Consider the following 144,179-nt stretch of genomic DNA (forward strand, 5'->3'; position numbering starts at 1 on the left):
CGCGAAGTCAGGAAAACCTAAAACTGGTGGTTGAACTAAACAGTCTATTAGCTGCTCTAACACTGACTGATGCTCATCACTCCACTCAATACGTGTGTTGGAGGACACACTGTTATGTCTCACTTTCCATTTTTGTCTTTGATGCTGCTGAGTCTCAACATTCAGAGGGGCTTTAAGCAAAGCATACAAGGGACTAGCGATACAAGAGAAATCTTTGATGTATTGCCTATAATAGCTTAATAGTCCCAAAATGGCTCGAAGCTCACCGACAGTGCCTGGCTGCTTGTTTTTCAGGGCACGCACAGCTGCTGTATCTGCCGGGTCCATTCGGCTCCCCTCAGCAGAGACAATCCTGCCGAGGTACCTCACTTCCGGCTTGAAGAGGCCACACTTTCGGGCTTTGAGTTTTATTCCATTTTCCCTGAGACGTCGCAACACTCGTCTGACGTCCTCAACGTGGTTGTCAAATGTCCCGCTGAAAACAAGAATGTCATCAAGATAGGGGACACATATTTCGTCCCGTAACCCCTCCAGACATTGTTCCATACACCGCTGGAACGCTGCTGGTGCATTCATGAGTCCAAACGGAATTCGAATCCATTCATAAAGGCCCCAAGGGGTCACGAAGGCGGTCAGGTGTCGGCTCCCCTTGGACATGAACCCCTGGTGGTATGCTTTGCCTTGGTCCAGCAGCGAGAAGATGGTGTTACCCCCAAGGCTATCCACCACGTCCTGTACCCGTGGGATGGGGTGCCGGTCAGGGTGTGTTTTCCGGTTCAGCTCTCTGTAATCAATACATAAGCGCAGTGTACCATCTTTTTTCCTGACACAGACGACAGGGGATGAGTAGGAGGAAGTGGACTTTTCCACCCACCCCTGCGCTATCAAGTCCTGTAAATAGTCTTTCACCTCTCTGTACATTGGCTTTGGGACAGACACATATGTCTTTGAAACAGGCTCAGTGTCTTTCAACAAAATGTCCATTTGTAGGTTTTCCACACACCCTATGTCGTCGTCCGATTTTGAAAATGATGCCGATTCCTCTCTCAACATCTGCTGAACGGTCTTCCTTTTATCTTCGTCCAAATGACAAAGGTCAATTGGGGGGGTCCCACTGCTCACTGAGAGCGATGGTGGTATTCTGGACATGGACCTCATTGACAACCGCTGAAGGAAGGTCCCTTTTAAATATGTTAGCTGGGTAGACAGACCCTACTGACTGCACTGTACCAATAATAGCCTTTACTGGAAACCTAATATCATGATTAGTAGGGTTCTGGACACTAACAACTATCCTAGGGATGGAACCTGCCTTTACTGAGACCAACGAGTCACAAAGCTCGAGGCCATCTGGCCACTGTGGGTTTTCACTTGGCTCAAAAACCAATGTAACATCTTCCTTAAAGGGCTTAGCCTGTACTTTGCATGGAATAATAAGTGAGCTATGCCTGGCTATAGTGAATCTCTCATTTGTTGTTTTTACACGGTACTCATGTGCTTGTCCCAGACTAACTGCTTTTATGAAAGTGGCAGCTTTATTGCGCTTAAGGTGGGGAAAAGCTAGTCTAACCGATTTCAAGAGCTTTTCTGTATCCCCTGTTTGTGTCTCATTAGAGAGGCTATCTAACACAAGACGCTCAATGACATTAAACCCTATAATAGGACACTGTTGCTGGTCACCTTTTAGTACTAATACTGGTACAAGTAGCCCTGGATCATTAGCACCAAGTTTAAATGGTATCTCAAGCCATCCTACATAAGGGATGTCCGTTCCATTAGCTGCCACAATATTGAGAGTGTTATCAGGGTCAATAAGTTCATTCACATTTTTCAATGACACGTCAGGTAAGTTTGTTTGTTTCCATAACTCATCTACAGCACACACCTGGGACCCCGAGTCCCAGAGTGCTTCAACCCTTTTGTTACCCAAAAACCACAGAATAAGACATTTCTTTCCCACTAACTCCCTGACCGAAGGTAATTTGCCACACTGTTTCTTATCTGTACGCTCGACAAATGACTGCTTATGTCTCTTCTGAACGGGGCCACATGTGTGGGGCTTACATTCCATTTTCATAGCACCACTGTAAAACTGGGACCTATCTGTCTCTGTGGTCACACCATGTCCCACTGGGGTAACCCTTTCTAGTTTAAAGCATGGTTCCTAGCTGAGTTCTGTGCTTTGCAGCCTGCTCTGAAATGTTCACTACTTCCACATTTAAAACAGTGCTGACAATATTCTTCACCTGTCTGAATACAAGAATAACACCTGGGCTGAGGGCGACGGGGCATGTAGTACTGCGGAGGGGCGAACCGCTGCTGGAACTGTGCTGCCCCCCTCATCGGCCTGGGGCCTGGTGCTGGGTGGTACTGCTGAAGAGCTGATGGGGAGTGCTGGGTGTAGTAGTGCCTGGCTGGTGGATCTACCTGATATTGTGAAGGTGGAATGAAGGCGACCTGTTCCGGGTAGTGGTCAGGCAGGCGTTCAGGTCCTCCGCTGGTGGGCTGAGAAGTGGCTGTTGGTTTCTGAATAGTCTCTTTGATCTGGGACACTTCTGCACGCAGCTCTTTTAACAGCATCATCTCTGACCTCATCTCTTTGATCTCTGAAAGGAGTTCATTCGGCACAGTAACAGTATTCTGCTTTAAGACTGTCTTCTTCCCAATCGGGACTGGTGTGTCATCTAACTGGACAGTGTTCAGCGTTGTCACCCGTGCAGCAGCATTTTTCTTTTTTTCCTGTCGCTCTTTTTCATTTGCACATGCCATGTTTGATTTTTCTAACAGTACTTCATCTGATGTGGTGGTTAGCAGGAGGAAAGGTTGCATGTCACTCTTTACATTGTCACTCTGTAACCCCGTCAGAACTGTGTGCAGGAATAAACTCTGGACCAACGTGGGATCATACTTCACCCCTGATTCGGCTTCTTGAGATGCAAAAAGAATCCTTTGACGAAGATCCATTGCACGCAGTAGAAATTTCTGTGGGGACTCTTTATTAGTCTGCACTTCCGATGAGAGCTGCTTGTACAACTCAGTGGCTCCTCTCTCTTGATAGTGAGATCGGAGAATCCTTCGTAAAGAAGTTAGGGTAAGATTTTCTTTCCCTTCGAGGTAGCTTCTCAACTGCAGACCTGGTGTTATGGCACGAACCACTGCATCGATGATCTCATCCCCCTGGTAGCCTTTACTGAGCCCACTTTCTATCTGTCTGACCAAATTAGGAAATGTGAGTTTATCTTTTCGTCCGAGTTCCCCTATTTGTCCAGATATTTTGAAATCTTTGCGCCAGGGGGCAGTGTCTGGGGGCACTATGCTTCTCTTTCGCACTGCATCCCGACCTTTTTCACTTGGTTTGGCTATTCCTAGTTCAAAATCTTTTATACTTTCAATCAAGTCCTTTACACGTAGCAAATCTGACATTCCTCCATCTTCTAGTTCTAATTCAGCTCTTTCAATGTAGGTTGACACAATATTAATTAGTTGGCCTCGAGTCTTTCCTGTAAGTTGCTCTCTTTCCAGTCCAGATATTTGGATTTCAGCACATAACTCTGACAACTGTCGAAAATTCAGTCCAAATAACTTGCCTTTGATGTCCAACTGTAATTCCTCTAACGCCATTTTCGAGAGGGTAGACGCAGTTCAGCTGGCCGGATTCACTTCAAAGTCTTCCAGTGCCCTCTAGTGGTGGCTGTACGCACAGAGATGCAACTAGAGCACATGTAGAAACAAACCAGTAAACGGCGACGCCACTCCGACTGGGTTGATTGGGGATATTCGGCGCGAGCTTCTACCCACGGCGAGTAGACAACACTCGAACGCAAATATCCCAGCGGTGCCTCCAAAATGTTGCGCTCTCCACTATAGTAAGGGAAATCCGGTGTTGTGGGATCCAGAAAAAAACCACAAGACAAGCAATGTGATACGTCTTGACTCAACAGTGGTTTACTTTGAATGCCCCGATCTAATGCAAACGTACGCGCACAACAATTTCCGGTCCAACGATCTAAATCGGTCCGACACGAAACACGAACCGAAGCAGGCGTTCCATGTTTAAATAAACATTTCCGATATATATCATTTGTAAACCAATAGAACTACGCGAATGTAACCAAAATAGGAAATACGATAATTTACAACCTGTCACACATGCCCACTGTACTGTATATGAATGCAATCGTTTTTTGCAACAATGTTTCTTGTTTTGTCTGCTGAAATGATTTTGAAAATTACCATACATTCCATACTGTGTATTAAAGGACAACCAATGTCACTTTTTATTCAAATGCAAAACACCAATAAAAATGACTTCACGCCAAGACGTCTTGCATTGATTGTGAATCCAAACAATGGCTTCAGATTCGGATAATATGCTTTCTTGTTACACATCCAGTTATGAATATGATTCAAATACACTGTAGTTCTGAAGAGGAAAGCATACGTTTGCAATCGATTAAAGAATTATATGTGCCATTTTGAGGCAACATTGGGGGAACATCTCTCACCCAAAAAACAGGCACAAAATGGCGAGCTCATGGCCAGCTCCGTTTCTTATATGGCGCTTGGATGCCCTCTTTTGGCGGCTTTTGTTAATGCAGTTTGGCGCAGGACGGATATATCGAATGTACGGTTATATCGACATTTTTTTCTAACTCCCGAGAATATCGATATAACGAGACTTTACTGTATATATATATGTCTGTGTAAGCTCTTAGTCGTACAGGAGTGGTCCATCGATGAGAAGGTTTCTTCAGCAGTCATCTGTACAAATTTGAAGGTATTTCTCAAAAAAAAGGACTTCATCAACATCGCAGGGATAATACAAGTGGGCCTCAATCGGCAGTACATTTGCACCTAAAAGCTAGCAACCACTCATTTGACGACAATGAGGTTAAAATCTTAGCGAAAGAACACAGGTGGTTTGAAATGTATTTCGTTTTTCTACTTTCATTCCTTTCATCACTTTGCTGCTGTGAAATGTAAATTTCTCCACTGTGAGACTAATAAAGGCATATCCAATCCAATCCAAAGGGGGGTAAAAGAAGCGATTCTTATAAAACAACAAAATCTTTCATTAAACCGGTCTGGTGGGGTGAGGTTCAATTTGGATCGTTCATACAATAGCCTGCTTAGGCAAAACAGGTTAGGCAACATTCGTAATGCTGATGAGGCGATACCGGTGGGAGTGGGGGAAATGGGCCAGTCGTTAGTCAGGAATGTAGGAACTATCAGTGGGGCCACAGGGAGTGGTCCTCTGCTTCCCCCAACCTGAGAGTAGGGACCTATCATAGCTGTGTCCGGCGCCGCCATGTCGGGACATTAGGGATATATAATTTAGGGACGATGCGACCAGTCAGACTTTAGTTCGCTGACGAAGCCTCTTCGATAGGAGGCGAAACGTCCGAAACCTTCAAATATGTACTGATGACGGCTGAAGAAACCTTCTCATCGAGATATATATATATATATATATATATATATATATATATATATATATATATATATATATATAATCCTCGTCTCACCCACCATGGGTGGTGTCTGTCCCCATTTCAGCTCGGATTCTCTACCAGAGGCCAGGAAGCTTGAGAGTTCTGCGCAGTATCCGTGCTGTTCCTAGCACTGCGCTTTTCTGGACCGAGATATCCGATGTTGTTCCCGGGATCTGTTGCAACCACTCGTCGAGTTTGGGGGTCACTGCCCCGAGTGCTCCGACCACCACAGGCACGACTGTCACCTTTACCTTCCAGGCTCTCTCCAGCTCCTCTCTGAGCCCTTGGTATTTCTCGATTTTCTCATGTTCCTTCTTTCTGATGTTACCATCACCCGGGACCGCTACATCCACAACAACGGCTTTCCTTTGCCCTTTATCTAGGACCACGATATCTGGTTGGTTGGCCATTACCATCTTGTCAGTCTATATCTGGAAGTCCCACAGGATCTTTGCTCGGTCATTCTCCACCACCTTGGGAGGTGTTTCCCATTTTGACCTTGGGGTTTCCAGTCCATATTCCAGTCCATACTCCATCAATCAGTGAGTGACAGGGTCTCATTGTGACACATTGTGACACGTGCGAGTGAAAAGTGACACATTGTGCAGAAAAGTCATTTGAATGATATTGGAATTCAGGTCACGGCCTGCAAAGCCTTCTCTGCTGGCCTAAAGATATCTGAATGACAGACTGATGTCAATGAGATTTTGTCCATGAAGTCTTATTAAATTGTCTTTCAGCTTCCTTTTGTCACATCTTCGTCGCCGTCAGGAGCGCACCCCTCCCCTCCTGTCTCTTCTTCCGCTGTTCCTCTGAGACGGCCCCTCCCTTCCTGACTCACCCGGCTCACGCACCTGTTCCCCATTCCTGTAATTGTGCCTCCTGGCTATAAAAGCCACCCCTTCCGTACTTCGTTGTCGGAGTATTCCACGAAGTTCCCCGCTACTACCACGCCACTAGGTCTGATCATTTGTTGCCCTCATTGTCACCTGTTTGTTGATTTTTGCGTTTCTCGGTAAAAGATTCTTTATTGGAACTCTGTCTCACCGTGCATTTTGGATCCAACCCTTACCTCCTTCTGTCGTCCCTCGAGTCTTGTCACTACGCCCCGAGTGGACGTGACACCTTTCATTACTTTTCCACTGATGCGCTGCTTCTAGATGCTTGTTTTCATATTTGAGCATTGAACCAATATAATTTCAGCCATCATTTGTTACCGGGGTCAGAAATTTACCGGGACGCCTTCACAATCAGTTCTGCTGGCGCTGGAGCATCAAATGTGTTGATGAAATTGTTACCTTAGCCAATCAGATTTCAAGTGGCAACCTAAAAGGGGTACTAACGGCTTCTTGCAGGCACTGGTCAACGTCAGTCACTAGCCAATCATAGTTTGCGAAAACTACTCTTATCACTAGACAAGAACATACTGGCCAGAGCTAGCACACTTTATCGGTAGCGAGCTGCATAAGCAAATATATTGTGTTGATTTAATAGTGATTTTGTCAACCCACAATGGCTGAAGGAGAACAACAAATGGATTTGGTTTACTGTTAAGCCATTTTCAAGAAACGATGGACATGGTACACTCTTGCAGTAAATCTCACCAAACTTTTTTCAGTCCGGATTGATTGAGACGTAGCACTACTGAAGGCCAAGCGATGTAATCCACGGCTCGCTGTTGGAATTATACCCAAACCCAAAACGGGATGGGGATTGGTACAATCTTGTGGGAGCGCAAACGACCTGGAGAAAAAATAAATAAAAATACATCTGTAACATATGCACACGCACACACACAAATCTGGCCCTGAGCTCAGTTTACCAATTGACTCGATAGTATTTTACTTGCTATAAAAAGGAATGCATCAAATATTGGATTTGTGTTGATTTGATTCTTTTTCAATGTATTGATTGATAAAATTTCAATGTTTAAAAAAAACGCTTATAGTATCAATAGACGTTCAAGCACACACACACACACACACACACACACACACACACACACACACACACACACACACACACACACACACACACACGCACACGCACACGAGTGCCCGGATAATCATGCACTTGTGGAATCACAGGTGCACACCGCGGCTTTGATGTATTTGAAGTGCATCTCAGCCTAATGCTTTTCCCACGCATGAAAATGGGTATAGAAGCAGCCGTCGTGGGACAGAGAATCGGAATCATTCGGACTCAGACACAAACACAGACTCGCAGAGACCCGCACAGCCTCGGACGTAGTTTCACAGCACGACTTGCTCGACTCCACACCACATTTGGGATACATCTGCGTGTCACTTGCCTGCTCGATCTGATAACTACCAATCTACAAATAAAGAGAAACATCAAAACCCCAACGAAAGAACGGCACGAGGGCCAAAGACAATTGCGTGTAGGAAATAGTGATGGCAATTCCGGCTCCTTTCAGAGCAGAGCTCTAGTTCTTTTGGCTCAGCTCACTAAATTGAACTGTCTCTTTTGGCTCCCACATGGCTCCTCAGTTTTTTTGTTGCTCAAATTAACTACCAAAAATCATGTGAAAAACGAATTACTCATGTAAAAAAATACACGACTGTATATCAAATATTTTTATTCATATGGCTTTAAATGTGCACAGAAAGCATCCACTAACTTTCACGTTCCCTTTGGTTACTCGGGTCTGATGATCAGCTGTCACTAATTTGCTCTTCATATTAATAATGCTATAATAGCAACCAGTAAAAGTGATAATAATAACAGCATAATGTGATAACATTTGTCCACTGTACCTGTCTACACTGATCTCCAGTGACCTGCTGAAATGGCTCCAAAACAGTTCACGCGTCCTGCAGTACCTCCCCAAGTTCTCCGAAATGTGTCTTTCATTGAACTCCAAACAATCCAGGAGACAGGTCCCCACCACTTTGAAATTCTCCATCAAGTGGCATGGAACCGACATGTTGGATGTCGTGGTTCGGGATGTCCAGCAGTCAGTTGTTAGACAAATAGCTGTGGCTTTTTTAACCTGTTCTCGGACTCCAGCACGTTCTTTGGCATACGTGATTGTGGCGTGATTCTTTGAGAAAGTGCTTTCAGAATCAGAAAGAGTCCCACAATGGGGGCATTTCCTGCTTGGAATTGCATACATTGGGTTTAGAGCACGAGTATATTTCCTGAATCCTTTGTCATCCAATTGAAAATGCCTGAAAATCACGTGCAATCATTTTATCCAGTTCCTCATCAATTGTGTTCTGTTTAGCTGGCTTGATAGCTTTTTGCGCAAAGTGTTTCAAGGAGCTCTGGGTTGTACATCTTGGAAGTTGTGATATTGTAACAGCAACAGATGCACAAGAAACTTCATTCATAGCTATTTTCCTCGCTTGTCTTTTCTCTTCAAACTGTACAGATTATTATGTGCCTGTGTATTGGTGGAGCCTGATTGATGGGATATTTTAACCAATAAAGTTGAAAAGAGTCCAAATTTCATGGTGTTTTCTATCCATTTTCTCACCTTTCACTTTAGTTTTTTCTTCGTGCTATCAAGTTCTGTTGTCGCCCATTCCTGTTTCATGTGCGACTCAGAGTGTGCTTGTTTCTCTAACCCCTCGCCCTTCTCCTCGCCGCTGCGTGTGTCTGTAATTCTCCCCTCCCTCCTCTCCCATGGATCTTGGCCAATCACATGCGACTTTAACCGAAGACTGGGGGCGGGGAATGAAGGGGAAAAAGGCAGCTCCCGTTTCCGGCTCCTCGTTAGGAGCCGGTTCTCTTCGTTCACTTCAGAAATCCGGCTCGTTCGCGAATGACACATTACTCATAGGACAGGTGGTTTACTCAACAGACGAAGTACATCAAACAGCTTAATTGCGTCGTGGAGTCGAGCGCCCTTGTTTTCTTCGCCGTTGGCCTGAGTCCGAGCGTGTGTGTCGCGTGACCTTGTCTGGCTCCCCGTTAGCAGGGAGAGCGACTTTTCAACAGCGCGCATACGTGGGAAGATGTGCGTACTTGCGTCAGCGTACGCGCGAGCGCTGCTAATCAAGCACCCCATGATGAGGAACAGCCAGAACGACCTGAACATGAACAAAAGTTAAACCCTGCCATCCCTTGCCGCTGGCTCCGGTCGATTGAGATGGACGTACAGTATCGGGCACTCTGCCTTGACATCAGAGGTGATTCGCTGACTCGCTTTGAATTTAGCACCATTGTTTGCGGATGAGAAGTGATTCCGTTATCTCATTGGGTGCCCTCTCCAATCAAGTCACGGCATTGACGATAGGCTGACATCGAACGTTCTGTGGATTTAGCACCTTTGTTTGAATGGCATTGCCACCGCCGGGGCATTTTCAACAATTGTCATGAGAAACACTTGATAGTTTCATCCCATTTTACTATTTCCTATCCAAAGAGTAAAATGCAAAAGAATGAAACTAACACTTCATCACACGTACACGTGGCTGGAGTTGACAGCGGAAATCCCGTAGACGGCAGAACATTTTCCATCAGCACGGCAACATGAGTGACATGATTATTCCAACAATGAATGTTGATCATATTGGTGACACTTGCTTTGGGGAAGACACGCCTCCAGGTCCAAATGTGCAATTCAATGAGATGCCTGAAAAAGGAAAGGTGCAGCTCTTGTCCTGGATCACACCAGATTAGCAGCTGCGCCTTAAATTAGGACCAGTTAGTATCGACAGGAGTGCCGTCCCTCTGCGGAGTGCTATGACACTTTTAGTGTACAAGACAGGACATGCTGAGATTTTTGAAGCAGCTGTAACATAACGTGTCTGTTTTCTTTTGCTCAGAGAAAGACAACTGCAGCAGCAACACTGTCTAAAATCACCATTAAAATTGGACTGTGGCTCCAAATGTAAGCGTAGAGTAAGTCAACAGTTGTCGTGATTGGGCTTGCAAATACCTCATTTTCCCATCGTCATTCATGACAGCAAACTGGGAATTGACATCATTGAATGAAGGTTGGCTCATCATATGAGAGAATTTTAAAGACAGCTGGGGGAAAATGTGAGTCAAACGACAAGATTGCCTGCAATTAACAGGTGCCATCTAAGGAGAGTCATATGTTTCATGTCTCATTCCTGTCAGTGCTTTAAAATAATAGTCTTATTTTGAGCCCCCAAAAAGAACGCCTGAACTGACAGGGGGTCAAACTCCGGCCGGTCCTCGAGGGCCGCTGTCCTACCTTGCATCGCACCTGATTCAAATGATCAGATCATCAGCAAGCTCTGTGGAAGTCTGACACCGAGCGAGCCTGTTCCTTTCAATCGGGTGCGACTTGGAAAACGTGGAGGAAGGCGGCCGTCGAGGGCCGGAGTTTGACACCTGTGCGGGCCTAACATCTTTGAATGCTGCCCACCTCTGCCATAATTCTCCACCAAAAAAGTCCCGTAACAGAACTTTCAATTGTACACTTGAAATGAAATGATTGACTAATGTACGGTAGGTAATCTTATTAGAAATTGTGTTTTTGTTTTCTGAAAAAAACAAAACATTGACCATGATTTTAAGAGGACAAGGTTCATATAAGAATGTCAATTTACAGACAAAGTCTTTGCACAGCCCGTTCACAAAGCCTACTGACAAACAGCGTGTGATGAAGTCGTGCGCAAGAATCAGAAAATACAAATCTATCAACAGGTCATCTGTTTGTAGAGTGCTCAATTCCAACAACAAGAATAAAAGCACTCGGTGCTGCAGGGGAAAACTTGAGAAGTAAAGCAAAGTGATTGAATTCTAGTTGTCGTCTTCGCTGTTATCGTCGTCATTGTCGTCCTCACTGATGAGGTAGCCCCGCGCGCCGCTGTGGTGAGGCGATGGCGAGGGCGGCGGGGAGCTCTTGTTGAAGAAGGGCAGGCGGAAGGGAGGCGAGGGCGAGCGCTCTTCCCGAGTGGGGCTGCTGCTGGGGCTTTGGCGAGGGCTGATGGCCTGCAGCATGCGACCTTTGCCCTCCTTCAGCATGTGCTTCTGTTCACACACACACACACACACACATACGTGTACACGGACACAAACACACACGCACACACAGCAGAGAGCGTTCGATTAATATTCATATAATTTTTCAAAATAGAGTGATGTTTCTTGATTGAAATTAAAATATGTTGTGTTTATCTTTTGCAGGCTGTTGAATTTGTGATGAGGCGAGAGTAAGGTGACGGCGGCCATGTTCGCTTTGGTTTTTGCCAAACTAGGATTAAATAAGACAACAGCAATGTTTGGGTTACTATTATGAAGTATGTTGGGATCAAGTATGGATACCACTTTCAGGGGTGCAACATTGATTCACAAAGATGTGCTTTTCTATTGGGCTAAGCCCACTGTACTTTTTAAAAAGGTAGGTGAGAGTATTGCTCATTTTTTCAAAAGATAGATATACACAGACACACACACACACACACACACACACACACGCACGCACGCACGCACACACACACACACACACACACACACACACACACACACACACACACACACACACACACACACACACACACACACACACACACACACACACACACACACACACACACACACACACACACACACGCACGCACGCACACACATACATATATATAGGTAACATCCGATTTACGACCGAGTTCCGTTCTGACAAAACGGTCGTAAGTCAAATGGTCGTAAGTCAAAAGCATTCAAAATGGCCGGAGCGAGGTTTATACGACAGAATAGTATTGGATGTCAATCTGTTGTTTTTAAAGAACGTTTTCCATTGAATACTACTATATACCAAACTGCTTACAGTTCAATTATAAGTATTATAACTTTTAGTGTCATTTTTATCAGTTTATATTTGGTATTATCAATTTAAAAATGATCTCTGTGTAAGATGATCTCTGTGTAAATGCTAAATATTGGAATGGCGGAATACAGTTGTGAAGTTTAGCGCTCAACTAGAGCTGCCGTTGTAACAGTTATAAGGATGTTTTTAGAATGAGGAATTTTACTGTCAAAATAATACTACGCTAAGGGCATTTGTGGCCGAAGCATTATATTTCTCCAATTGGGCCCGTCATGCTTACGTTCTACTGTAGCATATGTGACTGAGAGTGTATAGCTTAAAAAGGTGGGACTTTGTAAGTGAATAAGTAAGTAGAGTTGCTTGTGTAAGAACCATCCGCACGATGAGTGATATTATCAGTTAAGGCCTTGTATTAAGGTTCTTTGTACGCATTTTGTCTTCTTTCTTTTGTCTGTGCAATGAGGCAAATGAGCCAGCAGCCAAGTCTGCCCATGGCCACTCATGATGGTAGGCTATGTGAGATTAGCTCACTAGTTGTGGTAGCGAACATAAACGTACTGTTGTTGCTTGCATTGCCCCCCTTTGACTTCCACTGATGCTTCAGTGTGAAATGATTGCAAACATCGGATATGCTTTGTCTTTTCTAAACTCTTTCTACCTGGTTTTGCCTCATTGGGTTTGTTTGATCCATAGCTTATGACTGGATTTTTGCATGAAAGAAAATTGCCTCCATTTTCTTGATTGACAGCAGTTTGCTCCCATTACAAAACTTCTGGTGACGTGTTTTTTGTTTTTTGTTTACATCAAAAAGAGCGAGACACGATATGACATTCTCACCAGCGCCCCTTCTGGCCCGAACATCTGCAGGAAATTGCCAATGAACTCCCTGGACTTCTCCTCCCACTTCTGGATGAGGTCGATGCTCTTCTCCTCCACCTTGAGGACAAACTCTTTGCTCTTCTCCTCCACGTCTCGTACCTTCCTCTTCACCTTGTCCACGCGTTCTTGCAAATGGTATTTCTTCTCCTGGGAAGGAGGTCACGTCAGCTGTGCTGGCTCCCGACAAAATGCAGAGGCCACTTCCTTACATTGATGAAGCTGACATTGAGCTCTTTGGCCGTGTAGCCCCTCTGCAAGTTGCGCCTGACGTACACGTCGTAGTCGCGGACAATGCGTGTGATGATGTCAGAGGTGGAGATGCCTTCTGTCCGCTGGGTGGGGGCAAACATGCCTGTGGGTAGCACAGCAGGTTTTCAATCCAAGCCAACTTTCTGATGCCAAAAAAATGGATTTTGTTACACCCCTTTATCCATCTACGTCAGAGACAGAGACGGACGGTCGTAACAACGAACTGCTCTTCAACTCCATGGGAGAAGGTGCAATAAATGTGTCGCAGTCATGATTCGTCATTAAATTGGGAGTCGGTTGTGAAGGTCCTCTTCTACAGAGGGCTTTCAAAAGTCTACACCGGCAGGATTTGTGTAGGTTTTTTTGAAAGCTGGAGCTGGGGTTTTAGTCAAGGTGGAGGAGAAAATGTTCCAAATACAGTAAAGTCTCCTTATATCGATATTCAAGGGAGTCCGAAAAAATATCGATATAACCGGGACTATCGATATATCCGACCCCGTTTGCATGTAATTTTCTCCGTGCGTGCATAGAAATAGTATCGATATAACCGGGACTATCGATATATCCGATATCGATATAACGAGACTTTACTGTATCAGGGTGTTCAGACCTGAAAACCAGCTTCCATCCCATGTGCAGTTTTGCATCTTCTCCTGCCCACGGGCTTGTTTACCTGCGTCCTTGATGTGCTTATACACGTCGTCACTGCCAGCTGAGGAGTACGGGATGTCGTCATGGGCCACAAAGTCAATCTGGCCCAATCAACCAAAGTGGCGCAGTGAGGTGAGTCATTACAAAAAATGCAAGAATTAAACAGCACGGTGACAACTTCACAGGGCCTCTCATCCACTCACCCGGTGTTTGGCGAGGAACTCTGGTGTCAATGTCCAAGGGGCGTTGCGCACCACTTCATCAACGTAGCGGCAATGTCGGATGGCGTCGTAGCGCTCATCTTCGTTCATCACTGTGAAGCCCTTAAACTTGTGCGTCAGGTCGTCACTGCAGACTTGAAACAACAGATGTGAGATCACCCCCAGATGATTACAATGCTAAAGGAGGGCCGGTGCTCAACTAGTGCTAGAGCAATTTTCAAAAATAATCTACCGCCATTTTAGAGCTACAAAATGTACCCAATTAAAAGCTGCAACAGCTAAATTTAGCCATTATCTACGCATCTGCAAAGCCGCGGGCTGCTTCGGTTGAATAGCCTCGGGTCTCATGATTAAATTGGTGATGATCGAGATTATAAAGCCAGCGCTCGATGCTGGAGACAAGGATGCCAAAAGCAGGACAGTAGCCAAACACACACTTACTTACCTCCGACTATGAGGTGTGTGTTTGGGAAGAGGCATTTGGCCTGCATTAGAGCCCTGGCATGTCCCGAGTGGAAAACGTCAAAGATTCCATCAGCATACACCCTCACTGGCCTTTCCGCTGAACAAACAGAAAAGAGCACGACTGATGAATTCTGTGGACATTCACAGAAAAAAAGGCAGTGGAGGGAAAGAAGGATCACTGCTAAGTTTGACTCACATGGCGTTCCCCGTTTTGCCTCTTCCATGCAGACCCTCTGGTATGGCTGCGTATTCACTGGCACCAACTCATCGGCGAAAGGGGCCGGTTCCTTCAACCCCTGAAGGAGCCCCACAATCAACATGAGACGTTAAGCAGCACACAAGCACCTGCCCAGCTCTTTCCACAGTTTCGCCTGTGCGGGCCTGCGCCACCAGGAGGTACAACAGTACATGCCACCGCACAAGGAGTTGATGATGAAATACAAGGCCGTCGTCACAACTAAGCTTCGGTACGGGAGAGCATTAGGGCCAGGTTCAAAAAATAAATAATAATAATAATAATAATAATAATAATATATATATATATATATATATATATATATATATATATATATATATATATATATATATATATTTTTTTTTTTTTTTTTTTCAGATGGGGTATTATTCTGAGAAAGACAGTCGCAAATTTGCGAATTTCAAATTGGCAAATTTGCTTGTTTTAAAGTCACACATTTGCTAGATGTAAACGTTTAAAAAAACGTTTTCCGTTTGAGATACATCATACGGTCGTGCGGTGGGTTTGCTGACGGATACAGTCTTGCTGAAATGGACCGGACACAGCTATGATAGGTCCCTACTCTCAGGTTGGGGGGAGCAGAGGACCACTCCCTGTGGCCCCACTGATTGTTCCTACATTCCTGACTAACGACAGGCCTATTTGCCCCACTCCCACCGGTATCACCATATCAGCATTACGAATGTTGTCTAACCTGTTTTGCCTAAGCAGGCTATTGTATGAACGATCCAAATTGAACCTCACCCCACCAGACCGCTTTAATGAAGGATTTTCACCGGTCTGGTGGGGTGAGGTCCGGCATCGCCATGTCTGGACACATATATATATATATATGGTCGATACGACCAGTCAGACTTTAGTTCGCTGACGAAGCCTCTTGGATAGGAGGCGAAACGTCCGAAACCTTCAAATTTGTACAGATGACGGCTGAAGAAACCTTCTCATCGATGAACCACTCCTGTACGACTGAGAGCTTACACAGACGTATTGTGTGTGAAACACTATCCGGAGTTTGAAAAGGTGCTGTCGTGAACTCGGTCGCGGCCAAAAGGATTGACATTTTAGACGTAGTTAGGCCATGAAAACCTTATAAAATAAATGAATTAAGCCAGAACTGCAACTCCACAGGTACCCACTTCTGCAAATGATCTCGTCTCACAAGGCTGCCAACGCTAACCCACGGCACGACCCAATGATGTATCTCAAACTCCCAAAGTTTTCCTTCAACGTTTAAATCTAGCAAATTTGTGATTTTAAATCTAGCAAATTTGCGAGTTTGAATCTAGCAAATTTGTGACTTTAAAACTAGCAACTTTTTTTCTCGGAATAATACCCATCTCTAAGAAAAATATATATGTCAACCTGGCCCGAATGCACTTCCGTATTTCAGTAAGGAGTTATTTTTTCTTTTTATTTTTTTGTATACACATATGCAATGTGAACATCTGCTGCGCTTTACAGTGTGTTAGCAGTAAGCTAGTGTTGCAGTAAGCAGTGTCTGAACCTCATGACAAAAAGTTAGCGGACACCTGGGCAGACAACTCTGAAAAGTTGCCTGCCGGCCATAAGGTTGCCTATCACATTTTTCACAACTTCAAACACAATAAGATGACTAATCGCAAAAAAAAATATTGTTGCGAAGTATAAAGGATTTTTTTTTTTTAATGAAGCAAGTCTTCTTTTCCTTTCGGCTTTTCCCTTCAGCGAATCAATGTCCTCCATCTATCCCGGTTTTGTGCATCCTCTTCTCTCACACCAGCTACCTTCATGTCCTCTTTGACCACATCCATAAACCTCCTCTTCGGTCTTCCTCTCGGTCTCCTGCCTGACAGTTCAAGGCTTAGCATCCTTCTGCCGATTTAGTCACTCTCCTCTGGACATGTCCAAACCATCTCAGTCTGACTTTCTCTCCAAAGCCTCTAACATGAGTTGCCCCTCTAATGTACTCATTCGTGATCCTATCCAACCTGGTCACTCCCAAACAAAACCTCAACATCTTCAGCTCTGCTAGCTCCAGCTCTGCTTCCTGTCTTTTCTTCAGTGGCACTGTCTCTAGTCCAAACATCATGGCTGCTCTCACCACTGTTTTATACACTTTTCCTTTCATCCTAGCTGAAAGCCTTCTATTACACATCACACCTGACATTTTTCTCCAGCCACTCCAGCCTGCCTGGACACGCTTCTTCATCTCTTTTCCACAGTTGACCCCAAGTACTTAAAATCCTCCACTTTCTCTTCTCCCTGTAGCATCACTCTTGCACTTGGATCCCTCTCATTCACACACATATATTCCATCTTGCTGCGACGGATCTTCATTCCTCTCCTTTCCGGGGCATATCTCCACATCTCTAGTTTCTCCGCCACCTGTTCCCGGTTCTCGCTACAGATCACAATGTCATCTGCAAACATCACGGTCCAAGGATCATGGTCCAGCCTGCAAACATCATGGTCCAGCCTGTCCATCACCATAGCAAACAAGAAGGAGCTGAGAGCTGACCCCTGGTGGAGTCCCACCTCCACCTTGAATTTCTCAGTCATACAGACAGCACACCTCACAATTTTTTTTAATTAAGCAAGTACCTACCACAAATGCTCCCTTGCTTAATTTATGGTAAATATCCCTTGCTGAAAATTTTTGCTCGAGTTGTCATTAGTCGTCATGATGCACAATGCAATTTTTGTGTTGCCTGCTAAAAGCCACACAGCCTCCTCTTCCTAAGCGTCTTTCAAAACTCTCAAGTACACTTTACAGTCACGGTATAGTCCGAAGCACAGGCTTTTGATTGGCTGCAAATTGCCAAACGAACGTTCGTCACGGCAGCCAATCAGAAGCCTGTTTCGTGCTTCGGACTATACCGTGACTGTACTTGAGAGTTTTGAAAGGCGCTTCGAAAGAGGAGTCCACGTGGCTTGTAGCGGTTTGCTTGTAGCCTTTGCTTTATTGAATAAAACTCATGTCTGATTTGAAAGTAATCTTTTTTTTTTCTTGAAGAAGTTGTCGGCCACCCGGGTGGAGACGTTTTCAAAGTTGTACGCCCAATGTAAAAGTTGTTAGAATTTTTTTGAAGCATAGCACTACTTTTAGCTTTTTATCGCTTGTTGTTGACTGCAAAATAGCAGCAGTAATTCCCAATGTAAGAAAAATTAAATGTCACTCGTATGTCGTGGTATTACCGCAAACCTCTATATAAATTGTTTGCTACAATTTTTCATTGTAGCAGTAAGAAGTTACACGACAAAACTGGAATTTGCCTCGAGTCACAGTATTTTTGTCAATATTGTGTGTGTGTGTGTGTGTGTGTGTGTGTGTGTGTGTGTGTGTGTGTGTGTGTGTGCGCGCGTGTAAATTCTCTTGAGCAGATTTAATGAAGCGCGTTCAAATGAAGTACGTAACAAATTAAAATGCTAGATCTAGAATTGACTTTATGCGAGAGTTGTTTTAATCCATAAAAGAAAACAATGGAGTATGACTTTCCGGAAAGCGCAATATGGTAGATGTCAATGGAAGAGTGAGCCCCATGATGACGGGATCTTGTAGCAGTTCAGGGAAAGCAACGTGCCAACTTTTCCTGACCGCACAAGGCCCGTGCTCACGTGCTCTTCTGATCGCGCAATCGCATCAAAGTTGTTACCACGTGAACCCTGGTGACATGCACTCATGCCAGTGGAGTCAACTCACCACGGTGCATCTGGGGATTTTGCCGATCCTTTCTCCCACCTCCTTGTCCACATTAGAGATGTCTCGTTTCCTCTTCCTGGACTGAAGTGGCGCGCTGGTGCTTTGCATCTGAGTAAGAGGTCAATACAAACGACTATGACAGCTGCTCACTGACACAAGGCCGGCCATATTCAATGCTCGCTGACTTTGGATGACCACGTGGTGTGACTAACTGTCAGCTGAGTGACTCGCAGCGGTCAGCACACACTGCTCCTTTTAGACACATAATCAGTATCTGCTCCACGCTCTCAATTACACAGCACAAAATTCTCTTTGATTATGAATTGTGCTTCTTAGGAGGGATGAGACAATTAGATTTTTTTTCTTCACAAGGTCCTTGGTCGGTCATTTTACATACAGACGGGAGCCATGATCAATTCCGCCCTATAGCGATGACTATTATATCCGTATTTTAAAGGACAAACGTTTTGTAGCATCTAAAATACCCAAAACACGCAGGCTCAGATTTTTTTTTAAATGCAAAACACCAATAAAAATGACTTAAAGTCTCCCAAAACTACTTCAAAATGATCTGAGAAAGTTGCATTTTCAGAAGGTCCCGCCCACTTGTTCGTGACGTCACGCCAAGACGTCTTGCCTTGCTCGAGAATCAAAACAATGGCTTCAGATTCAGAGAAGATTCTTTCTTGTTACTCATCCAGTTATGAATATGAGTCAAATAGTTCTGAAGAGGAAAGCATACATGTTTGCAATCGATTAAAGAAGTCCTTCCGGATCAATTCGAGCCGTCAGGACTCCAATGTACCCAAAATGTATTGTGTGTCGCTTTCTCGGTCAGGGGCGTTCCAGACGTGACGTCACGCATCATCAACTCGAAAACAAGACTTCCTGAATATTCCACGTGAGTCTTAAAACGTAAAATATAGCTATATGCCGTGGAATCTTTGTAATACAAACAAGATGGCGCCGCGAATGGCAGCCTCGGTCACACGCTCCCTAGTATGGTCCTAGTTTTGTCATTTTCATTTGTTTTTTGCGACCCCACGTGACTTAGTTGCACGAGGGAAGAGTTACTGAGCATTGGGGAATCCACTCTTATAATAATAATAATACATTTTATTTCAAGCGCCTTTCAAAACACCCAAGGACACTTTACAATAAAAACAATAGAACACAGCACATAACAATAAAACCATAAGTAAAATGATAAATAATAAAATAGCAGAGAGAATTAGACATTGAAAGCAATTTTAAACAAATGGGTTTTGAGGTGGGACTTGAAAATAGGGAGGGAGTCAGTATTACGGATGTTGGGTGGAAGTGAATTCCAGAGTTTGGGAGCAGAGCGGCTGAAAGCTCTGCATCCCATCGTGGTGAGACGGGCAGAGGGCACATAGAGGTGAAGGGAGGATGAGGATCTGAGGGACCGAGAGGGAACAGAGATTTGAAGCAGGTCAGAAAGATAGGGAGGGGCAAGGTTATGGATGGCTTTGAAAGTAAACAGAAGTATTTTGAATTCGATACGATGTTTAACCGGTAGCCAGTGGAGTTGCTGGAGTACAGGGGTGATGTGGTGAAAGGAGGGGGTTTTAGTGATGATCCGGGCTGAAGAATTTTGGACGAGTTGGAGTTTATGGAGAAATTTCTGATTGACACCGAAGAGAAGTGCGTTGCAATAATCGATGCGGGAGGTGACAAGACTGTGGATAAGAATAGCAGCGGAGTGAGGGGTGAGCGAGGGACGGCGACGGTTAATATTACGGAGGTGGAAATAAGCAGACCGAGTAATGTTATTAATATGGGAGTGAAAGGAAAGTGAGCTATCGAGGATGACACCCAGACTCTTGACCTGAGGGGAGGGGGACACGGTAGAACTGTCAATGGTGAGGGAGAAACTGTTAGTTTTGTGGAGGGTGGATTTGGTACCGACAAGAAGAAGTTCAGTTTTTTCACTGTTGAGCTTGAGAAAGTTATGGGAAAGCCATGATTTAATTTCTGAGAGGCAACATGAGAGGGATGAAGGTGGAAGAGAAGCGTCGGGTTTGCTGGAGAGGTAGAGTTGGGTGTCATCCGCGAAGCAGTGAAAGTGAATGCCAAACTTACGGAAAATATTGCCAAGAGGAAGTAGGTAGATAATAAAGAGAAGTGGCCCAGGACAGACCCTTGAGGCACACCAGAGGACACCGGAGAGGACCGTGAGGTGAACGAGTTGATTTGGATGAATTGTGCGCGATCAGAGAGATAGGAATGAAACCAGCGGAGTGGGGTGTGGGTGATGCCTAGGGTGGAAAGTCTGTCGAGAAGGATAGGGTGGGAAATGGTGTCAAAAGCTGAGGTCAGGTCGAGAAGAATGAGGATGGAGAGTGAACCGGCATCGGCTGCCATAAAAAGATCATTCGTGATTTTTATGAGAGCCGATTCAGTACTGTGGCGGGGGCGGAAACCAGACTGGACTATTTTCACCGACACAACAAAATCTACAAGGTTTTTTGGGGCTGCTCGCCAGCGGCGTAGCAGCTCTGTACAGAGCTTCGAGACGCCGGCGTAGGAGGGGTAAGCGAGCCGGCGTGCTCGTCAAGTTACGGCAGCGTGGATTTCGAACGCCGCTCCCATCAATCCATCTCGCTAATCTACGCTCAAACAAGATGGACGAACTTCTTCTCACAAAAAAACAATCAAACATTTTCACGCTCTGCTGCGCTATGCTTCACACTGAGACCAGGCTCAGTGACCGCCACCCGGATTCCGCGCTACACCTACCCGGCTTCCGTCTCCTCAGGGCCGACCGCGACACGGAGCAATCGGGGAAATCCAAAGGCGGTGGACTATGCTTCTACATCAACGAAGAATGGTGCACCGATGTCACGATGCTCGACGCACACTGCAGCCCTGGCTTGGAATCGCTGTCTCTCAACTGCAAGCCATTCTACTCGCCACGTGGGTTCGCTTCCTTTATTCTCGTCGCCGTGTACATCGCGCCACAAGCTAATGCTAACGCGTGTATACAAACGCTAGCGGACCATGTAATCAAACTCGAACTAAAATATCCAGAGTCATCCCTGATCATTTTGGCCGATTTTAATCAAACACGTTTAAACCGTGAACTTCCCAAATATAAGCAGCATATTGACTGTTTCACCAGAGGAGAAAACATTCTAGATCACTGTTACACAGTACTCAAAGGGTCATACCGATCTGTTGCGCATGCAGCATTGGGTCTTTCTGACCACTATTTAATCCACTTAATTCCCACATACAGACAGAAACTCAGATGTGTAAAACCGGTAGTCAAGACTATTAAGAAATGGACTAATGAAGCAAAGTTAGCTCTACAAGAATACTTAGACTGCACTGATTGGAACATCTTTGAAACTTCAACTGGCACATTGGATGAACACACAGACACTGTGACATCATACATTAGTTTCTGTGAGGACATGTGTGTACCAACAAAGTCCTTCCGCTCATTCAACAACAACAAGCAATGGTTCACTCCCAAACTCAGGCAGTTTAGGAAAGAGAAAGAATCCGCATTTAGAAGTGGAGATCGAGCACTTTACAAACTCGCCCGAAACAGGCTGACAAAGGAAATTAACATTGCAAAGAAAAGTTATGCAGAGAGGCTTAACAAACAGTTCTCCGCCAACGACTCTGCATCGGTGTGGAATAGCCTGAAAACAATAACAAATTATCGTTTACCTTCCCCCCAAGCAGTGTACAACAATGGTATGGCTGATGAGTTAAATACATTCTTTTGCCGATTTGAAAAGGGAACCCCCATTTCCCTCATATGCCCACCATTACCAGAAACTACTGTATCTCCGCCCTCTGCCCTACAGATCCACAAACTGGACGTTAGACGGCTCTTCAAGCAGCAGAAGATCAAGAAGGCTGCGGGACCTGACAGAGTGTCCCCCTCCTGCCGATCAGCTGGCTCCGGTCTTCACACGAATCTTCAACAGATCCCTGGAGCAGTGTGAAGTCCCATCCTGCTTCAAACAGTCTACTATCGTCCCAGTTCCAAAGAAACCAGCACCCTCGGGATTTAACGACTATAGACCTGTTGCTCTGACGTCTGTGGTCATGAAGTCCTTTGAAGGCCTCGTGCTGAACCACCTAAAGAATATCACCAGACCTCTGCTAGATCCTCTTCAGTTTTCCTACCGGGAAAATAGGTCTGTGGAGGATGCAGTCAACATCAGACTGCACCACATCCTAGACCACCTCGACAACACAGGAACCTACGCAAGGATCCTGTTTGTGGACTACAGCTCTGCGTTCAATTCCATCATCCCAGAACTCCTCATCCCCAAACTTCTCCAGCTTGGAGTGTCCCCTACGATCTGCCAGTGGACCCTCAGCTTCCTGACAGGACGGACACAACAGGTCAGACTGGGAAATATATCATCCACAACACGAACCACGAGCACTGGAGCCCCGCAAGGATGCGTCCTCTCTCCATTGCTCTTCTCTCTCTACACAATCGACTGCACCTCAACGCACCCAGCTGTCAAATTCATAAAGTTCGCAGACAACACCACGGTCATCGGTCTCATCAAAGACGGCGACGAGTCTGCGTACCGACAACAAGTGGAGCAGCTGGAGCTCTGGTGCAGCCGTCACAACCTGGAGCTGAACACGCTCAAGACAGTTGAGATGTTCGTGGACTTCAGGAAACATCCATCACCACAGCTGCCCCTCACACTATCCAACTGCCTCGTGTCAACCGTTGAGACCTTCAAGTTCCTGGGAATCACAGTCTCCCAGGACATGAAGTGGGAGGTCAACACCAACTCTATCCTGAAAAAGGCAGCGTAAAGTTGTGAAAGGAATAATAGGAAAGCATCAAAATGATTCCAGAACACACAGTGTAATTCTTAGTATGATAGGAACATTTCAATGGGGGTGGAAATAAATAGCCTCAAGCCACGAATAAGATGATTTTGCTGCTACAAAGTCAACTAGTGTCGTCTTTACATAATAACCGCTTTTATTTATTGGTTCATTTTAATGTTGCTGTGCCGATGGCCATTTTGTGTTTGGGCCCGGATAAATACAGAGCCTTGTGTCAGGAAGGGCATCCGACGTAAAAGCTCGGCCAAACAAGCATGCGAATCAAACCTCTGCAGGTGCAGGACACTGATTCGCTGTGGCGACCCCTTGAAGGGAAAAGCCCAAAGGAAAAGAAGATTTATTGATTTATTTTAATGTTTGGATGCAGTGTTAACATTGAGACTGTGCGTAGCTTGATGGTGGTTTACAACAATAACACTGCTCAAGACATTTTTACTGCATTATTTAAATTAGAGATGCAATTAAATGTTTCACTTTTTTTTGCAAGTGCTGATTTTGAATCAGTCCACATGTTTTTGTCATGCACAGGGGTCTCCAACCTCGGTCCTCAAAGGCACCCTTGTTGTCCTTGAGCTTGTCACCTGAATTTGGGGTGTTGCAGCTGGGAGAGGTGGAAAACAAGCAGGACAGGAGCTCCCCAGACCTTGAGTTGGAGATGACTGGTCTAGCACATCAAGTTTTCATGCTAATAATAGAATAAGTCACACAGAATAAATCTGGACAAAACATGTAATTCTGTTAAAAAAATAAATTAAAAAAATGGTCTCATGAAAAAAAAGTGCTCTTCATGAATACCATTTTTGTAACTGTATATCTCAAAGCCTGGGTGTCATCCTTTCCACTCCCATATAAATAACTTAACCCGATCTGCGTACTTCCACCTACGCAATTACAATCGTCATCGCCCATCTCTCACCCCTCACACCACGGCTATCCTTGTTCATAGTCTTGTCACCTCCCGGATTGACTATTGTAATTCACTTCTCCTTGGTGTCCCTCAGAAACGTCTCCACAAACTTCAACTAGTCCAGAATTATTCAGCCCGGATCATCAGCAGAACCTCATCCTTTCGCCTCATCACCCCCATCCTCCAAGAGCTCCACTGGCTCCCGGTCAAATATAGAATCAACTTTAAAATTCTTCTTTATACAGTGGGGCCTCGGTTTATGAACACCTTGCCTTACAAACCTTTCGGTTTACGAACGTTACATTTATGAAATTTAAACCTTGGATTAAGCACTACTTTTCGCGATACACACCTTGGATAAGAAGCGAAACGTCCGACACCTTCAAAAAAAGTATGTTTCAACGAGTCGCTGTCACCTCACCAGTAACATGATTACGACGCCTCGCGCATCGCCAGTGTCTTAGACTTGCCAGCACAAGAGTTTGCTTCGCCCAAGGTGATTGTTAGCCGCGATCGCGCAAGTTTGTTGCTTTCCGGGATCGTGACTTTTTTTCACCCCCGCGTGCCATTTTAGTTTACCGAGCTTGATAGGCTGGACGGATCGCCCCCGCCCGCCTTCTTTTGTCACGTCAATCTGGGTCAGTGGAATCATCGGAATCGTGCCTTTTGTTGTAATAAAACCTGTGCCAGCACCTACGTCTCTGCCACCTGCTTAGGGATCCAACCCATTTTATTCACGTTCCGACGAGTCAGCTATCCCTGTCACGCTCGGAACGTGACAGTATCATTGTGTTCAGCTGATAGAAAAGGCTTGGCATGATGTTACCTGATAGTAACACTGATAGTAAACATATTACGTTATTTCATGCTTAGATTAGTAAACATCATGTTATTCCATGTTTAATTTAGTACATACTATGATTATTGCATGTTTAATATAGTTTACATGGCATTATCAAGCTTATTAGTTCAATAGTTGTTGCAAGAGGCAACAACTCCAGATTCAGTCTAAGGTCCTCCCAACACTGAGTTGTTCGTAGCCGATTGGACGGAAGATCGAGTTGTCCGTAGCTGATTGGACAACAGATCGCTTCTGTGTACGTTCAAAAACTAGTCGGAGTGGGAGCTCTTCACTTCTGTTTGTGATCTTTGTTCGTGTGCTCCTGCCTAGACGAGAGAAGTGCTTTTTCTGTCTCACTAGAATAAAGTAGTTTTTTGTTCACCAACTATCGTCGTCACTGATATTTTTATCACAGAACTGCGTTGAACACCGAACCAGAAAAGAAACCAGAATTTAAAACCAACATTACCCTTCGATCCTTGAAAGCAGCATGGAAGAATTTGTGATGTGGAGGCTTTTTTTGAACAGTTCCATCCAGAAAAGGCTGTGGCTATGAGAATCATTAACATGTTGAATGATAATGTGATGCTTCAGTTTAATAAGACCTTCCAAGTCATAAAGCAACAAGTGTCAATTAAGAGCCATCACAAATGTAAATACAGTGACTTTATTATACAGTGCAGTGTATTTCTTTCATTGAAATACAATAGCATATTTATGATACATAAAATAAGGTATGTTATGTGTAGTTTTAAGGCTTATTTAGTTGAAAATTATATTTTATGGAGACCTGGGAACAGATTATTCTCATTTTAATGGTTTCCCATGGGAAATTATTTTTTAGGATACACACTTTTCGCCTATCACACTCTGTCTGGAAACCAATTAAGTTAGTAAGCCAAGGCCCCACTGTACATTTAAATCTATCCATAACCTTGCCCCCCATATCTATCTGACCTTCTTCAAACTTCTATTCTTTCTCGTTCCCTCAGATCCTCTTCCTCCCTCCACCTCTGTGTGCCCCCTCCTGCCCGTCTCAGCACAATGGGGAACAGAGCTTTCAGCTGCCCTGCCCCCAAACTCTGGAACTCACTTGCTCCCAACATTGGTAACATCGATTCTCTTCCCACCTTCAAGTCCCATCTCAAAAGCCACCTATAATAAAATTGCATTTTCTGTGTAGCTCTCTCTTGTTTCTATTTATAATTATATTTTATTTATTATATTCTATTTATAATTATATTTTATTTATTATTGTATCTCTGCTATGTGTGACTGTAAAGTGTCCTTGATAGCTTTGAAAGGCGCTTGAAATAATAATAATAATAATAGTAATGATACATTTTATTATTATTATTACTATTATTATTAATATTATTAAAGATCTTCTCGTCTAAGAAGCAATAACCCCATGGTGTGTGTATCCCCCCAGCTCAAACGGCTCTCTCACATGACCAAAATGACCATTTACGGACAACGGCAAACCCATTCAGGTGCAAAAACTATCCAAAAATATTACTCCAACTCCACCAAAAAGTTATATCTACAAAAACTGAGTTGCTGAGAAAAAATGACAACACGTGTATTATTTTTTTTTTCAAAAAAGGCCTCTGTTGATTTGCCTATGAAGAGTGACATGCAACACAAAAGACCTTTTAAAATTGTGTGACGCAGATGAGCTTCTTCTGTTGAAGGCCACTTTCAGACATGTAGCGAAGAAAGCAAGAGACCTTCAACGGGCGAGTTGTTTTATTTTGAACAAGATTTCCCATCGGCATCATGTTGATGAACGACTGCAACTGTGGGCGTGATATCAAAGCATTCACAACAAGTTCCAGCGGCAGGTGCGTCACCACTGCACATGATGTCCCACAAGCCGCTTGGAAAACTTTGGGAGTGGAAGACCTGTTTAACCGCATGCTTACTTATCGAGTCTTTGTTGCTAATATCATTTTCAGGCTGTGGTGGACCGTCAGGGCCTGCAAGGCCTTCTCTGCTGGTCTAAAAATATCTGCATCACAGACTGATGTTAATTATATTTTGTGGATGAATTCTTCTGAAATAATTCCAAATTGTCTTTCAGCCAGCTTCCTTTCATTGCTTTTCCCCTGTTGCACTACTTCTAGATGTGTGTTTTTGTATTTCATCAGTTAACCAATCACATTTCAGCCACCATTTTTTAGCAGGGTCAGAAATCTACCTGGATGCCTTCACAATCAGTTCTGCGAGCCCTGTCGTATCAAATGTGTTTGATCAAACCATTCATTTTTCACTTGAACAATTCAGATTTCAATTTGCTCACCCAAAAGGGGTACCAGCGCCTTCTTGGAGGTGCTGGTCAACGTCAGAATTTTCGCAAACTATGATTGGTTCGTCACTAGTCAATCATGGTTTCCACAGAAATCCACAGCTCGTCACTGTTTTCAGGAACAATTTTTCATGATTTTGGCGTGCTCTTGGACCTGTATCCAACGACATTGCACTCATCCCTGGATTGAACAGTGAGCCAATCCCATCTCAAGCAAATGAAAAAAACATGTACAAACTGTAGCGAGCAAACATTTGAAAACAGGTACATGAGGATTAATCAAGTGATCTTTTTTTCACCACAATGTTTTGAAGATGAATTGTGATATTTTATTTGTAACTCGTCTATTGACAGCTACAGAATAGGAACAGGTTATTTTTTATTATTATTTGGATGAATTGTGCGCGATCAGAGACAATGACAAATGTCAATTTTGGTACATGCTGCAATCAGTTGAAAAATATATGATGGGCTGCTTCCATATGTATTCCCCCATGAAAGTAGACTGCTTATCTTTGGCGTTTTTTATTTGTATCTTCTCCCCCAAAAAATATGGCATTTGATTTTTCTTAGGAAAACAATGATCCCGATTTTATCTTGAACTCATTCACTGCCATTCCTGAATTTATTCAGGAATTGAAAAGCATGAAGTGCAGCACCATTGCCGAATTTATTCAGGTTTTGTTCTTTCTTAGGGGGGTGGATGGTGTTTCAAGCTTTGGTCATCACCTCTGGCAATGTCTTTCCCTCCCATGTGGAGGGGGCAGCATTTACCTTTTGTACATCTGCCCTCACGTTCAATGCAGATAACTCTACAACCAAATAAGCTTGAAATAAACTTGAAAACTTGAATAAACAGCGAAAACTTGAAATAAATTGAATGTTGATGTAGTCTTAAAATTCAACATTGAATGTTTATGTAAACTTAGAACTCAATATTCAGTGGGTCCTGCAATTTGAGTGAAAATGACAAAAACCCTGGCAATGGAGTGGACACATATTTGCACATCATCTGGCAGAGAATGAGTTAATTTATGCAACTGAATTTTGCATGATCAATTTGAAACAGAGTCCTGTCATCCTGTTTCATAACAAAACACATACAGTGATACCTCGGCTTACGAACACTTTAGCTAATGAACTTTACGCCTTACAAATCTTAAATTCGCGAGAATATAATCTTGGCATACGAACTATTTTTCGGGAAACACACGGAACGCCACAATAAGTGATGTGTCGTTCGCGGTTCTTGGAGCTCCTGAAATGGCAGCTGGCTTTTTTTCCCTCTATTCCACACCTCCTGTCTTCATTTAAAGCCGCACGTGATTGGTCAAGATCCATGGTATACGAGAGAGGGGAAATTAATTTTTGGGATCCACTCTGTCTCGGAACCAATGAAGTTTCGTAAGCCAAGGTATCACTGTACAGTGATCCCTCGCTACTTTGCAGATCACTTATTGTGTTTCAGTGCATCGCGGATTTTTTTTTTCAGGGGAAAAAACGTTCAGAATAAAAAAAAGCCAAATATCCAGAGGTTTTTTTTACATGGCTGTAGCGTGATTGGTTCCCAGCACTGATGTCACCCAAGATCCGCCCAGCACCCCCCTCTGTCCTATCACATGGGTTATTTGCTGCTGCTCACCCACAGAAAAACTTGTCCTGTGACTGTAGAGTGACTGAGAGTTTTGAAAGGCGCTTAGAAATGAAATGTATTGTTATTATTATTATCATTATTATTATTATTAGTAGTAGTAGTAGTAGTATTAATTGTATATATTTCATTGTAAGCGCCTTTCAAAGATATATATGTAACGGAGTTGTGCACTTAGATTATTAAATTATGAAGGAAGTGACGCAACGGCGCACAGTGTGGCACCATGTCCCGCCCATAGTTTCCAGAACAATCTCGAGGAGATTCAGGGTGAATCGCAATTTTATGTTGGTCTCGATTAACGCGCATTTTCATGACAATATCTTATTTTGTTTCCCCTTTTGTACTGTCTAGTGTTATCTAATTACAGTAAAGTCTCGTTATATCGATATCGGATATATCGATAGTCCCGGTTATATCGATACTATTTCTATGCACGCGCGGAGAAACTTGCATGCAAACGGGGTCGGATATATCGATATTCCCGGTTATATCGATATTTTTCCGGTCTCCCTTGGATATCGATATAACGAGACTTTACTGTAGTTCCCTTATTCATTTCGAGTCCAGATTACTTTTTGTGTCATTATTTACTTCACGTTTTGTCGAGTGGAACTTTGAAGCACATGTGCTTCATAGTGCTTTTCTATTGCGCAGTTAATCACAAGACGAAACCCATGCGACTTCACCCATCCCTTCTGCCATACTGTGTTGCAGAAATAAAAGAAATAAAAAGACACATCCACGCGTCTGGTCTCATTAAGACGGTAGCATCGTGGAGATGAAGACAGTCACTGTTGTGACACCCGTCACATTGGTGCCGTGACCCGTCGATCACAAAGTGACTCTCCACTTCGGACCGGGACCGTGATGCTGCACAGTGTCTTCATCCCATCACTCGGTGGACGGTGTGTCGACCCCGTTCTTTAAATTGTGTGTTAATTGTCTGAGCTGCTGTTTTGCAATTGGTGTGCTTCTTTTTTTCCTGTAAGTTTTTTTTGTGATAAGTTTGAGAATGAGCTCCTTTCAAGGGACATTTAGCACACCTTTGAATATGTGTATTGGTAGAGGTAGTGGCATCCCGACCATGTTACAGGTGTGGAGTCCCATCCAGAGTGATGTAGTAGAGGGGAATGGGCAGGTTCTGAGGCCACTTATGTTAGTGGGGACAGAGTTCCTTCCCAGACCCAGTGCAGTACATCTCCGACGAGCGCACAGACTCCTGACACATCAGCGACAGATCCCTTACCCCAGTCACCTGACGTAGTTGGTCAGAGGAGTGACATAATTAGACACATTGGCCAGCAGCTGGCAGACAGCATTGTTGCACATCTCAGCCCAACACATAACGTCCCCAAGCATAACACGTCATCCCTACATGACACGCCCATTGACACACCAACACAAAGTCTTGACTCATCACAAGTTCTGATACTGCCGCACAGGAAAGTTCGCGAACCTCCGACTTTCAAGGGTGACCACACTGATAAAGTGAATGTAGATGAGTGGGAAGACCTAATGAGGAACTACATAAGGAGAGCAAAAGTAGCTCCTGAGCATCAGGCAGAGGAAATCCTCATGAACATCAGCGGTAGAGCTAAAGATGTTGTCAAGGTTAGCACAAGAAACAGTGAAGTTGATGTAACCCAGAACCCAAATGCCATCTATAGCCTTCTTCGCAAGCATTTTTCTACTGTCCCTTGTTCACCTCTCCCTCTAGCAGACGTTTACACCATGCTGCCCAGGGATAAGGAGGCCCCATATGACTACTGGTTGAGGCTTAACAATGCAGCTGAAGTTGCCGCCAATCGACTCAAAGAACAGGGCAGAGATTTCGACTGTTCTTCCCTCGACGTAACACGGATGTTTATTAAAAATTGCCCATCCAAAGATCTTTCCATAACATTTAGGTCAAAAACAGTGGATAAATGGTCGGCAGTTGAGGTCCAAGCCATCCTGGATGAGTACCAGACAGAAATGAGTCCCAGGACTGCCACTCCAGCTGCGGCGAACAGTCAACCCATTCATGTAAATAAAAGTGAAATGCTGCAGAATACAGCATGTAAAATATCCCACTCAGCCAGGCCACCCGACTCCGCAAATCTTGAGCGTGTCATTTCCATGCTGGAAAGAGTTTTGCTGCAAGGAGCTAACAATCCCTCTGCCTCTGGTAGAGGCAAGTCAAGGTTTCCAATTGTGGACGGTTTGAATAAGCTACCATGTGCTGCCTGTGCTCGCGCTGACCATTCTGCGCTTATTCACTGCCGCGAAAAGACTTTGTTTTCTGTGCTTTTCACCCGGTCACTCCAGACGCAACTGCCCCACACAAGTGCAGCCCTCAAGATCACCACTGTCGGGAAACTAATGTCTCCGCATCCAAGGGAGTATGATGCGGATGAAGTTCATGACCCTCCCAACAGTTCAACAGATGATCTTGATTCGATATTAGAGTCCCTCACTTCAAGTGTCCCCACGGAGAAGACTGTTATCTTCCAAGGCACACACAAGGTCCTGAAGTCGGATAGCTTGTTCTACACCACTGCCACTGTCGCAGGCATTTCCCTGACCGCAATGATTGACAGCGGCTCTACTGGTTGCACATTGAGTGAGTCGGCTATGGCACGATTGTTAGTGTGCAACCCTGACATCAAACGTTACTCTGCAGATAACGTTGTCATTTTAGGATGTGGTGGTCATCAGGTGACGCCTTCGGCCATATGCGATTTAGAAATAGTCGTGTACAATTGCAAGCTAGCTGTGCCCATGTTTGTGGTGTCTGGACAAACCGACGACATAATTCTTGGCAGCAATGCCATTAAGAAAATCCTTCACCTGATGCGGAAGACTGAAGGCTACTGGCGGCTCATGTCAGAGCCCGGTAGTACGATTGATGATGACTCCCGCCACTTTTTCTCACTGCTTTCCAACACAGAGAAATGGAGGGGTGGAACAATTCCTGACAAAGTTGGCACGCTGAAGTTGCAGCAGTGTGTGATGTTGCAACCAGAGAGTGAACATCTTGTTTGGGCTAAGCTTCCCGCCTGCGCACTGATGTCAGTTGGCAGCACGGTCATAGTTGAACCAACCCAAGCAAGGTGCAGATCCAGGAAGATTCTGTTTTTTTTCTGGATTATCACACCGATGTGGGGCGATGGATGGCTTCCAGTGAGGGTCATCAACCCTCCACTGAAAAAGTGGTGTTGAGAAGAAACACAAAGCTGGCAGATGTATTTCCCTGCATTGCGACAGAAGACTTGTCTGAACTTGACAACATCCAAATTTTGTCCCAATCTGTTCAGAATGCCACCGCAAGGCCAAGGTCCAAAGAAGACATCAAAATAGCACTGGACAAGCTTGGACTACATGATCTGGACTTGGATGCGTGTGCTGTCTCCGATATGTGGAGGGACAGACTTTTCCAACTCATTGAGAGATATGGAGCAGTATTTTCACGGAACAGGATGGACTGTGGAGAGGCCTCTGAATTTGTGCACAAGATACACCTCGTGGATGAGAGACCATTCCGCCTGCCTTATCGAAGAGTGCCACCAAGTCAATATGAAAAGCTGAGAATGACTCTCAATGAGATGGAAGAAAAGGGTATCATTCGGAAATCCACAAGTGAATACGCACCTCCATTGGTCTTAGTGTGGAAGAAGAATGGTGAGTTGCGCATCTGCACGGATTTCAGATGGCTAAATGCGAGGACACAGCGGGATGCTCACCCATTGCCCCATCAGGCTGACGCTCTTGCCGCACTTGGAGGAAATGTCTTCTTCTCCACCATGGACCTCACCTCGGGATTTTATAATGTGCCCCTGTTTGAGGACCAGAAGAAGTACACCGCCTTCTCGTCCCCATTTGGCCTACATGAATATAACCGGATGCCACAAGGCCTTTCGAACAGCCCGGCTACATTCATGCGGATGATGCTTTCCATTTTCGGGGACAAGAACTTCACCAGCCTCCTGTGCTATCTTGACGATCTCATGGTCTTTGGTCCGACAGAAGAGATTGCGCTTGAGCGATTGGAAATGGTTTTCTCCCGCTTGAAGAACCATAATCTGAGGCTTGCTCCGAAGAAGTGTCACTTTCTTCGGAGATCTGTGAAGTTCCTTGGCCATGTCGTCTCAGAGTCAGGGGTACAGACAGACCCTGAAAAGGTGGAAGCGATAAACAGTGTGCAGGTGCCCGACCTAATGGACAGTGATGGCCTCACTGCCTCGCAGAAGAAAATTAGATCTTTCTTGGGAATGGTGTTGTATTATAAGCACTTCATTGAGGACTGCTCCATCAAGGCCAAGCCCCTTTTCAAGCTCCAGAAAACCTGTGGTAAAGCCAGACGAAGGTCGAAACCCACATCGGATGCATCAAGTCATGTGAAGTTGACACCGGCGGACTGGATCACTGAATGTCAAACTGCCTTCGAGACTCTGAAGCACGATCTGTCAAACAGTGTAACGTTGGCCCACCCTGACTTTGAGAAACCTTTCATCCTTGCAGTCGATGCATCGTTTGACGGCATTAGAGCCGTCCTCTCCCAGCTTCAGCCTGATGACAAGGTTGCGAGACCAGTGGCATTTGCTAGTAAAACGCTGTCACGAGCCCAATTGAACTATCCTGCACATCGGCTCGAATTTCTTGCTTTAAAGTGGGCCGTATGTGACAAGTTTTCCCACTGGCTAAAAGGCAGACATTTTACTGCATGGTCTGACAACAACCCCTTGACATATATCTTGACGAAGCCCAAACTAGATGCCTGCGAGCAGAGGTGGGTGTCGAAGCTGGCAGCATATGACTGACTTGAAGTACGTCCCAGGGCCCAAGAACATAGTGGCTGATGCACTGAGTCGAGAACCCTTCGTTCAGTCTTGCGTGAGCCATCGCCTGGTGAAAGAACCCTACCAATACCTACTCAATGGAGTCCAAGGGGTCGTGAATGAGACTGTACATGATGCTTTCCGTTTCACCACCAACTGTCAGGCTGTCCACATGGCTGGTGATCATGATGGAGAAGTTACCCAGGGGGAAGCTCCTGATCAGTCTTCTGGAAGTGCAATTGATGCGCAGGAGGTGTTTTAGTCGTCATTCAGACTGGCGGTACCTCTCGACTCCCTGGAGCAACCCCATTATCACTACAGCTACCTGAAGAAGACCCTTCCATTGTCATTCCCCATAGTCAGTTACGTGACCTACAGCACCAAGATTCAACAGTCAGCCGAGTCATGTTCTATGTGCAGCGACATATGAGACCTACCAAACATGAAAGAGCACCTGAGACGAGCTGTGTTCTTTTGTTGCTGAGGCACTGGAAGAAGCTGAAAGTTCGTGACGGAACTCTTTACAGAGTAAGGAAAGATCGCCACATGAACAGAAGAGTCTTTCAGTTCAGCATACCTGGGTCTCTGAAAGTCCTACATGGTGTGCATGACGCGGCTGGTCATCAGGGCAGTTCTCGGACACTCTCTTTGGCTAGTGAACGGTTCTTTTGGACGAGGATCGAGAAAGACATTACGAAACATGTAAGGCAGTGCCAGAGGTGCATCTTGGGTAAGACCCCCGAGCCAGACGCCCGGACACCCCTGGAGAACATCCGCACTTCGGCTCCAATGGAACTGGTATGCATTGATTTTTGGACAGCAGAGTCCGGCGACAAGAAAACCACCGACGTCCTCGTTGTCACCGACCACTTCTAAAAGTTGGCTCTCGCCTTCCCCTGCAGGAACCAATCAGCAAAGCAAGTTACCCGCTGCCTGTGGGACAAGTTCGTCTGCATTTATGGGTTCCCCAAAAGGATCCATTCGGATCAGGGAGCCAACTTTGAGAGTAGACTCATCAAGGATCTTCTTGAGATGGCAGGGGTGCACAAGTCCCACACAACACCGTATCATCCCATGGGTAATAGCATCGCAGAAAGATTCAACCGGACGCTTGGAGGGATGATCAGAACACTTCCCCCAAAGTCGAGGTCCAAATGGCCACAAATGTTGAACATGTTGACTTTCTGCTATAACTGCACAGTACATGAGACGACGGGCTTTGCACCATTCTATTTGATGTTTGGACGTGTCCCTCGCTTGCCCATTGACATCATGTCTATCATGTCTTGGAGAACGCCAATGTTGTCACTCACAATGAGTTTGTGAGCACCTTAAAGAGAGACCTTTCTGAAGCCGCGCAAATTGCTCAACAGCATGCAGCCTAGGAACAGACCCGCCACGCCCAGATCTACAACCGCAAAGTCAAGGGCTCGCCATTGGCTGTTGGTGACAAGGTGCTACTAGCTAATCGAGGCGAGAAGGGCTAGCGGAAGGTTGCGTATCGTTGGGAGTCAACCCCTTATGACGTGGTGTCTGTGAAGCCGCTGATCAATGTGTACAGGATCCGGGATGATGCCACAGGTAGAGAGAAGGTCGTACACAGGAACTTACTGCTGCCGGTTGACTTCTTGACATTCTCGGGGCAGGTGGAGCCTGGTTCGTGTTCAGATGGGTCAGAGATGGACGCACATTTAGGGAGTGACAAAAGCTCAGTTCCTGATGATCAGGAGGATACTCAGCTGCGCACTGAGAACTGGGTCATGCAGTCTCCGGCTCAGACAGAGGAACATGAGCACTTCTCTTCAGAGCATGATTCCACCGATGCATGTCGAGGGGATGTCAGTGAGAGAAGTCAGTCAGTAGGCCATGATATCCACACACAGACTGAACTTTCGACAGACCCGGTGTTTGACATAGCACACTCGACTCCTGACTCACCCCCAGATGAGACTGAACTTGAGGAGGTCATTTGCACACAACCACAAGACACACAGGGCCACGTCAATTTCACAAGATGTGGTAGGACAGTTAAACACCCTGACAGGCTGATATGTGAAATGTTCTATCAGAGAGTCGGGATGCCAACATTAATATGGGTTTAATATGACCATTTGATTCTTTTTTTTGGCTTGTGCTGTGTGCCAATTGTCGCCATTATCTTTATGGCTTCTCAGTAACGCGTGTAGTTATGTGCTGTTTTGTGAAATGTAAATGGCATTTCTACTAGTCTGTGATATGAATGGGTTTTGAAGCACCCTATTCCTTAACACTTCTGAAAGAAGAATTCCTATGATTGACTTCCTTGTACATCTTTGCCCGATAACCTTGTCTATTTTGCCTGTTGGTCTTTCTGTTGTCTTCCGTGTGTATGTTGCCTCACTTCTGCATAATTTAAGGGGGGTGTATTTAACGGAGTTGTGCACTTAGATTATTAAATTATGAAGGAAGTGACGCAACGGCGCACAGTGTGGCACCATGTCCCGCCCATAGTTTCCAGAACAATCTCGAGGAGATTCAGGGTGAGTCGCAATTTTCTGTTGGTCTCGATTAACGCGCATTTTCATGACAATATCTTATTTTGTTGCCCCTTTTGTACTGTCTAGTGTTATTTAATTAGTTCCCTTATTCATTTCGAGTCCAGATTACTTTTTGTGTCATTATTTACTTCACGTTTTGTCGAGTGGAACTTTGAAGCACATGTGCTTCATAGTGCTTTTCTATTGCGCAGTTAATCACAAGACGAAACCCATGCGACTTCACCCATCCCTTCTGCCATACTGTGTTGCAGAAATAAAAGAAATAAAAAGACACATCCACGCGTCTGGTCTCATTAAGACGGCAGCATCGTGGAGATTAAGACAGTCACTGTTGTGACACCCGTCACACACACACACATATATATATATATATATATATATATATATATATATATATATATATATATATATATATATATATATATATATATATATATATATCAGTGACGTGCGGTGAGGTTCATGGCTGGTGAGGCACTGACGTCATCGATGACGTCACCATTCGTCTACTTCGTATTTGAATGGTAAATATGAAAATTCAGCGATTTTGAAAAATCCTAAAACGGTGAAGTTAAATGGACAAGAACTTTAAAGTACAAATCACTAAATACATCTAACTGTTTAATTTATTTTTTCATTTGATATTTCCACGACAGCTTTCCATGATGACATGTGAGGCACTGCCTCACCTGCCTCCACTGACTGCACGTCACTGCTGGTGAGGCACTGACATCATCAGTCAGATTTACAAACATATGACCCTACAGAGCAGCTTATTCACCATTTGCTTGGCAACAGTTAATCACCAGCGACCCCTAGCATGAGGCAGGAAAACTGCGTGCCTCACCGAATGCCTCTTCGCTGGCGTTTTATGATCACTCAATAGCTCAGCACAAGAAACAAACACGTTACACACATACTGTTGTTGATGAAAAAAACAGCACTGTACATTATATACACCAGCGAAGCTATGTAAATTTAGCTGTGGTTGAACATTTTAATAAACATACCGACATACAGAGAGACAGCAATACCATCCCACATATATATATATATATATATATATACAGTAAAGTCTCGTTATATCGATATCGGATATATCGATAGTCCCGGTTATATCGATACTATTTCTATGCACGCACGGAGAAAATTACATGCAAACAGGGTCGGATATATCGATAGTCCTGGTTATATCGATATTTTTTCGGACTCCCTTGAATATCGATATAACGAGACTTTACTGTATATATATATATATATGACGGTTGTCACAACAGTGACTGTCTTCATCTCCACGATGCTGCCGTCTTAATGAAGACAAGACGCGTAGATGTGTCTTTTTATTTCTTTTATTTCTGCAACACAGTATGGCAGAAGGAATGGGTGAAGTCGCATGGGTTTCGTCTTGTGATTAACCGGAATCTCCTCGAGATTGTTCTGGAAACTATGGGCGGGACATGGTGCCACACTGTGCGCCGTTGCGTCACTTCCTTCATAATTTAATAATCTAAGTGCACAACTCCGTTACATATATATATTCATGAACTGAATAATTTTTGTGATTCTATCAAAGGCATTGAAATCATTCGAGTGGCGATGGAAGTCAGGCCTTTAAAACTTTGGTCGTGGGAGTTCAAACGTATTTTCTGTCATCCAAAACTGACAGTTGTAAGTAACAGTTTGTGTAAGTTTTCGTGACATTTCTTTTGCACAAGCAAATACTGCGCTTCGTTTAAAGTGGACGTGCAAGCTTTCTTTGAGGCTTCCCAAGGTGAAAATGAGCCGAAACAAAAGGCAAGTGACAGCAGAAAAGCAGTGACACTGGTCGAGCAACTTTCAGTCTGCTTGCTTTCTTTTCGAGCACTTGGGATACAAACAACGTCAAGCGCACTGGTTTTGCTGTGTTGTTGTTTACTTACTGTTTCTTCGCTTTGGTCCGGTCTGCTACTTGTTGGTTTCTCGGTGCCCCCGCCCTCTGCAAAGCTAGCTAGCTAGCTCTATCCGGCTAACTATAATGATGTTAGCTCGCTGTACGATCAGCTCGATGCTCGCTGTCAACTTGTTGGGTTTGTGGTACCGAGTGGGCCGGACACAAGTTGCAAAAATCCTCCCCTCCCCGCGGCGGCGCGGCGCTACGCCCTGCAGGGTGCGACGCCCAGGTGCTCGCTGTGCTAGCCCCGGAAAAGTGCACGGCGCAAAGGCAGACTCGCTCGCTGTAGGGCAGAAGAGCAATGACAGGCTGGACTACAACGCTGACAGGTCAACACTTGGAGAACTACAAACATGGGGCCACCTGTCCGGGGAAAGGATTCGGGACAGAAACATTTCCGTGATGGTACCAAAACGGTGCTGCCATTTAGCGGATTGACACTAGAAGTGTTTTTTCCGATTAGATGAGATTAGGTGAGATTAGATTTTTTTATTAGTCTCACAATGGAGCCATTTACATTTCACAGCAGCAAAATTATGAAACAGGAAAGGAAAAGAAAATGTAGAAAAATAAAATACAGTACAGGCGAAGCGGCAGCCACTCTCGCGGCTTGAAGTAAAAACAAAACAAAACAAAACAAAACATGACATAACACAAAGGAGAGACAGTCATTCAATCTTAATGCGATACAATTTTTCGGAATTTAACAGAAAAAAACGGAATTTTAATGAAGTAAATCCAGGAGAAAAAAAGTTACCAATACAATATGTTCGTTGGAATAGACATTTTGAGCATACACATTTGTATTTTGTGCACAGTTTATAACTATTTTGGAGTGGTATGTGTGCATGTTATATCTACTTTGTATTTGTGGACCGGCCACAATGACATCTCCACCCACATACAGATGAAATGTTTGCAAAGCACACTGCACAACGGGGTAGGTACAATGTGTACAAAATACTAGAGCTAGAATACTAGTTCTTAATCTTGTTGGAGGCACCGAAGCCCACCAGTTTCATCTGCTCATTCACCGAAGCCTTCTTCCAATGACTGTGCCTACGAACTGCAGACGAGACTGAGGGGTGGACCTCTGAGACCGACTCACCGAACCCCGAGGGTTCGATCGAACCCAGGTTAAGAACCACTGTACTAAACAGTTGGGTAAAGAAAAGCGAGTGCACCTGATAACTATTGTTAAGGAAAGCTAAAGTACAAGTAGCAATGGTGCGCTCCAGATGCTTGGACATGTTTCCTATGCACATTAACAATTCACCCAGAATGAAACAGGAGAAATTGTCGGTATTTTCTGTCGAATTCTCTCGCCCGTAGGCGGCGGTAATTCCGTGCTTGTTTCATTCGAGGCTTCGACGAAGAAAGCGGCCGCAGCAGCCAGGCTGCGTCTTCATTTGACTCTCCGGTTTCCAGCATCATCAGCGCCCATCCCTTGCTTTTGTTCTCCTCGGCAATCAGGACAAACACACCGGACTGCTGTGTCACTGGACGGTTTTACTTGGACGCCAGGTGCTCACTCTTTTTTCCAAATGTGTCTCTCTATATGCTTCGGCGATGTGGCTTTAGTTATTTTTGGTGTTGTTTTGTCGCAGGCCCTCTCGGATTAGCATGCAAAATTAGACGGCGAACATTTGGTCCAGGCTGACAATGAGGCGTTTAGTTTGATCGAAACATGTTTGGCAGGGTTGCCACCAAGTGGTAAACATTTATCGCACATAGTCAAGTGACTAAAATCTCACTCGTTTTGAATACATTTACAATACGCCATAATGGCCCTTGATGCGTTTTGTCAGGGACCAGTGCTCGTTTTGAATAGATTTACAATATGCCATAATGGCCCTTGATGGGTTTTGTCAGGATAGCGGGACGAGCAGTGTTGAGCATCTTGGAAACACTGTACTGTACGTCATACATGGGCACAAGTAGGAGTGCACAAAAAAAACAAAACAATTATGTGTTTTAATTATCTGGTTATTCGATAATGTGTTTCGGTTTCCATTATTTGCGTATTTGTGTTTTATTCGTGCTATTTTTCTTTCATCTTTTAAAATCTTACATTTTCATTTTACTGTTGATCTTAATTTTGTTTATTATGAGCTGTACATTCTTGACTGGACCGCATTTTTGACTGAGATTATACGTACAAACAAACTAACAGTTTCATGAAAAACGTTGCCCAATCTCAGCCACAAAGACGTATAATAAACAGATGTGCTCATATTAGAAGTGTGACAGGCAGAGGGCCAATTATTCCTTTATGGTGAATCAGCCCACATAAACACTGGTTTTGTTTGCCAATATGGAGTTTAAAGCATAACCCCATGTTTACATGTTTAAACTTTGCAGAGCTGCAAAAATAGGGATCAACACGGACCACGAATCAGGGTCACTACATAACTGTGATTGTTGTGAGTGTCCCAACTTCATTGACCAGGCCACACTTGGCTTGTACAAACTTCAATGAAATGAACATGCTCTTGTTTATGCACACATAAACGTGTATTAACTCTTTCCGATACGTATAATGTTTGTGATTGTGAAGTTTTGTTTTCACTTTGCGTCTTACTGAGAAGTGCCTAGTCGACAGAATGTCCTCTTTTACTCCCTGATAAAAGTGATGAGAACATGCTGCCATCTTCTCACAGTATGTCCGACAAGAGTGAGCTGAAGGCCGAGCTCGAGAGGAAGAAACAGCGCATCGCGCAGATTCGAGAGGAGAAAAAGAGAAAAGAAGAGGAGAAGAAGAAGAAGGATGTTAGTTGCCTGAACAATAACACAGATGAAGAGGTTGGAAGTGCTCTTTGAGCTTGTCCTTTCACTCTGCAGGGAGACTCAAAGCGTGCTGTGGAGGGAGCTGCCGAAGACTCTGACCTCGAGAAGAAGAGGAAGGAGGCAGAGGCTTTGCTGCAGAGTGTTGGCATTACCTCTGACATACAACAGGGTACACACGCACGCACGCATGCATGCATGCATGCATGCGCACGCGCACACGCACACGCACGCACACACACACACACACACACACACACACACACACACACACACACACACACACACACACACACACACACACACACACACACACACACACACAGCAGCGCGCTCATCTTTTTTTCACTGCCGTGGTACTTTGACCTGCCAGTAATGAAAGTTTTTCCCCAAAAACTAATTGGCTTTTTTCTCGGTATTGCCATTTTGATGTAATATGCAATTATTTCTCCCATGTTCTCATGTCCTGTATTTTTGCAATAAACACAAGCAATTAAAAAAAACAATATCAAATTGATTATTTGGAAATGTTTTGGTCTTGTAGTTTAAGACCGCTAAATTAAAGGCAAATGGATGAGAAGGTTTCTTCAGCCGTCATCTGTACTTCTTTGAAGGTGTCGGACGTTTCGCTTCTTATCGCAGAGGCTTCGTCAGTGAACTAAAATCTTTTGCTGGTAGTAAGTGGAAGTAATCAGTCAGGACAATAGAATTAATCAGTGTAGCCGCAGGGAGTAGTCCTCTGCTCCCCCCAACCTGAGAGCAGGGACCAACCATAGCATAGTTTGGCACCGCCACGTCTGGACAGTAGGGATATATATATAGGGCCAGAGCTACCAGCAAGATTTTAGTTTTCTGACAAAGCCTCTTAGATGAGAAGCGAAATGTCCGACACCTTGAAAGAAGTACAGATGACGGCTGAAGAAACCGTCTCATCGATGGACCACTCCTGTACGACTGAGAGCTTACACAGACTTAAAAGGCAAATGATCCATGAATTAATCTGAAAGACATCTGATTTATCTACTCCAATTTGACAGCAGCACCAGTGGGCTTATTTTGCAAACGTCACGTGATAAAAAAAAAAACAAAACAGGCGAGCCATGACATTTGCTAGCTCAGCCTGTCAATTGTCATCTCAATTGCAGTTAACAGCAGGTGGCAGCAAAATGGTCAAAAGAGTGGCTTTGTCTGCTTCATTCATTCGCAATCGGGACAGTTTAAAGTGTTCAATCAGCCTGCTGCCATGGATGCTTTTCGGAATGGCTGAGAAAATGGTCATACCTGGAGAAAAGCCACAAAGGCACGTGGAAAGGCCTTCGTTGAATCTTTCACCTCTGCAGCGCGAGGCCGACATGCAAACCAGGCAATCACCTCGCCACCATCTTATTTCCACAAAGTCTTTTTTAAGATCATAATAGTGCAAAGGAAAAAAATGACTTGATGTTTGATACTTGTTCAATCCATTTCTGATGAAAGAATTTAATGAGATGCATCTGTAAATAAATGCACGCAGCTCATTACGAAAGCAATGATGGTTGATCACTTGAAGTGGACCCCCTTCCAAATATTGAATTGTAAAGAGAACCTCTGTTAATGTCATCCTTACTCCTTCTGACATTTGTACCTTGACTATTTTTTTAACTCTACACCGTTCAGTCAAAGTATCGCCACCTGTGAAAGAGCAGTTGATGCACCGGAGCCTGTACAAAGTCTAATGTTGCAGTTTGGCTAAATTGTGTTTGCCCTTCTCACTTCACACATTATCCAACTGCTCTGTGCATGATACCGAAGCTCGCCTGTCATTTATGTTCATTTTCTCTTCTGTCCCGTTTGTGTGTGTGTGTGTGTTGCGTGGGTGTACCCGTCTGTCGTTTGCTGCATGCTTGACTCATCCGCTCACCACTACTCGCTACTCCAACAAACCCCTCACTCTCCCTCCCACCCACCGCTCATGCAGCCACAGCTCAGCCCCTGAGGGTAGTAACAGAGGATACCTGTCTATTTCACTACCTAGTCCCCGCCCCCATGTCTCCCTCCAACAAATCAGTGGCCAGCGACGCAGGAAGCCAGGATTCTGGGGACGGAAACGCTGGACCAAGGTGCGTGCGCACATCTGTACCGTGGAGATTTGTGAAAAAGCGCCAGGGAAGAACACAGTTCATTCGCTGCATTCAACACTGTATTCACGCAGAAGCCAATTCCTGCCATTTCTTTGCAATGACATGTTGTTTTTATCGCCACCAGTTGTCGTGCAATTGGAATTTGGCAAGTCCAATCCAACCTGGACGCTGACTTGTTTTTTTTTTTTTTTTTTTTTGGCAGCGTCACACTTTTGGGGTTGTTTGCGTGCATTTAAGTTAACAGCATCTTACGTTGCAACTATTGCAAAAAGTCTTGATCAAAGATCAGTTGAGCCTCTTCATATTTGCTGCACTAATACCTTTAAATGTTTCTTCCTCTGAAAATTGGTAAATTCTAATGTAATTTATCTTAACTCATTCACTGCCAGACAATGTGCAAATCTGTATCCACTCCAGTGCAAGTGTTTTTGTCATTTCCACTCGATTGCAGGACACCACAGAATATTGACTTTAAAGGACAACCAACGTCACTTTTTTGTTTCCTAACTGACATCAGAAAAACATTTGATAGCATCTGAAATAAATACCCAAAACATGCAGGCTGATATTTTTAGTCAAATGCAAAACACCAATAAAAATGACTTCAAGTGTCCAAAATCTGCAAAAAATGTGCTTGCGCATTTACAGAAAGTCCCGCCCCCAGTTTGTCTTGCATTGCTGGAGAATCAAAACAATGGCTTCAGATTCGGAGAATATGCTTGTTACACATCCAGTTATGAATATGATTCAAATAGTTCTGAAGAGGAAAGCATACATGTTTGCAGTCGATTAAAGAAGTTATTCCCTGTCATTTTGAGGTATCTGACGGGGGGAAATATAGCAGCGAAAAGAGCCAGAAGATGGCGAACAAGCTCCTGTGAGGAATTAATCAGCCCGTTTCCACAGGCTGATAAATTCCTTTCATGGAGCTTGGTCGCCCTCTTCTGGCTCTTTTTGGTGCAACACGAGTTTTTCAGACCCAACAAGTACAGCAAAATGCATTGACGTGATGGAAGGACTGCTACAATGTGTCCTTTTTTCGGGCAGGGGCGTTCCTTCAGTGACGTCACGTAGGGACTCGTCACCAACTCAAAAACAAGACTTCCGGAATATTCAGCGCGAGTCTTAAAATGTAAAATCTAGCTATATGCGGTGGAAACTTTGTAAAATACGCTCAGTAGAAGTCATTGAAGCAAATTATTATAAGCAAATTTGACAAATTATGGACACAACTTGTCCGGAGACGTCGGTTGTCCTTTAAGACTACATAACCATTCTGTGCAGCACAAGACACCTTAGAGTCTCTTCTTTCATAAAAAAAAAACAACTAAAAGTTTAGTTCAAGCTTACTTGGTTGTAGAGTTACAGTATCTGCATTGAGAGTGGGTACGTCTGTACAAAAAGTAAATGCTGCCCCCTCGTGGGAGGAAAAAAAACATTGTCAAAGGTCAGATCGAAGTTTGAAACACCCCCCCCCCCCCCCCCCCCCCCCCCCCCCCCCCCCCCCCCCCAAGAAAAAAAAAACAAAACCCAAAGTAATTCGGGAATGGCGCTCCATGTCATTCTTTTCAATTCCAGAATACATTTGGGAATGGCAGTGAATGAGTTAAATAGTGATTTCATTTCTTGTAAATGGAAAAATTAGGGCTGGAGGCAAAATTCTCAGCAAGCGGAACAAAAAATTGCTTGCCACAAGAATATTTGTGGCAATCGGTCACCCGTGTTTGGCCACTTGTGTGTTCGTGCACTGACCTTTGTTGCTGGGGACGTTTTTTTTCCCGGTGTCATACGGTGTCACATGTTCATACGATGACTGGAGTAAATGGATAGAACAGTTGCTTGGATAATGGTTTCTAAAAAGATTAGTCTGCGACAGCTTGAGGAAAAATAAAAGGTGCTTTATCAGTATAAGAACCCATTTTGCATAAAAAAGCAAATACTTTTGTTTGAGTTATTTAATCATACATACATGACAATCGCGATAACAATTCCAAAATGCAGAGAAGATGAATCCAATGTATGACTCCCAAAACAATCTCGATGGCAAAATTGAACTACAGTAAAGTCTGGTTATATCGATATCGGATATATCGATAGTCCCGGTTATATCGATACTATTTCTATGCACGCACGGAGAAAATTACATGCAAACAGGGTCGGATATATCGATAGTCCCGGTTATATCGATATTTTTTCGGACTCCCTTGAATAGCGATATAACGAGACTTTACTGTATTTCATCTCCAAATAAGATGGTCCTGTCCATTTTGAAAATCAATTGTGGCCTCTGAGCACATTTTCACAGTTCACGCTGGAATATACAGTGGTGCATGTGAATGCTAACCCTTGACCTCTTTGCCTTTTCCCTAGCAGACTGTTTTCTCGCAGATTAACACCAAGTTCTTCTCCTTTTTCTTCCTTGCCTTCTTTTGACTCCTTCTTGAACTTGATCCCATCTCACCCTTGAGCCGTCTCCTTGTGCGATTGGTTGGTCTCCCGTCTCTCTGTCTCTTGCTAACTCTGGTCTGGTGGTTTGGCCCCTAAAGGACTTTGCATTGGGATCCTGACCCCTCTACTCTGCAACTCCACTCCGACTCTGAGCTCATGGGGTACTGCTCCTCCTCTCAACTCCTGTAGCTACCAGCCTTTCATTAGCTTCTCAAAAGTTTCAACACACGAGTGTCTAAATATGTTTGAGTGTTAGTCCTCATCACCACGTTTCCTGCCATCTTAAGTGTTCTGTGATCTTGCATTTTTGCTCCCCTGTGTGCTATGATACCTCTATGCAGGCGTGGGGCTGTGAGGCTCGGCATGTCTAAAGTGACCCGAGTGGACATTGTCCCCAAAGAAATGGTCTCCTACTCAAAAGAAACCCAGACCCCCACTGAAGCGCAGACTGATCAAAAAGCAGGTAAACCAGTGGCTGCCTTTCCAGCAGCGCCTCTATTTGCTTTTTCCACTCTTTCCTTTCCTTTTCCTATCATCACTTTGCTGCTGTGAAATGTCAATGTCTCCGCTGCGAGACGAATAAAGATAAATCCAATCCAATCCAAACATACTTTTTTGATTGATTGATTTTTAAATCACTTGCTACGAAAGGGGATAGGAAATAACCAACCAACGTAGCCTCCCTCATAAAAGAGGTTGATAGTTGTGGATCAGTGTCACAAAATGGCTAACAAGCATTTCTCCAAAATCTGTACTACTTGTATTTTTGTATGATTTTTGCCAAATGATTGACCAATCGAAAGTGTTGAAAGTGGCTTGATGATCACGTGTTAACAGTTGACCGCGTCAGCTGTTTTTGCGCTCGCTTGAGAAATTGGTTCCTTGTTGAGGGGCAGCGTTGCGGATTGAATTACATCAGGTGGTGCCCAAATCAAAATGTTATCCAATCGATGAGTTTCAAACTGTTTGAAGAAAAAACGAAATCAGTCATTTAGCAAATGCAGAACCACCCATGTGTGGGACTTGACGGCAATCTCTTTGAACGGGTGTATTTTGTGTGCCAAACAGATGAGGATGAGGATGATGAGATACGTGCGCCCCCACCAGCAGAGGATGCTCAGGAGGAGAAGGAAGACCAGGGAGAGAAACATGGGGAAGGTTTGTAACATTACAACACAAGAGAAAATCAAATCACACTGCTTGTAAGACACACCGTGAAATGTCATTTACAACAGATTCTTTTCTGACAGACGGTGTTCAATTACTTGACATGTTTCGCCGTATACTTGCGCCTTCGTCAGAGTGTCCTATTACATTAGATATCAAGTAGACAGGATGAACTTAATGCAACTAACACCCTGAAATGGTTGCCAGTAAATCAAAGGGCGCACATACACAAACAACCATTCGCGCTCACAACCACACAAAGTCCACCTGAGGATTTCACGCGAATGATTGTTAGCGGTCGTGTGCCCTTTCCGTGGCGTCATTTTGACGGTGTTGAAATCTCATTTCCCATAAGTCACCGCACACAAGTTGACTGTACACCATCAAATCTCTACTGTGTGATGAACGCATTTTCACTGCACCTCTGCGTGGGTTTGTAGTGTAGTGTCTGAGTGTATTTTTTTGTCATTCACATTTTTGCTTCTGTGGGGTGGCGGGAAGGACAGATAACAGCATGTACACAAGCGCTGTGTGTTTGTGTGTTTCTTCTAAGGTCTACTAATGATGATATTTAAAGGACAACCGACGTCACTTTTTTGTTTCTTGACTGACGTCAGATTGACGTTTTATAGCATTATAGTTTTATCGCAGTATGATATTTTTAGTCAAATGTAAAACACCAATAAAAATGACTTAATGTGTCTAAAATCTGCATTAAAATGAAACCGGAAGTGTCCGGTTTCAGAAGGTCCCACCCCCTTGTTCGTGATGTCACACCAAGACGTCTTGCCTTGCTCGAGAATCCTCTTCCAGTTATGAATATGATTCAAATAGTTCTGAAGAGGAAAGCATACATGTTTGCAATCGATTAAAGAATTTATTCCATGCCATTTTGAGGTATCTGGGGGCGGCCAAAAGAGGCAGAAAATGGCGACAAAGCTCCTAAGGAATTCATCAGCCCGTTTCCACAGGCTGATTAATTCCTTACATGGAGCTTTGTCGCCCTCTTCTGACTCTTTTTTTGGTGCTACACAAAGTTTTCAGCCCAGCCAAGTACAGCCAAATGGATTGACGTGATGGAAGGACTGCTACAATGTGTCTTTTTTTCGGTCAGGGGCGTTCCTTCAGTGACGTAGGGTGAGGACTCGTCACCAACTCTAAAACAAGACTTCCGTTATATTCAGCGCGAGTCTTAAAAGGGTAAAATATAGCTATACGCGGTGGAATCTTTCTAAAATACGCTCAGTAGAAGTCATTTGAAGCCATTTTACAAATTATGGACACAACTTGTCCGGAGACGTCGGTTGTCCTTTCAGATATGGGAAGTAAAGGGATTTAAGTTAGAATGAAAGAAGAAGTAGAAAAACAAAATACAGGACCTGCTGTAAAGGCAGCCACTCTTGTGGCGACACCTTGAATATTCATAGAGATAGTACACACACATAATGAAGTTACTGGTCTCAGGTTTAGTTTTGACCCTTGTTATATAGCCAGGACTGAAGTATCGTGTACACATATGTGTTACTGATGGCCATAGTATTTTGTGAATATTGAATAAACATTAGACAAAATGAAACTTGCAGTACCTCAAAAATCAATTAAATGATTCATCTTCCGAAGCGCTCTTACCTCAACAAGGCCAGCTCTCATTACAATAAACGTGAATTGTAAATTGAAACAACAATGAAAAGGTTTCTTCAGCCGTCATCTGTACTTCTTTGAAGGTGCTGGACGTTTTAGGCCCTATATATATATATATATATATATATATATATAATAATCTCATCTCATTTTCCGTACCGCTTATTCCTCATTAGGGTCGCAGGGGTTGCTGGAGCCTATCTCAGCTGTCTTGGGGCACGAGGCCGGGGACACCCTGAATTGGTTGCCAGCCAATCGCAGGGCACACAAAGACGTACAACAGTCACTCTCACACTCACACCTATATATATATATACACACACTCCTGCTGGCCATTTTGCTATGTTTACATCGATACACGCCATCGGTCGCGCCATCGGCATCGCCATTGGTCGACTTGGTCACGTGAGTTTGTTATGTGACCAGCTCCCGCGTAGCGGAGCCATTTCCATTTTCAGACGCTAGCTCGTGTGTAGCAGACGAGATTGTTAAAAGGTAAAAATGGGAAGCAGAAGAAGATTGATGACTTTTTTTAAATTGCATCCATAATACAGTAAGATGTAAGCGTTGCAGTTTCCCTGTTGTGTTATGTACATGCGCACTGTACTGTATATGAATGCAATCGTTTTTTGCAACAATGTTTCTTGTTTTGTCTGCTGAAGCGCGATGATTTTGAAAATTATTAACATTCCATACTTTGTATTAAAGGACAACCGATGTCACTTTTTATTCAAATGCAAAACACCAATAAAAATGACTTCACGCCAAGACGTCTTGCATTGCTTGTGAATCCAAACAATGGCTTCGGATAATATGCTTTCTTGTTACACATCCAGTTATGAATATGATTCTAATAGTTCTGAAGAGGAAAGCATACATGTTTGCAATTGATTAAAGAATTATATGTGCCATTTTGAGGCAACATTGGGGGAACATCTCTCACCCAAAAAAAGGGCACAAAATGGCGAGCTCATGGCCAGCTCCGTTTCTTATATGGCGCTTGGATGCCCTCTTTTGGCGGCTTTTGTTAATGCAGTTCGGCGCAGGACGGATATATCGACAGTACGGTTATATCGACATTTTTTCTTACTCCCGAGAATATCGATATAACGAGACTTTACTGTATATATCAGAATCAGAATCAGAATCATCTTTATTGCCAAGTATGTAGAACACACAAGGAATTTGTTTCCGGTAGAACACGCTGCACTAGTATCGTTGTCAAAAAACTGCTAAGTGGCACTATACAGTTCCATTTATATATATATATATACAGTAAAGTCTCGTTATATCGATATCCAAGGGAGTCCGAAAAAATATCGATATAACCGGGACTATCGATATATCCGATCCTGCGCCGAACTGCATTAAACAAAAGCCGCCAAAAGAGGGCAGCCAAGCGCCATATAAGAAACGGAGCTGGCCATTAGCTCCCTTTTTTTTTGGGTGAGCGATGTTCCCCCAATGTTGCCTCAAAATGGCACATATAATTCTTTAGTGATTGTAAACATGTATGCTTTAATCTTCAGAACTACAGTGTATTTGAAACATATTCATAACTGGATGTGTAACAAGAAAGCATATTATCCGAATCTGAAGCCATTGTTTGGATTCACAAGCAATGTAAGACGTCTTGGCGTGAAGTCATTTTTATTTGCATTTGAATAAAAAGTGACATCGGCTGTCCTTTAATAGACAGTATGCAATGTTAATAATTTTCAAAATCATCGCGCTTCAGCAGACAAAACAAGAAACATTGTTGCAAAAAACGATTGCATTCATATACAGTACAGTGGGCATGTACATAACACAACAGGGAAACTGCAACGCTTACATCTTACTGTATTATGTATACAATTTAAAAAAGTCATCAATCTTCTTCTGCTTCCCATTTTTACCTTTTAACACAAACACTTCAATCTCGTCTGCTACACACGAGCTAGCGTCTGAAAATGAAAATGGCTCTGCTACACGGGTGCTGGGCACGTAACCAAGTCACCTGACCAAGTCGACCAATGGCGCGACTGATGGCGTGACACGTGACCAAGTTGACCAATGGCGCGACCGATGCCGTGTCACGTGACAAAGTCACACGGCCAAGTCGACCAATAGCGCGACCGATGGCGGCTCATGTGACCAAGTCGACCAATGGCGCGACCGATGGCGGCTCACGTAACAAGACACGTGACCAAGTTGACCAATGGCGCGACGGATATATCGATATAAACAACAAAAATGGCCGGCGGGGGATGAAAAGGAGCACCGTAATAACCGGATTATCATAATAACCGGGTGTCGTACTAAACGGTACTAATTATACATAAAGACTAGAAATGTGCAAGGGAAATGAAAATAGTATCGTAATAAGCGGTACTATCGATATAACCGATATCGATATAACGAGACTTTACTGTATATATATATATATACAGTAAAGTGTCGTTATATTGATATTCTCGGGAGTCCGAAAAAATATCGATATAACCGGGACTATCGATATATCCGATATCGATATAATGAGACTTTACTGTATATATATATATATATATATATATATATATATATATATATATATATATATATAGCGCCTAAATTAGTTTGCTGACGAAGTTTCTTGGATAAGAAGCGAAACGTCGTACACCTTCAAAGATGTACAGATGACGGCTGAAGAAACCTTTTCATCGATGGACCACTCCTGTACGACTGAGAGCTTACACAGACAAATTGAAACAACATATTTTTATCCATTTATTTTATGAGTAAACCGGGAGTACTGCTGATGTAATGATCATTGTTAATACATTTTTTTCAAAAATTTACCCTTAAAAATTAAACTTTTGAGTATCAGAATTAGGAAAGTAGGAAAAAATAGGCTCCCATGATGAACATTTACGGAACCCGAAATTAGTTACCGTGTTTTCCCATTGGGTAATTAACGGAACCGAAAAATTGTTACCCTGAATTTACGAAATCCTCAGGCCTGCACAGGGACAATTTTGGAACCTTCAATTAACCTACCCTGGAGAAAACCCACACACAATATGCAAACTTCACACAAGAAGGCCTGAAATCGAACATGTGACCGCTGAAGCGGAGGGGCTAACCAGTTGCCTATCATGCCACCATTAAAAATAGTTGTGTGTTTGTCCCTGTGTGCGTGTGTGCATGCGTGCGTGCGCGTGCATGTGTATGTGTATATGTGTGTGTAGACACCCCCAAGGAGCTAACGGAGGAAGAGAAGCTGCAGGTCCTGCACTCTGAAGACTTCCTGGCCTTTTTCGAACGAGGCAGCAGGATTTTGGAGCGGGCGCTATGCGAGCAAGTAGATGTTTGCTTTGATTACAGCGGGCAAGATCTGGAGGACAAGGAAGGGTGAGTCCCACTCAGAGGGAGAGGCTCAGCAAAATGGGGGCATGAGATGAAATGTAGGACTCATAATGCATCCTGTCCTGTTCAGGGAGCTGCAGGCAGGTGCCAAGCTGGTTCTGAGCAGACAGTTTGCAGATGAGCGCTGGACCAAAAACAGAGTGGTTACCTGTCTGGACTGGTCTCCTCAGGTGGGTGTGGAACACAGGACTATGTACCATTTTTAAACACACCTGGTCAACCCGGTGCACCGTGATCTGCTTCATCGCACTTCATTTATTGTGGGTTCACTACATCACATTTTTTTCTCAAGATGTATATTTTCCAAACATTTCTACACGGCTGTCATCGAATCCATCCTGTGTTCTTCCATCACCGTTTGATTCGGGACCGCCACAAAAATGGACAGAATCCGACTTAAACGGACAGTTAGGACGGCGGAAAAAAAAATCATTGGCACCACCCTAGCCACATTCAAGAACTGCAAGAATCCAAACAAGGGCGCAGAATATCCTACTGGACCCTCCGCATCCTGCCCACCACCTATTCCAGCTACTCCCCTCAGGCAGGCGCGACTGATCCATGCGCACCAAATCCAGCAGACATTTAAACAGCTTCTTCCCCCAAGCCATTAACTCTCTTCTAAACAGTCACCACAATAGAAGTGTATAGTGCCTCAATTTTTCTCATGATGATACTAGTGCAGCGTGTTCTACCGGTGACAAATTCCTTGTGTGTTCTCCAACCTTGGCAATAAAGATGATCCTTATTCTGATTCTGATTAAGAAAAAAACAAGCACAGTGACACATGCATGATTGGTTTCCTGTGCATCATCGACCTCCGACTGCATGAGTGAAATTATGCCTTGTGCTGATTGGCTGCTTGCGTCTTTGCAGTCCCACTCACCAGCTTTCCTATTGACTCTTTCTGATCAGTGTCTCATCAGCTGATGACTTATCTGATTAGTGTTTCTCATGCTGTTGTGTTAGAGCAGCCGTGGTCAAACTACGGCCCGTTAGGTTTTTTTAATCCGGCCCGCCGAACTTGTCCAAATTATAGTAAAAACCGTATCTGAAACTCATGACACAAAGTTAGCGGACCCCAGGGCAGGCAACTTTTCAGAGTTGCCTGCCCCATTTTTCACAACTTGAAACACAATAAGACGACAAATCGCAAAAAAACAAACCGGCCACAAAGATGCTTGCCCCATTTTTCACAACTTGAAACATAATTAGACGACTAATGGCAAATAAACAATGGTTGCAAAGTATAAAGGAATTTTTTCAAATTAAGGATGTACCTACCACAGATGCTTCCTTGCTTAATTTATGTTAAATATCCCTTGCTGAAGATTTTGCTCCAGTTGTCGTTTGTCCGCAATGCAGTGATCTCGTTGCGTTCTCTGCTACAAGCAGACTAAGCGCCTTTCAAAACTCTCAAGGACACTTTACAGTCACGGGATAATGTACGTTTACGTTCTTTTGAATCTTTCTTCTGGGGCTGACGTTCTGTGCATCTGCTTTGGAAAATGAGATGCAAATGCTCGGGAAAGTCTAAAGCAAAAAGCAGGCTTCCGGTTGACTGTTGTGCCAAGTATGCACATTTCTGCTGCAGGTCAGGATATTTAATACAGCCTATGTCTGTGTGCTTTGCAACGATACACGTGTACTGTTTGCGCGTGAAGGCGAGGGCGTCCATGGCAAGTTTGTAGAGCGCTCGGTCAGGACAATCCATCCATGATTTTGCGGAGTTTAACACAAGTAGATATTATTCTGCTTGAGTATTTCGTTGGGGCGGCTTGCGAAGAATCATGTCAGGACAGTACCTTCCTCCCCCTAAATGACTGAGAGACAGCACATAGAAAAGAACGACAGGGACAGAAAGAAGAGGTGAAGACAAAAAAAAGAAGAAACAGCCTTCCTGTTTGACATTTTCTCACCGCACTTGCATGGCAGGCCGATTGAACACTCCTAATTGTCATGAGGTGTGAGTGTGAGCGTGATTGTCCCGGTGATGGGCTGGGAACCGGTTCAGGTTGTCCCCCGCCTCCTGCTTAAAGAAAGCTGGGATAGGCTCCTGCACCCCCCCGCAACGCAACAGGAGGGAGCAGCAGGTTGTGTTTGAGAAATTGTATTAAAATAAAGGTCAGCAGGAACAAAATCTAAAACATCAAAGTCATTCACACAGAAAAAATACAAAGTATCAAATAAAGACCAAGAGTAAAAGTCTGCCAAGATTAAACAAACACATGCACAGCATACAATGCATACAACTGCATACAAAGCATACAACAAACAATGACCCGACACTGGATGGTTGTGCCGTGTCACTGATTAAAACGACCAGCACCTGCGAGGCTGCAGGCAGGGCTGATCCGAACGTGGCAGTCCACCACTGATCGGGACGACCAGCACCTGTGCAGGTGCAGGTGCAACGGGTGCACCCGTTGGTCGCCAACCAGATCATGACAGTACCCCCCCTTCAAGGGACTGCTTCCAGAAGTCCCAACAGTCTCCCAAAAGGTCCAACTTGCCAGGGAACAATAGTGGAGACGGCAAACGCTGCCTCTCCAGCATATGATGGGCGGCGGCCCGATGGGAACGGGACTCGACCTGACGTGGACGTGGGCGCGGCATGGATCGTCGTGGGCGTGAGTGCGATCCCTTTTGCACGTTCACGCGACGACGCATGGCTCAACGCGGACGTCGAACTGCCAGGCGCAGAGTGGCACCCCGGACGGCCATATGGGACCAGGTCTCGGCCGGACGCCGACGTGGGCGTGAACTGCCCGGCACCGGGGAAACGAGACCAGTCCTGAGTCGCTCCGGGATCCAGCGGTGAGTGGGGGCTTGGACTGACGTTGACGCGGACGTTGCACGGCCCGTCGTGGATGCGACTCAATTCAACCATTCAGCACGACGACAGCGTGGCTGGACGTGGGCGTGCACTGCCAGACACCCAGTGTCACCTTGGACGGCCACCTGGAAGGAGGTCTCGGCCGGATGTTGACGTGGACGTTACGGCTCGTCGAGTGACGCAATTCTAACTCGACGAGGCGTGGGCTAACGTGGACATTGCACTGCCAGGCACAGAGTGGAAATGAGACGGGTCTGTTGTATCTGCGGGATCCGATGGTGGGTCGGGTAATTCTGTCACGGTTTGCAAGGTGGTGATGGCAGGTGCGGATCCCAAAAAGCAGGCAGGAGGGAGCAGAAGGTTGTGTTTGATAAATTGTATTCAAATAAAGTCACTAGGAAAAAAATCTAAAACATCAAAATCATCTGAACAGAAAAAATACAAAGTATCAAAAGAAAACTAAGATTAAAAGTCCGCCAAGGTTAAACAAACACATGCACTGCACACAATGCATACAATTGTATACAACCGCATACAATGCGTTCAACATCATACAACAGTGAATCAAACAACAATGACATTCAATAATTACTCGACACCGAATGGTCGTGCCGGGTGTCCTTTTGAGTGTCACTGATTGGAAACGACCAGCACCTGTGCAGGTGCAGGCGGGGACGACAGCACCCCCCGTTGGTCACCAACCAGATCATGACAAGTGGGGATAAAGCGGTTCGGAAAATGAACGAATGAATTAAAGATTGAATATATATGTGCACAGCTGTTGTCTTTGTCTCAAATATTTAAAGTACAAATGCCATTTACATATTTTAAATGCACTGGTGGTCACATACACTTACACAAAAATTCGTAGGGCATAGCCAACCCTCATAGCCAACCCTCCTTGGTGGTTTTTCACTAATCACATTCCCTATTTACCACCATAAGTGAGGAATCACTGTATGTCCGCAAAATTGGCTTCCAAAGTGATTTGTCATTGAGCCAAAGTTTCAGCCCGCCCACCCTGTTAGGGTCATTATTCATGAAGCAAGAATCAAAAGTAAAAACAAAAATATTCTTGAATCTTTGGGAGAAAATGTAACTGCCCACCCCGAGAGGCAGGCAGGGGTGAAGAGGGAAGAGAAAGTAGGGGCTTGTTGGGAGCGCTTTTATAAAGACGGACAGGATGTCACGTCATGTAAAGATAGACAGAATGTGATGTGGTGATAGGAAGTCCGAGAAAATAAAACCATGTGTAAGGAAATAGAAAAGATGTTAGAAATGTGTTTGTATAGCAAATTGCCCTAACACACCTGCAGTGTACTTTTTTATTGGGCCACTTTTAAGTCAGGGTATTGAGATAATTTGCTGTTAATGACACTGACCTAATTCTCTGACTGCGTTTCATCAGTACCCAGAGCTGCTTGTGGCCTCCTACAACAACAACGAGGACTCTCCTCATGAGCCTGATGGAGTCGCACTCGTCTGGAACTTGAAATACAAGAAGAACACCCCAGAATACATCTTCCACTGCCAGGTTAGACGCAGTTCACATTCTGATAACAGCATCGAATGAACAATGCAGAGTACGTACATCTTGTAATTTTGACTGTTATTTTCAAGAAAATATAGTAAGGGGATATTATGATGTTAAAGACCGAAATTCTTTGCTGACGTATAAATTACAGTGATACCTCGGCTTACGAACACTTTAGCTAGCGAACTTTTCGCCTTACGAACGTTAAATTCGCGACAATATAATCTTGGCACCCAAACTATTTTTCGGGAAACACACGGAGCACCACAATGAGTGATGTGTCATTTGCGAATGCGCCGGTTCTTGGAGCTTCTAACAAGGAGCTGAAAATGGCAGCCTTTGTTTTCCTCTATTCCCCGCCCCCAGTATTCGATTAAAGCCGCATGTGATAGGTCAAGAGCCGTGGTAGAGGAGGGAGGAGACACATGAAGCAGGACACACGCAGCAGTGAGTAGCGTTACAGAAACACACACACACACACACACAGAAACGACAGAGCTTGAAACAAAACAAAAGTGGAAAAAAAAACAAAAGTGAAAAGATGAACACATGGATAGAAAACACAGTGAAATTTGGACTCGTTTCAACTTTATTGCTAGTTCAAAGGCAGAGTGTAGACTGCAAGGTTAAAATATCACATCAATCAGGCTCCACAAATAACCCGCACAAGCCATCTGTATAATTTGAAGAGAACCTACAAGCAAGGAAACTAGCTATTAATGAAGTTTCTAGTGTGTCTGCCTGCATCTGTTGCTGTTGTAATATCACCACTTCTAAAATTCCTTGAGACATGTTATACAAAAAGCTATCCATTTCATCAAGCCATCAACGACCATCACAAAGGTCAATAAAATGACTGAAATGAATGAAAGAAATACACTGCACAGTATAATAAAGTCACTTTATTTACATTTGTGATGGTCATTGATGGCTCTTAATTGACACCTGTTGATTTCTGACTTGTAAGGTCTTACAAAACTGAGGCATCACATTATCATTCATCATGTTGATGATTCTTATAGCCTTTTCTGAATGGAACTGTTCAATAAACGCCTGCACATCAATTCCTGGATGGCCTGCTTCTGCTTGTCTTGGATTGGATTGGATTGGATATGCCTTTATTAGTCTCACAGTGGAGAAATTTACATTTCACAGCAGCAAAGTGATGAAAGGAATGAAAGTAGAAAAACAAAATACATGAGCTGCTGGAAAGGCAGCCACTCTCGCGGCGCCGTCTTGAAGTCAAAAGAACAAAAAAAAAACTAAATAACAAATAATATGACAGCATAGAGACAATATGACAAAATAAAGACACAGAGAGACATTCATTCTTCAGAACTTGGTGTACCCTCTTTGTGATGACATGAAACAGTTCTAGATGAAAGAGGAGAGGATCAAAGCGTCTTTCCGCCAGTGGATCAGGGACATCATGGTGGAATGTGCATGTCAACTACAAGCTAAATGTTGAAAGCAAACACGCAGCTGTAGCATCCATTGACGAAAAGAGATTGTCTCACATCTCCTGTTCCACATAAATTTGCTTCAATTCCAAGCCGCAACAGTTGCACATACGCATCGGCGCTCTGCGCTGACGCTCCTTTCTTCTTATTGCGGGTTCCTCAAGCCATGCATCCATCCAGCCGCAGACCGTCCAACGGCACTGACCTTTCCGCTAAACAAAGCGGGGCTGTGAAGATGCTGCCCATGACAGGCGCAAAAAAGCACAATGGCCCCTTTGGTGTCCAGCGATGGCAGTCGAATGGCAGCGACATTCCTCCCATTCAAAAACAGTACTGGCATATTCCAAAAGGCGCAACCGCTCAGCACAGTCTCCTCCTTGATGAATGTCGTGGTCAAAAATGCTGAAAAACAATCCGTGTCCGTTCCACACGATGCACAACAACACAAAGTGACAAAAGAAAACACAAAACAAGACAAAAACAACCAAAAAAAGCTCATGAGAGCACTTGCTGAGGCTGCCTACTCGGGCGCCATCTTGGACTTCTTCATCTTGAAGGCAAATCTAATCTTCTGTGTTGATGACCTCATTATGGTCAGCAACAAGCTCCTCGATGTCATCTGCATCCACTTCGAGTCCCGTAGGTGCTGGCAGAGATTTTATGACAACAAAAGGCGCGAGTCCGATGATTCCACGGACGCGGAATAAAACGCGACAAAAGAAGGCGGGCGGGGCGAATAAAATGGCACACTCACGATCGGAAACCGGAAAGCAACAAACTTACGCGATCGCGTCTAACAATCACCTCGTGCAAAGCAAACTGTTGAACTTGCCAGCACAAGACACAGCGCGGCGCGATGCGTCGTAATCATGTCATTGGTGAGGTGACAGCGACTCGTTGAAATGAAATGAAATTGTGTCGAGCGAGCAGCTGTCAACTCACACGTGACAATTTAGCGTGACTAATGACACACTGTTCTGGTGTGTGTGAAAACACGAGCTCTGATTGGCTTACCATGACACATGACTCTACCCTTTAGCCAATCACAATCACTTCTATCGCAACATGCCAGGGCATGCGTTCAAGTGTAGCAACACAGAAACGTTGGCAAGTGATGTCCCTGCTCATTCAGTTAGACCACAGGTGTCAAAGTCAAGGCCCGCGGGCCAAATCCGGCCCGCCACATCATTTTTTTCTGCCCGCGAAAGCAAATCAAACTTGTTAAATTCCATGATGATTGCTAAAATCGGGAAAAAAAAATCCTATTTTTGGATGTCAACCACAATAAAAGTCATTATTCTTGACTTCAGATTTGAAAATGAGTAGATCAGAAGGTATTCTGATTCTGATTCTGATTCTGATTAATTTGCTGTGTGCTCCATATGTAATATTTGAAGGGATTTAAACATTCTAATGGGTTCCCCAAATTCATAACGGCCCTCGAGAGGAAACCACAACTACAATGTGGCCCGCGACAAAAAATGATTTTGAGTTAGACAATGCTTTCCAAACAGCCTAGAGCAGGGGTGGGCAAACTTTTTGACTCAAATTTAAGAGAGGGGCCGGGCCAGGAGCATTTGGAGGGAGTGTTTGGGCCAGATATACTAAAGCATTAAAGGACAACCGACGTCTCCGGACAAGTTGTGTCCACAGTTTGTCAAATCTCTTCAAATGACTTCTACTGAGTGTATTTTACAAAGATTCCACCGCATATAGCTGTATTTTATGTTTTAAGACTCGCGCTGAATATTCCGGAAGTCTTGTTTTTGAGTTGGTGACGAGTCCTCACGTCACGTCACTGAAGGAACGCCGCTGACCGAGAAAGGACACACTGTAGCAGTCCTTTGATCACGTCAATGTATTTTGCGGTACTTTGTTTGGTCTGAAAACTTCATGTTGATCAGAAAATGTTAAGCGAGATGGCAAAGACACAAATAACAAACATAAATGTCACCCAGGCAAATAGTACGTTTGTAAAGAAAATAATTATGAATAGGATTTTTTACCTTTGTGGTGGTCAGCAGAAGGTGCAGGTGGACGGAGGAAGGAAATTTATTGTTTGGAAGGAGTCCCCTTCCATAAAAACTTCGGGGAGCTCTTCTGTCTGAGGGGTGCTCACACGTTCAAATCTCTTTGCTACTGTCACGTGCGAGTTGACAGCGGGGGGCGGGGCTGCCTCTCCCGGCCGCCCTCCACCTGCTGTCAATTCTCTAATCACGGACACGGGGCATGTATACGGTTCGTGATCACCTCGCCAATGCCGGATGATTGACTCACTACTCACGGTAGAGAGGCGTCTCGACCGTACCTGGATTCTTCCTTCGATGTGCGAGTGTATCCGGTCCGAGGTATTTTCCCCGCGTCCTGTAAATTTATGTAATCTTCCGGGATTGCGTAATTTCGCACCCTCGCCATTTGCTTTTTGCCATAGTAAGTGGGTCGGATCACCCCCTGCCTTCTTACTCGCTGTGTTTTCTTTGATTTGTGAATAAACATCCTGCTTGGTTAGTACGTCTCTTTCGCCTGCTTTGGGATCCCAAGCATTCCACTACGTTCCGACGAGTCAGCTGCCGTCACTCTCGCTCGGAATGTGACCGCTACGGATGACTCGGCTACAGGATGTTCTTTTCTCTTCAAATATCTATCCAATGATACTTGCTCTCACTCCCATAGCCACATCACTAGATGTCACAGCCTCCTTATTCCTTAATATCGTACTGATCGTAGATTTCGCCACACTGTATTTCCTAGCCAGGTCAGACACTTGCACACCTCCTTCATATTTTGCGATTATTTCTTTCTTAAATGCAATAGTTGTACGCAGTACTTTTCTTTTTTCACTTGTAGCAGCACTTACTTTCTTTGGAGGCATGATTAGGGGCTAAAACTCTTCGTACACCGAAATTAGACGCGAGAGCAAAACACAGCACGCCCGCAAGCGACAACAGTTGGTCACGGAGAGAGCGATACACCCGTACGCCGCTCAGCACCCCACCCTTGCGTAAGCACTCTCGCGTCGTACCGCCGTTCGAACTCCAATTGATGTTCGAACTACGAAGCAAGAATATCTCGAATATTTTGTTCAAACTCCAATTTGTTCGAACTGTGAGTCGTTCGAAAACCGAGGTACCACTGTGTGTGAATATATATATATATATATATATATATATATATATATATATATATATATATATATATATATATATATATACAGTAAAGTCTCGTTATATCGATATCGGATATATCGATACTATTTCTATGCACGCACGGAGAAAATTACATGCAAACAGGGTCGGATATATCGATAGTCCCGGTTATATCGATATTTTTTCGGACTCCCTTGAATATCGATATAACGAGACTTTACTGTATATATATATATATATATATATATATATATATATATATATATATATATATATATATATATATATATATATAACTGATTCTTAACAAACGCGTACGACAATTTTCTCCAGCATGACAGCATTCGGGAGGGGGAGTGGTGTCCGCCGAGGCGGGATGGGAGGGTGACCTCTTCTGGCTTCTCCGTTAGCAGGGAGAGCGATTCTTTGACAGCTCGCATGGACGTCTCTTCCTGTGTAATGGAAGTCCGGTTCAGCATCTTTTTCCAAAAAAGACCGGTTTCATCAGCATTAAACACTCGATGAGGAACAAAGCCTTCTTCTTCCACCATCTTGAGAAATGATTCCTTGTAAGCTTTGGCTGTTTTATCGTCAGAACTGGCTGCCTCTCCATGACAAATGGTACAATGAATCCCTGTACGACGCTTAAAGTTCTCGAACCATACGTGGCTAGCCTTGAAATCATCAATGGATGACGAACTTCCAGGTTGCCTCTTGACGATATCCGAGTGAAGTTGCCGTGCTTTCTCGGCAATAATTTTACCCAGTTCCTCATCAATTGTGTTCTGTTTAGTTGGGTTGATAGCTTTTTGCACCAAGTGTCTCAAGGAGCTCTGGATTGTACATCTTCGAAGTTGTGATATTGCAACAGCAACAGATGCAGCCAGACACTTACGACCACAACCGCCAGACCCTATTTTTCAAATTTAATTCAACGCTTGCATCGCAACACGCGAGCAGCCCGGCAATGCGTACGACAACCGAAGGGGGGAGTGTCAACCGACGCCGGCAGCGGCGCGGTCATGACAGAGCCGAGGCGGCTGGGCGTCGGCGCTCAGGCGCGCGGGATTGCCGCGAAGAGAACGCCGCGTTTTCTTTGAGACAGTTCGTACTGCTTCGGGACGAGGTGGCTGGTGGGATGCGTCGGCGCCGCAGACGGCCGCGGAGAGTGGGGTAAGACTGGGCAGAGGCAACCGGTAGAACTCTAGCTATCCAGACAAACCCGCCCACTCGCCCCCATGGCGTCCGAATCAGATCTTTTGCAAGTCATTTAGCACAGAGTCTCTCCTCAGCATTTTGAATGGATTTCGACTTATGACCATTTTGACTTACGACTGTTTGCTCGGAACGGAACTTGGTCGTATGTCGCATATTATCTTTATATGTGAGATAAAGCTTGAGTGTTTTGTGTGCCATTTTTTAGTCAGAGGTGATGTCAGCCGGCTTTGCTAAGTTTCACCCCAACCTAGTTGTTGGCGGCACCTACTCAGGACAGATTGTCTTATGGGACAATCGCAGCAACAAGCGAACCCCGGTCCAGAGAACCCCACTGTCTGCCACCGCACACACGGTAATGCCCCGTCATCGTCGCTCAACCTCCTACAAACGCCGACGCGGACTCTCTATACTCGGTTCTTGATCAGTTGTTGTGCCGCAGCATCCCGTTTACTGCGTGAACGTGGTGGGAACCCAGAACGCCAACAACTTGATCAGCATCTCCACAGATGGCAAGATGTGCTCATGGAGCCTCGACATGTTGTCCCAGCCTCAGGTATGAGCATTGCCTGTCCTTTTTGAAATCCACAGAACACAATTTGTTGGGAAGAGTCTTTTGTATGTATGTATGTGTCCCCCTCCGACAGGACAGTCTGGAGCTAGTATTCAAGCAGAGCAAGGCAGTAGCTGTCACCTCCATGGCCTTCCCGCTCGGCGATGTAAACAACTTTGTCGTGGGCAGCGAGGATGGGTCCGTCTACAGTGCCTGTCGGCACGGGAGGTGGGTGCTCATCATGCAGCCAAAAAACTGGACTTCTCCTTGTCAGTACCAAATCCAGCCTACACAAAGCAAACATTTTCTCTCTCAACATTGACAGTCCAACCGTGTCCCCCTCCCTTCAGGTCAAGAGCCTGGCGTGTCATCCTCCATCGCTCACTATCTTTCCACTCCCATATAAATAACATAACTCGGTCTGCATATTTCCACCTCCGTAATATCAATCGTTGCTGTCCCTCTCTCACCCCTCACTCCACTGCTATCCTTATCCACAGTCTCGTCACCTCCCGTATCGATTATTGTAACTCACTTCTTTTCGGTGTCGATCAGAAATTTCTCCATAAACTCCAACTAGTCCAAAATTCTTCAGCCCGGATCATCACTAAAACCCCTCCTTTCACCACATCACCCCTGTCCTCCAGCAACTCCACTGGCTACCTGTTAAACATCGGATCAAATTCAAAATACTTCTGTTTATATTCAAAACCATCCATAACCTTGCCCCCCCATACCTTTCTGACCTTCAAATTTCTATTCCCTCTCGGTCCCTCAGATCCTCATCCTCTCTTCACCTCTATGTGCCTTCTGCCCATCCCACCACAATGGGGTGCAGAGGTTTCAGCCGCTTTGCTCCCAAACTCTGGAATTCATCTGTAATATTGACTCCCTTCCTACTTTCAAATCCCACCTCAAAACGCACCTGTTTAAACTTGCATTCATGGTCTAGTTCAGGGGTGGGCAAACTTTTTGACTCGCGGGCCACAATGGGTTCTAAAATTTGACGGATGGGCCGGGCCAGGAGCATTTGGAGGGAATGTTTGGGACCGATATACTAAAGCATTAAAGGACAACCGACGTCTCTGGAAAAGTTCTGTCCATAATTTGTCAAATCGCTTCAAATGACTTCTATTGGGTGTATTTTACAAAGATTCCACCGCATATAGCTATATTTTACGTTTTAAGACTCGCGCTGAATATTCCGGAAGACTTGTTTTTGAGTTGGTGATGAGTCCTCACGTCACTGAAGTAACAGTCCTTTGATCACACAATGTATTTTGCGGTACTTTATTTGGTCTGAAAACTTCGTGTTGATCCGTGTTGATGGCGAAATTAGAAGGAAAACACATAAATAACGTGATGGTGAATCGTTGTGTGTTGTGACAAAAATGTTGAGCCATTTCCACACGGAAGATTGTCGCCATCTTCTGCCTTTTTTGGGTGCGACATCCCCCCCTGATGCCTCAAAATGACACGGAATAAATTCTTTAATCGATTGCAAACATGTATGCTTTCCTCTTCAGAACTATTTCAATAATATTCATAACTGGATGAGTAACAAGAAAGCATCTTCTCTGAATCTGAAGCCATTGTTTTGATTCTCGGCGTGACACCACGAACAAGGGGGCGGGACTTTCTGAAACTGACCACTTCTGTCATGATCTGGTTGGCGACCAACAGGGGGCGCTGTCGGCCCCGCCTGCACCTGCACAGGTGCTGGTCGTCCCGATCAGTTTGGCGACCAACGGGTAGCGACGTCAGCCCTGCCTGCAGCCTCGCAGGTGCTGGTCGTTTTAATCACTGACACTTAAAAGGACACCCGGCACGACCATCCGGGGTCGGTTCATTGTTTGCTGCATGCATTGTGTATGCTGTGCATGTGTTTGTTTAACTTTGGCGGACTTTTACACTTGGATTTCCTTTGATACTTTCTTCTGTTCAGATCATTTTGATGTTTTACATTTTTGTTCCTGCTGACCTCTAATTTAATACAATTTGTCAAACAACCTCCTGCTCCCTCCTGCCTGCTTTTTGGGATCCGCACCCGCCATCACCACCTTGCAAACCGTGACAACTTCCGGTTTCGATTTTTTGAAGTCATTTTTATTGGTGTTTTTCATTTGACTAAAAATATCATACTGCATGTTTTGGGTATTTTAGATGCTATAAAACATTTTTCTGATGTCAGTTAGGAAACAAAAAAGTGATGTCGGTTGTCCTTTAAATCTAGTGTGTGCAAACCTCATAGCACAGTAAGAACACTACAACCCAATTTGGATTGGATTTGCCTTTATTAGTCTCGCAGTGTAGAAATTTACACTTCACATCAGCAAAGGGATGAAAGGGATGTTTTTTGATTGATTTATTAACAGTCCTTCAAATGTGAAAAAAAGCCCTTATCAGTTCATAAATTTGTCTCAAGGAATATGCAAGATATGGCATTTACATACTATTTTGCAGATACTGGGAGGAGGAAATGTAAATAGATTAAAATAACATACGCACTGTGATTTATCAAGATTGCGTCGTCTGTTTTAATAAGTTTCAATGGAAAGTGGAAAGTTAAAGAAATCAACATTTATTGAAAAAAGGAATCACATTCAATACATATTGTTACACAACGAAATACTCAAGCTCAATAATATCTACTTGTGTTAAACTCCGCAAAATCATTGATGGATTGTCCTGACCGCGCACTCGACAAACTCGCCACGTACGCCCTCGCTTGCCTTCATGCGCAAACAGTACACGTGTATCGTTGCCAAGCACACAAACAGGCTACTTACAGTTTAAATTTGCATACTCGGCAGAGCAGCCAATCAGAAGCTTGCTTCCTGCTTCGGACTTTCCCAAGAACGCTTGGGAAAGTCCGAAGCAAAGTCGTGCGTTTGCATATAATTTTCCAAAGTAGATGCACAGAACCTTAGCCCCAGAAGATAGATTCAAAAGAAGCTAACAAAATTTGTGTCGCTATAAAAAGTAAATTTACATTAAACCGTGACTGTAAAGTGTACTTGAGTGTTATGAAAGGCGCTCAGTGGCTTGTAGGAGACAACGCAGCGCAAACAACGCATTGTGCACAAAGACTGCAAAAGACAACTTCAATAAAACCTTCGGCCACGCATATTTTCCGTAAATTAAGCAACGTAGCGTTTGTGGTAGGTACGGCCTTAATTTAAGAAAAACCTATATACTTTGCGACAATGTTTTTTTTTGCGATTTCTCGTCTTTCTTAATGGCCGGGCAGGCAACTTTTCAGAGTTGTCTGACTTGTCCGCTAACATTTTCAGACTATCAGACACTGTTTTTACTATAAATTGGACAAGTTCGGCGAGCCGGATTAAAAAGCCATATGTGGCCCGCGGGCAGTAGTTTGCCCATGTCTGGTCTAGTTCAATCAGCTATTTTATTATTTATCATTTTACTTATGGTTTTATTGTTTTGTGCTTTGTTTTTTATTGTAAAGTGTCCTTGGGTGTTCTGAAAGGCGCTTGAAATTAAATGTATTATTATTATTATTATGCAGGTTTTCCAAAAAACGGATCAGGGCAAAGTGAATGGCTTGCTGGCATTGTGTGTGTGTGTTAGACTGGTAAGAGTCAAGATGGTGGAAGTGTGGACTATGCACCCACACCCTCACCTTAATCTCTACCTTTGTGCAAGCTTCTTGCCCCAATCCCTCACCCCTTCCATGAAAACCCAAAGTCCTGTGGCGATGTGGAATGGCGGTGGGCACAGGCCAAGGATGTGGCTGGAAGTGCCTAGCCAAACCATGCACACAGGCGGCAATGGAGTGATGGTCGTTGATAGTGCGGGATGGAGCAGCGCATCTCCTGGGCAGCTTCCATTGTGTCTGAGCAGCTCCACACTGCTCACCCCTGTGATGGGGAAGGACCTAGAAAAAGTGGTCTAAAAATTGTCGGGTCTCCACACTCCGGACGGTAAACCGCAATCGTCGGAGCACCCCCCTGCGGTCGAAACTTCAAAAAACAAATCACAAAAAAACTCAGCATTGCTTCGTGGAATGTCCGCACGCTGTTGGACCTGGCTCAAACCGCTGAGAGGCCCCACCGGAGGACAGCACTTGTAGCCATGGAGCTCGCAAGATACAACATCGACATTGCAGCCCTCAGCGAGACCAGACTACATGGAGAAGACTCCCTGACAGAGGTTGGTGCAGGGTATACCTTCTTCTGCATTACGGAATCCCCTATTGGCATCAATGAAAGGCTGATGACCTGGCGCATTCCCTTGGCAAAGGGACATTTCACTACACTCATCAGTGCTTACGCACCAACTCTGGATGCCAACCACATTGTCAATGACGGGTTCTACAGACCTCTGGACACCATCCTGCAGAAAACTCCGGCCACGGATAAGCTGCTCATCATGGGAGATTTCAATGCTGGGGTGGGCATGGAACACCTTGTGTGGAATAAAGTTATTGGCCAGCATGGAGTGGGAAAGATGAACACCAATGGCCTTCGGATCCTCTCCCTCTGTGCAGTGCATCACCTGGTCATTACTAACACCATCTTCCAAATGAAAGACAGGTTCAAGACCACTTGGCAGCACCCCCGCTCCAAACATTGGCACCTCCTGGACTATGTGATTGTCCGTCAGAAGGACATACAGAATGTCCTTGTCACCCGTGCCATGCGTGGAGCTGAGTGTTGGACTGACCACCATATGGTCAGATCCAAACTCCTTATATGCATACATCCCCGTCGTCCAAGGACAGCTCCCAATGGAAAGCTCTGCTGCACAGCACTGACCAACCCCACCATCAAAGCCAACCTTCAACGTCTCCTTGCCGGAAACTCTTCGGAGAGCTCCCGTCAGAGCTCTTCGGGGTGAACGCTGGGGTGAAGCAGGGCTGTGTCTTGGCTCCAGTGCTCTTTAATATCCTCCTTTCTGCTGTCACGTGCCTATTTCACAAAGACATCTGACATGAAGATGGCATCCGGGTGGACTACCGCCTCGATGGAAACCTCTTCAACATCAGACGGCTCCAGGCCCACACAAAGACAAACATCTGTGAACTTCAGTATGCTGATGACTGTGCTGTACTAGCTCACAGCTCACAATCTATGCAGCATGCTCTCAACACCATTTCTAGCTTGTACCTGTCTTTTGGTCTCCAGATCAACATAAAAAAAACAGAGGTCATGTTCCAACCGGTGTCTCCAACTCCCACACCACCCAGCCTTCACATCAATGGCATTTCACCTATCTTGGCTCCACTTTATCTTCCAATTGCTCCCTTGAAATTGAAGTACACAAAAGTATAAATAAAGCCTCGTTATCATTTGGCCATTTACGCAGCATAGTCTTTACGAACCGAAACCTGAGAATTGGAACCAAGATTGCCGGATACAACGCAGTATGTCTGTCCACTCTCCTCTATGGGGCAGAAACATGGACCACATACCGCCGGCACATTAATACCCTTGAGGCCTTCCACATCCGGAGCTTGCAGAAGATCCTTGGCCAGTCCTGGGAAGATCGAGTTCCCCACTCAGACATCCTTCAGCGCACAAATTCCATCTGCATGGAAGCGGCAGTTGCAAAGAAACACCTTCGGTGGATTGGACACACCATCCGCATGCCCGATCACCGCCTCCCCGCCAAGTCCTCTATAGACAGCTGAAAGATGTGAAGCGCTCTGCAGGGGGGCAAAAGCGACGCCTCAAGGACTACACCAGGGACCTCCTCAAACGAGCCAACATCAACATCGCGCAGCTCGAAACTTTGGCCTCAAACCGACAAACCTGGCAGACCACTTGTGCCAGGATAGTCTCTGAAATACATCAAATCCACATAGACAGACAATTAGAGAGACACATTCAACAGCACCAGCGGGCGGCTGGTACCCCCCTGCCATCCGGCCTCCCATCTTCCATCTGCGGACGTGTCTGCGGCTCAAGGATTGGGCTCTATGCCCATGAGAAGCGGCACCAGCGACACCATCGCTAACCCCCCCTCCCCGCCCCAACGTCCCCTCCCTGGGAGCAAGCGTCATCATCACCTATGATGGAGCAGCTAGAAGTTAGACTGTGAGTGTGTGACTGCATGTGTGAGAGAGTGTGTGAGACTGTGTGCGGGTGTAGCAAGCAACAGGCTGATATATTAGCCCAAAGATGTTAACGTTGAGGGAATCTGAGCTTGTGCACAGATGGAAATGTGTGTGACAGTTCTGGAAGACAATGTTTTAGAAGTGCCAAAAAGTAAGCTATATGTAGCTGTCAATCCTGATCCCGAAAAATTCACCTCGTTTATTGAACGAACGACCTTGTATAATTGCCATGACATTTTAGAGGTGGATGAAGTCCCGATTGACTCCGCCCCATTGGTCCAGTGGCTAGTGCGTCCAGCTCAAGGTCAGTGATGTAAATCCTCTGGATTTTCCTGGACTTCAGGATTTTTTTTGATTTTCATGAAATTTCCTGAGGACTATTGAGGAAAAATAACCTAAAATGAATCCGGATATTAGTTGACAAAGATGAACAAACACCTGTTTGAGTTGTTTTGGTTTTAGCGATATCATTTGAGCGGAGTGCACGTCAGCACTCGGTCGTCCTCTGCTCTCTGCTGTGCGTACGTCAGCGTGAACATGTATGCATGCTCGCATACTTTGCTTTCAACGAATCAGCGCCGACGCAACCGACGTCACAAAATGAGGAAGGTTTGAACTACGACAACAACTAAACTAGCGGAGATCGGATGGACACGTATTTCTGCTGATTTCTCTTTTTGTCCAAGGCGGACTAATCATTGGATGTTGACTATTTGACATTTTATATTTTCATTCTTTCATTTATTTTCCAATCCGCTTAATCCTCACTCTAGGGGGTGCTAGAGCCTATCCCAGCGATCATCGGGCAGTAGGCACGAGTAATGGGAATTCTCTCTTTTCAGAGAGTCGGTTCTTTTGGCTCAGCTCCCTAAAACGATCCAGATTTTTGGGGGGGGCTTTTTGTTGCTTAAATTAATTAACTACCAAAAATCATGTTAAATTATGTGAAAAACAAATTACTCATGTAAAGAATACACTATCAAATATTTTTATTTATATGGCTTGATTTATATGTGCACAGAGTCAGTGGATGCTCACTTTGACTTTCCCTGTGGTTACTCTGGTCTGATGATTATCTGTCACTAATTTGCTTTCCATATAAATAATGCTATCATACCAACCAGTAAAAAATAGAATCATTGAATAATAACAGCAAAATGTATAATAACATTAGTCAACCTGTCTACCCTCCACCCTCCCTTCCTTCTCCTCACTGCTGCATGTGTCTGTAATTCTCCCCTCCCCCCTCTACTACGGATATCGACCAATAACGTGCGGCTTTAACCGAAGAGCGGGAGCGAGGAATAGAGGACAAAAATGTCGGCTCCCATTTCCGGCTCCTTGTTAGGAAGTGGCTCTCTTTGTTCACTTCAGAGATCCGGCTCGTTCACGAACGACACACCACTAGAAGGCACCCCGAACTGGGTCTCGGCCGGCAATTGCAGAGACAAGAGAGAGACAAACAGCCACTTTTGCTCACACCCACAATTTTGAAGTGTTCAATCATATGCTGATTGATCATATGATTGCATATTATGCTGATTGAACACATCATATAAATTGTCCCCGGGTGTGAGTGTGAGCAGTTTTTAGAACGTGGGAGGATCCGGAGAAAACCCATGCAGGCCATGGGAGAACATCAAACTGGACACCGGTGGTCCGGAGCGGGGTTTCAGCAGACGACTTCTGCACGATGAGGTTGACGTGCTAATCCCTCGCCTACGAAAACAGCTGGGATAGTCTCTAGCACCCTCCATGACCCTTGTGAGGCTAAAGTGGGTCTGAAAATGGGTGGATGGAAGTCGCCAGTGAGGGGCAAATGAGCAAAATGTACGGGCTTCTTTCACCCCAGGCTGATTATTTTGTTTTGCGCACGCCTTTCAGTAAAGCGGGCATCACCGAGGTATTTGAGGGCCACCACGGCCCCGTGACGGGACTGAGCTGTCATAGCGCAGCAGGACCTGTGGACTTCTCTCACCTCTTCATCTCCTCTTCGTTCGACTGGACCGTCAAACTGTGGAGCACCAAGGTGACTCTATCGCAGTTATCTTCAATCCTGTGCTTGGGGGGGACTGCTGTCTGGCTGCGTCTGTCCCTGCTGCAACCTTGACCTCACTCAAATAATCAGGAAGATCGTCATCAAGCATCCTGCAGATCATTTGAATGGCATGTGTTGCAGCAAGGGCACAGAGCAAACAGGAAGGACAATATAGCCCTCCAGGAACAGGAGAGAAAATCCCAGGCGCATTTCCAAACGGCAGTTAAAATGTTTTGGTTTCTTTCTAAGCATTCTTGCCTATCAATTTCCTTCACGCAGAGCGCCCGCCCGCTGTACTCCTTTGAGGACAGCTGTGACTATGTGTACGATGCAACGTGGTCTCCGACGCACCCTGCGCTCTTCGCCTGTGTGGACCTCGCCGGACGTCTGGACTTGTGGAACCTCAACAGTGACACGGAGGTAGGCGCACAAGAAGAAGAAGAAAGCAATCATCAAGTTATTTTTTGTGGGGGTGGGCTGGGGGCACTTTATGTGGTTGGTCTTCTCTGTGGTTGGTTACACCGCTGATTGTTCACCAGGTTCCCACCGCCAGCGTGCATGTGGAAGGGGCTCCAGCGCTGAATCGCGTGCGATGGGCTCACTCCGGAAAAGAGATCGCCACCGGAGACTCTGAGGGACAAGTGCAGGTGTACGACGTAGGCGAGGTGAGCAAAAGCAGCATGTGCACCAAATGAGCATCTTCCAAACGTGGTTGGTTGTCCATGTGACATTCGCAAGCTGAGTCGGCCGTCATTGGTCCTTACCTGAGCCCCAATGGGAAGTGATACAATCGACGCCCGCTGAAATGGACAAAACCGGGTGGATTTTGTGGCCTAACTTATATTCCACAAATGCAATAGGAATCAGAATCTCATTCATAGACTTGTTAGGAATACCCAGAACATGTTGTGCTGAGGAAAATTGGGGGTTTGATTTCGCCTTTAAGCACAGCAGCAACGTTGGTTAGTTCCTCACCATTTTTCATCTTTTCCCCAGCAAATCTGCATGCCCAAGGCCGACGAGTGGACGCGTTTCGTCAGGACTCTGGCCGACATCAATGAAAACAGAGACGAAGCAGAAGAGCTAACCAATATTTGATGACGCAGGCGCTCTTCTTTCTCATACACGACATCCTCAAATCACACGAGCAGAGCTTTGCCATCCGACTTTTCCGCTCACGTCCGTTCGAGATCCTGACTTGGCCTGGACATGTGTGCAGTGTTAGATTTCAATAGACCTTTTCTTAAATATGTTTGTATTGTCACATTTTGAGAGAGCAAAATCAAGCATGGCAAACTGTAAAACTAAATTACAGTGATACCTCGGCTCGCGAACGCTTTAGCTCACAAACTTTTCGCCTTACGAACGTTAAATTGGGCAGAATATAATTTGGCATACAAACTATTTTTCGCAAAGCACACGGAGCGCCACAATGAGTGATGTCGTTTGCGAACGCGCCAGTTCTTGGAGCTTCTGACAAGGAGCTGAAAATGGCAGCCAGCTTTGTTTTCCTCTATTCTCCACCCCCAGTCCTCGGTTAAAGCCGCACGTGATTGAGCAGGACACACGCAGCAGTGAGCGGGGGTGGGTGGGTTACAGAAACACACACACACACATAGACGAGAGCTTGAAACAAATAAACAAAAGTGCACATGGATAGAAAACACAGTGAAATTTGGACTCGTTTCAACTTTATTGCTAGTTCAAAGGCAGATTGTAGACTGCAAGGTTAAAATTCCCATCAATCAGGCCCCACAAATAACCCGCACAAGCCATCGGTGTAATTTGAAGAAAACCTACAAGCAAGGGAACCAGCTATGAATGAAGTTTCGAGTGTGTCTGCCTGTTGCAACATCACAACTTGTCCAACCCAGAGCTCCTTGAGACATTTTATGCAAAAAGCTATCCATTCCAACAAGCCATAAATGACCATCACAAAGGTCAATAAAATGACTCTATTATACAGGACTGTTTATTTCTTTCATTACAATACCATAACACATTTAGTATACATAAAATAAAATAGTAGTTTTAAGGCTTATTAAGTTGAAAATTGTTTTATGGGGGCCTGGGAACAGATTATTCTCATTTTAATGGGAAATTAATGTTAGGAATACACACTTTTGGCCTTACACACACTTTCTGGGAACCAATTAAGTTTGTAAGCCGAGGTATCACTGTACCGCAATATAAATCGGAACCTTCCACATTCCAGGCATCTATGCGAATATGCAACCTTTGTAGTTGCAGCGTCGCATTCCTAATTTCATGCTTGTTTTATTGGTTTTGCCAAAACAAGTTTGACCATTTCCGTAACGTCACCCTTGTACGAAGGTGTCTGGCAAATCATGAAAATAGAATATTCCCGACCTGATCATCTCACAAAAGACACTATTTCGAGGCAGCCTGGACAGAAATGTTCCAATTTAACCACTTAAATATTGAATATTTATTCCGCTGCTTGCACTTATTTAAAATACGGTATGTTTTCTTTCTGACGCCTCTTTGTTTTAAACCCTATGTGGCAAATATAATGAGCACTTATTTAACCTTGAAAGCAATCCAGGCTGTGGGCCATGTGGTGCTTAAGAAGAGTATTTTCCATCCAATCTTTTTCCTTCTACAACAACTTAACTCCCTGTTTGTGGAACAGTCCAACTAATCTTTGTGAATGCTATTTTGTGGAGCAGATCCGATATAACACGGGTGTCAAAGTCAAGGCCCGCGGCCCAAATCCGGCCCGCCACATCATTTTTTTCGGCCCGCGAAAGCAAATCAAACTTGTTAAATTCCATGATGATTGCTAAAATCTGAGCCAAAATTTCATATTTTTGGATGTCAACCACAATAAAAGTCATTATTCTTGACTTCAGATTTGAAAATGAGTTATTCATTAATTTGCTGTGTGCTCTACATGTAATATTTGAGGGGATTTAAACATTGTAATGGCTTGCCCAAATTCATAACGGCCCTCGAGAGGAAACCACAACTACAATGTGGCCCGCGGCAAAAAAATGACTTTGACACCCCTGCGATATAACATGTGTTGTATCAACGCAACAGGGTTAGATTCGCTCACTTGGCTACATGGCTAGACTCACTCGCTCCGCATGAGAGGAATTGATAACGTACGGCTAGAATGTGTTGCTTTTGTTCTCTGTTGTACCTTGGTTATCTTTGCTTTTGGAGACAATCTGGGAGTAGTTTGTGTAGTTTCTTGCTTTGTTGTGTATTTGCCCATCCCCCTCTGCATAAAATTCCCGAGAGAATTTATTTTGCTTGTTTTCCTCTCTTGATTTTCTGTTTGGTGCATTTTGTTTGCTTGTCTGACTGCCATTGAAGTCATCGTTGATGTACGTACTCGTACAACAGCGAGAACGCACGGAGACGAAGGAGAAGGACGTACCCATAGTTGCTTTTGTTCAACAAATTAATAAAGTGTGTGATTTGACAAGAACCTACGCGACAGCTCTTTTTGTTTTCGATTTGCAACACTTCCGAGTCCAGTCTCCGACATTGTACTTCCACGTGTTACTCCTTTGACGTTGTCTGAGCGTTGATTTGTCTGGAGAGGTATAAACTAGTGATGTGCCGTTCGCGAATGAGCTGGTTCCTAGAGACGGATCTCTGAAGTGAACAAAGAGAGCTGGCTCCCAACGAGGAGCCGGAAATGGGAGCCAACTTTTCTGTCCTCGATCCCCTGCCCCCAGTCTTCGGTTAAAGCCGCACGTGATTGGTCAAGATTCAGGGCAAAGGAGAGAGGGGAGAATTACAGACATGCAAAGTAAAAAAAAAAAAAAACACATGCAAAAGTAAAAGACGAGAAAATGGATAGAAAACTAAAATTTGGACTCACTTCAACTACATTGAAAGTTCAACGGCAGAGTGTAGACTGCAAGGTTAAAATATCCCATCACTCAGGCTCCACAAATAACCTGCACAGGCACATAATAATCTGTACAATTTGAAGAGAAAAGACAAGCGAGGAAAATAGCTATGAATGAAGTTTCTTGTGCGTCTGTTGCTGTTACAATATCACAACTTCCAAGAGGTACAACCCAGAGCTCCTTGAGACACTTTGTGCAAAAAGCTATCAAGCCAGCTAAACGGAACACAATTGATGAGGAACCGGATAAAATGATTGCACGTGATTTTCAGGCATTTTCAATTGGATGACAAAGGATTCAGGAAATATACTCGTGCTCTAAACCCAATGTATGCAATTCCAAGCAGGAAATGCCCCCATTGTGGGACTCTTTCTGATTCTGAAAGCACTTTCTCAAAGAATCACGCCACAATCACGTATGCCAAAGAACGTGCTGGAGTCCGACAACGGGTTAAAAAATCCGCAGCTATTTGTCTAACAACTTCAAGACGGCGCCGCGAGAGTGGCTGCCTTTCCAGCAGCTCCTGTGTTTTGCTTTTCTACTTTCATTTCTTTCATAACTTTGCTGCTGTGAAATGTAAATTTCTCCACTGCGAGACTAATAAAGGCAAATCCAATCCAATCCAACTGACTGCTGGACATCCCGAACCACGTCACCCCAGGGGACCTGTCTCCTGGATTGTTTTGAGTTCAATGAAAGACACATTTGGGAGAACTTAGCAGAGAGCAGGGGAGGTCCTGCAGGACGCACGCACTGTTTTGGAGCCATTTGAGCAGGACCAAAGGCAACGTGAAAGTTAGTGAATGCTTCTGTGCACATTTAAAGCCATATGAATACAAATATTTGATATAGTCGTGTATTTTTTACATGAGTAATTCGTTTTTCACATCATTTTACAGGCTTTTTTGGTAGTTAATTAATTTAAGAAAAAAAAAATTGAGGAGCCATTTGGGAGCCAAAAGAGATATTTTTTTAGTGAGCCGATCCAAAAGAACTGGCTCTCTGAAAAGAGCGGGAATTCCCATCACTCCATGGCATTCAAATGAGAGGGTTTCTGGGGAAAAGACTTGGAGGACTTTCCAGTTCTTGCGGTAAAATAGCACGAGATCACCTCTGCGGCCCAAGAGGCGGGGTTTAGAAAGGTAAACAAGCCCTGGGGGAGTACAATTGTTCAGCTGGGAAAAGTGTGCAGAAGTCAAAAGTCTCCTTAAGGCAAAAAAAGTCAAGCTTACGGTCACCGAGGATATCCTGGAGAAGACAAGCCTTTCCAGTAAGCAAGCGGACGTTGAGGAGGCCAAAGTTGGCGCTGACCTAGCAAGGCCGGCTAACACACGGCGGTCCACGGAACGGCTGTTCCTTCTGTGTGGCTGGTGGGAGGATGACCACAGGGAGGTGATGTCCTTGGAGCCATCGAGGTGAAAGCATGGACGAGATCCGCGGTGGGTATATCTGCGGGAAGGGCGACGAGAGATTTCCGGGAAGTGGAAGCTTGTCCACTGGGAGCGGATTCTTGAGCAGCTCCGCCGCAGAGTACTGCAGCAGGTCAATGGAGGATATTGGACAGCAATATTGCCCATAGACAGGCAGCGGGCAGGTTGACCATCATCAGCGGGTACACGTACGTGGAGAAGATACGCGGCCTCGTCTGTGATGCGGACAAACGACTGGAATCATGAGACCATTCGACAGCCAAAACAGACTGGGATTGGACCACAAATTCTTCTGGTGAATGTCAGAAGCTAAAATAATTGCGGGCGAGCAGCGGCGGCCAAAACGCACGCCAGCGTTCACTCGACCCGGAAGTGAATGCAGTAAAAACATTGGAAGATTCCTAATGCCTGACTTGCTGCTTCTGAATGAAACGGGAATGATGAAGCAAAGTTTTAGCGACTGCATGGGTAGACCATCTGCACAATGGCACTCAAAACAGCACACTGCACAGAAGCCGAAGTCTCATCACAGTCCATCAGGTAGAAGTTTTCCAAGTCCTCAACAAAGATTTTGGACAACCTTTGTATCGTTTTCCCAAGCGGACTTTGAGCACATGCAGATGAGATCATCTTGCGCTATGTATTGACGTACAAGGGGGATTGAAGACACGGCGTCGGCAGGTGGGGCTAGCTCCTCCAGAAGGGTGTCTAAAATCAAATCCAGGATCTTCTGCGGCAGTTTGCTGGTAGCACATGGAGAAAAAAACGGCTTCTGTGTCCTGGTCATCTTGGTCATCATCAGCTCATTATACAAATGAGCGAGGAAGGTCTCTGTGTTGTGTTGAGCTTGGGGCCGGAGTACTTCCAAGTACATGTAGAGGCCTAGGCCGGGTGCCAGGAGGGACCAAACGGGGGGGGGCTTGATGTCTTTGAATGTACATGTAGTACACCTTTGGATCTGGGCTCCTCAGTCATGGTCTTTTGTCTCTCGTCCTGATTTTGAGGGTACATGAATATTTTCTGTGTCAGGGAGCTGAGACCCATAATTCTGTATTAGATCAAATTGTGCGGAATAAATTATCTGTGAGTAACTTGCTGGCTTTTTTGGTCATCCCTCTCACAACAAACACGGCAATTGTTAGGTTACAACGTTGTGTAATAAGGTAAATATTTAATGACGCTTATAATTACGTTTATAAGGTAACTGTTCATGCTAATATTAGCTTGTAATATTCTAACCCGGAGGTCGGGGACCTTTTCCACTAAGAGAGCCATGAAAGTAAAATATTTAGAAATGTTTGTCAGTGAGAGCCACACACACACACACACACACACACACACACACACACACACACACACACACACACACCTGCTTGCTCACCGCTTACTTAAGGTTGTCCATCGTGTCGATGATGACAGTCCAACTCTATTTCTTGTGAGCCCATTTCATGTGGCTGTGGAGCCCAATCCGTGATCCACACTGCTTGCCACAGGCAGAGCAGGTGAAGGCATTGACTGGGGTTGGGGGTGTGGCACTGGCTTCATGTCTCCTTCGACGTTTCCTAGTCTGTCGGTCACCTCGGTCTTCCTCAAGTTTCTGTATGCCTTGTTGGAGGAGCTGCCGCCAGATGGAGCGTTGAGCTGCAATGTCCTCCAGCTGGGCTGGTCGGGTTCAGGCCGCATTTTTTCATGGCAGTCTTCACCTGGTCTTTATCGCATTTTTTGGGGCCTCCTGCCAGGCGACGGCTGAGATGGAGCTGGCCATAAAGCACCTGACGTGGTAAGCGCTCTTCTGGCAACCTGATCACAAGGCCTAGCCAACAAAGTTGGTGCTGGGTGACTGTAGCCTCCACACTGGTGCACTTGGTTTTGCAGAGTATTTCAGTGTGGGGGTATCGGTCTCTCCAGGATAGCCCATGGATGCATTGTAGGTACTTGATGTGGAAGGCCTCAAGCATTCTGAGGTGGCGACTGGACAGGGTCCATGCTTCGCAGCTGTAGAGGAGGGTTGACATAACAACAACAGCCCGATAAACTGCAGTCTTGGTGTGGAGTTAGAGATCTTTGTTTTCAAAGACTCTCCTCCTAAGTCTGCCAAAAGATGCTGATGCCTGTTTGATCAGGTTTTGTATCTCTCTGTCGATGCCCGGGTATTTGAAAGAGTCCACTATTGCTCGCGGCTTATCGGAGATGGTGAACGTTAGTGGATGAACTGGAGGAAAGGATGCCCACTGACAGATTACCTCAGTCTTTTCCACATTGACAAAGAGGCCCAGTCTACCATAGACATCTGCAGCAGCTGAGAGACTAGCGTGTAGTGCTTCTGGTGTGTGGGCCACAACTGCACAGTCATCTGCAAATTGGAGTTCGGTGACTTGCTCTGATCTTACTTTCGTGAGTGCCTGCAGCCTCCTGATGCTGAATAGATTTCGGAAATCTATGGTAACCCCACGGTTCTTCTCCATCCTCTCATGGAGCAACGCTAATGAGCCATGTGCAGGCTCATTAGCGTGCACACTTGTTTTCTGCTGTCTCTAGCAGAAGTATATTGATGCTAACGTTAGCATAGGGCTTGTCAAAGTGCCACCAACATTCGACTGTTTCATCTATGGTATTGTTTCATTACAAATTAGAATCAGACCCTTTTCTCTCCACAAAGGCCTGAAGTATAGGATACTTGTCATTTTTTTTACTCGTCTGGCTTTTTAAAAAGGCGCCTTTGTTTACCTGTTTCAACTTGAATGGCCAGTATCATCCAATCAAAATTGCACTTTCCACCAACCTCGGTCTCCAGCACCAGACTCATTAGCAAAGCTTGCTTCTGCTGACTAACTTTTGTGGACTCACAAGAAGAAACGCATGCATTTTTGTAAAGCCTCTCAATGGTTGAACAGTCCTTCAAGTATTTAACATTTTTAAAGTGTTTACGGTTACGAGCGAAACAAGAAGCCACATGAAAGACAGCAAGCACACATGATGGCTGAGAAACTCGAATCTGCAAATGCATTATACTGTTGCGGATTGGACGGCTGCATTTTACTGGAATAAACCTGTCCTTGTATCATTAAAACCACATGGATCATTTATTTGACTAAAATGCCTCAATTTATAAGCACTTCATTCAATAAGACCTACTGTAATTTAATGACTGCAGAGGTCTGTACAACAGTAAGCAGAACTTTCTGTAACATTACAATCAGTACACCGTGCATCAGCAGTGGATGCCGCGTCGTAACAGTTCTGTCTCTGCACTTTTGTACAGTACTACATGATGCATACTGCATCTTATGCCGTCCCATGCATCTCACTTTTACAATATGTACAGTGCTCACTCACATGCGACTAGGGTTGCAAAATTCCGCACATTTGCAATGCTTGGAACTTGACGTGGAACAAAAGCTAAGCATTTATGAACATTTAGGTTGGCTGTGACCATGACATTTGACTTGAATTGGGGAATAGCCAAATTCAAAGTAGCCCAATTTTTGGATGTCATTTGCAAAAGTTCCATCGCTAAAAAATCCCATTGAAATGACCCATCGCCAATTGCGACCCTCCACACATCACACTGCTTGCCAAACTAATCACTTTCTATACCCCAGCCTTACTCGCAAAGAGAATCAGACAAAAAGAAACAGCAAAAATCATAGCTAGTCAGAATAGTGCGGAAGGCTGTCTCTGGAGTGTGTGACGGCGATTCCACAAGTCAACACAGTATTGAAATCTGCAAGGTGCCAAGTTGCTGCTCCACAATTGGCTGAGAGATGGAGGGGGGGGGGGCACACCATGTTGACACATGCCGCCGTTCTTGAATATACGGCTCACCCACAACCCGCTTATTTTGGGGTTCACAGAAAGAAGTGTTTTTTTTGTTGTTGTTTTCTTTTTTTTTTTGGTAAAATATCTTCATGCCCAACCCCTGAAGAAGGGTGATGACATTGGGGGGTGGCAGGAAGAAGAAGCGATATGAACACGTCCCTAAGGGGACTGAGTGGACGCAGTGGACTCTGGAGGGTGGATGGAAACCACACCCGATGACTTGAATTTAGGGAGTTGGAGACCAAATTTGTTCTCCACTCCGGCGAAGGTGGCGGCGGCCAGACGGTAGCCGCCCACATGATCGCCGTTGATGGGAGGGAGCTCCGAGATGCGAGACTTGGGCGTGGGCTCGGACCCCGACGGGCGACTGTAACCACAAAAAAACGTTTCAGCCTTTACATGTATTGGTAATGTATTTGTACCGTCATTTCCGGACGACAAACACCGACTCTTGTCACAGGCTTTCAACCCTGCGGCCTATAGAAAGATTTTTTTTTTTTTTTTCATGGGCGTCAGGGAGCGCTAGTGCAGAAAAGGTAACAGTGAGATGCTATCAAGTGTCACCGCAAAAACAAGTGGCCATGCAAGGGGAAACTTCACTTGTGTTTTGAGTTGGAATGCAATCCGAAAGCTGTGTGTCCATATTTATGACAGACTAGACTCGGCACATATTTTTTACAGAGACATATGTTAGGGCAATGCGCTACACTTCAAGAATGGTTTATTTTGAACCTCTCATACCCCCCCCCCCCCCTCTCTCTCTCTCTTTCTAGGACTAGAAGACACACTTTCAATGAATAAAACAAGTTTTCCCAACATGAGCTAAAAGTTTTCCAAATATAAGGCACACCACATTAGAAGGGGCTACGGTAGTGGCTGAGGTTACGCACTTCTTCATGGTGGCTGCTGACAGTAGTCGCGAGACCTCTTGTGGTGTTGAATGTTGTATGCAGCGCAAACATGCGGGAAACAATTAATCTCTGCTTCATGGCTGTTCAACACACCTCAATGTGCGACACCGTTCAAACGATTTTCAGATAAGATTGGCTGAATTACAAGGCCGATTGCAGATCCACGAGGTCTGAACAAGCAGCCTGGAAACTCTGTCTCCTCATTGTCTTTTTCACGTTTCTCTTGGATGAGTTGAAATTGTAAAATGAACTTTGTCGCTCTTGACTCGCAACTAGAATACACTCTATTCCATTCCATGTTAAGATCTGCAGCAAAAATGATCATTTGGATTGAAAAACAAAAAGAACTTACTGTCCTCCAAAGTCAATATAGAACCACCTCTGCAAGAGTTCGTATGTCACCAGAGTCACGCCAAACTGGGGAGAGGACCGGCACATACGAGCTGGACCACAGACAACAAAAGTCTTGTGTCAACATTAAAAATGCAAGTGTGTGTGTGTGTGTGTGCACAAATGCGCACGCATGCGCGCACACACACACATCCGTACACACACACATCCGTACGCACTCTCCAAAAACTTTTTTTTCCATCCTAATCAGACTTAGGGTGAAGAAAGAGAATAGATGGGGTGAGGGGGATTTTGAAGGGTTGTTGGAGGGGTGCATGAAGCATAAATGCGACCTCCAGTCCTTCTCCAGCGGACATTCCCAAGACAGATTATCGAGAATCCAATGGTTTTTGTTTTGTTTTAAACCCAGAGGTGTGAGCCCTAACACATTCCTACTCATAAAAGTCACATTTTCATAAAAGTCACCTAATACTTCTCAACAATGTCTAGAGCCTATTATGCAATGCCAATTACCTGCAACAATGGTATATTGTAAATGTCAAATTTAAATTGGAGTTTACTGTCATGAACTGGATAACCCCATTCTCTCACTTATAATTGAAATTGTTGGTTATTTCATCTCAGACGAGTTAACTATGAGTATATGTTTCTGCAAAGATTTTATTGAATGTTCAAGTGGTAAATTAACACATGCAATACAGGTATACTGTAATGTGGAGAGCATGCTCCACTACTGGCAAAATTCCACATTTATTTTTACAGTCTCTCACACACACACACACACACACACACACACACACACACACACACACACACACACACCTTAAGTTGACAATAGCTCAGCAAGAAACAGTTTGCCCTACTGCCACTTATTTTTTAATTAAAAAAAAAAACAACAAGAGCAGAAAAACAAAAATCCACTCCAATCGCGGATAATACCGGCGTACCCACACAGTCACGCTGATTTTAACATTGCACACTCATTCCCTCTCACGCACGCACACGCACACACGTCCACAAACTTCCTCTGACTGACCTCCAGCTCCCTTCCAGAGCGCTCGGAATCCTTCCTCCCTCATGATCTTCCGGAAGCAATCAGTGACTCCGGAATAGGTGGTCTGACCCGCCCGGGCAGCCACTTGCAGACGAGTCTTGATGACGTCGGCTGGCGTCACCAGTGAGGCTGCAGGGATGCCTGGGAAATCAAGCCAGAAGAGAGCACCCTTGACATTGGGCCCATGACACAAGTTATGTTCTGAAGAGCCCTTCCCATTGGCGAGCTCAAACTATTTGAAAGCAGCGGTTGTGCCAAGGAAGAACTAACTGCAAAGAGTCTCAACTGAGATCCGATTGTACCTGTGTTTCGGAGGAGTGAGGTTTGTTAGCGGAAGCTACGGAAGGAGACTTGTTTAGATCCTATTTTTGACACTTTCAGAAAGAGGGACAGTGTGGACAGACAAGCAGAATGCCAGACTTTCAAGTACTACGTCACAGTGTGAGGAAGATGGCCAGCAATACAGAAGGATCTTTGACTTCATAGACAGTCATTTTACTGTGTTCATTTAGTTTTTTGTCGTTAAAAGACTGATTGGCTGGGAAACGGTTGTCATCCGAAGACGGGCGGGATAGGCTCCAGCATGCCCTTGTGAGGAAAAGCGGATCAGAAAGATGGAAGTTAAATGAGATGAGACTTTGCTGTTGTAAATTCCTCCACGGCGAGACTAATAAAGGCAAATCCAATCCAATCCAATCCAATATAAGAAGCAGAGTTTTCAAAAGGTGATTTCTTGAAACTCCATTGAACAAGATGTGCATCGAATGATTCAGCGGTGGGTGGACATTTTGGACAATGATTTGCCATAGTGCTCAGGGGGCAAAGAAATAGTGAAATGGAAAGATTGGTGTGGAGCACACAACACACCAACTCATTCTCTACCATTCCCGAATCTATTCGCAAAAGTGTGACGCCATTCCCAAATTTGTTTGGGTTTTGGTTTTTCTTGCCGATGAAACCTTGGTTAGACCTCTTGCAATATTTTTCCCTTCAGCGAGCATTTGCCTTTGGTCCATGTTACAGCTTCAGCTGTTGTTGAAGCGCCAAATAAATCAATATGTACAGTAAAGTCTCATGATATCGATATAGCTCATTACGATGCTATTTTCATTTCCCGGCCGAATTTCTAGTCTTTTTATGAATAATTAGTTCCGTTTAGTACGATTCATGGTCATTACGATAATCCGGTTACTACGGTGCTCTTTTTCATCTTCCGCCGGCCATTTTGCTATGTTTATATCGATACAAAAGCAGTTTAAGGTGAATCGATATTTGCTTAGGGGTTTCTATACAGTACCACCATTATCGAAATCTGTATCGGTCGGCAGTGCCGTTGGTCACGTGACCAGCTCCCGTGTCTTGCGCAGTGTAGCAGACGCCATTTCCTACCAGCTTCCGTGTTTTGAACTGTCGTACGCGAGCACAATAAAAAAGGCGTAGCAGAGCTTATATACGATACTGTTGCTCAACACCAATTCAAACCATGGGGAAACGTAAGAATTGTGACCTCGGAACGAAGTACAAGGCAATCGTGGCTGTCGAGGAGAATCCAACAAGGAGCAAATCCTCCATCGCGAAAGAGTTCGCCGTGCCGCAGAATACTTCATCCACGTAAGTCATGTAAACGTTGCAGTTTTTGTTTTCCATACATGTATTTAATTGTGTTGTATTCAGATATCTTTATCGCTTGCAACAATCACTGTTTTTCATATGTTTGCACATGCTGGCGTTCGTGGTTTCTCTCGCCTGTATAGAACAACGTGATGATTTTGCATTGGTTGCATTTTTGAAAGGAAATAGTCATTAAAAAGACGTCATTAAAGACGTTTTTATTTTATGCACAAGTTTATTTTTCACTTCACTACTGTACAAAAAGCATGCTAGATACGCAATCCATCAAACCAATGATAAAACGACATGCCATATCAAAGATCCCCCATTTACGTATTGCTCCCTCCCCTTTTAATGCAGTTCGGCGCAGGACGGATAAATCGAGAGTACGCTTATATCGACATTTTTTCCGACTCCCGAGAATATCGATATAACGAGACTTTACTGTATATGTATGCTTTGTGTTGTATTATGTACAGCCACCCCCATTTCAAGCTCAGATAACTCCAGAACCATATAACTTAGGAATTAACTCTTTTTTTTCTGATGAAACACGAGAATCTAAGGTTTCTAACACTCTTTTAAATGTTCATGTACTCCTAAAACTCAATATTCTGTGGATCCCGCAATTTGAGTGAAAATGACAAAAAACCTGGCACTGGAGTGTATAAGATTTTTGCACACCACCTGGTAGCGAATGAGTTAATTTTAGTTTGCAAGTTGAGCAAAAAAAGAAGGAGAGCAACTCCTGCCGATTTGTTTATTCCAACTTACAACTCCTCACAGTTGCTTCTGCGAAGTCAATTGCAAGTTTTGGACCATTTTTTTGCTGCCTTGCCTTTTGAAGAATAGGACTCTAAGTATATTCTGGATAACTTCGGACTTCAATAAAAGAAGCCGAAGCGCAATATTTCAACAGCAAAGTACATCTGCATGTCAACATTCAAGTGAAAATCATGAGCTAATATGTTTGAATGAAGTGTAGCGCTTAGAATGGTCTGTGTTTACCCGCAATCGCTCCAGCCGTGAGAAGCTGCAAGGGACCGAGCCGACCTTGGTCGTCGGCCATTGTCGATTTGAGGTGGGCGTAGGCTGGAAAATAGATGGCGGAGAAGGGGATGTCCCTCAGGAAACAGGCCTTAGCTCCCTAGAAATGCAAAGAGTGAGCGTAAATTTCCCCACTGTGGGACGAATAAAGGTTTTCTGATCCTGATTCTAAACCAGGGATGGGCAAACTACAGCCCGCGGGCCACATACTATTAGGCTAATATTAGGCTTTTTAATCCGGCCCGCCGAACTTGTCCAAAATATAGTAAAAACAGTGTCTGAAACTCGTAACAAAAAGGTAGCGGACAAAAGGGCAGACAACTCTGAAAAGCTGCCTGCCCCGTTTTTCACAACTTGAAACACGATAAGACCAGCAATTGCAAAAAAAAACATCGTCACAAAGTATGAAGTTTTTTATATTAATTAAGGCTATACCTACCACAAATGTTACCTTGCTTAATTTACGGTAAATGTCCAAGACTGCAGATTTCGCTGCAGTCGTCATTTGTCACCATGGTGTGCAATGCAATGTTTGCATTGCTTGCTACAAGCCACTAAGGCCCTTTCATAAGTCTCACGTACACTTTACAGTCACGGTTTGATATAAATGTACGTTTTGTAGCGTCACACATGTTGTTAGCTTCTTTTGAATCTTTCTTCTGGGCTGAGGTTCTGTGCATCTATTTTGGAAAATGATATGCAAATGCACGACCTTAGAACGCTTGCGAAAGTCCGGAAGAAATAAGCAGGCTTCTGATTGGCTGCTGTGCCGAGTATGCAAATTTCAACTGCAGGTAGCCTACGTCTGTGTGCTTGGCGACGGTACACGTGTACTGTTTGCGCGTGAAGGCGAGGGCGTCCGTGGCGAGTTTGTAGAGCGCGGTCAGGACAAACCATCCATGATTTTGCGGAATTTAACACAAGTAGGTATTATTGAGCTTGAATATTTCGTTGTGTAATAATATGTTTTGAATGTTGAAAGTGATTCCATTTTTCAATAAATGTTGATTTCTTAACTTCGCACCTTCGATTGAAACTTATTAAAAACAGACGCAATCTTGATAAATCACAGTGCATATGTTGTTTTAAACTATTTCCATTTCCTCCTACAAGTATCGGCGAAATAGTCTGTAAATGCCATATTCCTTGAGACAAATTTATGAATTGATCAGGGATATGTTTCACATTTGGAAGACAGTTAATAAATTGGGTTGTAGTGTTCTTACTGTGCTATGAGGTTTGTACACACTACATTTAAAGGACAACCGGCACCATTTTTTTTGTTTCCCACTGACATCAGAAAAACGTTTGATAGCATCTAAAATACCCAAAACACGCAGGCTGATATTTTTAGTTAAATGAAAAACACCAATAAAAATGACTTCAAAATGACTTAGGAAATGGCGAGTTTCAGAAGGTCCCACCCCCTTGTTCGTGACATCACGCCATGACGTCTTGCCTTGCTCGAGAATCAAAACAATGGCTTCAGATTCGGAGAAGATGCTTTCTTGTTACTCATCCAGTTATGAATAGGATTCAAATAGTTCTGAAGAGGAAAGCATAAATGTTTGCAATTGATTCAAGGAGTCCTCCCATATCAATTCGAGCCGTCAATGACAGCAATGTAGCACCCAGAAAATGCAGAAGATGGTGCTTTCAATTTTGCGCAGATTGTGTGTCGCTTTCTCGGTCAGGGGCGGTCCAAACGTGACGTCACATGGGGATCGTCATCAACTCGAAAACAAGACTTCATGAATATTCAGCGCGAGTCTTAAAACGTAAACTGTAGCTATATGCTGTGGAATCTTTGTAAAATACGCTCAGTCGAAGTCATTTGAAGAGATTTGACAAACTATGGACACAACTTGTCCGGAGACACTCCCTCCAAATGCTCCTGGCCCGGCCCCTCTGTCAAATTTTAGAACCCATTGCGGCCCGCGAGTCAAAACGTTTGCCCACCCCTGTTCTAAACAAAAGGTGGTGGCCGGCATGCACAATGTACTGGGAAATATTTTTACCTTGTAGAGTCCAAAAAAGCCCAAGTCTCGCACCACGTTGAGCGCACTAACTCGAGGCCCAGTGGTGATCTCGCCTGCCACCTGCAGACGGATTTTCACGATCTCTAGTGGGTTCGTGAAGATCACCTGGGACCCGCCAGCCTGCAAAAACCACAGCAACCAGAGCACGTTAGCAAAATTGCGCTATCCCTTCCCACGTGGGTGTTGGATGCCGCATGACGCCACTTACACAGCCCCCAGCCAATATTTCTGCAAGAAAAGGGATGGAGTTGTCTTTGTCCGTGAACTTGTCTCGTACAAAGTCATTCACCTGCAAGTACAAATACATTGAGCCACTTTGTTTGCCAGGGAAAAGTCACCATACATTTCAAACAAAGTCAAACTCCCCTTCACCCCCCTCGACAACTGAAGGCATATTTTCCAAAGAATATATAGGCGAGATTCTTTTTGAAAGTGAATAAAGGCATCATTTTAAAGGGAAAAGGCAGTTACAAAAATGTAAGTCTTTGTTTTGCACGTCTTCATTAAATCAGAATAAGGATCATCTTTATTGCCAAGTATGTAGAACACACAAGGAATTATTTTCCAGTAAAACACGCTGCACTAGTATCATCAGAAAAAAATGCAAAAAGGCACTATACACTTCTATTTAGGGTTAATAATAATAATAATACATTTAATTTACAAGCGCCTTTCTGAACACTCAAGGACACTTTACAACAAAGACAACACACAAAACAGTAAAATCATGCATAAAGCAATAAATAATAAAACAGCATAATAAATTAGACCATGTAAGCAAGTTTAAACAGGTGGGTTTTCAGGTGAGATTTGAAAGTAGGAAGGGAGTCAATGTTGCGGATGTTGGGTGGAAGTGAGTTCCAGAGTTTAGGAGCGGAGCGGCTGAAAGCTCTGCACCCCATCGTTGTGAGACGGGCAGAGGGCGTGTAGAGGTGGAGGGAGGAAGAGGATCTGAGGGCCCGAGTAGGAACGGAGATTTGAATTAGGTCAGACAGATAGGGGGGGGCGAGGTTATGGATGGCTTTAAATGTAAACAGAAGTATCTTGAATTCAATACGGAGTTTAACAGGGAGCCAGTGGAGCTGTTGGAGGACAGGAGTGATGTGGTGAAAGGAGGGAGGGGGTTCTAGTGATGATCCGGCCTGAGGAATTTTGGACTAGTTGGAGTTTATGGAGACATTTTTGATTGACCCCGAAAAGAAGTGAATTACAATAATCGATACGGGAGGTGACGAGACTGTGGACGAGGATAGCAGTGGTGTGAGGGGTGAGAGAGGGACGGAGACGATTGATATTGCGGAGGTGAAAATATGCAGACCGGGTTATGTTATTTATGTGGGAGTGAAAAGATAGTGTGCTATCAAGGATGACACCCAGGCTCTTAACCTGAAGGGCGGGGGACACGGTAGAATTGTCAATGGTGAGAGAGAAACTGTTTGCTTTGTGAAGGGTAGATTTTGTACCGAGAAGGAGAAGTTCAGTTTTTTCGCTGTTTAGTTTGAGAAAGTTATGAGAAAACCAGGATTTGATTTCTGAGAGGCAAAGTGTAAGGGATGCAGGTGGAAGAGAGGCGTCGGGTTTACTGGAGAGGTAGAGCTGGGTGTCATCCGCGAAGCAGTGAAAATGAATTCCAAATTTGCGGAAGATATCACCAAGGGGAAGAAGGTATATAATAAAGAGAAGGGGCCCCAGGACAGACCCTTGGGGCACACCAGAAGACACAGGGGAGGACCGTGAAGTGAATGAGGTAATTTGGATAAACTGTGAGCGGCCAGTGAGGTAGGAGTGAAACCAACTGAGTGGGGTGTGTGTGGAGAGTCGGTTGAGCAGGATGGGGTGAGAAATGGTGTCAAAGGCCGCAGATAGATCAAGAAGGATGAGAATAGAGAGGGAGCCGGTATCTGCTGCTATGAGAAGGTCGTTCGTGATTTTTATGAGGGCTGATTCAGTGCTGTGGCGGGGACGGAAACCAGACTGGAATTGTTCGTAGAGGTTATTGTGAGTGAGGTGAGAGTGGAGTTGACAGGCGACGGTTTTTTCGAGAATTTTAGCGATAAATGGAAGATGCGAAATTGGACGTAGGTTATTGAAATCATTGGGATCTGAACCAAGTTTTTTCAGGATTGGTGATACAGCTGCGGTTTTAAGAAGGACAGGAACAATTACAGTGGACAGTGAGGAGTGAATAATAGCTGAAATAAAAGGGAGGAGAGCGGGTAGACAAGATTTGATGAGGACAGTAGGGAGGGGGTCAAGTTAACAGGTGGAATTCTTGGACTTGGTGATGAGGTCAGAAAGTAAGGAGGGATGTTAAGGGTGTTAAGATGGCGCCCCCCTGTGTGGCTGCCTCCACAGCAGCTCTTTCCCTTTCTTGTCTACTTTTTCACTTCTTTACTTATCCGTTTTTGTTTTGCCTGATCTCGCTCCATAAACCTACGGAGAGGAGATGGGCATCTTTTCTTTTGCTCATCGCCGTTATTTTTTACTTTTTCATCGCTCCTGTGAACGGGGAATCCACGCGCACGCGGAATCCCATTGTTTACAGTCGAGACCAGCTACTAGCGTGGCGGGCTAATAGCGGACTAGCGGCCGCCGCACCAGACATCCCCGATGAATTGAAGAGGAGGAAACGAGGATGTCGGGCCGGGAAAGATCGCCGCAAAAGAACGAGGAAATACCGACACGTTCTCCCGTCCGTCATCATGGGGAACGTGAGATCGCTCCCAAATAAAATGGACGAGCTGGCGGCGCTAACGCGACATCAGAGGGAGTACCGGGAAGCCAGCTTGCTACTCGTCACGGAGACATGGCTTTCGGCAATCACTCCGGACGCCCACGCAGAGTTGGAGGGCTTCCAACTCGTACGAGCGGACAGAAATGAAGGCAGCGGTAAGCAGAAAGGAGGGGGGATTGCTGTATTTGTGAATGACAAATGGTGCAATCCTGGGCACATCACGGTGAAGGAAAAACTTTGCACTCGGGACATCGAGCTGCTAGCCGTTAGCCTTCGGCCGCATTACCTGCCACGGGAATTCTCACACGTCATAGCCGTGACGACGTACATTCCCCCTACGGCAAATGGCGGCGCTGCCTCCGATGCCCTCATATCTGTTGTAAACAAGCTGCAAACCCAGTCCCCCAACGCCTTGTTTATCATCTCAGGGGACTTCAATCACATTTCCCTGAAATTCTCCCTCCCAACATTCACACAGTATGTAACTTGTGCCACCAGAGACAATAACATATTGGACCTATTTTATTCAAACGCCAAGGATGCATACAAACCCTCCCCCCTCCCCCCTCTCGGAAGAGCAGACCACAATATGGTTTATCTCCAGCCTGTGTACAAACCCCTTGTCCAGAGGCAACCAGCTGTGACCCGCACGATCAAAAGATGGTCCACAGAAGCTGAAGAAGCTCTGCGGGACTGTTTTGATTCAACCAGGTGGGAGCTCTTTACTGAGATTCATGGGGAAGACATTGACTCACTCACCAACACCATCACAGACTACATTAACTTTTGTGAACAAAACACCGTACCCACCAGGACTGTGCGGTGTTTTGCCAACAACAAACCATGGATTAATCCCGACATAAAAGTCCTCCTGAAGGAGAAGAAAAGGGCTTTTGTGTCGGGCAACAGAGAGGAACTGAAGGCCGTGCAGATCCAACTGAGGAGGAAGATCAGAGAGGGGAAGAAGGCCTACAGGATGAAAATGGAGGAGCAGCTGCAAGCCAGCAATGTCGCTGGTGTCTGGAAGGGCCTGAAAAACATCTCAGGCCACAAAAGCCCAGTGACATTGAACGAAAAAGACAAGGACTGGGCAGATGAACTCAACCGCTTTTTCAATCGGTTTGACAAGACGCCAGCCGCCCCCGGCCCACCGTCAACTTCACCTGTAGCTGCACCTGCACCAACTCTCACTGTGGCCTTACCCTCCCTGCCCCCTCTCACGACCAGCTTTCCACAACCAACATCTGCCCTCCCAACCGTTGCCACACCCTCAGCCGCCACTCTGCCTCCTGGTTCCTGCCTGTCTGTCACAACTGCGCAGGTGAGGAACCAACTGAGGAGGATGCAGGTGAGGAAGGCAGCAGGTCCGGATGATATCAGTTCCCGACTCCTCAAGACCTGCTCCGACCAGCTGTGTGACATTGTCCAGCACTTGTTCAACCTGAGCCTGAAGCTGGGCAGAGTTCCACAGCTGTGGAAAACGTCATGCCTGGTCCCAGTGCCAAAGATTGCCAACCCCAAAGAGCTCAACAGCTACAGACCGGTGGCGCTGACGTCTCACCTGATGAAGACGCTGGAGAGACTCGTCCTCGCCCACCTGCGACCGCTGGCAAGCTCATCGCTGGACCCGCTGCAGTTTGCCTACCAGCCCAGCATCGGTGTGGAGGATGCCATCATCTACCTCCTCCATACGGCGTTGCTGCACCTGGAGAATGCTGGGAGCACGGTGAGGATCACATTCTTCGATTTCTCCAGTGCCTTCAACACCATCCAGCCCAGTCTACTGGGGGACAAGCTGCAGCATGCCGGAGTCGACCATCACCTCACATCCTGGATTACAGACTACCTCACAAACAGGCCACAGTACGTGAGGGTAAAGAACTGTGAGTCGGACAGGCTTCTCTGCAGCACCGGAGCGCCGCAGGGAACAGTCCTGGCTCCATTCCTCTTCACCCTCTACACCTCGGACTTCAACTACAACACCCCAACCTGCCACCTTCAGAAGTTCTCTGACGACTCAGCTATTGTCGGCCTCATTACAGAGGGAGACGATAGGGAGTACAGGGGACTGACAAAGGACTTTGTGGACTGGTGCCAGCAGAATCACCTCCATATCAACACTGGCAAAACCAAGGAGCTGGTGGTGGATTTCTGCAGGAAACAATCGTCACCTGCACCATTGAACATCCAGGGTTCGGACATTGAGAGGGTGACCTCCTACAAGTACCTGGGTGTTACTCTCAACAATAAACTGGACTGGACAACAAACACGGATGCCCTAATCAAAAAGGGACAGAGTCGCCTCTTCCTCCTCAGGAAACTGAGGTCTTTTGGAGTTCAGGGGTCACTCCTAAAGACTTTCTATGACTCTGTGGTGGCATCAGCCATCCACTATGGCATTGTCTGCTGGTCAGGCAGCATCACCACCCGGGACAGAAAAAGACTGGAGCGCTTTGTCAAGCGGGCCAGTTCTGTCGTGGGCTGCTCGCTGGACTCTCTTGAGGAGGTGGGCAACAGACGGACGCTAGCTAAACTAAAAGCTATGACGGACAGCCCCTCCCACCCCCTCCTGCCCATCCTGACAGCTCTGGGTAGCTCCTTTAGCCAGAGACTATTACACCCGCGCTGCAAGAAGGAGAGGTACCGCCGCTCGTTCCTACCGACTGCTGTCAGGCTTCACAATTCCCAATGATCACATGTGAAAAAAAAACAAAAACAAAAAAACTGGACACTTGTAAATATGGGTTGTTGCAATATATCTAAATGCATCTCTTGATTCTGCACTATGTACAGTCTTGTTTATAGAACGGTTTTTGCACATCTACATTTGCACAGTATACAGTTGACATTTTTATTTTGTTATGCTTAGAATATCTTGTTTTCTATCCTTTCACTCCCACCCCAACCCCATCCCTCTTCAATTGCTGCTGTGGACTGCAAATTTCCCCATTGCGGGACGAATAAAGGTATTCTGATTCTGATTCTGATTCTGATGAGGGAGTTCAAAAGACGACAGCAGTTGATAGGGAGTAGGAAGGTTGGGGGAGGGGGGGATACAGAGGAGCCGAGGTGCTGGTGGATCTTGTTGATCTTTTCAGTGAAAAACAGAAGTAGTGCGTTGCAGGTGTCTGAGGAGTGAAAGTGTGGGGGGAGAGAGATAAGGGGTTGAATGATTTTGTTGTATAGGGAAAACAGAGTCCGTGAATTCCCACTGTTAGCATCAATCAGTCCAGAATAGTATTCCGATTTTGCGCGTGTGATAGAGTCCTTGTAGTGGGTGAGGTGAGCTGTGTACATGTCCTGGTGGGTGGTGAGGCCGGTCTTTCTGTAAAGTCTTTCCAGCTGCCGAGTTTTCGCCTTGGTGGAGCGGAGTTGGGCGGTGAACCAAGGGGCGGATCGAGTGAATTGGATTGACCGGGATTTTACAGGAGCAAGGGCGTTGAGCATGTTTGCAAGGTCCGTGTTGTATTGGGAAACAAGTTCATCAGGGGGGAGTTGTAGTCCGGATTGAGGTTGGCAGCCATTGCAGTGAGGGTGACAGTGTCAATGTGTTGGATGTTCCGATAAGTGATGATGCGCGGTGGCTTGGGGAGAGAGAGTGTGATGGGAACGTTAAATGAGACGAGGAAATGGTCCGTTACAGGAAGTTCGTTTGCTGTGCAGTTGGCGGGGGTAAAACCACAGCAGCATATTAAGTCCAGGGTATGCCCTTTTATATGCGTGGGGAAATCAGAGAATTGGTGTAAGCCAAAACTCTCCAATGAGGAAATAAAGTCTTTGGTGAGGGGATGGGTGGAATTGTCAATGTGTATGTTGAAGTCCCCAAGGATAATAATATTTGGTGACAGAGTGGAGAGGTGTGTGAGGACGGCTGAGAAGTCTTTTAAAAAGTCACGATGTGGTTTAGGGGGACGATATACAGTGGCTATAACTGTGGGAGATGGACCAGAAATTTGACATGCAAGGCATTCAAATGAGAGAGTTTCCGGGACTGGTACTTGAGTGACTTTCCAGATCTGGCGGTAAAATATCGCGAGACCGCCTCCGCGGCCCGAGAGGCGGGGTTTTGAGAGGTAAACAAACCCAGGTGGCGTCGTGTCGTTCAACTCGGAAAAGTCCCCCGCCGTTTGCCAGGTCTCATTCAAGCAGAAGAAGTCCAGCTTACGGTCACTAAGGATGTCTTGGATAAGACAACCCTTACCCGTAAGCGAGCGGATGTTCAGGAGGCCGAAAGTGACGCTGGTGGTGTCATTTTGAGGGGTATTGGCCAACCTAGCCAGGCCGGCCAACACACTGTGTTGCACGGAGCGGCTGTAACCTCTGCGTGGCCGGCGGAAAGATGACCACAGAGAGGTGATATCCTTGGAGTCGTCGAGGTGAAAGTCTCGACGTGATCCGCGGTGGATATACCTCCGGGAAGGGCGGCGAGCGATTTCCGGGAATCGGAAAATCGCCTGTGGCACGCTCGTCCACCGGGAGCGGAGTTCAAGCAGCTCTGACGCCGAATACTGCAGCCGTCCAACGGGTCGTTGGAGGAGCGACATGATAGCAACCAGCAACGTCCAGAGACAGGCAGCGCCCAGGTTAGCCCTCAACAGCGGGTACAGGTGGGTGGAGATCGTACGTGTTCTCGTCCGTGTTCTCGTTCGCGGTCCGGATAAACGACCGGAATCACGAGACGATCCGACAGCCAAAGCGGATTGGAGTTCGACCATAAGTTCCTCTGGTGACTGTCGAGTATTTCCAGTGGTACAGGAATCGTAAAAAAACAAAAAGAAGCCAAAATGTTTGCGGGCGAACAGCGGCAGCCAAAAGCGCGCCAGCGTACATTCGGTTACTGTTTAATGAGTTAATGGCTTGGAGGAAGAAGCTGTTTGAATCTCTGCTGGATTTGGATCGGTCGCGCCTGCCCGAGGGGAGTGCTGAAAAAGGTGGTGGGCAGGGTGCGGAGGGTCCAGTAGGATTTTCCGCGCCCTTGTTTGGATTCTTGCAGTGTGCAAGTCCTCGAGAGTGAGTAGGGCGGTGCCAGTGATTTTTTTCCGCCGTCCTAACTGTCCGTTGAAGTCGGATTTTGTCCATTTTGGTGGCGGCCCCGAACCAAACGGTGATGGAAGAACACAGGATGGATTCGATGACAGCCGTGTAGAAATGTTGCAGCACCTCCTCTGGCAGGCCATGCTTCTTCATTAGCTTCTTTAGCAGCCTCAGGAAGTACATTGTTGTTGGGCACTTCAGCATTTTAATGTTAGATTTGATTTTGCTAAAGTCATCTTTGGTTGATGAGATTTTTGTTGTTGTTGTTGTTGAACTGCACATACTGATATCAGTGATGTAAATCACTTTTTTAAATCAATTTATATGCTAAGCCACTAATTCCAGACTTCTCTAATTTACTCAACAATATACTATGATTTAAACAGCAGAGGTTGGTAAAGTACGGGGCGCAGGCCATACCCGGTTTGTTGGGCGTTTTAATCCAGGCCGCCAAAGGCTGGCACACAAGTGAGGTTCGGTATGAATGATTGCATTCGCTTCATTTGGACTTGTAATGATAAGCATTTTAACGCCAGGTGGCGCAATTACTTCGGGTTGTTTGTCTGAATCAACAAGGACGCTGTTGAATTTTAGGATAGATGCAATGCTGGAAATTTCAACAATTGCGACCCTGACATTTATATTGCATTGTCATATTTTTCTTTGGAAAAATCTTTGTCCGTGGCATTAACCTACAACAAAGCAAGAAATTACTTATTTGCTCCCGGGGGAAGAACATTATGAGCCTTTTTAGTGATTCCAAATGTTCATCCCGTTTGATCTTTACAAGAATGGAGGGGTTTGTGCAGATGGGAACTCACAGTGAGTTTGATGGCTTTCTCAGGCGCCACCCCAATGAGCTGAGGAACCAGACCTGCGGATCATCATGCGTGAGAAGCGTTTGTAGCCGTTTGTCATGCCAATTGCTTAGTTGAAAGAAAATGACGGAACAAGCAGGAGTGTGTGTGTGTGTGTTTCACTGTGGTGTACCTCTGTAGAAGCCAAAGAAGCCTTCGTAGCGGAGAACTTTCTTTGCGCAGTCAAAGCTGTTCTTGTACATCAGCTCCCCAACAAACGAACCTGTGGAGCGCTGGTTCTGCATTCGGGTCTTCACCAAATCGATTGGGTACACCGCTGTGGCGCCCGTTGCTGAGCATAGAAACGTAAGCTTGGAGCAAAACGGATTCTTTGACGATGTTCATGGCCGCAAAGGAGAAGAGCTCACCTCCAGCAATCGAGCCCAAAGTGAATCTGTAAGCAGATTCTGCAATTTGCAGCCACACGGGCCTTGAACCATCCCCTTGAGACTGAGTCTGAGGAATCATCAAACGTGCAAATGTTGAATAGTGAATGCTATATTTCCAAAAACAAAGGCCTCCACTCTTCACAAACTGCCCCAACCCCATTTATCATAAATAAGTGGCCCAACCCCCCAACCCCGTCTCCAATGAGCCATTTGGGGGGACTATTTTGTTGTAATGAACGACTGGTACCGCCGTGTGTCCTGCCACATGCCTTGAATCCAACACACACAACTTGCATGACATGAATGGCAATGCAAATATGCCCTTAAAGCATCCTGTAATTGGGTGCAAAATATCACACTGACAGCAAATGAGATGTGGACACCATAGGGCTGTCACTCGTCAATGCTTTACAATCAATTATTTTAGCCGGCAAGCAAATAATTGATCCAATATGAGTTTTTTTTCCTCGTTCAAGATTACTGTTTATTCATCAAATTGTATTTATTTTAAAATGTTAAGTGATTAAAAAACAACAATTAAGCAATATCACAGGAGAGGGGTAGATGTTGTCATTGCAAACATTTTAAAATTGATTCTAGTATCGTTTTGATCATTTTCCAAAGTTAAAGCGAATGTTTTATTTTAAATAGTTGAATGAATAAACATCACTGGGAATATACGATGCACACCATTTAACGTGTTGGATGGGCAATGTTACCTGTTTTTGGGTTTCCGCAAGGTTATATGGAAGACTTCCTTCTTCCAGGGGAGCGATTCTCTCAATGTCGGCAAGATTCAGGCGCCTGACAAACAAGTAGAGGTGAGCCACTGTTGACAACTCATAAAAGAAGTGTTGAATGGGATCCCGTTTGTTGGTGTTCCAGCAATACACAGGTGTGTTTACCCAGAGGGAGAGTGCAGGCCTGATAACTGGTATAGGATGTCAATCTCCATTGGCGTGATTTGACCAAACTTGTTGGCAGCATGAACAAACTCCTCTGGAGGGAAAACATATGAATATGAACTCAAATGCACGCACCCACACACACTTTGGAGACAAAAAAAAAAACTCTTTACTCCTTGCACATACCCTTGGTGACCAACGTGTCATTCCAGGAACCGGCCAGTGTGCTGTAGATTTTGCGGATCAGCTCCATGTTGTTGAGCAGGGAGTTGAAGGCGTTGAAGTAAGAGAAGCTGACCAGATGTGAGGTGCTGCCTCCAGCCGCCTGAGAAGAGAAAGGAAAAAATAACAAAAAGCAGCATTTGATTACAGCTCAATCTCACGTATTGAGTGTTTGGTCCTACCAGACAGACGATCCCAGTTCAATCCAGTGCATATGCTTGAAACCCATCAAAATCCAGTTGTATGTCACAGAATGATTCAAGCAGCCGTTTGAAATGCATTTGAACAAAACAAAATTGCAAGCACGAAAATGGAAAAATCCCTCATTTCATGTATGGTAGTGGCCATGCGTTCATTATATGCAGAGCCACGAGGGGTGGGTCATGAGTAATAATGTCGAGTTGCTGTTGGGCTGCCCTTGACAACAGCTCCTGCACGAGTCTCGTCATTGTGTGCGCAATAAGTGTTTTGTGGTTGTTCCAGCGTTGAATAAATAGCTAAAAAGTGCACCGTTTTCCCCCAAGAAAGTATCCTGTAAAAACCAATTTCCAAAATAGATGTCTTTGACAAACTGATAATCTCGATTCAAAAAAAAAGTCCAATATTGCAAGGCGGCAAACAACACTGATGGCTACCTAAGAAAGAGCGACAATACTTGCTCTGGAAAAAAAAAAAAGCAAAAGCTTCTCGGATGTTGCAAGACTGCAGGTAAATTAGTACATGAGTTGGGGTTTTGTTCATGTGATTTTTGTTGTTGGGTGAAGTCTGACCACTAGAAAGGTTCTCATGGTTCACACACCTGAGATGCATTAATTTGCCTGCTACTCCAGAAGTTGGAAAACAATCCCAAGAGGCAAAAAGAGTGGAAAATAGTTGCCCATCTTTGCAACAACGATCGTAAATAACGTATGTTCTGGTGCCCCGGACTATAAAGCAAGCGCGCCTTCAATGAAGGAAAAGTTTTCAAAATACAATACAGGTAACGATGCGGCCAGCACGAGAGCCGAGGCGGGTGGGCATCGGCCCTAGGGCGCGCCGGACCGCCGCAACGAGAGCGAGGGGAGGATTCGACTAAAGCCGAGGCAAGTCGGGCGTTGGCGGTCCTCCGCGCGGCACTGCCTTGTGGGCCTGCGGCAGGCAGCGCCGCCTCTTTGAGACAGTCCGTTCTGCTTCGGGCCGCGTCGGCGCCGCAGACGGCCGCAGTTTTGAGCCGCACGTCAGCGCAGAGAGCAGGATAAGGGCGTGGAGAGGGCAACCGGTAAAACATTGTCATTGTCTCATCGGCGAAGAGCTTCGTCTGACGAAGCTCTTCGGATGAGGAGCCAAACATCCAACACCTGCAAAGAAGTACAGTGATACCTCGGCTTACGAACGCCTTGCCTAATGAACTTTTCAGCTGACGAACGTTACATTTATGAGAATTTAATCTTGGCATACGAACTATTTTTCGGGATACACACGGAGCGCCACAATGAGTGATGTGTCATTCGCAAATGAGCCCGTTCTAACAAGGAAATGGCAGCTGACTTTTTTTGTAGTCCTCTATTCCCCACCCCCAGTCTTCGGTTAAAGCCACACGTAATTGGCCAAGAACGCAGCAGTGAAGTATGGCGGGGGGATTCCAGAAACACAGAGCTGCAAATAATAATAGATAGGCAGATGACAGAGAGAGAGAAAATGGATAGAAAACACAGTGAAATTTGCACTTGTTTCAACTTTATTTGAGTTCAAAGGCAGACTGTAGACTGCAAGGTTAAAATATCCCCATTAATCAGGCTCCACAAATAACCCGCACAAGCCATGTGTACACTTGATGCAAAAAGCTATCAACCCAGCTAAACAGAACACAATTGATGAGGAACTAGGTAAAATTAGCGCAGAGAAAGCACGGCAACTTCACTCAGATATCGTCAAGAGGCAACCTGGAAGTTTGTCATCCATTGATGATTTCAAGGCGAGCCACGGATGGTTCGAGAACTTTAAGCGTAGTACAGGGATTCATAGTGCCATTCGTCATGGTGAGGCAGCCAGTTCTGACGAAAAAGCTGCCAAAGATTACAAGGGATCATTCCTCAAAATGGTTGAAGAAGAAGGCTACGTTCCTCATCAAGTGTTTAATGCTGATGAAAGCGGCCACTCCATTCCATCAAACCATCAATGACCATCACAAAGGTCAATAAAACGACTTTATTACACAGTGCAGTTTATTTCTTTAATTATAGTAGCATAGCACATTTATTATACGTAAAATAAGGTATAGTTTGTGTAATTGTAAGGCTGAGAAAATTAGAAAATAGAAAATTATGTTTTATGGGGACCTGGAAATGGATTCTTCTCATTTTAATGGATTCCTATGGGAAATGAATGTTTGGGATACACACTTTTCGCCTTACACACTCTGTCTGGGAACCAATTAAGTTCGGAAGCCAATTTAACACTGTAATGATGATGGCTGAAGAAACCTTATCCTCAATGCCCTGGGAAGAGGTTCAAAAGAAATAAATGCATGAACCTGGCCAAAAGCAAGCTGTTCGTGTGCATGGGATCATCACTACTCGGTGTGTCTAACTAAGTAACTAAGTAAGTAAGTAACTAAGTGAGTGAGTGAGTGAGTGAGTGAGTGAGTGAGTGAGTGAGTGAGTGAGTGAGTGAGTGAGTAAGTAATTAAGTAAATAAATAAATAAATTGATTAATAATGAGTTCCACACTAACCGAGACGAGGTTCTCCTCCACAAAGGGTGTGAGCATGTGGTGTCTGATGGTGGCCATGATGTCAGAAAAGTCCAAGGCGGAGATGACGCCATTCTTTCCTTTGTCCTTCTGAGCAAAGGCCTGGCGAGCATGCTCCAACTGCAGCTCCTGCAAGAGAATGACACTGTGAAGCTGCGCTAAAACAGAGAACACAATGTAGTCACATCGCCGTGCGACAATGAAGCCTGGATGAATCTGGGGAATTTTCAAAAGGGAGCCAGTTGTCCCCCTTGTGTCTGTAAAGGGGACCAAACTCTAACATTGATGGGGCCTGATTTAACCAGATTGCCAAAGTCTACTAAACTGATTAAAATAAACCAAAATACATTCATCGGAGAATATTTCTAAATCGCACATGAAAAACCATTCTTTGAGTGAAATCTATTTTTCTCATCTATCAACAATTTTAATTCAAGTCAAATAATGTATTCATACATAAAATAAACATTTCCAGTTTTTTTTAATGACGACACAATCAATCCTGTGCTATTTTCATATTCTAAGGCAGTGGTCACCAAACTACGGCCCGCCAGCACATTTGGCCCGGCCCCCTGAACAATCCCAGAGATGCTATCAGATTTTTTTTTTACTTTTTGGCCTCCAGAAAAGTCAAACGTCGGTTTTCGATCAGTATTTGTTCCTATTTTAATCAATGTATGTTGTTTATAATCGTGATTGAACAATACAAACACGCCTGCTCACAATAGAACGCTTAAGGAGTCGGTCACAATGCGCCGCGACACAAGAAAGTGACGTATGAGGAAGTGGAGGGGAGTCCGGGGGGACATTCAGGGGCGCTCAGTTTGGCGAATAATGGCGAAAAGGTTAGGTAAGAGAAAATTTGATTCAGAATGCAGGGTATTTAGCCTGCAGTGGACAAACGATTATGTTTATGTTCAATGCAAAGAAAGAAAAGGCTGTTTGTCTCATCTGTCAAGAAGAGGTATTCAAAGAATACAATCTTGGCCGACACTATGAATCCCGTCACAAAGACTAGTACGATAGCTTGCAAGGCCAAATACGAGCAGACAACGCTCAAATCTAAAAAGTGGACTACTATCTCAGCAGAATACATTTGTACGCCAAGCTCAGCTGAAGACGGCATCCGTTTGGGCCAGCTTTCGGGTTGCTAAACTGATAGCAGGCAGCGGTAAGCCTTTCACGGACGGAGAGTTTGTGAAGAAACGTATGGATGCTGTCGCGTCGGAATTGTGTCCCGAGAAGAAAGATGCCTCTAACGCCGTAGGTCTGTCGGCGAGTACAATCACCAGACGCGGTGAAGAAATCGGGAGGAATGTATATGCCCAGCTGCAGCAGAAGATGAAAGCATGTGACTTTTCTTTCATTGGCACTGGATGAGAGCACGGACGTGGAAGACACAGCGCAACTGCTCATTTTTATTTGTGGAATTAAACCAAACTTTGAGATATGCGAGGAGCTGGCAGCCCTCCAAAGTCTCAAAGGGACTACAACGGGAGAGGATATTTTGGACCAAGTGTACAAACCATGAAGAAGTTGGACCTGAGTGACAGAACTGTGATGACGCATTCAGGCCCAACAGTCTCATTGATTTCTAAGCCGCTCTCCCAAACAACACGTATCCAAACATCAAAAAACATGCAATGAAAATGTCCAGTTTTTGGCAGCACGGATATCTGAGAGAATAGCTTTTTTCGCATGGAACTGCTGAAATCTCCGATGAGATCGAGATTGACAGAAAAACATTTGCATCCGTGCTTGAGACTGGCTGTAACTAGAATGGAACCTGATCTTCAACTTCTCACCAGCCAGACGCAGACCCACAGTTCACACTGATGAACATACATAGCTAAGATCACTTTTCTGACTTGAGTCATTCTGAGCATCAACAAATATCATCATAGTCAAATCTACTGGGATAAAATCCATCTTGACAGCCATACTGGTGGTGAAATGTATTGTGCTGTGTCGGTGCTGTATCACTTAGTTGACTTTGTCAACCTGCTTCCTTTGTGGTTTTAACAGGGAAGTTGATGAGAGAGAGCTGCAAAAAGCGCTGTCTGTCTACAAGCCTACTGGAACCTACAAAAGGATTATAAGGAAGGAACACAAGAACTTGAAGAGACTGCTCATGTATGTCAAAGAGATACTGCTCTGACAACTGAGCTGAACTTTTATCCGTGAAGATTGTGCATGGCACAACACAAAGTTAATGTTCTGTGGATGTTTTTTTTTCTATGAAGAACCCAGAGAGAGTTATTTAGTTATTTATTTCATAAATAGTGTTATTTGTTTCCTGTCTTTTTTCTGTAAAGTGCCTGGAAAGGGTTATTTGGTTATGTGTGGTTTTCTGGCAAACAATAAATCTTTTAAGCTCCTCTACAATCGTCATACTTTTTCTGTTACACACTGGCACCGGCCCCCCCATCAGAGAAGGGAAAGGTTATGTGGCCCTCACAGGAAAAAGTTTGAGGACCCCTGTTCTAAGATGTTACTGTCAAGAAAAGACAACAGACTGAGCACAATATATACTAGTGTCTACTGAAAGTTCTTTGCTTTGCACAGTATACAGTTGACATTTTTATTTTGTGATGTTTAGAATATCTTGTTTTCTATCCTTTCACCCCCATCCCCTCTCAAATTGCTGCTGTGGACTGCAAATTTCCCCATTGTGGGACGAATCAAGGTTTTCTGATGTCCAACGCGCGGCAACAGCTCTGACATCACTCCTATTAGCCACTACATTCGAATCACTAACAGCAGATTTCTGCAACAAATCGTAATCACCCTCCGCAGACGTATTCGATTGTTTCTTAAAAAAACAAGAATTTGTTTGTTTGCTGCCTGTTTTTAATGTCTTTTAGAGTTTTACTCGTGTTCTCACGCTCCATATTGCAAAAGTCCACCATGTTCGATGTAAATACTGCAATGCACCATGGTTAAATGAATATTCGATTATCTCTTTCAGCAGTTTCCGGCGGATCACGGAAAAGACCGAAATATGCTCTACCACGACTTTGGAACGCACCGAAACAAATGCAAGGTGATTCTGGCTCGACATCGGGATGGCAAGATGGCAGATGACCAAAGTTAAAACCTCTGATGGAAAACAAACCAATTTCTGCTGAACCAAATTTGTTTCTTTAGCTATTTTAACAGAAGTGTGTCATATGTGGCGAGAATCATATAGTAATATGCGCTAATCGTAATAGACATGCGCCCGTGCCGGCGCAGTGGAGTTACAAAGTTGCGCCCAGATGCATCCCTGTTGAAGTGACAAGCAAACGATCAGATGTTTCTTTGGCGAAAATACCTGCAGGAATTGGGTGAATTCGAGGTAGTTGAGACGTTTCTTGCGGTCGTGGCCAAAGTGCAAATGGATGAACTCACAGTCCCAGTTGAAGGGAATGTGATGGTGCACGGTGGTCTGGCTGAAAATGTCCCGCACATTTTCTGTGGCGGAATGACACAGATTCAAAAATAGGACTCAAGAGAAGTGCCAAGAGCTGCGTTTGTGGAGACAAAGAGCAAAATGTCAGTTCATCCCTGGAGGGGGCTTGAAAGATCAATCGTCGAGTTCAGAGAGTCGCGGATGAGGAAAAGACCTCATCTGCCTGGGACGACACAAAATGCACATTGGTAGTGCCAACAGACCATCCGGAAATTCATTGGGTCTGTCATCTCTAATTCATCGAAAAATTACAAACAAAAGATAAGTCAATGGCACGTACGTACCAAAGGAAATGTCTCCAGTTCCGGTCTTGTCAAAAAGCTGAAAGGCAACTATGAAGAGAGCGTCAGGTGCACACAAGACGGACTCAAAAGCAAGAAACTCCTGGAAAGAGATGAGCCTGTCCAAGCAGTCAGATAACAAAAACATTTATTGGCTCAATCTTAAAGATGTGCACAAGTTTTAATAAGATTCCACCGCATAGAGCTATATTTTACGTTTTAAGACTCATTCAGGAAGTCTTGTTTTTGAGTTGGTGACGAGTCCGTACGTGACCTCAGAAAAGGACCGCCTCCTCACCGTAAAAAAGACGCATTGTAGCGTCTTTCCATCACGTCAATGTATTTGGCTGTACTGTTTTTTTTCAACCATGTCTTACACCCGAAAGCCGCCAGCAGAGGGAGGCAAACTCCGTGGAAAGATAGTATCAGCCTGTGGAAACGGGCTGATTCATTCCTCACCGGAGCTGGTCGCCATTTTTCTGCCTCTTCTCGGGTGAGACATTACCCCCCGCCCGTTTGCCTCAAAATAGCCCAAATAAATTCTTTAATCGATTGCAAACATGTATGCTTTGCTCATCAGGACTATTTGAATCATATTCATAACTGGTTGTGTAACAAGAAAGCATATTCTCCCAATCTGAAGCCATTGTTTTGATTCACAAGCTATGCAAGACTTGTCGTGATGTCACGAAAGGGGGGCGGGACTTTCTGAAAATGCCCAATTCGCAGCTCAATTTTTTGCAGATTTTGGACACTTTAAGTCATTTTTTTGTGTTTTGCATTTGACTAAAAATATCATACTGCATGTTTTGGCTATTTTAGATGCTATAAAACGTTTTTCTGGTGTCAGTTACAAAACAAAAAAGTGACGTCGGTTGTCCTTTAACAATTAGTACTGCATGGTGTTATGTGGGTTGATGGCACAAACCCGTCCTTGGTGGTGTCGGCCACAGCAGCCAGCAGTTGTACAGTTTTGGGGTTGTGGTGGAGTTGTGTTTGCAGTCCCAGATACTTCTGAACAAAGTCTCCAGGGGTCATGAACCTGTCGCCATCCTTGGCCACTTCGCTGGCATACTGATGGCATACAAAAATATATGACAACACTCAAGTTGAAGTCCGGCTTTGTGACATGGCGCCTTCACTGAATGCTTCATGCTGCTTTATGTGCATGATATGTGTTCACCATTAAATAATCGTGTTCATATATTGCATGAGCATCACTTTATATCATCAATAATCTTGCTAATCTGCAGCATAAATATGTGTAAATTTCACCACTGTGAGAACAATAAAGGCATATCCAATCCAATCCATTTCAGTTACTGTATGTATAACACCATCAATGAGCATGTTGGTTTGGAAATGCTACGTGGCAAAGATCCAACAGAAACTGTTGAGGGGGGAAAAGACTGCATATGGTGATCAGGCAATTTTGACAATCATTCATTAGCACTTGCTAACATTAGCATCAATATACTTCTGTGAGAGACAGCAGAAAGCAAGCGTGCAAGCTAATGAGCAGTGCGCAGGCTAGCTAGCAGTAACTTTGCCTCTGAACCCGCGGGGCAAGTTGACTTTCATTCCGATCGTTTGCCTGGATTTTTACCAATCATGAGGAACGGAAAACCATCAAAACGTTATGTGAAATAATACATTCTGACTTTTTGTTAAAATCATGTGCGTGCGCGCGTTTCTCACTGAAAAACATTTCTAAATATTTGACTTTTATGGCTCTCTTAGTCAAAAAGTTTCCCGACCGCTGCTCTTGAGGCTGACCATGATGTCACTTAACATATTACCAGGTGTCGCATATTTTTGTGTGCAGTGCCTCAACAAATTCCAACATGTCAGACTGACTCGATTGAGCTAGTGGAAGGTTTTTTTGGGTGGTTGGGAGGGGGTGGTACTTGCTGTCCTTGCAAGTACCAATAATGGGTTGTCATGCAAGGGTCACATGGTCAGTCACGCATTGGCCATGCAGAGAACATCATGAAGGTTAGCTGTAGCTGGAATGACCTACGACAGCTTATGGACTGCACAAGTACATATTTTTTTTTAAATACGAAACGTGATCGATCAGTGGAGTGGACTGGCTGGTAAAAGGCTACGTAAGCACTTGCTTGTGCTCTCAGCTGACAACAACGCTTGCCCCTTTATTAAGCCCCAAGATGAAGGAAAATAACAGCGCTAAACCAGCTGATACACACCCCTAACACATGTTTTAAGCCTTGCCAAGTCACTCAAAAGATTCAACTTTAAATGTCAGCGTAGTTGCTTTCCATCACTTGTCATTTCGATGTGTCTTTTGCAGTCATTTAGTCTTGGCTAGCAATGTAATTTAAAACCTGTAACACAAACTCTTCAGCTCACTCAGTACGCAAATTCAAACTGCTCTCACTCTTTCTTCTCATGTACACTCTGAGCCAGTCTTTCCTTATCTTTTTTAAGACAGGGCACCAAGGGTTTTGGAAAAATCCCACAATTGGGCACCAAACAAAAATATTAGAAACAATATGAATGAACAACGATGATCCCTTTTAAACGTAGTTACTCTGTGTGAAATCTGGGCCTGTGCAACTAAACATATACAGTGAGACCTCAACTTACAAACACCTTAACTTACAAACTTTTCATCTTACAAACGTCAAATTTATGAAAATTGAACCTTACAATAAGCACTATTTTCATAATACACACCCACCACGGCTGGCGGAGTGATCTTCAGCGGAAGCACACAACCGAACAGCACCAGAGGTTAAGTTACCAACAGTCCTTATGGAAGGTGACTCTCCTTCCATAAGCCATCAACGACCATCAAAAAGGTAAGTAAAACTTTATTTTACAGCACAGTTTATTTCTTTAATTACATTCGTCATGTAATGCGCCTCTCTTTCCAAACAGCAATTCCCTTTGACCTTCGACCTCCAACGCCATTCCGTCAAGCCATCAATGACCATCACAAATGTTAATAAAGTGACTTTATGATACAATTCAGTGTATTTCTTTCATTACAATACAATAGCACATTTATTATACATAGAATAAGGTATGTTGTGTGTAGTTTTAAGGCTTATTTAGTTGATAGTATATTTTATGGAAACCCGGGAACGGATTATTCCCATTTTCATGGTTTCCTATGGGAAAATGTTTTTTTGAGATACACACTTTTTGCCTTACACACTCTGTCTGGGAACCAATTAAGTTCGTAAGTTGAGGTCTCACTGTACTTGCACAAAGTTTTGCATTTAATTGTTCTGCCTCTCACTATACGTTGTTGTGATGAACAGGAGGGTATTTTCAACAAATACTGTTTTTATGAACAAAATTATGCAAACACATTGGTAATGTATTGTTATTTATTATAATCAATCTATTGGTTCATCACACTCACTAAAAAAATCAAAACAGCTGATAAAGGTACAATACTCACTTTATGGAAGATTGCTTTGAGCTCGCTTGGATCGCCACGTTTGGTGGATTGCACCTAAAAATAAAATTGAAAAAAGAGAAAAATCATCCAACACAAATCATACAAGGGTGATGTGGAATTTAAGGCTGTTTACACATCCCTCCCCCCTAACAAATGAGTAAATTCTAGCCTGTGATGGTGTGGAAGGCCAGCCCAAAGACCGGCGTGTACATTTGAGTTAGCAATGAACCACCGAACTAACTGATGCAACCCAACAGAAGTGGGCTGGAAGTGGGCTGGTTGATGACAGGTCAAACCTCGAACCGGCCCCGCTATCGACAAGCTAACACCTAGCACGAAAAGGACGCGAACCTCCGTCGTGACTCGGGAAAGAAAAAGCAAGACAAGTTCGATGGGTAACGGACGAAGACGGAGAAAAGAAAAGACGTCCCGTTTTGCGTTTTTGTCAGGAAGAAAGTATGACTGACAGCCGGTTAGCATTACGGAGCTATCCTCCCTCCAGCCAGTTGGGAAGCGTCATCAAGGCCAGCAGCCGCCGACAGACCGCCGGGCGTCAGCTAGCCCGGTGATGCTGCAAGGCAGCTCCGAGCACGACGCCCGCCCGCTCGCCTGGCGCACACTCGCCTCGACTGTTCCTACACACGAAAACGAGCAAAACACCAAGAGAAATGACGGAAGTAGGGTTGCAAATCGCAAAGGAAACGATGCCGAAGTCACCTTGACCGCCATGCTGGTTTGACGTCACGGATAGAGTGAGGGGGAGAAGAGAGAGAGAGAGAGAGCGAGCGCAAGAGTGAGTGAGTGAGCCAGCCAGAGATAGGTGGAGGGGGGAGCAGACACTCAAACACAGTGCTCAATGGAAGGAAGCACTGCATCAAACATTCAAATAGTTTTTACATCTCAAAACTAAACGTCGTTGCGACCCTTTGAGTGGATCCCCATGATGATGCCGTTTAGCACTGCATTTTTTGTTGCTGAGACAGAGCATTCGCAATTTTGGCTGACGACCCGAACAACAAACTCATATTTTAACCAAAGTCACATTGTCGTTACGACTTGTATCAAATGACTTTTTATGATGATGCTGAAATCAAATAAATGTCAAATCATCACACCGTTGACTCAACGGCGTTGAGTTATGACACTTTTTAAACTACTACACAATCTCTGCACTCTACAAGGATATCGAACACAATAGCAATGGAATTCTCATAGCAACGTTTTAGAAAAAAATTGACAGGCCTTTCACGTGTCCTTAAATTGTATTTATTATTGTATCTGTTCAATGCTTGTCTCTGACTGTAAAGTATTCTTGAGAGCTTTAGAAGGTGCTTGAAAAAAAAATTATTATTATTATTATTATTATTATTATTATTATTATTATTATTATTATTATTATTATATAAAATGACGTGGTGAATAACACTCCAGCGTCGGTGCAGTCAGTTCAAATAAGTGAAGCACTAAAACAAAAATGCAAACTATTCACCTTGTCACTTATCAAACCGAATCAGTGTCATTGATGTGGCGTGTCGCTTTTCCTACCACTGGTAACAGAGCACATGAAACAAAGAGCAACAACCGATTTAACTTGTTTTTTTTTGTTTTGTTTTTTTCCCGCATGGGCGTGAGTTATGGCCGGCTTTAGCTCATATGAATGTTGCTAATTGTTACCTTTTGTTGAGTCAAAAGAGTGACGTGATACACTAGCGACTGTGCGCATCCTTTACCACCCTGAGCGCCATTACAGTATTGTTCTTCGTGGGATTATAGTTGGCCCAATCTGGAATCATAAAAGGTAAAAAAACCACATTGCAATTTCCAGAGTCCGGAGACGAGGGAACTTTCTCTGTCAAACTCTTGTCGAAATGATGTGACTTCTATCCAAATCTTCTTTTCCTTTCGGCTTTTCCCCTCAGGGGTCGCCACAGCGAATCAGTGTCCTCCATCTATCCCGGTTTTGTGCATCCTCTTCTCTCACACCAGCTACCTTCATGTCCTCTTTGACCACATCCATAAACCTCCTCTTCGGTCTTCCTCTCGGTCTCCTGCCTGACAGTTCAAGGCTTAGCATCCTTCTCCCGATATCGTCGCTCTCTCTCCTCTGGACATGTCCAAACCATCAGTCTGACTTTCTCTCCAAAGCTTCTAATATGAGTTGTCCCTCTAATGTACTCATTCCTGATCCTATCCAAGCTGGTCACTCCCAAACAAAACCTCAACATCTTCAGGTCTGCTACCTCCAGCTCTGCTTCCTGTCTTTTCTTCAGTGGCACTGTCTCCAGTCCAAACATCATGGCTGGTCTCACCACTGTTTCATACACTTTTCCTTTCATCCTAGCTGAAAGCCTTTTATCACACATCACACCTGACATTTTTCTCCAGCCGCTCCAGCCTGCCTGGACACGCTTCTTCACCTCTTTTCCACAGTTGACCCCAAGTACTTAAAATGCTCCACTTTCTTTATCTCTTCTCCCTGTAGCATCACTCTTGCACTTGGATCCCTCTCATTCACACACATATATTCCGTCTTGCTGCGACTGATCTTCATTATTCTCCTTTCCAGGGGATATCTCCACATCTCTAGTTTCTCCGCCACCTGTCCCCTGTTCTCGCTACAGATCACAATGTCATCTGCAAACATCATGGTCCAAGGAGATTTTCTTCTAGCATCGTCTGTCACCCTGTCCATCACCATAGCAAACAAGAAGGGGCTCAGAGCTGACCCCTGGTGGAGTCCCACCTCCACCTTGAATTCCTCAGTCATAGCGACAGCGCACCTCACAACTGTCTTACAGTCATGATACATGTCTTGCACCGCTCTGACATACTTTTCCGTCACTCCAGACTTCCTCATGCAATGCCACAGCTCTTCTCTGGGCACCCTGTCATACGCTTTCTCCAGATCTACAAAGACACAATGCAATTCCTTCTTCCTCCTTTTTTCTTAAAAATGGGCACGAGTACACTTTGTCTCCATTCTTCAGGCGTCTGTTCACCATCTAAGATCTTGTTGAATAACCCAGTCAGGAACACCACCGCCACCTCTCCTAGACACTTCCATACCTTGATTGGTAAACCATCAGGCCCGAGTGCCTTTCCCACCTTCATCCTCTTCAGCGCCCTCCTCACTTCATCCTCGCTAATGTTTGCTACGTCTTGGTCCACAACATTCACATCTTCTACTCTTTGTTCCTTCTCATTTTCCTCATTCATCAATTCTTCAAAGTACTCTTTCCATCTTGCCATCACACTACTGGCACCTGTTAATACATTGCCATCTCTATCCTTACCATCTTTGTCTCTCTGTCTTGCCAGCCTGTAAAGATCAGTTTCACCTCCCTTGCTGTCCAGCCGAGCATACAAGTCATCATAGTCCTCTTGTTTGGGCTTTGCCACCTTTACTTTAATCGTGTGCTCCTTCTCTTTGTACTGCTCTACCCAATTTGGTGCCCTAGGCGAGATTACATCCCGGCGCCCCCGATACAATTCAATGACAACAGACAACTGAGCAATCACAACTGTTTAATTTGAGTAACAACAAACTCAACAGTAACAACAGTTACTTTGTCCAGTGTATCTTTCAACTAAAGACTAAAATTTGACACGTCTGGACTTCCTGGCAGCAAAGGCATCTATGGTGTCATCAAATGACACCTGCCGAGACATCTCACGGTTTATACTCATCAGGGCAAGTCCATTTAAACGCTCCTGAGACATGGTGGATCTCAGGTACGTTTTGATGAGCTTCAATTTGGAGAAGCTTCTCTCTGCAGCAGCAACTGTTACAGGAATGGTGACAGAAATCCTCAGGGCGACCCACATATTGGGGTAAACTTCCTTCAATTTCTTCACCTGTAGGAAGCCGAGAAGTTCAAAGGTTGTCATTTTGGCTTTTGGAAAACTCTGCAATTCCTGTACCAGTTCCTTCCAGTCCAGATCTGACTGCCCACCACAGCTTAGGGTGTTGCTGAGTGTTTGACATTGTTGACTTAGCTCTTCATTAGGTAGGTCAGGGAAGTTGACAAGTGTGTAGAAACTTGTAACGGATGGAATGAACTATTCCATCCGCTTTCTGTACTGCCCCGGCACCGAGGGCTTGGACGGCCTTTTCATCTTGCAAATTACAAATCCCGTCTCTCACGTGACCGGCCCCGACCTGACCTCTGATCCGCATTTACGCATCCAATAACAACACGTCACATGCTCATACATAATTTAGGAACATGTCACTGTTTATTTATTTGTAATGTTAATATATATATATATATATCGCATCTCGTCCATCTCCGCTTTGTTCCAGTAGCCCATTTTTCATCAGGGTGCTCTGGTTCCCCAGCACCTGACGCAGACCTTGTTTGGCCGGGCGACGTCTGAGCCGGCATGTCATTCCATTTATTGTCTCTCATCATTTTTATGAGGTAGGCATTAGCGTAAAGGGTCTTGCCCAAGGACCCACACTGGATGATGTCATTGTGCTCATTTTCTCTGCCACAAGTGGGATTCGAACCCTCGTCTCCCATATGCCAAACCGATGCCTTATCAACTGAGCTATGGAAGGTAAAGGTGACAAAGGTCAGCACATCAAGGTCGTGCCTGTGGTGGTCGGAGCACTCAGGGCAGTGACCCCCAAACTCGACGAGTGGTTGCAACTGTTGCGCTCTCCACTATAGTAAGGGAGATACGGTGTTGTGGGATCCAGAAAAAACCACAAGACAAGCAATGTGATACGTCTTGACTCAACAGTGGTTTACTTCGAATGCCCCGAGCTAATGCAAACGTATGTGCACAACAATTTCCGGTCCAACGATCTAAATCGGTCCGACACGAAACACTAACCGAAGCAGGCGTTCCATGTTTAAATAAACATTTTCGATATATATCATTTGTAAACCAATAGAACTACGCGAATATAACCAAAATAGGAAATACGATAATTTACAACCTGTCACACAACAGATCCCGGGAACAACATCGGATATCTCGGTCCAGAAAAGCGCAGTGCTGGGAACAGCACGGATACTGCGCAGAACCCTCAAGCTTCCTGGCCTCTGGTAGAGGACCCGAGCTGAAATGGTGGACAGACACCACCCATGGTGGGTGAGACGAGGATTTATATATATATATATATATATATATATATATATATATATATATATATATATATATATATATATATATATATTTCTAGACAGAACACACTAAGTGAGGGCACCAATGGGCATAGAAAATTATTTTTTTCCCCCGAAGCCAAGAGGGACTGGCGGCGTGGCGGCGCCCCTCCAGCAGATGGCGCTCTAGGCGACCGCCTATATCGCCTATGCCAAGAGCCGGCCCTGGACGGAAATCCGTCTCCATGTGGTCGCCGATTTGCTGCTGCACATCACATGATGACTGCACCACGTGACGTAGGTGTCATGGCTTCCTCCTGCTCTGCGGGATTTGCAACAAGAGCCGGTAGGTGACTTTGTCGGGTCACGCGTCTCGGTGAACGACGCGCCCGAGTGAAAAACAGGTGGAAAAGCCGTCATACGTTCCACGACTTTGCCGTGTGTGCTAACAAACTAATACGTCAAGCAACCAGAAAGGAACACATGCATACACTCGCACGCACACTTATTAGAACAGTGTGCGTTAGAATAATTTGCTTTTGGACTGATCAATTTTAGCTTTCATCGAGAATATTTTCATGCCATTTTGCAAATACAATAGGATACGGATACAAAGCATCACAATTATATTCAGTATCCATTTTTTTCAATAGTACCACTACTTTCTAATCGTTTAGAAATTTGGATTGGATTTGCGTTTATTAGTCTGACAGAAATTAAATTTCTCTGCCACAATGTATTTAGCCAAGGCACATATTTTACATTTGGGCACATCTAGCCCGATGCTAAACAAAAAAATGTAGCGCATTTAAATGTTTGCTTGCAGGACTAGCCCGTGTCCTTCGCCGAGTGTGCAGTTTTGACCCATGCAGATCCCCCACGTTGCGACTGCGTCAGCCACATCGCCGGTTCTTCTGGAGGAAGTGGATGAAATCCCGCTCATTCAATGTAGTTCGTCCTGCAACTGTCAGGCCTGCGTATCCCATACCCAGGGTGGTGACTTTTTTTCCTCCACTTTTAAAATTAAAAATAACGACTTGACCGTTTTCCCCCCGAGGCCAATACCATGAACAATTACACCAGCTGACACATTTGACAACAATATGCTTTTTTTCTTAATCGGCAATACAGGTTTTCGATAAATTGCACTGACACTGAATGTGCTCTCCTTTTTTTCTTTGGCAAGCCAGCGGAATCAGACAAAGCTTTAATTGTCCCACAATGGGGAAATTTGCAGTCCACGGCAGCAATTTGAAAGGGGGATGGGGGTAGGGGGTGAAGGGTTAAAAAGCCCCAATATATTCTAAGCAGAGTAAACATGCTGTATACTGTAAATGTGCAAAAATGTTTCATAAAAACTGTACATAGTGCATAAAGTATCAAATGATAGTACAATAACAATGACATAGGCTGGCGAAAATAAAGCCTCTCCTTTCTCATGGGCACCTTGAAGCACTAAGTCACGCCTTTGTCACATCTCAGCTCGATGACTGTAATTCACTTTACTTTGGAGTCAGCCAATTCTCCACGCTGCTCGCCTCTTGACTGCTAATCATCTAAGTCCCTCCCTTCACTGGCTTCACCCCTCTACATTTTCAAGATACTGTATTATTGTTTGTTTTCAAATCTTGAAATGATCTCGCTCCTGCTTACCTGTCCGAGCTCATCCACCCGTCCACGCCTTCCCGGCGCCTCAGGTCTGCTGGGCAGACCTGATTAGATGTGCCAAAAACTCATCGGAGGCTCCGAGGGGATCAAGTCGTTTCCGTTGCTGACTGCCACTCTGTGGAATGAGCCGCCACTGAACATTCGGCTCACTTTAAAAGCCGCCTCAAAAGTCACTTGTACTCTTTGCCATTCGACTTAACATGATTCCGACATGATCTTGCTTTTACTCCTTGGTGCTTTCTACTATCTTTGTCACTATTTTATTTCCTGCCAGCATATGATCGCCGCCCAAGTTAAGCGCTTTGTTACAGCTTCAGCTGTTGTTACAGCGTGATATCTATTGTATTTTATAGATCGGTGTCACAACTACTGAACTAATGATGTGTCAATGTCATTTACTCCTAGTTTGTTCCTGGATATGTCATCCATCTTTCAAACAGCAATGTTTTCTCCCCTTTCTGGCTCTCAGCACATCAAACAGCCGGATTACGTTGGCAAGGGACTGGTCCCAGAATGGCCCGACTATATTGAAATCAAAAATGCCCATCAAATTGAAGGCCTGGCCAGGGCAGGCCAACTCGCTCGACATGTCCTGCTGCTTGCTGGGCAAAGTCTGAAAGTAAGCGGTGACTCACATACATACATGCATGGTTCTTGCTTGTAGTTTGTCATCCAAAAATGACTGTGGTGTGTTTCTTCAGGTTGGTATGACAACAGATGAGGTGGACTTCCTTGTACATCAGGAGACAATCCGCCACAATGCATACCCCTCCCCTCTCGGATACGGAGGGTTTCCAAAATCCGTTTGTACTTCAGTTAACAACGTGGTTTGTCATGGCATACCTGACAGGTGCGTGACAAGTGTGACTGCTTCAATCCTTGGCATGTTTGAAGAAATCCTGAATAGGATCCCCCCTCCTCAGCACACACACAGGATTGAGCTGGATTTTAAAGTACAGTGGTACCTTGGTTCCGAACGTTGGTTTGGCAATTTGCCGGAGGATTTAACAAACAGAGAGAGCGATAGTATCGCCCGTGCGCCGCTCAGCTCCCCACCCTCGCGTACGCACTCGCGCGTCGTATTGGCGTTCGAACACCGAAGCAAGAATAGCTCAAATAGTTTGTTTGAACTGTGAGGCGTTTGAGAACCGAGGTACCACTGCAGTAGAATCATAAGAGATCTTCAACTGCACAGTATCCACTCTTAGTTAATGTGGTCCACAATGATCAATTCATTTTTTAAAATCAAGTTTCTCGTCAAAAGAAAAAAAGATATGCACTTCATCTGATGAAGAAGTCTGAAAAATATGAAGAAGATGAGGGGGCTGTACCAGTCTGTTTTCAAGGGTGTGGACAATACTCAGTCCCATTTGTGAAAAAGAGCCCCTCTAAATAATTTTGCCTGTGAAAGGTGACTTCCGTTTCCCTTGTATGGCACAAGCACAACCGTTTGCAACACATGCTTGCCATTTTTCTTTTGTCACCATCCAACACCGCAATGTGTGACTGTAACCATCCTTACTGAGCCTCACAATATGCACACACAAGCCTTTTGTTTTGCTGGCAACCCATTCATGAATGGCTGTGATCTTCATGTCACGGCTGATGTGGCACAATAGGAAAAACGTGATTCAAAACCTGAGATCATTCTCTCTTTGATGCCGAATCATCATTGAGAAATTGACCATATTTTGCGCACGATAAGCCACACCCAAAAGCCTTCAATTTCTTCAGATAAGGACCCTGTGTTTTATAACCCGGTGGGCTTTGCACGTAAAGCAATATTGGGAGTGAATGGATTGTCAGAAGGGTAGTCTATTAATAAAGTTTCACTGACCTAGATAAGATAAGAAAAAAACTTTAGGCTTTCGTCCCACTATGGGGAAATTTTCAATCAGGTGCAAAGTGGAAAGGGGGTGGGGATAGAAAAGAGAAAGCATCGCATTGCAAAAAAATCTGAAAAAGAACTGTACACAGTACAGAATGCAGTGTAAAATATCACACCTAGATACAGTGATACCTTGGCTTACAAACGCTTTAGCTAACAAACATTTCGCCTTACGAACGTTAGGAAATTCGCGAGCGTATAATCTTGACATACGAACTGTTTTTCGGGAAACACACAGAGCGCCACAATGAGTGACGTGTTGTTCGCAAACGAGCCGGTTCTTGGAGCTCCTAACAAGGAGCTGAAAATGGCAGCTGACTTTTTCCCCCCTGTATTCCCCGCCCCCAGCATTCGGTTAAAGCCGCACGGGATTGGTCAAGATATGTGGTAGAGGAGGGAGGGGACACACGCAGCAGTGAGCGGGAGGAGGGGTTATAGTGCTCGCAGCTTGCTGTTGCGGCTGTGAGCACACGACACAGGAAAGGCAGACGACAGAGCTTGAAACAAAAAGTGAAAGGTGAGAAAATGGATAGAATATCCCATCAATCAGGTTCCACAAATAACCCGCACAAGCCGTCTGTACAATTTGAACAGAAAAGACAAGAAAGCCAAGAATGGAGTTTCTCGTGTGTCTGCCTGCATCTGTTGCCGATGCAAGATCACAGCTTCCATCCAAGATGTCCAACCCGGAGCTCCTTGAGGCCCTTTATGCAAAAAGCGATCCATTCCACCAAGCCATCAACAACCATTACAAAGGTAAATAAAACGACTTTATTATACAGTACAGTTTATTTCTTTCATTACAATACCATCGCACATTTATTCAACAAAAAATAATGTATATTAGGTGTAGTTTTATTTCATTAAAAATGATGTTTTATGGGGACCTGGGAACGGATTATTTTCATTTTAATGGTTTCCTTTAGGAAATTCATGTTTGAAATACACACTTTTCACCTTCCACACACTTTCTGGGAACCAATTAAGTTTGTAAGCCAAGGTATCGCTGTAGAAGCATTTATGCAACCAAATCTATGCCGCGTAAGGTGGCTGTGCTATTTATAGTATGGATTAGGTGAGTCCAGGTTCTGATTGTTTTGTTGACATTCCCGTTAGCACAGCACTGTCTGCACTTTGTCAGCACGTAACCACAGCCTTTAATGTAGCCCCTTATGTGGTGGGCCATAGAGGACGGAAAATACACAAGTCACAAGTCGTGACTTCTCGTTACGAGTGATACATACCGCTAAAATTCGCCCACCGTAAACTAGCAAAATGAGTAAAAACAAACGTCTTATTTTGTTGTATTTATCCGCCGGTCCGTGAAAACATTGTCTGACATTAGACCAGTCCGTGGCGCAAAAAAAGGTTGGGGACCCCTGCTTTAAACCACTACCGGGCGGTATAGCTTTAGTCATTTGCCACACACAGTATGAGGCACACTTCGATTTGATGCGTCCAAGAGGTGAGTGAATTAGCGTGCGTGTGTGTGTGCTTGCGTGCATGCACACGCTGCTCACCTTAAAGCGCTGAGCGCATATATGTATGAAAGATGTATCGTGAATGTTTATTCCAATGAGAAGAACTTTGCGTATGCTTCATTCATCTTCACTTTGTGCGCCTGCAGTCGGCGACTTGAAGATGGCGATATTATCAACATCGATGTCACCGTAAGTTGACGGTTGGGAACCACGATACAGTCTGAGCCGCGTTAATTCCGGCCATTCCCACTAGGTGTACTTGGACGGTTACCACGGTGACACGTCCGAAACCTACTTTGTCGGCAAAGTGGATGAGGTCGGTCGCCGACTGGTGGAAACGGCAAAACGTTGCAGAGACGAGGCCATCGCAGCCTGCAAGCCTGGTGCACAGCTTTGCGTTATCGGGAACACCATAAGGTAGAGCGCCGCCCGCGCTCGCAACAGTTTGGGAAGTGCCCTGATAATGACTTTTTTTTTTTTTTTTTGCACTTTGAGTTTTGTTGATTGTGATTTATGAGATTTTTTTTTTGGTCAAGATTTTTTTCCCTTGCGCTACAAAAAACCATCACGACTATGCAGTATCACAGACCGTATCATAGCCCAAACACCGGAATCCAATAAGCGCAGCGCATATAATGCAGGTAACATCTAATTTATGACCGGCGCGAGTTACGACCACCCGTACTTACGACCGCCAGACCTTATCGCAGCTTCAGTGCATCGCAGATTTTTTTCAGGGGAAAACACACTGGCTTTGACATTCTCTAAAAAAAGAATGACAAAAGAGTGCCAACAACTACCGATAATGTTTTTCTCTCTGAGAAAGACTCCTTTAAAAACAAAAGAACCCCTTTTTTCACTACATTGTACTTTGCGGATTTCACCTATCGCGGGCTATTTTTGGAACGTATCTCCCGCGATAAACGAGGGTTCACTGTACCCCAAAAGATTTGAAAGGAATCAGTTTCAAACCAACGGCTTGAATAAAAGGCCAAAAATGATCTTTTCGCTCAAATTGTGGAATCATAAAACATCTCTACCTTAAAACGCACTTACAGAATATATGGTTGATATGCGGGAAGTATCACTGACTATCTGATAGATCCAACTTTGTGATTGAAGATCCATCGATTAAAGCACACCTCAAGTGTGAACTAAATGCTGTAACAATCTCTGTGTTCTGTCGCAGTGAAATAGCTCAAGCTAATGGCTTCCAAGTGTGTCCCTATTTCATTGGACACGGAATCGGCTCCTACTTCCATTGCCATCCTGAGATCTGGCACCATGGTGAGTTATCATGCCGAGAGACCTTGCGCGCTTTACGGTTGGGGTTCTCGCATACACCGCGCTCCCCGTCTTTCTAAACAGCCAATGACAATGACGTGACCATGGAACAAGGCATGACTTTCACAGTAGGTGAGACAAATCATCAATTTGGTGCGCAGATATAGGACCGGGGGGCTGACAAATTGTTGTCCTCTGGCAGAACCTATTCTGATGGAAGGGTCGGCAGAGTTTCGCATCCTCCAGGATAAGTGGACCGCGGTTTCTGCAGACGATGCAAGGTAGGTTGCTCGACTTCGCCTTTCCCTGTCAAATGCCAAATCAAATGTAGATGACATGTGCTTTCTTCCCACTTCTGCAGATCGGCTCAGTTTGAACACACGGTAGCCATCACCTTGGACGGAGTGGAAATTCTCACCAAATTGCCAGAAGAGAACGACGAAAAAGATTCGAGAGTGACATTTGACTGTTGAAAACTCCATACGTGTGCACACAAAAACATACTGGTGGAACTCCAAGGTAGCAGGTTTTATGTGGGATCCCCATCATCAAGTCAACGCCTAGATGGATTTCACATTTCAATATAATGTTTTGTTTTCTCCCATAGCCACACCCAGGACGACAACTTTCCAACATTAGCCCCAGTTGAGTTATTTTCATCCTTCTTCATTGAGATAAATCTGGAACAGCACCGCCTCCTACTAACATGAGCATTTGCCCAATAAAACGCAAGTGATGTTTTTCCACAAAGTGCCAATGTGGAATGTATTTGACTCCTACCTTGTAACATTCAACACAGATTGATTCTAGTTCCATTTGTTGTTGTAATACACCCTAGAGCAGGGGTGCTCACACTTTTTCAGCATACGAGCTACTTATAAAAACAACCAAGTCAAAATGATCTACCCACTACAAAAATGCAAAACATAATTATTTTCAAATGTATTAAGGATTCTTTGTATGTACAATGTATGTTGATGTACCTTGCATAACTGAATAAGCCAATATTGCACAACACACATAATAACTACATATACATAACATAATAAATAACTATTAATATTTTTTTGTAATTACCCGAGTTTACTTTGATGACTTGCACTGAATTGAATCAGCCAGGGATGCATCGTCCGGACAGTAGCTGCTGACAGCCAGCCTCAAGCACATTTCCAAATAAATGTTCATCATTCATGGTGGAACGGTATTTGGACTTAACGTAGGAAAAGGCTGACTCACATAAATAAGTGGAGCCGAATAATGCAGTCAAGGAGGTAGCGCATTTCATCATGTTGGGGTACTTTTCCTCTGTAAATTCCAGAACTGTCCATGAGCCCTGGACTTCAGTGAGTGAAAACACTCACAATCTCTGATGTCTTTCCACATTTGCTGGGTTAAATCCTCAGCCGTGGCTTCACAGCGCCGTGTAACTGTATGTCTTGACAGCTGCAGAGCTTTGATTGAAGATAATATCTCTGCCTTATTTTTAAAGTCTCCGAACAAGGAGTCAGCTGCTTCAACGAATGCTTCTTTTACCATCTCTCCGTCTCGGAAGGACTTATTGTTTTTAACGATGGCGTGACTCACCCGGAACGATGCTTTGGTTGCGGCTTTCGCTTCCGGACAACTGGGATTTTAGTTTGTCCACCGTTCTCTTTCTCAGCTGGCTTTTTGGCGGGAAGTCAATGTCGTATTTTCCATGAACAGTTTGAAAATGGCGCTCCACATTTTCCCATTCTGTATGAAAGTAATATGTTTTGCCCCCTTACTTGGTCAAGCTTTCTCACTCATTTTGATCACCATATGTTTTAGCAAGAGCTTAAAATCGGAGGTAATTCGCTGACTAGCTTGTACATTTTGCTGCGTTTAGCGCCGTCGTTTACGCATGCACGGCGACCTCAAGGTAAAAATTCAGTTCTGAATGGTTGCCTTGTATGTCAATCACGTGACGGGACGTTTGATAGGCTGACAAATGTTTTTTTTTTTTTACTGTCACGCTGCAATCGACCAGTACTACCTCCGCGATCGACCAGTAGATCGCGATCGACGTAATGAGCACCCCTGCCCTAGAGCACTGGGGTCAAACTTAAGGCCGAGGTACCAGATTCGGCATGCCAGATATTTTTTTGTGGCCCGTGAAAGCAAATCACTTTTGTCAACTTGCTAATATTCGAACCGAAATGCCAAATTGTCACGTCACGACTTTGAGATTTTGCATTTTTTGTGTTACCTTGTTTACGCTCACTTGAAGGATAATTGAGATGCGATAATCTTTATTTGTCTCGCATTGGAGAATTTCCCAATTTACAGCAGCAAAGTTATGAAAGGAAGAGGAAAGAAAAAAGTGGAAACAACAAAATTGAACCAACTATCTTAATTGTAGTATATATGAAGCAGTGTTTTTCACTCATTCGAGCCAAGGCACATTTCTTTCATTGAAAAAAAATCCCGCGGCACACCACTATCTGAAAATCCTGGGGGGAAAAAGGCTTATTTTAACAATTAAATGTTATATTCTTATACAATAAACAATAAAAACCACTTTCAGAATGGAGGATTACATATCTAAATTGAAAGAATTTTCTAAACTGGACTTTCAATCGAAGCAGGAGGTAATAATTAAAGGAAGACCAACACCGGAGCGAAAAGGTTTGCTTCAGACAACGGGACAGAATACTCGCTCTTTTCAGACGGACTGGTACACACGAAAAGGCTGGCTGTTTGGATGTCCAGCAAGAAACCGCCTTTTCTGCTTTTCCTGCCTTCTGTTCTCAACTTGTGGCAATGTCTGGACTCAAATGGGATATTGCGAACGGAGCCTCATCAAAAATGAGCGAAGACTCAACATCAGCATCCACAATGCTAAGGTAAAGGAGAAGCGGGAGCTTTTAAAAGATCTCATCAATGCCACCTGCTTCCTTGCCAAACAACAGCTGGCATTTCGTGGAAATGATGAAAGTAAAGGCTCCGCTCATCGTGGCAACTATGTTGAACTATTACATGCTTTCGCTGAGAAAGATGACAGGCTAGCCAGTCATTTTGGGACATCCACTATATTTTCTGGCCTGTCAAACAGAATACAGAACGATTTAATTGAAGCAGTTAGTGATGTCATTAGAAATGACATTAAAAAGGAGATCGGTGCAGCCCCATTTGTTGCTGTAGAAATAGACGAGATTGTCATTCTCAGCACTGAAAACATACAGTCGGAACAGGACTGATCAAGGACGACTTTCTTCACTGGCAGTGATCTCCGTTGAGACAGAGAGACTTTTAAAACTGAAGAAAGATAAGGACGGCTTCTACAAAGAAGTTATCCATGCCTTTCTTCAGAAGGAGCGGTGCATGGACTTCATTTACAAGTAAAGGTAACACGATAAAAACGTTTTTTTTTTTTAATTATTTTTTCTATGCTACAGTTTGTATATATAAAAAAATGCTGACATGAAATTTTAAACAAAATACGTTAACTGTTGCCAATCAAATGGTGAATAAACTACTCTGTAGAGTTCATATGTTTGTAAATCTGACTATGATGACGTCAGTGCCTCACCAGCCATGAACCTCACCGCACGTCACTGCTCCTCGATGTCATCTGCATTCACTTCGAGTCCCGTAGGTGCTGGCAGAGATTTTATGACAACAAAAGGCGCGAGTCCGATGATTCCACGGACGCGGAATAAAACGCGACAAAAGAAGGCGGGCGGGGCGAATAAAATGGCACACTTGCGTCTAACAATCACCTCGTGCAAAGCAAACTCTTGGAGCACAAGATGTAGCGATGCACTTTCGTCGTAATCATGTCACTGGTGAGGTGACAGTGACTCGTTGAAATGAAATGAAATTGCAGAACGACAATGAAATGAAGTGTCGCGAAAGTAGGCCACGCCCGAGCTGTCAACTCGCACGTGACAATTTAGCGTGATACGCTAAATTGACACGCTGTTCCGCTGTGTGTGAAAACACTAACTCTGATTGGCTTACCATGACACATGACTCTACCGTTTAGCCAATCACAGTCACTTCTATCGCAACTTGACAGAGGGGTGCGTTCAAGTGTAGCAACACAAAAACGTTGGCAAGTGTTTGTCACCGCTCATTCAGTTAGACCAGGGGTCGGGAACCTATGGCTCGCGAGCTCTTTTGATGATTGCATATGGCTCGCCGATAAATATTACATATTATAATACATATTGTCGTTTTTTTCGTCGTTCATTTCCCGTTGGGGCTGCAGTTGGCGGAAAGCGCAATTTTGATTGGATGACACTGACCTAGGTTGGCGGAAAGCGTCATGTTGATTGGATGATAGTGGCCGTCCTGTTGAAATAGGTAAATGCCCCTTTAAATGAGCCCAACTTGTGCACTTCAGCGCGAATGCACCGGAGCATTAGAGGAGAGAAAATGTTCTGATTCTAATTTGCAATGAAACAATACCATCGATGAAACAGTCGATTGTCAGTGACGTTTTAACAAGCCCCATGTTAACGTTAGCATCGACATACTTCTTCGAGAAGTAGATTGCAGATAGCAAGTGTGGAAGCTTATGAGCCGTGTGCAGGCTAGCTAGCAGTAACTTCCCCTCTGGACCCGGCAAGTTGACTTTCATTCCGATCGTTTGCCTGGATTTTTACCAAACACGAGGAACGGAAAACAATCCATGTTAACGGTGAGTACTATCACAAAGTTATTTGAAATACGTAATACATTCTGATATTTTGTTGAAAAGTAGCCGCGTTTGTATGTGCGCGCGCGCGTGCGTGTGGCTCTCGCTGAAAAACATTTCTAAATATTTTACTTTTATGGCTTTCTTAGTCAAAAAGGTTCCCGACCCCTGAGTTAGACAATGCTTTCCAAACAGCCTAGAGTCTTAAGAAATCGTGCGTTATTCTAGAACCTGAACGCACCCCAAGTCTTGGATGACAAATAAACAGAGCAGAGTAGACGTGTACGCCTGGTAGTTTCTTCAATTTATTCATAGTAACGCACCACATTTGAACTGAGGCTGAACACGAGCCTGTGGTGTTTATTTTCCGGTCCCATAATAGTCGAATTATCAGCAAAAAGCTCCAAGTAGGCGATCGACGTGTGCATTCAATGAGAAGGGGTATGGAAAGTAGCGCCGCGCTGTTCGGCCGTGCTTCTGCCGAAGATCACTTTCGTCAGATCCAAAGGTCGTGTGCTTGATGGACCGGCCGTGGTGGGTGTGTATTATGAAAATAGTACGTATTATAAGGCTTAATTTTCATAAATTTGACGTTCGGATGATGAAAAGTTCGTATTATAAGGCGTTCGTAAGTTGAGGTCTCACTGTAATTTCAAGCGCCTTTCAAAACACCCAAGGACACTTTACAATAAAAAACAATTAAACAAAGCACATAACAATAAAACCATAAGTAAAATGATGCATAATAAAATAGCAGATAGAACTAGACATTGAAAGCAATTTTAAACAGATGGGTTTTGAGGTGAGCCTTGAAAATAGGGAGGGAGTCAATATTACGGATGTTGACTTTACATTCATTCACTTGATTGACAAGTTAAATATTGTTTCGTAGGGTCGCATTTTTCTTTGTGATATATACAGGTAACATCCGACTTACGACTGGGTTCCGTTCCGACCAACCAGTCGTAAGTCAAAATGGTTGTAAGTCGAAATCCAATCAAAATGTTGAATAGAGACTGGTGCTAAATTACTTGCAAATGACCTGATTCGGATGCCATGGTGGTGGGCGGGCGGGGGTCTGGGTCGCCGGTATTCTACCGGTTGCCCTCTCCCCGGCCTTACCCTGCTCTCCTCACCCGACGCGCGGCCCGACCCCGCGGCCATCTGCTAACGCCTCGGCTTCAATCCTGGCCGGGCCGCGGTTGGCGTCGGGGTACCCTCCTCCCGTTTTGTTGCGGTGGTCCAGCGCGCCCGAGTGCAGACGCCCGACCCGCCTCTGCTCTCGTCCTGGCCGCACCACGGCCGGCAAGGAAATTGCATATAGCAGCAGTGCACAATGGCTTGTTATCCTGAAAGAAGTGCACAAGAACCTCCCTGAACAGAACTCAGTTACCATCACAGTGGTAGGCATCAAAGAAAGAGTTCAGATATGAAAAACTGGACGGCATATGGTCCATATCTACTGCCTAAAGAAATTCACAGCAGTCTCTGAGCGCTTAGGAGCACAAATGAACCAGTTGCTGATGGATGGGCCTCACCCAGCTAACTGAAGGGCGAACAATCCTTTATCATGAAGAATTCCTCAAAGGGTGCAGTTCCTTCCAACTATCGGCCAATAACCTGTCTCTCCACAACATGGAAGATCATGTGAGGCATAATTACGGCTAAGATAAGTGGATCATACATGAGCAAAGCACAGAAAAGCATTGGTAGAAATACCAGGGGCGGCAAACATCACCTGCTGGTTGACAGAACAGTCACACAAGACTGACATATACCAATGTGAGCAAAGCCTGGATTGATTACAAGAAAGCCTATCACTCAAAGGCACACAATGCATCACTGAGTGCTTGGAGTTGTATAAGGTCAACAAGATCCTAAGAGCCTTCGTTGCAAACTCGAGGATGTGGAAAACCACACTTGAAGTCATTGGCAAGCCAGATGGCAGTACTGTGGCATATACCAAGGTGATGCACTCTCCCCACTGCTGTTCTGCATAGGACTCAACCCCCTCAGTCAACTAATCACCAAGACGGGCTACGGATACCGTCTCAGAAATGTCACTACGATTATTCACCTCCTCTACATGGATGACATAAAGCTGTATGCTAAGAGTGAAAGGGACAAAGACTGGAGAAATGTCGTCCGATTGTGACTAAGAGAGGCAAGGTAGTCCTCACTGAAGGGGTGTCACTCCCTGAAGGAACAATGCCCAACATTGAAAACGGCTACAAGTACCTTGAAATACCACAAGCCAATGGCAACCTCGAAGTAGCAACTAAGAAAGCAGCTACAACCAAATATCTCCAGCGGGTAAGGCAAGTCCCAAGAAGCCACCTCAATGGCAAGAACAAGACCCAGGCAAAACAGCGATCAGATACCACGCAGGAATAATAAGGTGGCCAAAGGAAGAGATTCAGACCATGGATGTTAAGACCCGAAAGCTCTTAACCATGCACGGAGGGTTCCATCCCAAATGCAGCACCCTGAGACTGTACACAAGCCGTAAGGAAGGAGGCCAGGGACGAGTGAGTGTGAGAGCCACTGTCCAGGGTGAAACATCCAAGCTCCATGAATACCTCAAAGAGAAGGCTCCAACGGATGATGTACTCAGAGAATGTCTCAGTCAATGGGGAAAACTGGATGAGGTGCTGGAAGAGGGACCATCATGGGAGGAAAAGCCTTTGCACGGGATGTACCACCGAGTCATAACTGAAGTGGCTCATCTCAAGAAGTTCAGTGGCTGGAGAGAGCACTCGTGGCAGTGACCGTCAAACTAAACGAGTGGTTGCAACAGATCAACATTGAATGTCTCGGTCCAGAAAAGCACAGTGGTGTGCTTGGATAACTATGTCTTGGTACGTTTGCAGTAGAGCCATACTCTTTCTTATGTAAAACCCAACAAGTTGAAAGTACTCAACATTTTTATGGCAACTGATTACGTCAAAATTTTTGAGTAGTGGAAATAAATTTTATGAGTTCGACTGAACTTAAATGTTATGAGTTTGAATGAACTTAAAAGATGTACTTTCAGTTTACTCTCATGTTTTCTTGTTATCTTAATTTTTAAGTTAAAATTAGGTTTCATAGTTAAGCGTAACCAACTCAAATTTATGTTACCTGAAAAAATATATTCATGTATACTGTACTTACATTTGCCTTCTATGTCTAAAAACAAAAACCCACCTCACATGTCTGTTTTAGTGCACATTTTTTTAAGGTTTAAAACAACCTTTGAGAAAACATTCATAACAGTACCAAATGCACAGCATGTCCACGTACCAAAACAAAAAATAACCCCCTGAGCAGTTCTTTTTTTTAGTAATTAACACAACATCGTGATAAAGATTTGAAATAAACACAACAAAACAGAAAAAAACAACAAATTATACTCTGCTGTTCTGTTAAAAAATAAATTCTCTGACAATACAGTATGACAATATGAGACTAATAAAGGCATATCCAATCCATATACTTGAATAAATACAAGAGAATACATTTCAATGTACTCGTTATAAGGTGCAAATCAAAGTAAAACTTACTAAAATCAAACAGTATTCATGAAATGAAAAAAGACATTTTGGTGAAATCCAGGTTTACACATCAAATTATGAATAGAAAATCAGTCACAAACAGTACATCAATGTTTAGGTATACAAAGCAGAGTAAAACTATGAAATTACTTATCCAGTGTTGCTTTGTTCCGTAATATTGGAGGCGTTCAATATTGCGGAACAAAGCATGTTTCAAACTTAGCAGGCGTGCGCGGTTTGAGTGGTCTGTTATCATCAAGACACAGCAGTGTTTTCTGAATGAAGGTGAATGTGTGGATTAATTTTTTTGGGAGAATCTAAATGCAGTGCATACATTAAAGCAAACAAGAGGAGGTGTGCCTCAGCCAACCTGGGGAGACATCTCACAATAATGCCATCTTCTGTCACAACAGAAATGCTGTTGGGGTTAAACAAGATGGTGCTAGTTGTCAGTTGTCACAGGAATGTTTTCAATGTATGGATCCTCTTCCCACATCAAAAGACATCAATAGACATTTGTGTTAAGTCAGGCAATACATACATTGCATGTTTTGAAGAACTGTGAGTCATCTTCTCGTAGGTATGCATGGAGAGCACGAAGGGCCAGACTGCGTCTCGTGTATATCATGCTGTTCCTTTATCAAAAGCTTTAAGTTTTAATTTGGGGAAAGCGACAGGAGCTTAACATTGCAGTACTTGTCTTCAGCATCTCAAACCCAAGACAGTGGCCTATGGAGACCTATGGAGAATTAAGTTTAGGTCAAATTCTGTTCAATATAAAAAAAATACATACATGTATTATTTTTAATATGATTCGGGTAATTAATCATGTAGCTTAACCCTTTACAGTCGATGGGGTCATATTTGGTACACTAAAGATAAGTGCTTATAGATCGAAAAAATTAAAGGTAGCAGTTCAAGTTTCGATTGGAACTGATGCAGCACAAGTTACATGTCCCTTTAACACAGGTTATGTGCAGCTATGCCTTTAAGAGCGTCAGTGACATCATCTCCTTCTTGCGCAACACAACGTGCGCTCCTGCATCTTCAAAGCTCCTTCTACTTCTCGTCACGGATCAAATACAGTAAAGTCTCGTTATATCGATATTCAAGGGAGTCCGAAAAAATATCGATATAACCGGGACTATCGATATATCCGACCCTGTTTGCATGTAATTTTCTCCGTGCGTGCATAGAAATAGTATCGATATAACCGGGACTATCGATATATCCGATATCGATATAACGAGACTTTACTGTATATACAGTAAAGTCTCGTTATATCGATATTCAAGGTAGTCCGAAAAAATATCGATATAACCGGGACTATCGATATATCCGACCCTGTTTGCATGTAATTTTCTCCGTGCGTGCATAGAAATAGTATCGATATAACCGGGACTATCGATATATCCGATATCGATATAACGAGACTTTACTGTGTATATACAGTAAAGTCTCGTTATATCGATATTCAAGGTAGTCCGAAAAAATATCGATATAACCGGGACTATCGATATATCCGACCCTGTTTGCATGTAATTTTCTCCGTGCGTGCATAGAAATAGTATCGATAGAACCGGGACTATCGATATATCCGATATCGATATAACGAGACTTTACTGTAAACCAATGAACTGGGGGTTCAAGTTGTTTGTGCTGGCAGGTTATGATGGCTACATGTATGCATTCCATATACAGGAACGATAGATCCAGTCAGTGACTCCAAGGTTCCCGATCTGAAAGTGACCTCAAATGTTGTGCTCCATTTGCCTCAAAACATCCAACCAGGAAAGAATCATCGATTGTATTTTGATAATTGATTTACATCTATCCCCTTACTCCAACATTTGGCAACAAGAAAAATCTGGTGTTGTGGCACAGTGAGGCTCAGTCGATTGTTCAGCTGAACCACAGCTAAAAGACATTGAGGTTCTTTTCCCGCTGATGATACAGTATTCTGTTTGACAACATAGCTCATGTTCCATATATTGCAAAGAACTGCAACAGGTGCAAGCATAGCGCATGCTTGGTGAAAACTAATATTTACAGCAAAAAAATGCAATGTAAATCTTTGTTTGAATCATCACAAGAACTGCTTTGCATTATTCCATGGTTATTACTAAACATTTTATGTCAATATTTTATGTAAATTATGTATGTATTTTATGTAAATATTTTATTATTTTAATAAAAATATGTCATGGGTAAAAGTCTAGTATTTGAAGTTGCACTTGTCATATGTTCCAAAAAAAAGCACCCTCTCAACATAGGCCTTTCATGATGATTGGGCCAAATTAGGAACAAATTTTCTTAGGCTCAAATTTTCTACATTATTGAAAAATAATAAAAAAGGAAGCTACTAGTATGTTATTATATCCATCAGTGACCATAAAAACTGAACAGATTTTTTTTTCTAATTAGAACATAATTCAGGCAGTAAAGGGTTAATAAAAATGTAAACATACCTTAGATAATGGTGGTGTTAATCAATTTCCACCTTGGGGCTAAAAGGTTGAATAGAAAAAACAGACAACAAATGTAATCATTTAATTTAATAAAACACCTTGATCCATGTTTACTTTTTAAATGGAATAAATAATATAATTTACCAGATTAAATGATGCCATCAAGCCAGTCAGGTGTTTGCAGTTTGAAAAATAGTGTTTGCAGGTGTTTGCAGTTTCAAAAATACATTTAAAAAGTTTTATGTTTACACATGGATGACCATTTAAAACTACACCAATTGTACAGAGTGATATTTCATTTGGCTAGCATTATATTTACTTAGTGCCTTCTTAAAACGGCAGCACAACTGTTGCACGTTGAATTAGCATGACTTATTGTGCTGCCGTTTAAAACAAAGTTAACTCAAAGCACCAACCTGCTGGCGTTGCAGCATCTGTGTGGTGGATTTCGGGTGACCCTTATAACTTTTGAAGTTCATATAAAACTTAATTTAACATAACTCGCAACACCCCGTGATAGATCTTACTCCACCACCGCCCAAACAAACCTAGGCGGTACAATTCTCCTAATAACCCTGCTGTGTCTTTCAACAAACAAGAGACGTTTAAGAAACATTCCTACTTACCACAGAAGAGCTCGTAACATTGGGAGAAGTCCTTGGCTCGAGCGGCGGATATAATGCCCCAAATGGACTTCCCAAAATATTCCTTTCCTGTGGAGCGACTACAGCATTGACACACTGGGTCCTTGTAATATACATATATAGTATATTAAATACGATTGTTTGTCTTTCCACCCTAATTTAAAATAAATAATCCGTCGGTCTCTGCCAGATTCAGCCGTTGAGAATTCAAATGGCGTCCAATGAGAGCACGCAGTGACGTCATCACGCAGCTTCCTGCCGTGAACTCAAAATGTTTGAGTAAACGATTGCCATGAACTTAAAAGTATTGATCTACTGCAAATTAAAAACGCAGGACTGAGAATCCCATCCATTAGGCGCTGAAACGTGGCGGGTGCTCCATGGAGACCAAACGGGAGCCTGGTGTATTGGTAGAGTCCCTCAGGTGTGGCGAAGGCTGTCTTCCCCTTTGATGCCGGGGTCAGGGGCACCTGCCAACATCCCTTTGTGAGGTCGAGAGTGGTGATGAAGCTTGCCTGTCCCAGGGAGTCAATGAGATCGTCAACACGAGGCATTGGATAAGCATCAAATTCGGACACCTCATTCAACTTCCGATAGTCATTACAGAATCGTATTGACCCGACTGGCTTGGGGACCAACACGATCGGACTCGCCCACGCACTTTGGGACTCCTCGATTACTCCAAGTTCCAGCATCTTCCTGATCTCCTCCTGTATAGCTGTCTTACGGGCCTCCGGCACACGGTATGGACGTTGGTGGACTGTTTTTTTCAGGCATGGTGCGTATGTCGTGTTGCACCACGTCTGTGTGTCCAGGTATGGAGGAGAAGACGTCTTGGTTACGATCAACCAATTCGAGGGCCATCTGACGTTGGTGTGGGGACAAATTTGGACCCATCTGGACGTCTTCTCTGGCCGGTTCCTTCGCCTCGCTGGGGGGTAGGCAACTAAACAGCTCCTCTCTGGCATGCCACTTCTTTAGGAGGTTAACGTGATAAATCTGCTCAGGTTTCCTCTTACCAGGTTGCCTCACCTTGTAGTTTACCTCCCCCACGCGTTCGATGACCTCAAAGGGCCCCTGCCAGGATGCCAGGAACTTGCACTCCACGGTTGGCACCAAGACCAGCACTCTGTCCCCTGGCTTGAACTCTCGATTTCGACGTCCGGATCCGGCTCCTCGTGCCAGCTCCTCATCATCCCAGGTTCTGGTCAGTCCGGGTCCATTAGCTCAGAAGCTGGCGTCAGACTAGCCTCAGGGGATCCGAATCGATCTGGCGTCTCGCCATGTATGGCGGCCCCACAGCTGAGGGAACCATGACTCTTGGCCTCCGGCTCTTCTTCGGGGAGTCCAGCGTCGATAGCGCCCCGTGAGACCGACATGAACTCAGTACCTCGTCTCTCGTCTTTCAATCTCGAGCTCAAGCTCTCTCATAGATCGAGTATGGGCTCTAACGATAGATGCGTGTATTGAGCCTTGCCTCGAGCCTTCTTTACCGACTCTTCGACTCAACGATCACGATCCCCATTGTAAGTGCATACTCTTCTCTGCAAGATAGCACTAGTGACTCTGCCCGATCTATGCATTATGACACTCTCTTAGACCACAGTACCTGTCACTGACCATATCTAGTGCCATCCACTGTTTGACTCACAGACATTCATGATGGACCTCATTCAAAGCTCAAGCAGGATGCTACTGAGCGGCAATCTGCATGTCTCGCAAAGCTAATCTATGAGGAGGTCACTGAGCTAACCAGGCAGGAGGATCGAATGCTACATTTGCCTAATATGTACATTTGCAGATGCAAGCCCACGTTCAATATACTTGAAAGTAGAGATCATTATGTACGTAGTGCCATTTCAATTAATTGTTTTGTCAGTACGTTACATTAATCGAGTTAAACATCAAATAATTGTCTTGCTGCAATGACATAATCGTCTTAGTACTAGAGCAAACTTATTGCACGATTAACAAATGTCATGTCGAGTTTCAAGCTGGTACAACTGACTTATGCATTGTCGATGTCACATTCTTAACGATCATACGCCATCATTCCAGTTGATTTAGCAATTCTAATCATGAGACACAGATTCTGAGACGAACACTGACAGGCATTCGGCCTACTGAAATCGGCTCAGTGGCAGAGTAGCCCACCCAAGTTCTCCAGTGTCATCGAGCTTAAGGTTCGACGTACCAACTCACGATAGGCTACTCTACACTCTGTAAAGTTTTAGCGTTTGTAAAGTTTAAGATTATCTACAACTTGAACATTTACTGTATCATCGTATCTGACATGTAAGACGTTATTTGTCTATACGTTAGTTAAGACTTGTGGATATTCTAGTCATTAGTCGCATGATGACCATGACTGTTGTCTTTGCGCTTAGGCTATTTCGCTAAATGGTCAGGATACATGATCACGTAGGTATCTTGCAAGTCTAATCAGCTTTGGACGTATACCAAGTAATCTTTTCCGAGCGAGGCATCTCTTTGCCGAATGCTTGCAATGTCATATGCAGTATCGTGAGAAGTAACAGTACAATCAATCAGCGACACTAATGTGCGTACCTTTATATGTGGAATGTGGATAATTGAAATTACATTTATGAGGAATTCACGTTAGCAAATGATTAAGTCAGCGAGGTTACTTGTTTATGGTATACTGTACAGCACCAAAGAACTTTTTCCTCTTCATAGGAACTTACTGAAATTAAGGTTCAACTGTGAATGCGATTGATGAGGATTTGCGGCTAACCGTTTGCACTATGCCTTTATTGTACATTCCCAAGATTCCTGGAATCATCTCAACTTCTAAATGTGCCAGCTTCTCTATGTGTGTCTCTAATAATTGAGATATTGTTCTTGAATGCGATTAGGATGTTAACGACATTTTTCTTTTGGGAATGCATCTTTTGGTGAATGCTAATCATCTTATCTCGTCGTCTTGCTACACCCTTAGTGGGTTGAATGAAGACTAGTGGTATTGATGAAACGGACTGCATACCATTCTATTTTTTTTTTTTTCAAACTCTCTTCTCCATTTGTTTTTTTTCCTCTTTTCGCCTGTCTCTAAGTCGATAACTTCCACATGTGTTCAACCATGCTGGTTTTAACCGGAACGCCATGTTTTGGATTACTGGAACGCTCTTGTTGTGTGCCGGCGGAGGAGTGCATATTAATGTGCATGAAATATCCACACGCCGAATTGTGAATCGGAAGTTTTCCAGCGAAAGAATATTGTTCACAAGGTGGTGATAGCTGGAATTCAGTTTGTGTGGTGGACCGCTTTTATTCTGAAGAGCGGAAGTGTTTTAGGGCAGCTGCTATAGTACTGAGTCGAGAGGAAAGAAATAAGATCAAAAATACATTCTTAACTTGGTTTGTCTATGCTAGCATGGTGGCACAGAGAAAGTTCTTTGTCTCGGAGAGAAAAAAAGGGTGGGGGCGAAGTCATTTGAGCCGTTGGTGTGTGCGTGTGTGCGTAAGAGCATTCCTTGTGTGTGTGCGTGAACGCGCATCCTGGCTGAGGATTGGCGCGAATCACGCCCTTTGTTCTTGGGTTTGAATCAACATCGCGAGGTGTGCTTCCTTTCTGGTAATGGTTGAAGAAGGAATTTGTTGTTGCAATCGTGAAAATGGGTGCTATTTTTTTTCTAAAAAGACCCCAATTCATAGGGATGTAGAGTTTATGTCCAAAAAGTTCCCAGGTAGCGAACTTTATTGCAAGAAGTGGATGGACTGTAGTACGTTCTCTGGTGCATTGCAACTACAACCTTTGACGGAGTCATGTTTCGATTGAAACTTCAGGAAGCATCCGCGATGAAAAAATCTCTTGGAAAGATACATGCCGAGATAATTGCCTGCGAAGCTTGGATTGCGCAAGCAAAAATCAGAGCGAGAGAAATGGAAGCCAAACGGATGAAAAAAGAGGAGAAAGCGATAGTTGCAATGTCTTCCAAAGTGGGCTCTGACGATGAAACTGTGGCTTCGTCTGTTGCACGTCCCAATGAAAAGTTGGTGGAAAATGGAAAGCAGCCATTGTTTCAATCCCCAGAGCTCCCCCACGGGAGGCGAGGAGGAGGGGCGGGGGGCGGCTGCGCCGCCGAGAAGGCGCCACGACCCCCCTCCTACCACTCCTTCTCTTCCCCCTCCTCCGCAGGGCTGAAGAAAGGGGAGGACGCCATTTGTTCAACCCCTGTGGGGCGGGTGGGCCCCCCTGGGTGGGCCCCCCCGGTGATGACTCCAAATGTCTGTTGGGCAGACCAGCAGAATGGAGCGCTTATGACCCCTACTGGAGGAATACGAGGATTGCAACCTGATATTAAAAATCAGATTGCTGCTGATTGTGTTTCTTCGCGTACGAGGAGCAAAGCAAATTGTTCTGGACAATTGTATCCGTTTGAAGAGTTGAATGGAATTGAAATGAATAATGGAAGCGACTGTGACGTTTTGCCACTCATTCAGGTAGCAAATCCTAATTCTTCAAGCATACATGATCAAACTATCTTGGTTTATCGGCCATGGGGCGACAGTGATGTTGCAGAGGCGTGTAAAGGACTAGGTGATGTTGTTGAAAATGCAGAAAGTTGGACTGAGAATTTTGAGGAATGCTTCTTATCAGTTGAATGGACAAGAAACACTTAAGGTTCTCAGGAGATGCTTGGGACACCATTGGAATCGGGTGAAAGGTGACTTTACTGGGAAAACATCGATGGGAACGAATATGACGTACGAGGAAGCGACAACCCAACTGAGATTGGTTTGTGAAAACATCCGAACATTATGGAAAAAAACACCAAACTTTGGCTTGATTCAGAATCGTAGACAGTTACGTGGGGAAGATATTAACATTTTTCGGGGACGCTTGGAAAATGTTTTTCGAAACCACTGCTGTATTCCTGAATCTGCTGATGAGAATTCCATATATGTCAACCAATTCAAGCAAACATTTTTGCAGAATTTGACGCCGGAAATTGGAGATTTCATTCGCAAACATTATGTCCAACACCGGACTGGAAGGTTGGTTGATCTCATGGAGTGGGCGATACACGCCCAAGAAGTGGTGAGAAAAAAGTGGGGAAATGGTGCAGATTCGCCGATGGAACATGTGATGGCATCTACCATGGGTAACATAATGGAGAACGTGTTATACCAGGATCGGATGAAGAGACGGATGCCGCACAATGATCGATGCTACAATTGTGGCAGTGTAGGGCATATTGCTCGCCACTGCAAGAAGAAACCTATACCGAAAAGGAAACATGGGAAATCTTACAGACCTCCACCATATAATACGCGATATGGTGAAGGACATAAAACAAAACATTCAGATTGACGCGAGGAACCCCATTTCAACACTGATGACAACAATCACAACAGTGAGAAATGGGAATCAATAAAACCAGTTGAAATCTTGGATTTGACTAATGTGTTTGCCTTAACCTTACCGGAAAACGAAAAACCTTATTATTGGCTAAAAATCGGGAAAAAGGATGTCAAATTTCTTTGCGATAGTGGTGCATGCAGATCAGTGTTAAGAGACACCATTCCAGGTGTCACTCCAAGTCGACAACAAATTTCTGTGGTATCTGCAGATGGGAAAGTGACATTGTTACCGATTTCCAAACCAATAAAAATTTTAGATGAGGGACTAACTCCATACAAGGTCACTATGGTCTTGAGTGGAGAGTGTCCTATAAATTTGTTGGGGAGAGACCTGTTACAAAAATTGCAAATAGCTTTAGTACCAACAGAAGAAGGGTATAAACCCAAAAAAGTTAATTTTCTGGAGTCCTTCGTAGTTGACGCTATGGGGGACCCAGTAAAGGTCGATTCACTAGAATTATGACTGATGGCCACTTTAGGGGCGGAGGACTTTCCAGACGTCCCTGCCACCCTTTGGTCATCGGGAAAAACTGATGTGGGCTTACTTAAAACAGCGAAACCAGTTGAAGTATTGCCTAAAACGACTTATCGACCAAGACTTAAACAATATCCATTAAAACAGGACGCTATTATTGGCATCACCCCTGTAATACGGGATATGGTGAAAGCTGGTATTTTGATTGAAGACCCAACTTGTGAATGTAATACACCGATATTTCCTGTTAAAAAAGTGGAATCTGGAGTTTGGAGAATGGTGCATGATTTACGACAGGTAAATAAATCCATACAATCACGTGCTCCGTGTGTGCCAGACCCGCACACATTATTGAACAGTTTAAAACCTGACAAAAAATGGTTTACAGTGATTGATTTGAGCAATGCCTTTTTCTCCATTCCGTTACACAAAAATTCACGTCATTGGTTCGGATTTACATTTAATGGGAAAAAATATACATATACAAGATTACCACAAGGGTTTACAGATAGTCCTACAATTTTTTTCACAGGAAATGTCTTCGTGTATTGCTGATTTTAAACATCCTGAATCTTCTCAGATTCTTTTGTATGTTGACGACATCTTAATTGCTTCACCGACTGCAGATGAGAACAAGACTGTATCAATAGCTTTGTTCCAATATTTAGCGAATACAGGTAACAAAGCTTCTTTGGATAAATTGCAGTTCTGTCAACAAGAAGTAGTTTTCTTAGGACATCTTTTGTCAAGAAAGGGAAGAGAGTTGACAACTAAGAGAAAACAGACAATTTTGCAGGTTCCTCGACCTAAGACGAAAAAACAGATGATGACGTTTTTGGGACTGTGCAATTATTGCAGAACTTGGATTCCGCATTATGCACAAGTTACCCAACCATTATCGACACTTATATACCAAGACGAAATGGCACTGAAAGACTCTATTCAGTGGACCGAAGAGGGCAGTAAAGCATTTACAGAATTAAAAAATTTGATAGCAAACACTAGCGTCTTAGCTTTACCTGACTATGACAAACCTTTTGTTCAAACAGTTGACTGCAAAGACAAATACATGACTTCAGTCCTGTTACAAAAGCATGGACAAAAGCTGAGACCAGTTGCATTTTATTCTAAAAGAATGAATCAGATCCAGGCGCTTTGTTGGCAAAATGGTTGTGTGAAATGTTGTACAACAACAAAGAGGTCCACAGCACGTGTACTGCCGCAGTCCTGTGTTCCCTTTGCAGGAACAGAGAGGCTGCTGGGCTCCCCGAAGGCGCTGATCAAGGTCTGCACCAAAGTCGGAGGGGCCATTCACCGTGCTGATAACAACGCCAACTGCCATCAAAATCGCCGAGAGGTCCACCTGGGTGCATCAAAGCCACTGCAAAATCGTTCACCAACCAGATCTGGAGCAGGTGGAAGAGAGACGGAGCCAAACCACTCAATAGCCATGGGTTTGGTCCACATCATCTTGCTGTATGAATTAGTGGAGGCAATCCAGATGACGCACGTAAAGCCTCCCATTCCATCAGCCTGCCAAACTCCACCATTGCAACCAACGATGACAGAAAAGTGCCCTAGCATGGCACATCCTGTAGCCTGCTTGCCACTACAAGATGCAGGAATCATCTCATTTCCTCTTAACATCCTCAGGAACGAAGCACGACAAACGGGAAGTGATTACCCTCATGGTTCTTGGTACGCTCGTACCAAGTCAGGGAAGACTTGGACCACTGGTTGGGACTCCGTTGTGGTCCATTCTGAGCCCAAAACAAAATGGGTTCAAAATAGCTGTGCCCAAGAAGCAAAACGAATTGTCAGAAAGATAACTCAAGGGAACTGGTTAGGAACTGGAACTGGCACAATGACAGATATTCAACTCGTTATCGTAACCCACAAGGTTGCGGGATGCATGGACTTGAGACTCTGTCCTGATTTTCGTGAACATCACACTGGTTTTCCTGTAACTATATGCATGTTGTCATCTTTGACAACACCAGTCGTGACATCGCCTTTCCAGCGCAAACCACACATCAAACCGACAGCCTGGATGGAAACACCTGACAAAAAAGCCCAAAATTCAGATGTCATGGACGCATTATATCAACCATTTGCAGGAGAAAAACATGACTGGAATCCGTTGTTATCAAACACGTGGTATCGTTATGCTACATTAATTGCTAAACAAAATAGGAAAAGTAATTGCTTTGTTTGTTCTTTTATGCCACATTCTGTAACGCAACAAAGAGTGCATTCAAAGGTATTTGGAGATAAAATGGCTCGAGCTGCGTATATGTTAATATCTTCGCATAAACCTGATCAACATTTTCCAGTTCTTCGCAATGCTTCGAGAGGAGAGATTGTTCCAAGTTTGGATACCATTTTGGAAACTGAAAATCAGGTTATGACCGAGAGCGGATTGCGATTACCAGTATGCGTTGCAATGTACGGTACAGGTCAAAATTTAGGTTTTATAGATGAGAATAGATGTTTATACGTGCTACCGTTAAACACCAATGTCACCATTTTACCTGTATCTTCACATCTTTGGTGGTTATGTGGTTGGAAAGTATATTCTTTTATTCCTCCGAAAGCCTACGGTATGTGCGCACCTGTTACTGTAACTGACAATACTTTCATCGTTACCAGTCGTCCAGCGCACCATCATGTGAAAAGAAGAGTGTCGTTTAAGCCCCACGATTCGATCTGGGGAACTGATGTTCCAGAACAATTCAAACACCATAGCACGGGAAGTAAGGTAATGTTAGCTCTTTTTCCACAAATTGGAGTAGCTAAAAACATGCTACGAATTGAAACAATTGACTACAGGTTTCAAGTGTTTGTAAACGCCAGTTTGGAAGTAGATGAAATGCAAAACACTGAAATTGCAGCAATTAGACAAATGGTGCTGCAAAATAGAATGGTTTTGGACCTTTTGACAGCCCCACAAGGGGGCGTCTGTGCTATGGTGGGTGACACTTGTTGTACGTACATACCCGAAGAAGCGAATTCCATAAACATGACTGATGCTTTGTCTGTTGTCAGGGATCTCAGAGATGCCATGGCCAAAGATCACCGGCCTGATCAACCGTGGATCTTTGACGGGCTCTTTGGGGGCTCTTGGTATAAGACTTTGCTCAGAATGTTTATCCCATTCGCAATTGTGATTGTACTTATTTTCTTAGTCATTGGTTGTATTATTCCATGCTTAAGAACAATGCTAATGAATATGATAACTAATTCTCAGGTGAATTACGCAAAGGTTTTGTATCAACAAATGCGTGAAGGAGACCCAGTGTTGTAGCTAGGGATAGTACACCATGGCCAGAGAGTGGTTGCTCCAAAGAACAAAAGCAAAAAAAGAAAACGGAGAGCCGAGAAGGAGTTTTCCTCATTAAAAACCCTCAAAAATGGAGAGGTTATATATCACAGCAGCAAAATTGTGATAGAGGTTTTTCGCCTTCTCCATGGTAAGTTAAATAATATTAGACGTTGGATAGATGAGATTAGTATGGTTCCCTGTGCAATTAGTATGACGTGCATGCATGAAATCTTTTGGAAATGTATGAACTGAGGTTTAAATGTACAACAGGAGGGAATGATAGAGTGTTTATGCACATTAGTAAACATATTACGTTATTTCATGTTTAGATTAAGTAAACATATGTTTTTTCATGTTTAGCTTAGTATATATTATGAATTGTGCACGTTTAATTTCAGTCTAATTTAGTTAAATAAAACTATCAGTCTTATTAGTTCAATAGCCGTTGGAGGAAAAAAGCAGCGGCTCCAACTTCAATCTGAGACCCGCCCAACACTGAGTTGCTCGTAACCGATTGGACGGGAAAGGTCGACTTGTTCGCAACTGATTGGACAACAGATCGCCACTCTGTATGTTTAAAAACTTGTCAGAGCGGGAGCTCGGTCTTTTTTGCTCTTTTGCTCTTTTGCCTTTTGTCTCTTGTGCTCATGTCTTCGTCCCACCGAGACGAGAAGTGCTTTCTCTGTCTCATTAGAATAAAGTAGTTTTTTGTTCACCATCTATTGTACTTGCTGATATTTTTATCAAGTGAACTCCAGACAATGCGCGAACCAGGAAAGACAAACGAAGTTTTAACCGGACACTAGCTCTCAGTGGGACAGGACAAGAAGTGCAATGGACGACAGGTTTGGATACAAACAAAGGTTTTAATCAAAGGTTTCAGGGGGGATTCACAAGCAACAAAGGTTTGAATAGTGTCTCTTCCAATACTTAAATCAAAATAAGGTCTCTTCTGAGGTAAAACTGAAGACGGAGTTCTTTTCCAAGAGTCTCTCGGCCTCACCCCTCTTGACGTCCTCCTCATGTAGCCTAGCCACCTTAGCAAGGTCCAAATCCAGTGTCCTGTCGTGTGGTCCCAACTGGCAATGAGTTCCACGCAGCAATCAACTTTTTCACAGAGCACAGCAATCGAGCTTGTCTTTCCCCCAAGCTCCACACTCAGAGGCTCTCTGCCTTAAGAGCCTTGCCTGCCAATCCCGCCCTGATCAGCTGCAGGTGTGTGGTTTTAATTGCTGCCTTCCACCAGATGGGGCCAAGACTCTCTCTGGGTGGATCCATCTTAGGGGGATGTATTTGCCCTCCGGGACACAGCCTCTCGTGACATCACAATATATACAGAGAGAGAGAGAGAGAGACAGAGAGAGAGAGAGAGAGATGCTGCCATCTATCCAAGAGATGGCAGCATATACTTCTCCCACCCTTTGTCACTTTTTCACTTTGTCACAGTTTTTTTTTTAACCAATGAACCACTCTCCACTCATGTCGCATGATCTATTTAGGCCAGTTGGCTGATTCAACAAGGCCTTCTTGCTTGACACAAGCGATACAGTTGGTTGAGTTGAGTAAGCCAAATTCCACTCTACTTCAATTCTCAGCCTCAAAATTGTCATTCGGCATTCGAGGTTGCGAAAATTTATTGCTGCATTTCACAGAGTCGCTGGAGGTTTATTTATCAGCTTCTTCATTCAAGGCTCATAGAAAAATCCAGATAAAGAGCTGCCCATTATGTCATTGAGCACTATGAAGATGAAGGTGGTTATGGTTGCCGCCCTGTCAAACTCTGCACTCAAAGCCAAGTTCGGGGATGTGAATGGAGAAGCAGACAAGCTTGGGCAATTTCTGAGAGTTAACCCCCAGCTTCCCTGAACTTTCCCGAATGTTCAAGCAGACCATGTGTCTTTTTGGGAGGACATACTTATGTGAGAAGCTCTTCTCCACCTTGAACTTCATTAAGTCCAAGTACAGGTCCAGACTTACTAATGAGCATCTTCAAGCCCTACTCAGTCTCCACTGCCTCCTCCCTCAAGCCAAATGTGGCTCGGCTTTGTGAAAAGAAGCGCTGCCATGTCTCTAGCAGCAAGGAGTAGGCAAGAGAAGCCATGTTTAGGACCCTTCATGTTCAATAGTTTATTTATGTTCAGAAAGTTAAAGGTTAAAGAACTGTGAATACAGACATTTGACACTTTATTAAAATAATTAGTTTCCTGTGTTTTTTTTCAGTCATCTGTATCTGCCTTATGGTCATTATAATTATTTTATTTATTTATTACTGGTTAATTTATGTTGTATTCATTTTTCCATGTATTCATTTAATTGATTTTTTGTGTGTTAAAATTAAAGATTTTGAGAACATTGGAATGTGCTTTTCTTGTGGAAATCCTGATGCGGCCCAGCCTCACCCAGACTCTGCCTCCAGCGGCCCCCGGCTAAATTGAGTTTGAGAGCCCTGCCTTAGACCCTCTTTTTTTCATCAGAAAAAAAGTTAATTCATAAGTTATATGGGTTTGGAGTAAATTGAGGTGCGAGTGGAGGCAGATGCTGCCCCCTCGTGGAAGGGAAAAACAGTGCCAGAGGTCTGACCAGCGCCTTATCAGCACCCCCCGCAACACCAAAACCCGAACAAATTCTCGAATGGCGCTCCACGTCATATTTTCAATTACCAAATAAATTCGGGAATGGCAGTGAATGAGTTAAGTAGGTTAAAGGATGTACAAAGAAGGGTTTCAAATTTGTTTTAGGGTTTCAAACTAAGTTTTACAACTCAGATGTGGGTTTCAAATGAAGATTTTAAAGAGTAGGATTGGTGTTTAGAACTACACATGGTTTACTGTCAAGAAACAGTGTCAAATGATATTGTCGACAGTTACACAAAGAAGACAGTCTAATCGTGAAAAGGCAGACGTTGGATACATGTGAGTATCAAATGTTCAGAATCCCAGCGTGCCCCATGAAGTGTCATGCTAATGTCGTTTGCACGCTGCCACATGATTGTCCTACTCGAGGTTGTTCTTTAAAAACCCAAGTCAAGTGCAGACCTTCCCACATATAGTGACATCGCCGCACTTTGAAGACAATTTTTTCTCCGGCCGCTATGTCCACTAAAATCAAGTTTGCCACTTTTGTCCTCTTAGCTTTGTGCGTTTTTGCACACGGCGCCTCCAACGACCCGACGCACGCCTTCTGCAAGATTGTCTGGTAAACCGCGTGACCTTTGTCTTTGTTGTGGCTTCTAGCAGGGCTATTATGCCAAGGTAATTGCAATTTTAATGCTGAATGATGAAAATTAATCAATCTCATTTAATCTGTCCAGGCTGCTCGGTGTTCCGTGCAGCCAGGCCAATATGGCCATTGTGACACAAATAAAAGCCATGGGCTCATATAAGGTAAGAAATGAAGGGTTAATTCATGTTGATGTGAATTGATGGACAACATACTTCCCACTGTGTGTTTCATGCAGCTGGGACCGGTGACCTCAGTGCTCATCCAAGCAAACCACACCTCTGCAGTCGGTCAGATGGAGAGCGTTAATTTCACCACATCGTCCACTGCCATGAGCCTGGGTTGTCGTGTAGATGTAAGTGCTTTTCTCTTCATTCACATTGTCATTGTACCACGGGGTGCAACAAAGTAGAACAGATGTCACACATTCAGGAGATAGAACAAATCATCACCACCATGAAAATCCTGAATTTGAGTCGCCTTTTACAGCTTGCTGATGAAAAGGGCGGGAGGGGATAGGGAGAGGGAGGTGAAAGAACAATAGCCCCAGACGGAGCTCCTTCCACAGGAGACTAGGATGGATTTAGGCCAGCGGTGTTGAACTCTTTGTCAAGGAGCAAAGAATAACAGTTTATTAGTCACTCATTTTTGTAGGTTTATGTAGGGCTTTCGCAACAAAATAAGGCTTACAGTATCACTGTATTATTTATTACAAATGAGAATATTACAATTTAGTTGAGATTTTATTCAACATCATAAAAGTTGACATCTTTGATGTGAAATGATGTGATGGGCCAAATCGAGCCCTGCGCTTTGAGGTTGATACCTGTGATTTAGGCGGGAAAGAAAAGAAGCAAACCAGCAAATTGGCACACACTAATATATGACAGAGAGGCGAGCACATTTGGAGGTAAGATTCTGAGTTTCGGAAGGGAACATACGGCCCAGATGCGGTGGGCAGCCATGAAGGTGCCACCACATCCTATCTGCAGTTGCACCATAATAGAGAAAGGGGAACATAAAACATGTTGAAAACATTGTAGATGAAAGGCATCGAATTGTACTTCAAAGGGTTGTACGAGATAAAAACAAAAACAGGTTTCAAGCGCATAAAAAACAATAACATTATTGGCAGTTTCTTGTATTTTGAATGATTCAGTTTTTCATAGCACACATTGATCATCGCTGGTGTCGATGGAGTAACTCACTTAAATTGTGACTTTGGTTCAGGGTGTGTCAACGTCTGCTTTTTGGTCCAGCCTGTTTGATAACGGCACCAACTATTGCAATCTCCGTAATGTGATCCAAGGTAGGTCTCCTTTTTCAACCCCCAATGCTCCTTTTTGTTTTTTTTTTTTTTTTTTTGTTTTTTTGTTTTTTTTTCCCCCCATCGCTACCATTTACTGTCTGTGCAGGAAGTGGCCTCGCTAAAGCTCCGGGCTTCACCGAGTACACCAACGAGTGGCTCTGCCTGGGTTACGGACTCTCAGCCTGCAAAACCACATGAGTCGGAAAAGTGTTTGTGTTGCCTTTGCGCCAAATAATCATGCAAATAAAAAACCCAAGCAATGATGAACCTTCTAATTTATGCCAGTGACGTATGGTGAGAGACAGAACAATTCAACTTCCCTCCGCTCGACAGCAATCGGCACAATAAATAATCATAATAATACATTTCATTTATAAGCGCCTTTCAAAACTCTCAAGAACACTTTACAGTCACAGGATATTTTTTACAGCGGTGAGCAGCGGCAGCCACACGCGCCAGCGTTCACTTGACCCGGAAGTCATGTATCTCATGTATCTATCACCTTTTGCTTTTCATTCAGTTCAACAAATAAGCCATGGCTTCCTCCGAGTACATACATGTCAACTCAAGAAGCCCGCATTTCACACAAAGTATATTTGTGAGAGAATTCATTGATTTCAGTCCACATTTCTTGCAATG

General features: G+C 44.3%; 5 protein-coding genes across 13 annotated transcripts; 3 read left to right on the top strand and 2 right to left on the bottom strand.

The window, feature by feature from the left end:
- Positions 1–10,105: 10,105 nt before the first annotated feature.
- Positions 10,106–38,807, bottom strand: pcyt1aa (phosphate cytidylyltransferase 1A, choline a). The gene is made up of 9 exons (XM_089007977.1): positions 38,493–38,807; positions 18,656–18,763; positions 14,917–15,016; positions 14,701–14,817; positions 14,238–14,389; positions 14,057–14,135; positions 13,344–13,486; positions 13,093–13,281; positions 10,106–11,462 (listed from the first exon to the last, which is right to left on the bottom strand). Exons 2-9 carry the CDS (start codon positions 18,761–18,763, stop codon positions 11,232–11,234), a joined length of 1,119 nt encoding a protein of 372 aa, XP_088864103.1. The 5' UTR covers positions 38,493–38,807; the 3' UTR covers positions 10,106–11,231.
- A 471-nt stretch (positions 38,808–39,278) lies between these two features.
- On the top strand, positions 39,279–74,368 carry LOC148891984 (dynein, cytoplasmic 1, intermediate chain 2a-like). Of its 4 annotated transcripts, none has more exons than XM_089007973.1 (18): positions 39,279–39,639; positions 39,836–40,027; positions 41,164–41,272; positions 41,345–41,459; positions 43,245–43,386; positions 45,954–46,016; positions 46,197–46,318; positions 46,924–47,013; positions 51,873–52,035; positions 52,121–52,220; positions 56,295–56,420; positions 62,450–62,596; positions 62,684–62,797; positions 62,889–63,022; positions 70,758–70,902; positions 71,191–71,331; positions 71,451–71,576; positions 71,908–74,368. In XM_089007973.1, the coding sequence occupies exons 3-18, from the start codon at positions 41,165–41,167 to the stop codon at positions 72,007–72,009; spliced, it is 1,938 nt and encodes a 645-aa protein (XP_088864099.1). In that variant the 5' UTR covers positions 39,279–39,639; positions 39,836–40,027; position 41,164; the 3' UTR covers positions 72,010–74,368. The 4 variants fall into 4 exon arrangements, with proteins under 4 accessions (XP_088864099.1, XP_088864100.1, XP_088864101.1 ...); XM_089007974.1 differs by having other exon boundaries at positions 39,284–39,639; positions 43,302–43,386; XM_089007975.1 differs by lacking the exon at positions 45,954–46,016 and having other exon boundaries at positions 39,284–39,639.
- A 4,916-nt stretch (positions 74,369–79,284) lies between these two features.
- LOC148891985 (electrogenic aspartate/glutamate antiporter SLC25A12, mitochondrial-like) lies at positions 79,285–107,865 on the bottom strand. 3 transcript variants are annotated; one of them, XM_089007969.1, is made up of 18 exons: positions 107,811–107,865; positions 107,094–107,147; positions 104,592–104,737; positions 103,667–103,782; positions 103,245–103,384; positions 99,914–100,060; positions 97,166–97,304; positions 96,980–97,073; positions 96,794–96,878; positions 96,054–96,141; positions 95,819–95,977; positions 95,650–95,702; positions 87,269–87,349; positions 87,040–87,180; positions 84,983–85,121; positions 82,346–82,504; positions 81,311–81,401; positions 79,285–80,414 (listed from the first exon to the last, which is right to left on the bottom strand). In XM_089007969.1, exons 1-18 carry the CDS (start codon positions 107,820–107,822, stop codon positions 80,207–80,209), a joined length of 2,052 nt encoding a protein of 683 aa, XP_088864095.1. In that variant the 5' UTR covers positions 107,823–107,865; the 3' UTR covers positions 79,285–80,206. The 3 variants fall into 3 exon arrangements, with proteins under 3 accessions (XP_088864095.1, XP_088864098.1, XP_088864096.1); XM_089007972.1 differs by having other exon boundaries at positions 107,561–107,849; XM_089007970.1 differs by having other exon boundaries at positions 107,263–107,849.
- Positions 107,866–112,398: 4,533 nt separating this feature from the next.
- metap1d (methionyl aminopeptidase type 1D (mitochondrial)) lies at positions 112,399–119,590 on the top strand. 4 transcript variants are annotated; one of them, XM_089008717.1, is made up of 11 exons: positions 112,399–112,550; positions 113,031–113,200; positions 114,342–114,491; positions 114,574–114,722; positions 117,388–117,430; positions 117,495–117,658; positions 118,431–118,528; positions 118,640–118,657; positions 118,728–118,806; positions 118,887–119,044; positions 119,133–119,590. In XM_089008717.1, exons 1-10 carry the CDS (start codon positions 112,481–112,483, stop codon positions 118,996–118,998), a joined length of 1,053 nt encoding a protein of 350 aa, XP_088864843.1. In that variant the 5' UTR covers positions 112,399–112,480; the 3' UTR covers positions 118,999–119,044; positions 119,133–119,590. The 4 variants fall into 4 exon arrangements, with proteins under 4 accessions (XP_088864843.1, XP_088864841.1, XP_088864842.1 ...); XM_089008715.1 differs by having other exon boundaries at positions 118,610–118,657; positions 119,133–119,589; XM_089008716.1 differs by having other exon boundaries at positions 113,031–113,197; positions 118,610–118,657; positions 119,133–119,585.
- Positions 119,591–142,047: 22,457 nt separating this feature from the next.
- On the top strand, positions 142,048–143,803 carry LOC148891987 (uncharacterized). The gene is made up of 5 exons (XM_089008409.1): positions 142,048–142,207; positions 142,323–142,395; positions 142,470–142,586; positions 143,462–143,540; positions 143,647–143,803. The coding sequence occupies exons 1-5, from the start codon at positions 142,104–142,106 to the stop codon at positions 143,736–143,738; spliced, it is 465 nt and encodes a 154-aa protein (XP_088864535.1). The 5' UTR covers positions 142,048–142,103; the 3' UTR covers positions 143,739–143,803.
- Positions 143,804–144,179: the final 376 nt, after the last annotated feature.

The sequence above is a fragment of the Hippocampus bargibanti genome, linkage group LG11, assembly GCF_051943395.1.
Source record: "Hippocampus bargibanti isolate YZ-2025 linkage group LG11, ASM5194339v1, whole genome shotgun sequence".
Taxonomy (NCBI): Eukaryota; Metazoa; Chordata; class Actinopteri; order Syngnathiformes; family Syngnathidae; genus Hippocampus; species Hippocampus bargibanti.

Bases quoted from the DNA above. Each gene is read 5' to 3' on its own strand.
- pcyt1aa (XM_089007977.1), bottom strand. From the start codon at position 18,763: ATGCAAAGCACCAGCGCGCCACTTCAGTCCAGGAAGAGGAAACGAGAC. The intron at 14,390-14,700 runs GTAAGTAAGTGT...TGTTGTTTCAAG, and splicing joins CACACACCTCATAGTCGGAG to TCTGCAGTGACGACCTGACG. The intron at 13,487-14,056 runs GTAAACAAGCCC...TGCTACCCACAG, and splicing joins TAAGCACATCAAGGACGCAG to GCATGTTTGCCCCCACCCAG.
- LOC148891984 (XM_089007973.1), top strand. From the start codon at position 41,165: ATGTCCGACAAGAGTGAGCTGAAGGCCGAGCTCGAGAGGAAGAAACAG. The intron at 46,017-46,196 runs GTACTGCTCCTC...ACCTCTATGCAG, and splicing joins TCCGACTCTGAGCTCATGGG to GCGTGGGGCTGTGAGGCTCG. The intron at 52,036-52,120 runs GTGAGTCCCACT...TGTCCTGTTCAG, and splicing joins GATCTGGAGGACAAGGAAGG to GGAGCTGCAGGCAGGTGCCA.
- LOC148891985 (XM_089007969.1), bottom strand. The intron at 104,738-107,093 runs GTGAGTATTGTA...GTATGCCATCAG, and splicing joins TCAAAGCAATCTTCCATAAA to TATGCCAGCGAAGTGGCCAA. The intron at 96,879-96,979 runs GTAAACACACCT...CTTGTTTGTCAG, and splicing joins GGCCTGCACTCTCCCTCTGG to GCGCCTGAATCTTGCCGACA.
- metap1d (XM_089008715.1), top strand. From the start codon at position 112,481: ATGATGACTGCACCACGTGACGTAGGTGTCATGGCTTCCTCCTGCTCT. The intron at 113,201-114,341 runs GTGACTTTTTTT...TCTGGCTCTCAG, and splicing joins CGTATCCCATACCCAGGGTG to CACATCAAACAGCCGGATTA. The intron at 118,529-118,609 runs GTGAGTTATCAT...CTTTCTAAACAG, and splicing joins TCCTGAGATCTGGCACCATG to CCAATGACAATGACGTGACC.
- LOC148891987 (XM_089008409.1), top strand. From the start codon at position 142,104: ATGTCCACTAAAATCAAGTTTGCCACTTTTGTCCTCTTAGCTTTGTGC. The intron at 142,208-142,322 runs GTAAACCGCGTG...TAATCTGTCCAG, and splicing joins GCCTTCTGCAAGATTGTCTG to GCTGCTCGGTGTTCCGTGCA. The intron at 142,396-142,469 runs GTAAGAAATGAA...TGTTTCATGCAG, and splicing joins AAGCCATGGGCTCATATAAG to CTGGGACCGGTGACCTCAGT.